Below are 144,179 nucleotides of genomic sequence, written 5' to 3'. Positions count from 1 at the left end.
CCAGTGACCTCGGCAGAACTAGATACGCAAGTAGATTATAAGATCCCTCAGTCCATTCGACGAGCGGACAGCATCAGCTGCAGAAGCGGTACGCGTAGAAATGTACTCATGCAACCAGCCTTAACATTGGGCTGCTTTGAGGCGAACAGCTTTAGTTTGCTGGTATTCACCCTTTTCCGTGGTCGGCGGCCGGACTTTCTCTACTGATGCCAATTCGCCGACGCAATGGGCACGTACTCCGCACAACCGAGTTGCCGACCGCGTTCTTCGCCGTACGCCATCAAACTCTTTGAGGTGCCCGTTCTGTTGCGCGAGAGCTTTGCGGCGTCTGAAGGTTTGGATATTGTACGTGGTCGACGATGGTGTTGTGTCGCGTTTCTCCGCAGCCTGCACTCTTATAATAATATGTCGTGGTAGTCACTAGCTTTAAAGTAGTAAATGTTTATTACAATATTTGCTATCTATCTAGTAAATGCAGGAAGTAAAAGTAGTTATAACTTTACTAACTAAAAAAGGCAGTGACTGTTACCAGTGGGACTCACAAAATGGTGGTGCTTATTTCTGACTAAAATGGGCCGATTTCGGAGGTGGTGGAACATAAACTGAGATGGTGTAGTCAAAAGTGAGCCGACCCTGGAGACTCTATATAATCCGCGGCCGCACGATTCGCGCGAGTCGCTAGGGAGGGGGAGGGAAATGGAGGGAAAGAGAGCGAGAAAGGAGTAACATAAGAACACCCACATTGCTATCGCCGTCCATACAATGATCTCTTTATATATATATATATAAATGTACGTGACACATGCATAAATGCCTGTGCATTTATTTACGGCACGAGTTAGTGAAGCTCGTGGTGCGAATGACACACTGAAAATTCGCCAGCACAGAGAACGTGAAGCGATGCAAGCTCAATGGGCCTCAACCAAGCCCGAAGCGAATGACCCGGAACGCGCAGTGACCTCTAGCGGGTGCAGAGTGAAACAGGTGGCCTCTGCTAAATGTGGAGCAAAAATATGGAGGATACTTAAGCTTCGCGTTTAACAGTGGAAGTCGACAGCATTCAAAGGTCCTTGACTGCTTCTCACGCTTCCTGGCTACTGAAGTTTATGCAACCGTAATGCTTACCGGGAAACGCTGGCGGCGAACGCTATGCACGAAGACGAGCTTTCTGGTAAAAAACATAGCATCTTGCGTGGACCGATCCCAGAGGTAGTGTACAGCAGCGCCAAAAAAACTACATTATTTTCAGGTTTCTGTTATTGTTTCGCGCTTTTTAATATATTAAATCTGCGAAGACTTAACATAAAAACCATGCACTGTCGTTGTTTTGTTCTGTGACAACTATTTGTGGGCTGTCATTCTCAAAATTCAGAGTAATAACTTTGTCAAGGATGTACCACATGATGTGAGCACCTTTAACTACAGAATGGTGGGCAATATTACCCGCATATGCCGCATCTCATGTAGCAAGGCATGGCACATACATATACTTAAATATACACGGAAATTTTCTCTCACGGGACGCCGATGTCAGACGCCGACAATGGATTCTCTGCGACACATGTTTTAATGCTATATGTGCAGAACTTTCAGCGCCTGTTTCTGTGGGCTTCATACGGATTTTTCACACCTGATACTTATTACATTTGCTTGGAAAACCATGGAAATATGTAAGGATTATATGTTGAGAAAGTTTCGACTATAGTCTGACAACAGTCAATGAAATGTGGGAAGACTATGGAAATGTCCACTGGACAAAACAGTTGACTCCTTTATTTCCGTACATCTGTATTTGTTGTGAGTCACAATGAGGAAAGACGTGGGTACAGCGTGCGTATAGCCTACAAATTCGATCGTATCTACGTATATGCGTGCATACGACTCGACATAACAAGGAAATAATGCGTGAAACGGTCACGCTCCGGAGCTGCGCGAGCAGGAGTGACGTCACAAGCTTAACAGTCATGGCGTTTCCACAGCACCAAAACAGCGTGACGGCAACAGATTCAATGAGTCGCTGAAGGGGCGTACAAAAATGTGGAATCGTGGAATCAGATGTTGCCTCCACCACTCAAGCGTATACTCCTGTGTTTCAACAACGAATAAAAATAATCTTATTCTTTATGAAGCGACCATATAAAGTGGAGATACAAGTCATTTCCTGAAAAAGAAGCGGAGTAATAAAGCGAATAGATTTGTTGCAAGAGAGTTACGGTCCACCGGAGTGAGGGACACTAGCCTCTGCTATGGACTCGGATGTGTTTTCATTGCTGTTTTATATCTACTGAAAGGGAAGCAATAAGAGTTCTTCGGTCTTGTCGGTATTTACACAAGCATGTCTGCCACTCAGAGCACAAAAGAGCCACATGGTGCCATAAGCCTTCTTTCTTTGCTTTATTACACGTGGTTTAATACTGATATACTCCGGATTCAAATGTGCATGCCGGAGTATATATATATATATATATATATATATATATATATATATATATATATATATATATATTCTACTGCAACAGCAGTTAAATGTTTAGAATTCGGCTCAACATTCGTTCTTCCCCATCAACGTCCATCCATCCATCAATCCGTCCGTCCGTCCATCCATCCATCCGTCCATCCATCCGTCCGTCCATCCATCCATCCATCCGTCCATCCATCCATCCGTCCATCCATCCATCCATCCATCCATCCATCCATCCATCCGGCCGTCCATCCGGCCGTCCATCCGGCCGTCCATCCGCCCGTCCATCCGTCCGTCCGTCCGTCCGTCCGTCCGTCCGTCCGTCCGTCCGTCCGTCCATGCGTCCGTCCGTCCGTCCATCCGTCCGTCCGTCCGTCCATCCGTCCGTCCGTCCGTCCGTCCGTCCGTCCATCCATCCATCCATCGATCCATCCATCCATCCATCCATCCATCCATCCATCCATCCATCCATCCATCCATCCATCCGTCCGTCCGTCCGTCCATCCGTCCATCCGTCCATCCATCCGTCCGTCCATCCATCCGTCCGTCCGTCCGTCCGTCCATCTATCCATCTATCCATCTGACTTGCTAGCTGGCTGGCTGCAGCCGTGGTTCGGAGCACAAAGAAGGAAGTAAGGAAAAAAATTCACACCAAGCGTAATCCCAGCCACTGGGAAGATGATAAAGGAAGTAAGTTTAAAGAGTTAGGCTCAATGAAACGTTGCCACTAAAGCTAAACCCGCACGCTCACCACACACTGGTGCGACCGGCAACTTCGCATATGAAAGATCAGTGGTTTGAATGAACTCTAACATTGGGATCATGCAAGGGCGGAAATATAGATGCTGAGACTGTCATGCTTTGTAAAAAGGAAAGCTTGAAGCCAATGCGCTCAAGGAATGGTCTAAGTGGTGGACATATGCAGTACATGTTTCCGAGAGAAGGCGGAGATCGTTTGGCCGCGTAATAAGAAGGGAGGATAATGGCTCCTGCAAACAGGTAATGTCGACCGACCAGTGCCAGGAGGAAACGAGGTCAGTTCTTGTACTATATGTAGGAAGACATTGTAAATGAAGACCACCACATATAGGAGCTCAAGTGTACAAGGCTGAATGAGTGCCCTCACTAATTACAGGACGCTCAAAAAGGAAAAGCATGAAGGCGAGGTAAAGCTGTCAGAGTGATGTTTTTCATTATCATCAGCTTACTGACGTCCTCTGCTGGTCGAAAGCCTTTTCCCAGCGATCTCGACACAGTAAAAGATTTTGCACCCTTAAATGTGTTAAACGAGTAAATGTGCTAACCACAAACAAAAGAATTCTTAAGGGTGGGAAAATTTTTCTTCTGTCTACACTAAGGATATAGACACATTTAAGGGTGCTTTTGTTTGTTCAATGGCTTGCACCCTTGCCTTTAACGGTGAAAAATGCTTAGAGTATAGTTACACCTGTATGGGGCCAACGAAATGCGTCGAATGTCAGTAAATTCATCTCATAACTTATATAGTCCATGTCATTTTCGTCTGTTTCTTTTTCTTTCCTCGGCACCTATTCTGCTATTCTAACAAACCCTGACTGCTTTAGTTTCCTTTCCAGCTAGCAATGGCGCATAATAAATATGAGGGACTGGGCACGAATAGAATACAATTTGAAAAGAGACATTTAACCTTGCCTAAAAAGTAAAGAAAACATTTGTGAAAAAGAAATCATAGGGAATGGAAATAACAGTGTGCTAAGTATAGGGCAATCAGTAACCGCCTTGATACAATTTGCTTCATTTGCTTTGTGCGATCGAGTCGACAAAGTTCTCGTGATTATCATTATTTACACATCACACGACCTACTCAACTGTGCTTCTTTGAATAAGGCTAAGAATAAGCTATCTCTTGCTTTATAAGTGCCTTTTGTACCTTCAGTGAGGGTGAAACCGGCCGTCCCCATGTCGCGACTGCTACTCACCGAAGGACATTTTTTGTTAGTTTAATTGTTCTTCAAAGACTTTAATAGGAGAATTCCAAGAAGGTTTCCTGTCTAGTATAACCTCCAGAAATTTGTGCTGTTTCGCTGTGTCTAAAGGTTGTCTCTCAAGGCACAGCTGAAAATCCTTCAGATATCTTCTGGTGAAAGGCAACATAGCCGTCTTACCGTAAGACGCAATTCCATACCTTATTCCTTTAAGAACTTGTCCACAATGTTTAGGCCTTTCTGCAATGTTGATTGAACAAGTCTAGTACTTGAAGCAGAGGCTCCAATGCAAACATCATTCGCATATATATAGTATAGCGCAGTGCAGGTGGAAATCTCCGCGGTAAATACGCCATCGCACAATTAAAGAGAAACAGACTTAAGACACTGGATTGTGGAACTCCTTGAATAATATTATGAGGGTAACTTTTTCCTTCGTTTGTCTTAAAAAATATTGATTTGACATTCATGAAGTCGGATATCCACCGTATCGCCCTGTACCAGAGACTCCCAATTCTAGCAGGCCCCCAATATATGAGCATGGCTTGCTGTGTCGAAGGCTCATTTAATGTCGAAAAAAAGCGATATTGTGACATTTCTCCTAGCTCGTCCGTGTTCAACATAGGTAACGATATGCAAAATTGCATCCAGGGTGCATCGACGCCTTCCGATTCCTCTCATGTGATCGGGAAGTGCTTCTGTTTTCTGACACCACCACTGCAGCCTAGTGCCAGTCATTTCCTCTATAACCTTGAATAAACAGCTCTTCAGATACACAGGGCGAAAAGGTTCAAGATACATTTTTTCTAGACATTATTTATTTCATCATAAAATTGTACATGAACATAAGCAAGCAACTGTTGGCCCATAGCCGAGGCTAGTGTAGGCCCATATGGTATACGTGCGTTTGTGCAACAACAATCAAGACAGTGTTGAACAATCGTGTATCGCTTGTACATAATTAATCAGGATGAGAAACAAAAGAGGAAAAGCATGCCTCAGTGCAGCAATAAGATAGTATGATTACAGAAACAATATCACCATAAAGACAGTGCAACATTCCTAACAGATCTTTGATAAGTATAATCTTTTTATGGAGAACACAAAAATACTGGCGCTATTTACTTCTATTGATAAGTCGTTCCATACCTTTGTGCCGTGAGCGTGAATTAGTTTTTTGACCGTATGTGTTTCCGGTAACTGGTAAATTAAAATTTATGTCGGTGGCATAGCTAGTATTTCGTGTAGGAATCACAAGTATACTAAACGACAATGAGTGATTGCGGCATATGTTAATCACTAAAATAGCGACTTTTATTTCGGAGGATTAGGTATAAGGAAGTATTTTAAACCTGCAAAATAACCGCACCGCTCTCCTTTGTAAGCGCAGAATCCGATCCAAATATGTTTTAAATGTGGAAGACCATGATTCGCAACAGTTTGTGGTATGGCAATGAAAGATAGAAAACCAAATTATTTTCAAAGTCGAAATATCGAAACATGCCCTCGTCTTTAAGAGCCCATAGCACGCTGATGCTAGTTTTGAACATGCGTTATCAATGTGCGGCTTCCAGTTCAAACTGCTGTCTAGTGTAACGCCCAAACATTTAATTGTGTTCACCTGCTTCAGAGTGCTATTATCAAGACATTTGCAGCGATGCACTGTTAACATGACTAGGCCTAGAAATAAAAGTCATGTATGGAGTTTTTGCTTTGTTTAGTGTAAGCTTATTTGTTCGAAACCATGATGAAATGCGGATTAGTTCTGCATTAGCAATGTGCATCACTTCATGAAGTGATTGGCCTGTAAATACCAGTGCGGCATCGTCCGCGTACATGACAGATTTGGCATATGTGAGAACTGACGGAACGTCGTTAACATGTAATTAAAACAAAATGGGTCCTAGGACAGATCCCTGAGGCACACCAGTTTTAACAGAAGAATACGAAGATGTAAAAGTTATTAATTTTAGCAAACTGCTGTCGGTTGGTTAAGTCACTAGAAACGAAGTAACTAGACAAAGAGGTGTTTTGCCAGGCTATAGGTATCACACGTGCCATTTTCCAAGAGTCAGGGAGAGATTCCTTTTCCCACAAGTCATTGAGTTATTTCAAAAGTTGCAATCAACCATTAGGTCCAACGTTTTGCAACGTGCCGTATGTAATGAAATCTGGACCTGCAGCAACGTTTGTCTTACAAGACGCAAGCGGGCATTTTAGCTCCAGCATAGAGAATTCGTAGCCTAATTGTGCATACTGCAACAGAAAATGCGCAAGAACGTTTTGTTTTGCCACTTCAACTGGACATTGAAACTCGGCACTAGTAATAGATACGCCTGTTTTAGTTATAACTTTGTAGAATTCCTCAGTAATAACTAATTCTGAAGTATCCATGGATATTGCGAAAGCACGAAACGGTTGTGTTTGAACAAAAGCTTCATGTACGAATAGCCATCCATAATCGTGGAACCGGTGTCACGGGGAAACAACGTATCGCAAAATTCACGCCATCTTCTTTCCCCTAAATTTTGTAGTCGTCTCCGCATGACTGAGTAGATTTGCTGCGAATTTCTATATCCTTCTATATCTCCACTTCGGCGATAAGCTCTTCTTGCTCTTCTCCTTACAGCGCTCAAATGTTCATATTCTCCATCAACTGATGTGTACTCGTCAGAAATGGGCACTTGCTTCTCACAAATTTTCAGTTTTTTCTTGTATCACTGATGTGAGCGTCTCTGTGTCAGCTTCGCAATCCACTCAACAGAACAAGTGTTGACGAAACAGTTGCCAGTTTGTTACAGCCACATATTTTTGTTTTGCAGAACTTTTTAATTGCGGATGTGATATCAGAATTGGGAAGTGATTCCTTCCACGTGTTTCTGTGTCTGTTGTCCGCCCAGAGCCTGTAACAAGATCATTAGAGCACAGTGTTAAGTCTATGCAACTGCTGTAGCGATATAAACGCATAGATCTCACAGATCCATTATTCAATGCCGACATATTGTATCTTTCCGCGGCGCATTGAACAATATTCCCACGGGCATCAAACTGATTACTCCCCCATGTTACGTTGAGCGCGTTAAAACCGCCCATATGATAATGTTTGATATTGTGATGCTAAAAATATTTACCAAATTATCAATCGTAATACGTCTAGATGCTTGCAGGTATATACTTCCGACCGTTACACATATTTCAGCGGGACATACCTTGCAGGCTACATATTCGGGAAAATCTGAACTGCTTGATTGAATGAGGTGAGAAGGCAAATCTTTTTGAACGCAGAGCATTGTTCTACTGTTTCCAGCTGGACGAGATGATCTATATATTATGTAATTAGCAAGACAAAAGTCATCATGTACTCCAGCCTTCTATATGGACAGCACAGGAAAGCTGCATTGTGAAACTAACTTACGAAAATCAGCAGATTTGGATTGAAGGTTATTAGCGTTCCACTGAAATATTACGTTTTCGTAACGGCTATTCAGGATTGCCATCCGGTAGCATTGATATGGGGAGCTGGCTCATTAATGGCTCCATAGACAGCAGTGCCTTTACCTCTGGAAGCTTGTTCGCCTGAGGTAAAGCTGTGAGAATTGCTCGAACTGCTGCAAACAGCATGGGTGGAATCATCTGTCCAACACTGAATGACGTGGTGTTATCCTTTAATGCCGATGTTCCGGTCGCCGTCTGCGACGATCGCTGAGGAGTGTTCCGAGAAGATCACTGTGGTTGTCCTAGGTTAGATGGCTGATATTGTTGTGATGCGCTGCCTTCAGTGGCCGTAGCAGAATGATGACTCCGCTATCTCTAGGACACTTGCACAGCTTGCTGCTTTAAAGCGCAACTCCGGCGATTTCTCGATGTCCGTTGATGTTAACAACATTTTGACTATAAGTTCTCTTTAGCATTCCGGTTATTTGTGCGAAGCTATATGGCGGCAAGTCATTTAATTCTTTTGCAAATAAATTTTGAGAATTGGTTGCGTTCTGGACTCACGACTTCCTACTGGCCACCCTGTTTTTGCGACGTCAGAGTCTACGCCCCACTGTCGCTGAAATCGTCGCTTAAATCGCCGCTGTCTAGTTCGGAAACTCTGTAAAAGTTCCTTGTGTCTTCAAGACACATCATCAGCTTCGCTTCTTTCGTGTTAGCGCCACGTGTACTGCGTGTTTAGCACGAGTTCTGCGTGTTTACGTTACGGTAGCGTAGGCCCTGACCTCATTCACTCATCAAGACGTCACACGAAGCTCTTACTCGTTTCGGTATACCGTTTATTGGTTATTTAAAATTATTGATGAAGTTCTAAGCAGATTGAACCACCCTATAGGTGACAGGACCGTCAATAATGTTTGAAAATGACAATATCCTAATATGGTTAAAAAAACGCCCGGAGTTGCCCTTTAATGCCGTATAATTGCCACAGGGCCACTGCCTCTGTGGTCTTCGTAGCGTCTCTAAGGAAACGCACCACCAGTATATATGAAAGACGTCCTTAGGTTGCCGTAGATTTTCTTTTTTCTTGCGCAAATAATTTCACAGACAACCACAACTACGTATTCCTTGCCAGGAGATGTCCTACTAAATAAATGGGGGCGTGACGCTACAAAAAGTTTTGAAGTGTGCGCAGTTCATCGCATGTATTCGGTGTGCATTTATATACGACAGAAGTTTTCATTAGCAGCAGTCTAAATGTCTACACGGAGAAGCAGGCAGGATTTTTTTATTAGATGTGCTTTGTTGCTCACTCGTCATAAGGAACGCTGCACGGGAACTTTGTCTACTTGATCGCACAAAGCTTTCTCGAGTGTGTCCGATCGCCAAATGCGAAACGTGGATATTTTGCTACGGCTACAAATGACAACTAGCCTCGCCGCCGTGAAGCAACACTGTTGTATTGCTGGTGACTGCGAGAGGCGTTTACCAACGCTTATTCTTTCCGCACGACCGACAGTCCGACTTGCGACTCCTACGGATGCGAGGAAACTACAAAACACATGGCGCGTACACTTCTCGCGACGACGTCCAGCGCCTCTTTTCAGCTGTAATCCCATTAAACTGCTAGGCCATTTTCGGAATCTGAAATACTAGGAGCGTGGCCACATCCGTCGCTGGCCCAAGCAGCTATTCGCGCACTAGTGTAGTTCTTGAACTAGACGCCTGCTTCAGGCACCGTTTATCCTCGGGCTTGCACGCCCTGTGCTCCTTCTCCCTCGCTTTCATTCTTCTTGTTCCCTCTTTCCTTAATCCCTTTTGTAGGGTATGTGGCAAACCGGACGCTCACCTAGTTGTTTTCTCTGTCTCCTATCGGAGTAGGAACAAGACGAATTTTTCTTCAATTGCGAGGCTTTTCTTTCGAGGAACCCGTGTGGGTTTCCTTTGCAGCATTCCTATGGGACTCGGACCAGGACGAATTTTTCTTCAACTGCGAGGCTTTTCTTACGAGGAAACCGGTATGGGTTTCCTTTGCAGCATTCCTATGGGACCCGGACCAGGACAAATTTTTCTTCAACTGCGAGGCTTTTCTTTCGAGGAACCCGGTATGGGTTTCCTTCGCAGCATTCCTATGGGACCCGGACCAGGACAAATTTTTCTTCAACTGCGAGGCTTTTCTTTCGAGGAACCCCTACGGGTTTCCTTTGCAGCATTCCTATGGGATCCGGACCAGGACACATTTTTCTTCAACTGCGAGGCTTTTCTTTCGAGGAACCCGTATGGGTTTCCTTTGCAGCATTTGCTACGAACGGGTGGATGTCCGAATTTCCCTTTATTAAGAGCATCACTTCCCGGTCTTCTCGAAAGCCTGATTACAGGCTCAATTTCCACATGGTCCTGTTTCAGAGGACAGACAGCCTAAAGCACTATTAGCGGAGTGGTGTAACTGAGTAGTTTCTGCTGAGTATATTGGCACGTTCATCGTAGATCTCCGAATAAATTCGTTCAGTTGTGCGGTGCGTGATAGAAAAATAAAAATAACGCGGACTAAATGTAATTGAAATGAACCCTATCTCCCTTTCGCGGCACGATCGAAGCAGACTGGGTGAATACAGGCCCGCCTGCGGCACACCTGTAGAAGCAATCCAGAAACCCAAAGAAAGTCAAAGAAAGTAACCCACACATGCAGGAAGAAAGACATCACACGCTGCGGCTTCGAGCGCGCAACCTTGAGAGCGCGATCGAGCCTTCGCTGAAAGCCGTGATGGATCATTGTTCTTGCGCGCCGCGCAGCGATGTCTGTCGCTGCAAGATTCGGGTGCTGTGAACGTTGGCTGCAGAAAAATCCGTTCTCATATCGTCCTTCCCGCAGCTGTTTCGGAGGAACAGGCACGTGGAGTTTCCCATCGTAAAACTCACAAACACGAGAGAGGCACCAAGTGCTCGTAAGCCTATGAAAGAAGGGAGAGGTGGGGGAGAGAGAGAAAAAAATATGACAGAACAAAGCGAGCGGCTTTTCTTGGCACCTGCGGAGACGATTTGCAGCCCGGCGAAATCGCAATAAGGAAAACCAATCGCCAAAGCAGGTATCACGAACAGATCCCATTACGTCGCGAATTGCGCGCCCGCATCATAGAGTTTTGCGGCTCGTTTCAGTTGCAGGCAAACAGTGTCCACCGACGCGCCGGAGGATCCCCTTCCTCCCCTTAACGCACGCGCCGGGAGCTTTACAAGCGATTCCGGTACAGCTCGTGAGTGACTGAATCAAAGGAGTGAGCGGGGATTCGTCGCGATAGTCGCGGATAAACACCGGACGGCTCGAGTGAGTCCCCACTACTGCGCGTAAGCAGTACTTTCCAACGCACCCATGGGCGGTTCACACAGATTCAGGATGTATACATTTTGCGCACGAATCATGAACAAGTTTCATGTCGTAGACGCAACTTTCCTTCCTCTGTCAAGGAGAAAAAGGAAAATGATATAGTAAGCTTTTATGATAACCGAAATTTGTCGAGACGTTTGCAATGTAGTGTGCAAGGTAATGTTTTTGATGTTCTAGAGCTAAAACACACCCTTTATTTCTCAAGAGATTTTCATATAAATTCAACAGAGGTATTCATCTAAATTTTTTAGCTTTTGGTGAATCGGCCTGTCCATGCACAAGGAGTATGAAGAATTAGAATGCGTCGCTGCGTTTCAGGGTTAGCCTGCACCAGTTTCCGGGTTAGCCTGTTGTAATCGCGACATACCTGAGGATCCAAAATATACATTTGGGATTGCGGTATGCCTATCAGCCGGCTACGGATAGACTAAATCTTGAGCTCATGTTCTTACGCACAACGCGAGTTCTCTTAAGTTTCTGTTCGCGTTCAATGGATGCGGATGGTAGAGCAAGGAAGCACATCTTCGAGGATATGTGTGCGGATGTTCTGCGCCCCACAGGAAGCTCAATTAATTCAGCAGCTAGGGTATCCACTGAAACGCTATCTCAATCCATATTTTGGGGATTTCATGAACGGAAGCCAGTGACTGATGACAACTTGTTCGGAGGCATCCCGCGAGACGATTGCTGAATTGCTGATTTCGTATCCCAAAATATCACAGCTTCCAGCGCAGGTCCGTTTGGTGGCTGTCGCCGACAACGAAAGATCAGTGATCGCCAGCGATCAATGATCGCCAATGAAGCGCTTTCAGGATATATCCAACTGCGAGAACTCCGGTGATTCATCAACTTACCAAAGAGACTATTCTTTGCCAGTTTCGTTCGCTATCGAAGTCACCGCATCAGCCCGGTGTCGTAAATAGACTTAGCCACACGGAAGCGACCCTCCTCTAACTAGTAAGAACAAGATCGGCCTGCACTCCTGCGCGGGTGTCCAAAGTCAGCGGCACTGCTCCTCCATCTTGCACTGAGTGCCATGAAGTAGGCGATATATATATATATATATATATATATATATATATATATATATATATATATATATATATATATATATATATATATATATATATATATAGAACACTTCATCTCATCATGCCAACTCTTCTACCTTGGAAGGAGAAAGAGAGAGAGACAAAAGGCAAGGAAGGACAGGAAGGCTAGCCAGGGAAAAGTACCGGCAGACTACCCTGTGCTGGGGAAAGAGGTAAAGGGAATAAAAGGAGAAAGAAGAGGGAAAACGAGAAAAAAATCGCACAGTAACGCGACGCTACGCGTTACAACATTTAAAGGCGGTCGCACAATTCACAGGCCCTTACAAACTTCAGCAAAGCCATTAAGGCCTTGAGTGCCGAAACCTGTCTGGACCAGTGTCCTAGAACTTTTTCTTGGAGGCTTCTCGACAGCACCCAAAGAAGAGCGTTCTCTCAGGAACGTGTAGAACAGTCACCCCGTATTCTGAAACGATCCTCCACTCGAACGTCTTCCTCCACTCAACCGAGTTAAGCGCAGCGCCGCCTATTGAAAAAGACTACGCTCATAAAGTATTGCCGTGGCGTGTCAATGAAGAACCGCGACCACTTCTGTCGAGGGCCAGCGCTTCCATCCACTTGTTCGATTCTAGGTGTAGGCTATAGAGTGAGTTAAGCACCGTTGTATAGAATACCGGGGTCAGTGTTCCCGGAAGGGCCGCGGAAAGAGCGGAAGGAAGTGTCTTGCATTCTTCTTATATTTCAGCGAGATCGAGGCAAGTCCGATTGACACATAGTGACATACTTGGCGCGCAAAGAAAAGCTGAGGCGGCCGCTGTGGCTGTAACCGCGCCTGTAGCAGCATCCCTACCACTATCGTTCAGCAGCACGCATGCGTCCTCTGACGTAGAGTGTATTCCCCACAGCCTTCATTCTGTGTCGCTCCGGCTATATACTGCATGAAGAAGACGCTTTCGGTGTTGCGAATTGCTCATCGAAGAAGGACCAATCGGCAAGAGCGTTTCTCGCGCCCATGCGCTGGCTCATCGTCCCTCGCGGTCAAAGAGCATTGGCGATGACGGAACAAAAAGAATAAGAACGGGCAACCGCAACCGCCCACCTCTGGATGTCGAGCCCAAGGGCAGTAAACCGGAACACGCGAGAAGACAAGACGACGGCGGAAAGCAACGCTGGGGAGGGAGGGGAAAGGGAAGAATCTAGCGCACGACCATTTTTGCGTCGCGCCGTGGAAGTCCACAATCGACAATTTACCTCGAGAGTGACACACACACACACAGGCGCGTGCGCACACAGTTCCGAGCCGCATGCATTCGCGCCGCCGTCCCGGCAAGACAGACCGGGTGCGAGCATGCAGGCATAGTATATAGATGCTCATTCGACGATTCCTTTCCCAAGGCGGAAGAGAGGGAGCGCGCAGCACATCCACAGCGTACGTACAAACTCCGAAAGCGCCGCGAAAAAAACGGCGACGAGGCCGTTCCTGCATGCAGCGACGGCGGAGAAAGCCTTGACACACAAGTCGGGCCCGGACCGCAAACACGGAGCATTACGTCGCGCTGCCGCGCCACAGAGAGCCGTGGCGAGCGTGACATTGCCCGTGCTCCAATGCGCAATGAACCTTGAGTCACTTCGACGGCGCAGGCGTCGTCTCCTTTGTTGTAATGCCTCCCGATGGCCTCGAGCGGTCGGTCGGCCGGCCTGGTCGCGCTTTTCCGAGACTATATACGCCGCGAGACTGTATCTCCTCTCGGCTGCACGGGAACGGTTTCACGTATTCACGCGCCTCGGTGTGGTGGCAAAACACAAGACGCCGACCCTGACCCAAACACGTTTATAGAAAGACGATTGGCCAATCCCGAGTCCGCGCCGCCGCCGTCGGCGCTGGGTGAGTCTGCGCTGGGTGGCTGTCGATTCCGCTGCGCCGTGTCCCAAAGGACCCCGCGAGCGCCGTAGCGCGTGGCGCAGTGGAGAAGTCATCGATGACGCCATACATGTAGTTGTGGCGCGAAGTGGCTTGCGCGCGCCCTTGTGGTCTGCGGTATGCCACGTATACTGTACTCCGCAGGGAGGCGAGGGGGTGTACAGCCTATTCGCGGCTGTCTTTGGGAAAATTGCTGCCGTGCTGGAGAAAAGCTGCGAACTATGACACCAAAAGCTCTCGGCCATCCTTCCTTCTTCTGCACTTGCTGTTCTCGCACTCACGTTTTCTTCTTTCGCGAGCGCCAGATATGCGACGCCTGTCTACGAAAGCGTATACGCCAGAATGACGAGTTATGGACCCAAGGTTAATGTCGCTCTATGTGAAATTTAACGCTAGGCAAATGCGGGCTGACAGACCATGTGAAGCTGCTGTAGGGCGGACAAGGCGTACTGCTGTTTGGAATGACGGGAAGGAGTCTGTTGTGTTCATATAGGAGGTTGTGGCCAATCCTGCTCTGGTGCGGGAGTGCGTTACCGGTTCTGGTCACCGGGATCAGGCCACACTCCAGGCCTGTTAATGCAATTTTATCAACACGCGCATTTTTTTTAATCCGGTGGAAAATTGCGCGACACCGGGATTCGAACCACGGACCTCTTGCACGCGAGGCGGGTGTTCTACCTCTAAGCCACCGCTGCACCTGGGAGAGGTATGGGAGAGGCCTTTGCCCTGCAGTGGGCGTAACCAGGCTGATGATGATGATGATGATGATGATGATGATGATGATGATGAAGTCTACGGAAATATTGGCGCAGTACGGACTAGTAACTGAAGAGAGAGAGAGAGAGAGACAGATGGGGATATAAGAAAGGCAGGGATGTTAACCAGTCAAGAGTCTGGTTGGCTACCCTACGCTGAGAGAAGGGAGAAGGGGAAGAGAGAGAAGGGAGAGACAGAGGGTATAGAGACGTGCACGGACAGTACTTGAGTCAAAGCCGCTCGTACAACCCAGGCGTTGTAAGAAAGCACAAAGCCTCCGAGCCTGCCTTCCGAGCCGATTATCGGTGGGGACGGTGCTCTAGTACTGTCCGTTCACTCAGAGGACGATCATCTGATTTCCTCAATGTGTCCGATTGATATATTGTATTCGGTGAATCGAAAAATATGTACAGGAAAAATTGCGATAACAACGACTTTGCTACAGTGCGCCGATACCTGTGGTTTTACGTTGCAATGTTGAGTATATATATATATAGGACACCACTTAACTTATCCAGGAGTTTGAGGGCTTTACAGAGCCCTATCAAACCTATGGAACTCTAATCACGAGCCCGAAGCGCCTCCGTCGGCAGTGAGTGCAATCTTGATATCCGACCTCTTACTTTACGACCTCAACCCTCCAGTTTGACGCAAGCAGTACACAGGCCGCCAGAATACGAAGAGCTGCTGACACGATACCTAAAGAACGATCACAATTCATAATTGCTGATATGCAGCTTCAGCTGCGGTCGTTTTCGTCGTGTACAGGCCAAGTTGGGCTGCTCACAGTATGATGAAGGCGTGACAACGGCACGTCGCAGCTGAAGCACCTTCCCCGATCTGTAGGGCCGCCGGGCACTTACGCTGCTAACAGGTGTGACGAATGGAGGCGTGATGACTGCATGTCGCAGGTGGGGCATCTCCTCCGATCTGGAGGGCCGCCGGGCACAACAGCCTCCTACGAGTAGAATAACACGTTGCTGAATTTTTATAGACCATTTTGTCCACGCCATGTAAGCGTTACTCCCGAAATCCCGGAATAACCACAGTCCCATTCCTTTGGCGAGAGAGCGCATGCTCTTTCCTTTGCTCAATAATGGTCAGCTTGCAGGCGACGTCACCGCCGTCATATCGTAACGGCCTGCACACCTTTGACTGCGTCATTGGTGATAATGCGGGAAAAAGCGCATTACATCGAGGAGCAGACTTTCAACATAGCGGCCATGATGATGTCGAGGCCAGTCCCTAGAGCACAAACCAGGGGGGGGGGGGAGGGGGTATTTTGTAAGAGTCCACCTAGTGGACTGTCCATTTCGGCCGCTGCTGATTGGATGCAGCTGTACGAGTGAGGAGGGGACGAGTGGCCCGAGCTATTCAGGAACGGCCGAAATGGACAGTGCACTAGATGGACTCTTGCAGAATACCGCCCCAGAAGAACACCGCGCTGAAAATTTCGGAACATTGCCATTTAGTCTTCTATAGTTAGTACGGTAGCAAAATAATAGTATAATAGCGCGTTACTCTAACGCAAATAATATGCAATGTGGGATTCATTAAGCATTCCGCGTAGTTTAGTCTTTTTCTTTAGTTCTAGAGCTATTTTTCATGTCACCCTGAAAGCAATTGCCCACTGGTTGAAGCTCAACTTTCACCTGCTTTTCGATGAGATGAAGCATTGCTTGTCACTACTTTACTCAACGGACAGCTAACGCACGTTTCCCTGCGCACACCCAGATCCCGAGCAGCACGAAGCCCGCGTCGTCGTGAGCAGCGTATATCTTGCAGAGTGCCTACTATCATCATCATCCTCACTCCCTCTCTTTGATTTTCCTTCCCCCTTCTCCCTTTTCACTACGCAGGTTAACGCGCCAGAGGCAAAGCTCCTTTGGCCGATGTTGCATTCTCCAGGGTAGCGTACCCCACCGCTACAGAGTTGTTGCGACGCCTGTTTATCGAAGCTCAACCGACGTTACTATTGGGTAGCGTGGCGTTGTCGGCGGGCTGCAGGCATCCGGTAGGCCATGGCGACCAGGCAAGGACGAGACGACTTCTAGTGCGAAGCTTGCGCGGTTTATTCAATGGTTGGGGAAAGATAATGAGAGAATGAATTGACAAAGTACACTGCGGGGCCCTTTGAATAGGCCCACTAAAGTCGTAGGCGAGGTCTTGCTCACGTCAACGTCACGTGATATGCACTGAGTTCCACGGTGCTTGGCAGCGGACCCACTCACCCGGCGACCATTCACGAGCCCGCCTCCGCAGGTGGTGTTACGTTTCGCCTACGACGCGCGGTTTAGCCGGCGCGGATGCAACGGACGCCGGGGCTTCGTTCAAAGCGGCAGACATTTTGGCCCGTTCGGCGCCGCCGCTACGCCTCCCTGCCAAGCGCGTCCAGGCATGTTCCAATGCCACGTGTCTTCATGTGCGTGTGTGAGTGTATGTGCATATTGATGCCCACGCTTGTCGAAGCGCGGCAGCCGGGGAGAGGAGCTCCCAACAACTGTGAAGCAAGGGGGGGTCCGAGTGGCGCCGACACGTCGCTGCGCCACCTTATCCCATTGTGCCCGAGCGGCACAGTCACGTGCTCGTCTATAGAGGGGTTCCTTCTTGCCCTCAACTGCGAGAGTATAAAAGCAGCTGCCCCCGGACGCCAAGAGGGCTCCGATTTCTTCTGTTGAGTAAAGTGCACTCCCGTCTCTCTACTTCGGTCAACCTGACCGCCTACTCTTTGCGATGTTAGAATAAACAAGTTGTTTTGTTGTTACCAGTCGACTCATGCTTTGCCGGGACCTTCGGATGCTTCCAGTTGTACCCCAGGCCGCCAGGCCAACGCTACCCTTGGGGCTTGCGACCCAGGTGCAACAACGGGCGTCAGCGCCGAGTTCCCAACAACTCGCGCCAGCGGTGCGATTACAACAGTGGCAACCAGCAGGTCCGGGATCGTAGGCGCTTATCCTTTCCTCTAGGCGACGTTGGTTCGCGGAAGTTCTGTAGAAGTTGCCAATCCGTGGAAAGGGCGTCTGGTTTTGGATAGGCGGCTGATCCATTGTCCCAGTTGACGTCTTCACGAGCGTGCCTCCACTGGCGACAGCCCGGGTTGCTGTCTGGTTCGCGGAAAGGGTTTTCACGCATACACACAAAGGGGTCTGTGAATACTGTGGGGCGTCCGCCAGACCGGCATCCACTCGAGACAACCACCGCAAATTAGGCACCCATCCTTCGTTCCGCTTAGGCATGCATACACACGAAGCGGCCTGTAGGCACTGCGGGGCCCTGCCAGACCAGTCATCCACTCGAGACAACCATGGAAAATTAAGAATGCATCCTTCGTTTCGATGAGGCATCGTGGTGGAGCGTCCTTCTTGCCCGGGTTGTTACACACCAACCGTAACACCGACCTCTGCATTATTCACATTAAAATGTTTTATCTATTGATCCTGAGGTCCTCAAAACATTCGACGATATCTTCTTCTATTACAAGCCTGCGATTTTTCGGGATTTAGAATACGAATCTATAATTTCTTGTTCAAATCGATTTTCATGGAATCCACGGTGCAATATCGAATACCTTGATATTATTGATATCTCTATATGTTGCGATTAGGCCTTCCTTGCCGGCGAAAAAAAGATATGCGTACGTTGGTTATACCTGCGAGTCGCTTCAAATGCATACTGTTACAGTAATTAATCAGAGGCACACTGCTAGCTATTCGTGAAATATTCGCTCCGAATGAATTTTTTTTTTCAGAACGTGTTGATGTTGAATGGGTAGTACCGTCATGCAGTGACCTCGGGTTTGCCTAGTTTTCTTCCGTAATAACTTGCAATGACTTTGAGCGGTCAACCCCGTCTGTGGTCGCCAGCTGGATTACCGTTTTTAATTTACGTGAAGAACTTTCTTTCCTCCATTCCAAGGGCTTCGCTCGGGACGCTGGCGTGGCGTGAATAACATTGCGTCGATAACTATGACATAACTCGGGTAATGCCGACTCATTTGGCGATATCACCACAAACGTCTAATTTGCATGCAACTTCCCTGACATAATATGCTTGAGTATAAAAATTTCTAGCAACATTTTTTAGACGGTCTTTAGACTATTGTTACTAGAACCTACCGACAGTCAGTTGAAATCCTACCAGTTTTCTTTATACATCCTATAACAATGCTCTAGTAACACCTTAGAAACAAATGGCCACCGAATCCCAATAGAAACGTGTTCATAGGATGTCTTTAAGCTTCCTACCAATTTCATATGAACATTTGTCTTTATACACCCTAGTAACATTCTTTCAAAAGAAGGATGTTCATATATTTTTGCGAACATCCTACCGACCACCTATTAACATTCTTCCAATTGAAGAATGTTTGTAAACGCTCTGCCAATTTCCTGCCAACCCCCTATTAACGGGCCTTCTTTATACACCACATTAACATTCTTCCAATTGAAGAATGTTTGTAAACGTTCTACCAACTTCCTATCTATCCCCTATTAATGGGCCTTCTTTACACACCATGTTAACACTGAACACCATATGAACAATGTTTGTAAACATTCTGCCAACGTCCTACCAATCAGCTATTAACATTTGTCTTTATACACCCTAGTAACATCCTATCAAGAATTGGCCACCGTACTTCAATTGAAGCATGTTCACAGATGGTCTGTAAACATTCTAGTAAAAGTCAACCAACACACAACATCTTTAGGCTCTGTAGTAACTCTCTGGCAATATTTTACTTACATGTGCTTATGTACTTGCTACTGACGTCTTACTATACCCCTAGTAATATTTGTCCCACATACGACCTACTAGCAGTGTAAAAATTCGTCAGTATGCGTCAACATGTTGGTGAAAGGCAGTATACAACCTAGAAGGTGCATGTACATGGAAAACCGATGCAAGTTCGCACTAAAAGAAGTTTATTCACACAAAAGTACTTACATAGAATTGTGAGAGAAGTAATAGTTAAATTAATAGAAATAATTAAATTAATAATGACTTAGTTGGTTACGGCATGGCGGCTATCGCATAATCTCTAGCAGGTACCGATTATAATGTATTTTTTGCATTCAGAGCTGATGTCTCTCAGAATGTTTGCAGAGTGAAGCCTGCACAGAAGCTAGATGGTCAGTGTTAACATCATGTTCAGGTTAGCACATCGCATAGATAGAACAGCTTTTTAACAAGGTTCACGTGCAAGTTCATATGAATGCTAAAATTGTAACTGTCATCCCTGTTTACTTGCCGAGAAAATGCTGGGGTACATTTTGCAATGCATATCCTTTGCTGCGTTGTATTTACTACGTGCTATTAAAGTTACGAAAGTGAGCAAGGTCGTTCGCGCAAAAAAAAAGAAAGAAAAGAAACAACCTAAAGCTATTGTTATAGTCCCCAATGTTGTGGCCTGCATAAATTCAGTTTCCCAAAACGTTTTCTTGGCCAATTATCTGCATAAATAATTTACCCACTCAAAAAGTCAATTGCATGGTTTATTCATGGTGAAATTTGTAGCGCGCACAATAGACACGCGAGCGCTTACTCAACTGTTTATTTTTGGGAAGACACAGAACGGAAAAGCGCCAGCTATCTGCCCCGAGCATGTGCAAAACGTGTCACCCATTTTTATTAGATTACAGAGCTTGACGCAGCATTCAAAAATACAAATTCTTTGTCAGTGATGACAACCAATGGCTGAGTGGTGCATTTTTAAGCACGCCTTTCGATATGGAACACTTCTGTAATTTGATGTGTTCGTTAATTTTTACTCAAAAACAAAATATCAGTGTCAAAAAATACCAGTTCACAATGACATAGGTTGCAGTGGTTAGACAAGCGCGAATGATCTTATTTCACATTCGCACTTGTCTAACCAGTGCAACACATGTCATTGTGAACCGTGAAACTACCACGCTCAGTATTTTACTATCTCTCATCCTGTACAGCTAGAGTAGGAGAGAGCAAAGAATGAGTTCATAATCAGACAATATTTACCAGACATTAAGTCATTGCGAACGCTGTGAAAACAAAGTATTTGTACGCTTCGTGTTTATAAACTCTTTAAGCGAACCACATGACGCGGCATAGTTCAAGTATGTAAGAAAATCGTTCTTAAAACATTTCACGTCGTTACAGTTCACGCTATAATAACCTGCTAAAATGCGGCACAAGAAACTGAAATAAAATCACGTCATAACAATATGTTTATGAAGAATGATGGAAAAGAACATACCTTTTATTATAATTTGGAGACAGACAAAACTTCCGCGATGGCGATTGCGATGGTCTCCCTCTTGGCCTCGACTCGGACCACTGTCGAATTTGTGCGCATGAGCGAAATAGGCATCTTGGTGTTAACGGCGCAAAACGTAGGCGAGACACGAGACGACACCACAAGCGCTGACTTTCAACAACGTTTATTTGAAAGAAAAACGGCTTCTTATACCATTGCCCACACGTGTCACAGACACATGTTTGTGACACGACATGCACATCATGCACGTCATCGCACATCACGTGAAACACGCGCTTTTTTCTTTTTTTGCACTCAAGATTAGTGATTGTACGTGCAAAAGCTCAAGTTCTTTTTTTGTCAGTAACAAGAACGGCGTACTAACGCATTGATCACGAAGTCTGGCAATCTCGGCTGCCTCAATTATCTCCCGGACCAGCTGGTCATTGTGTTTCTTGAGCACTTCACTGCGTCTGAATTCTGCGGTGCAAGCTTTCGAGGGGGCAATCCCTGGTAATAATAATAATAATATTTGGGGTTTTACGTGACAAAACCACTTTATGATTATGAGGCACGCCGTAGTGGAGGACTCCGGAAATTTTGACCACCTGGGGTTCTTTAACGTACACCTAAATCTAAGCACACGGGTGTTTTCGCATTTCGCCCCCATCGAAATGCGGCCGCCGTGGCCGGGCAATCCCTGACATGAATACCTAGATTCCTGTTAGCCTCATCATCATCATCAGCCTGGTTACGCCCACTGCAGGGCAAAGGCCTCTCCCATACTTCAACAACCCCGGTCACTTGTGTTCATAGGAGGTTGTGGCCAAGTACTGCACCAGGGTGGCCAATCCTGCTCTGGTGAGGGAGTGCGTTACCGGTTCTGGTCACCGGGATCAGGCCACACTCCAGGCCTGTTTGTGCAATTTTATCAACACGCGGATTTTTTTTTAAAATCCGGTGGAAAATTGCCGGCACCGGGATTCGAACCACGGACCTCTTGCACGCGAGTCGGGTGTTCTATCTCTACGCCACCGCTGCACCTCCTGTTAGCCTGCTCGACGCTAAGTTTATGTTCCTTTAGTCTTTCGCTTGTGCATCTTGAAGTTTTCCCTATATACTTTTTTTCCACATTCCAAAGGTATTGAATGCACCACGGCTTCTGTACACTCCACAAAACGATTCTGGTAATTTATTGTGCACCCTTGTTGCTTTATCGGCTCTTCAGCATTGACTCGTCGGCAGAGGCTTTTCAGTTTTTCCGGGGCAGTAAGCACTACATTAACTCTCTAACTATATTAACGAATAAAAAGTGCGTGGTTCACATGATGTGCGATCACGTTTCTGTGACACGTGTGGGCAATGGTATAAGAAGCCGTGCTTCTTTCAAATAAACGTTGTTGAAAGTCAGCGCTTGCGTTGTGGTCCTCTCGTCTCGTCTACGTTTTGCGCTGTTAACATCCGGCTGTAAAACGCACAAGCCGAAGCTTCTATTCTAGAGATAGGCATGTGACATTCTTTCCATCCACCCGTTTCGCCTCGACCGCCACGGAACTAAAGCCCGCCTTTACGCCGAACCATGCCCCCCCCCCCTCTCCCCCGACCATGGAATGGTTGACTGATACCTAGATATTCATCGCCTCTTGGTGAAAGCTATGGCCGGCCTTTGTGGGCGCACCCCTTTCTGGGAACTGCACTTAGAGGAGGAATGCACCTCGTGGTCCTAGTTGAAAAAAAAAAACTGACAAGACAGCCGGCTCAATTTTGTTGCACATTTAGAGGCTGTATAGTTTTATATTTCGAGGCAATTATTGTTCTGGAAACTCGCTTTTTTTTCTCCAAATGTAATAAGCACAGCAAAACAAAATAATATTGGGTAAATTATGTGGTTATTCTATCTTGCGTAAGAACACCCATTTAGCACTTGCCGCTTTCAAAGACAAAACTTTGCTCCATGGCGCCCAGTGCAATATAATGCTGAAGCCTATTGTAGTGGTATTTTTATAGTCAAATACACGTCCAAAGCGTGGCGGCTATGGCGTTAGCGGTTTTCAGACGCTAGAAGAACGGCAAAAGCATGGCCTTTGATACCTTGGCTCTTGGTATCCGGAATACCATAATTACAGATGTCATGATGACCCCTTGTCGGACCTGAAAATTTTGTCGCCGTGTTATGAAGCGAAATCGCTGAATGTTAAGAGTGCATAATTATTTCTTTTCAATCTGTTTTCACACACAGCAAACTACCATCGCCGTAAAGCAGATCAGTTGACATAGTTACTTTGCCTTCACTTTGATGCAATGTCCTATTAGTTTCATTTAATGTGCAGAAGCCGTCGGTATGAAGCAGGGACGAAAGGGTGCGAATAGGGATGCGTACAAAGCTACATTTTTTATACAGTAAGGGCAATTTCATTCTTTTTTCACAGAAAGGTGTTACTTTCAAAGAGTTCAGCATTCCTTTCTATTCGACCTGTGCGCTTATCAGGTCAATACTCGCTCTCACTCAGCAGCAGCTGTATTTTGCAGCCTTTTCGACATTTGAGCGGCAACGTTAAAGCACCGCGTTACCCTGAGTTTCGGCTCTTTTCGTTCTTTTTAACAAATATCTTGACGCTACTATGCTGACACGTTCCAGCTTAAGGCGTACTATTTATATCTCGCACTGCACTGACCTGATTATCTCGTTGCAAAGCTAATTGGTGGCATTGCAATAGCAGTGCTTGGTAAGGGAAAATTACGCTCGAGCCCCACGCCACACCACCCGCCTGCCCGCACTCATCTGGTCGGGTGAAAATTTGCACATTCCGCAGACTGGTACACACATTTCGGTTTACAGTGCATGTGCGAGCCCAGTGCATACAAAAATTTGTGAACCAGTGCGCGAAATGTGCAGTTTTCTGCCCGACCGCACGCGTCACGGCTCAAGCGTGAATCGGCATTTAGTTAACCAGCCCCAAGGCCTGGATACAGCTGTGCATCTGGGGCGAGGCCTGCACAGTACTCCGCTATCACACCGGTCGTGTGGTGTAGCGCAAGCAAATTTTCTCGAAGTGTGCTGACGTCACCGCACGTTCACGTAGTCCAGTAGAAGGTTTAAAAAGATTAGTTGTAACAGTTTACGAACACACTTCTTTAGACATTTTAGTAGCACTCCGTCAACAATTCGCAACCGACTTGGATCGGGATTATGATTTAAAACAAAGAGCTTGATTCCTGAGTATGTCATATATATGGGCATTAATGTGTGTTGGAAAAATTTAACGAAAACTCTCAAGTTACTTCCCATTCTAAATATTTTTCGGCAAACAGTACGAGCTGTGGACGTACTGAGGATACAGGTCCTTCAGAAAGAAAAAGTAGTTTGATGATGTATAGTGAAACATTACACAAAAGTAATGAGCCTTTTGACGGAGTAATAAAGTTGTTATATAGAGAAAAGCTAGAAGACATGTTGACGGGGCATTTAAAATATTATATGTGCAAAAGTAAGGACGAAGTTTATTAACGGTGCATTTAAGATATTCTTTATGCAAAAGTAAGAAGGAAGTCTTTTAACGGCGTATTTAAAATATTCTTTATACAAATGTGAGGAGGAAGTCTTTTAACGGTGTATTAAAAACGTTCTTTATACAGAAGTATGAAGGAAGTCTATTAACGGTGCATTTAAAATATTCTTTATACAAAAGTAAGAAGAAAGTCTTTTAACGGTGTATTTAACATATTCTTGATACAAAAGTAAGAAAGAAGTCTTTTGATAGTGTATTGAAAATATTCTTTATACAAAAGGAAGAAGGAAGTCTTTTAACGGTATACCTAAAACATTCTTTATACAAAAGTAGGAAAAGTATTTTGACAGTGTATGAACAAATGTTACTAGAATGTCAATGCAAATAGACTGTCAAGAAAGTAAATAGAAAGTTGGTAGAAGTTCTAAATAATGTTAATGGGCATTTTTGTAAGGGATATATTATGTTGCTCTCATGCTCAATTATTTTCATGCAAGTGCACCCGCCTTTGAGGCTTAGTGCATGGTTATGGCCGCTTAGGATTAACTCCCGGGTTCGACTCCCGGTGGTGGTGGGCGCATATTGAAGGCGGTGGAATGCAAGATAAAAAAGAAAGAAGAACACTCGTGCGCTTAGATTTAGGTGGGCGGTAAAGAATCCTGGGCTGTCAAAATTAACGCGTAACCCTACACTGTACGGCTACTTTCCTAAGCACACTGGTACTTTGGTAACGTTAAAGCCCACGAATACATAATTTTGATTAGCGGCATATTTTTTTAGCGTTTCTGTGTGTTTAAAAAGGCCCTCCGCATGACCGCACTTCCAGGCAGCCTTTCCTGCGGGGAAATGCGCAAAATTGCTTTACTTCTTGTGTCCTTTTTTGCTTGCCTTCGTTGTTATAATCTCTTAATATACAGAAAAGAAATATTCTTTGTTACATTAGCATGAAATGACTGCAATATTGCAACAGTGTTTCTTGGGGGGGGGGGGGGGGCTGGAAATATTTGCAAAATTATTTCTTCGGCATTCGTTATCCGTCAAAGCACGAGTCATCAAATGTAAAGAAAATTGCCTTCGTCGAGCTCGTATAACACGTTGGGCAGTAGATATATAACTATCAGCAGTCGCCATTGCTTTCGCGCAGTAAAGATGAATGTGACGTTAGAATTTTCCGGATTGGCGAGCAACGCAAAGTTCCTTAGTTGCCATACGATGCTCTGACCTGGAAGAGACGTTGTTTAGAGGCCAACCATGGAGTGGCTACGCGATGGTGACGAGTACGGCAGACCGTACATGTGGTTAATGAAGAGCGACAATAAATGGAGATGACATGCCACGTAAACAGAAGCATGCAAAGAACACTTGGAATGCGGAGCGCCACCGAGGCTTCGCGACAAAAAACAATATGCACGACACGCACTTGATGGGCGGGTGCTAATGACCTTACAGCCGATAAAACATAACAAAACGATTCCCCTCGAAATCCCTCCTGGCATCCACGCAGCGTGGGTCCCCAATTCATATGTGAAACGGTAATCCTCGATTATTCAGACAAATGCTGACATACTGCCGAAGTCATTTTATTAAGTCCGCCAGGCTTCGCTCAGCAAACTGTAATCATGGCTGTGGTACATCTGCCGAAATTTATTTATTTATTTTCGATCACTTCGCGTCGCTGCTTTTTCTGAGCCCCTGTGCTGAATGTTTATCTGCTGTCGCGAGTCTCACCAGACCAGTGGTAGCAAGAACATATACTACCAATGTTTTTTTTTTTTTTTAGGGAAATGAAAATTTAAACGTGAACACCAACTGTGTAAGTGCTATGGTGCTTCGTTGCTTAGTTTTAAGCCGTACATAAAACAAAGAAAAGTATCATATAATTGCACGCTAAAAGAGACAATATGAAGATAAGCGACAACGTGCTTAAAAATAATTAAATTATGGGGTTTTACATGCCAAAACCACTTTCTGATTATGAGGCACGACGTAGTAGGGGGCTCTGGAAATTTCCACCACCTGGGGTTCTTTAACGCGCACCTAAATCTAAGTACGCGGGCGTTTTCGCATTTCACTCCCATCGAACTGCGGCCGCCGTGACCTGGATTCGATCCCGCGACCTCGTGCAGTTACGGCTGGCGTGTAGCACCCCGTGCAAAAAGGATGCTCGACCACCATGCCTCATTGAGACGAAGGGGGAATTCCTAATTTGCTATGGTTATCTCGAGTTGATGCCGTTCCGGCGGACGCCCCGCAGAGTTCACAAGCCCTTTATGTGTGTGCACCCTTTCCGCGAACTCGACAGGACCCCGGGCTGCCTCCAGCGGAGACATGCTGGTGAAGATGTCAACTGGGACAATGGATCGGCCGCCTATCCACAACCAGACGCCCTTTCCACGAACTGTCAAGCTCTACGGGAGAACTTCCGCGAACCAACGCGTGCTAGAAGAAAGGATAAGCTAGCGCCTCCGATCCCTGACCTGGGGGCTTGGTACCTACGGAGGCGGGCCCGTACCGGCTCACTGAAAGTGGGAGACGCCCATCCACAAACCAGACTCAGTGCCTGTCACGTGACTGACGTGAGCAAGATCCCGCTCACGATTTTATGGAGCCTATTTAAAGGGGCTCTGCAAGTGTACTTTTACACTTCATTATCTTCTTATCTTTCACCAACCTTTCAACAAACCCCGCAAGTTTCGCACTAGAAATCGTCTCGTCCTTGACTGGTCGCCATGGTCTACCGGCTGCCTGCAGCCCGCCGACAATACCACGCTACCCAATAGTAACGCCGGTCGAGCTTAGAAAAACAGGCGTCATAACAACTCGGCAGCAGTGGGCTACCCTGGAGAACGCAACAGTGCTGAGTAGCCCAACACCATAGCCACTGAGCAACCGCGGCGGGTCACAACGTGCTTCTTTAATGAGTATTGAAACGCACATAAAACGAAAGAAGTGGCATATATGTGCTCGCAATCAGAGGCAGTACAAAGACTGTCAAATGACATGCACACAGCGTCGCTGATTGATGAATTGCTCTTTCCTCAAGTCGCTGCTTCGAAAGAGTCAGCACACGTGAGTGAACCTAATATGCGAATAAAATGTATAAGTGAGAGAGTGAAGTTCCGATGCAATCCTCGCACAAGAAGAACGGAAATGCAGGCTTTCCTTAATGTTGTAGTAACGAACAAAAACATAAAACAATGTGGGCTTGAACAACCCACGCTCGCGGCTGGTGACAACGGGCAAAGATAGGTTAAGAACAACGCCATATCTCTTCAAACCACAAAACATTATCATTCACGTGTTTATATAATAAATTCGGACAACCTTGATTCGCATTATCCTTTCAGAGCTGAAACATTGAATTGTCATAATGCATTCTTTATTGGTGTGCTCAACGAAAGAGATGGGTTCGCCCCTGCGGGACGCGTCACCAGCGCGGTTGAGACAGAATAAAATGGGTCTTTTCGTCGCCAGTGGTGGCAGCGAGCTTACAGCATTGTCGACGGCTTGCCAGACCAGACAGGCCTGCGACGGCGAAACGAAGCCCGTCAAGCCCCGAGACGCCTTCAGCGACGCGCGACCGCGTGAACGTGACAGGCCATGATTGAAGAGAGCACGTCAGGCGCGCAGCATGACGCCTTGCGGAAGGAGATCTTACTGACCCAGCGGGGGGGGGGGGGGGGGGGGGGGGCGCTCCCGAATCTGCGACGCCTCACCTGTGGTGCGTGCGTGCGGGGGGAGCCCAGGGAGCCCGGCGCGTAGCGAAAGAGAAGGCCACGTGATGGATACCGCACTTCGGGCCGGGCGCACCGATTTGTCAGCCGTCATTAAGCGCGCTCGCGTACAAACCCATCGGCGACGTCGCGCGAAGAGCGCGCACAAGCGCACGTCGCCAGCGGCTAGCGCGTCGGCAAACGCACGCAAACACGCGCGCGCGCGCACCCGTGCAGCCAGACGGAGCGCGCGCGCCCCGGTGGGCGGGGCCGCGGCGCGGAAGGCGGGGCGCCATTGGTCGCCTGCCCCCCACGTGACGCAACCAGCGCGGAGGGGGGAACCGCGTTCCGTTATCAATCGCGCGAAATGCGTGCTCGGCGTGGCCTCGGGAAACGCGCGCGGGGCGTCGTCGATGGGAGCAGCAGCGCGGCGCTGCCGGCAGTCGTCGCGGCCGTCGTCGCCGAGTGAGAGCAGTCGTGGTAGAAGCGGAGCGGGCAGCGCGGGCTTTTGGAGCGGCGGCCGCGTCATGCCGTGAGCGGGACGCCTCGAGTTGTTTCTTTTTTTTTGTTTTTCCATCGTCTCTTCGGAGGGGTGTTCCGCCATGGAAGAGGAGACGGGCTTCATCAACAGCCAGCCGTCCATGGCGGAGTTCATGACAGCGCTGCCACACGTCAACGAGAGCTTCCACAACGGAGGTGGACGGGCGCCGGGCGGTGTGCCGCCGCCTGCCATGTGCCAGAGCCCGCTGGGCGGATCGCCCGGCGGGGCCAAGTTGCCGCTCGGCGTCCCGGAGTACCCCTGGATGAAGGAGAAGAAGACCACGCGCAAACAGCACCAAGGTGAGCCCTGCTTCGCCGGCGACCGGACCACGTGCGCCGCGGACGCCGCGTAAACAAAGCGCCCGCCGCCATCCATCAGGCCCCTCGCGGCGCCATCAATCATCGAGCCGCGATCGGCGCCCGGAGCGCGCCAGCGGGCCTCCGTGGCCGCTCATCGCCCACCCGGGGCCCTGATTCCCGGTCGCGCCGCCAGCGCAGTGGCATCGGCGGTAGTAGCACGGTGTGCGTCGTTACGTTGATGGTGGCGGCTTAGCGGCTCCCTCGGAGGGAACAGCCGTGATCGGTGTCGTTCCAAAGGTAATGCTGGCGTTAATGGCTTTCGGCCAGACCACTACGTGTTGTGCTCTTCCGTCCGTGCTTCCTTGTCCACGTGATCGGCACTGAATTTAGTGCCCGTGGTAACTTTCTGTGGCGTGATACTGAACATAGGCACCGTGGTTGTTCTTGCGCAGCTATGCCTTCAGACCTGTACTGCTAGATACACATCTTTAAGGGTGGCAAAACACGGGTGCTACGCGAAAGGAGTGCCATGCAGGATGAACCACGTTCCCCGAATTTTTCGGAATTCTCTAATATTCCCTCCATCGATCCCTGAATAGTTAATACCGGTCACTTACTTCTCGCCTTTCTGTGTAGAGATCGTAAGTTTGGCGCTGCACCATTACAAAAAAGGAAGAAGAAAGCTTTCTATACACGATGTGCCTTCTAACGTTTCTTAGCCAGCTGCTCATGAAAGCGCACACTGCAATAACTCTGTATGCCATGATTGTAGCATACTACTCGTAAAGTGTTACAATTTGTATAAATAGGAAATTATGGCAGGACACTCAACGAAGACGCGGTCTCTTATTTATTAGCACGCATAAGTATGCAGTACGGGTGCAGAATAAGTTATGAACGCACTGCTGCCTGGAAACGAATATCATGCAGCGACCGCTATATTTCTTCATGTATCTTTACGCATGCGGTTATAATTGCATAATTGTTTGGTACAAAAATTACTGTAGAAGGATTAGGTTACTTCTATTGTAGCGCTACAGTCTACGGAAGCTGCACGTATATATACGATCGCTCCGCCAGCGTGGTAATCATGGTTAGTTCATTGATTTGCTTGAACTCCGTCCTTCTGCCTTCGCAATAGATTCGTGACTTCGCCAATCGATCGTTTTTGAACTATTGCGTTATAAATCCAACTTTTCGCAATGGTACTTACTACATGTGTACACACACTTGTTGCGTCCATGTGTGTAGAACAATAGGGCTTCCTGAAAAACTAGAAATTCGAAGCGCAATAAGTACACACATTACAAATGAGAACGCATGAAGCCACACCGCACGGATATTAGACAAATCCATGCACTCACCATGGATTAGTCCATGCATGATAGCTGAATGGTCGGAGCTCGATCCCTCTACAGTAGTTTTTGTAAGAAACGCTATATGGGATAGTAAACCTGCCGGGTTTGTTTTCCTCGATGGGATCCCGTTAATCGCCGTGCTGGTCACTCCCCGTTATCATTCTGTTTTTTTGCTCTGCCGGGCATTACACATTCATCGGTATTAGAAGATCGTGTTGTGCACCTTCAATGCTCAGAATTGCTTTCGCGTCGCTCGTCGCATTAACTCACCATTCCCTCGTTCAAAGCCAAAGCATTTTCGCGTGTACTACTTAACGCGACTTTGACGCAGCAAAACGCTTCGACGAGAATTGGATAGTGGTGTTGTACGCTACAACCGTCATTTTTTTTTATACAGGCGACATAGACACCCATTAATGTTGTTCCTGCAGCCTTGACCCCAATTTTAGTGTCTTTCCACGGGCTCCGACGCCAGATTTATCAAGTCTTTCCTAGGCGCCTCTTTACGTTCGTTATTCTGTATTTAACCGGTGATACAAGCAAACCGCACACTTAATAACCCTTCGAACACTCCTTTGTACAATTGAACACGCCGAAGCAAAGCTTCATAATGAGAATTTGTAATGAAGATATTGACGTTTAAAACGTGTTGGGAACACACGAAGACATCTTTCTCATTGGTCGTATGCTGTAAAGTCTATGAATAAGCGGGAAGGGTGTTGGAACGTACAAGTTAGGGTGTGTTTCTTCGCAGGATAACCCATGTGTGGTCACAAAGCGGATATTATCTTTTCGTTATTTACTAGAGTAACGATTATGCGCCAGATAACTTCATCGAGTCGCTGTGCTAGTTATTACAAAGTGTATATATAGAAATAATAGCGGATTGTCTTTCCGCAGGTTAATTATTTTTCATACTTAAGGAGTGTTCACATTCGTGGGCGCACGCCAACAAGCCTCCTTATAAAAAATTTCACATTCCTAATTGGTCGAATATGCCAGAAATGTGACAAGTTTTCCATCCGAAAGATATATTAAGCGCCACAAGGTGCTAATGTGATAGCAAAAGGTCAGAGCAAGAAGAAAACAAGCCGGTTGGAATCCAGGGCGGGAATCGGCTGCGCGACATTTTGGCAGTGCTCCGACAGCTTTTGCAGTCAAATGATTTTTTCGCAAACTGACTGAATGCCCGTTCTGTAGCGCAAAGCATCGCAGTTTGTGCAAGGCCGTTTTCGAACTGGATATTCTTTTTCTCGTGAAATTAAAACATCCAATGCACCATGTAGAAAGTCCACGCGACAAATGTAACTCCGGCAAGGAGGAATTTAACGAAGCATGTATACTGCTCAGTTCTGAACAAGTTAAAGCCTTATTCCTTCACGAATTCGTGCAGTATGGGTTTTATTCGCTGTGCATAAACAGTACTAAAACCTAAAGCGTTGCTCTTGTTTTTGCATTTTTCCATCGCAAGGCAATAACGTATTCAAGCTTTCATCAGCAACACATCCCTATCTCAATGATTTTTTGAAATCTTTGTTCCGGCTCAAGTTCTGAACATAAGTAACGATGATTCGTGACTGGTGTTGTGCATACGCTTATCTGTGCAGATGAAGGCTTTTCTGTGCTGCATTCGTCATCCTCAATTTGGTGCAATGCTAAAAGCAGATCATAAATATCACTTGCCGTCTTCTTGCGTCACGCATTCACGTACATTATGTACCCGCACTTCACGAGTCATGCATTCCGAGGCGAATGTGTCCGCATGCGAAAATGACCATTACAGCGATTCCCTATCTTCAGATTGATAAGAGAAGAGAAAGTTTTCAACCTATTGGTAAAATATTTAAGCTCCTTATTAGGTAGTTGGAGGCTATATACTATGTACCGCACACCACTTGCACGCGAACGGCGATCTTAAGACCCTTGCGCATGCGCATTGTCGGCCACACACGTGAAGAGTGCTTCTGGATAACGTGATTCACCAGTTTCCTATGTATAACTGCAGTCGGTAGAGACATGGGTAACGACCTGTAAACCATACAAATCACTAATGATATATACCAGAAGCTCCGCTGTCACGACTATACCATTAGGACGACCGACGCTATAATTACCACCACTGAGAAAAACACCAGTGTCAACATGCTATGCATACTGACCGCCACTACACAAGTATCGTATACTGCCTGCTACCGAAACTACTGTGTTCACAGACAAACGCGCTTTCAGTCTCCGTCAGTCGGTGCGGTCGAAAATCTTCGCGCGAGTCCCCGCACTTCGTCGGTTTTAGATTTGCATATTCAACATTTCCGGTCAAATGTTCATGATGATAATAAGCGTGTATTCGTGTGTGTCACTACGGAGTTTTTCGTGGAATAAAATTAAACATGATGACTAAATGTTTGAACGTGCTCTGCTTTTATCAACGTTATGAATGCGAAGGCGAACATCTTGTTACAGAATTCCAGTTTTGCTCTCAAGTCAGTTCATAAGTGGGAAGGCGAACAAGCAGTGGCGTAGCAAGGGGGGGGGGGGGGGGCGGGGTCGCCGAGGGGCCGTGGGCCTCAATTGCAAAGGGCCAGTGGGGAGAGGGGGGTGGTCATATACGTCTGAAGACACCCCTCTTTCCGCCGGCTACACCCGGGGGGGGGGGGGGGGGGGACAGAATGCCAATTGGCCCCGGGTGCTAGACGACCTAGCTACGCCACTGCGAACAAGACACCAATTTCTTTTCCCGCCATGAATTGTTATCGTATAAGTCTGGGCAAGAAAGACAACGAACAGATTTCTTACCAAGCTTTCACTCTCGAAAGAGTGATCACGCTTCGCTCTAGAAAAACTAAGCAAAATTTCACCTTACGTGCCTGGCTTCCACTTAGTTTATGTTGTTCCCTGTTAAGCTAATAAATATGGGTTAACAGCAACTCGACTGACAGAGAGCAAGCACTTTGCAGCGGAACACACGAGCATATGACGTTGCGCGACACGCCACTTTTTTCTCGGTGATCGGATCACGCACGCATTTTAACTGTAGTGCACCGACTTGTCGTAATTTCCCTGCTGTTGAAGCGCTGCGAGCCAGTTTGCATTATGGACTCGTCCTACGATGTCGATGCCCGTGCAAATTGCTTCTGCGTATTTTGTATAGTTTAGGAAAGAAATATAAACGAAGATGAATACGTAAGGGCCCTTGTATATGATGACAATCCTCATTGACGTCCACTATTCTTCGTCGTCGTAAAATAAATCACGAATGCATCACTAAATTACGAAGGTAAATAGCTTTGGTGCAGTATTAGGAATTACCGCACGTTTGCACGTTGCCTATCGCAGGATGGCGCAGTTCCTGCCAAATATTGTGATTTATGTTATCTCCGTAAATATATGACGGCGTCCTGAGCTTGCAAAAATGAAATACCTAGGAGAAAATGAAACTATATATAAAAATCATGCCCAGCTGGTTATGGTTCGTCCTAATTACTCGCCTCTGTCTTCTCCTTTCCTGTGTCCCTGTCGTTACTTTTCTTGTGTTGAGCTGGACTACAGTGTATATACTTTCGCAAACTTTGACTCTCTTGTGTCGCACAGACAAGTCAGTGCACATACATGCTCGGGTATCGTGACTTTTGCGCTACGCTCTTCAACTTGCACCACTGTCACACGCGTGTAAGCCCTTGCCAAAAGTTTCGAAACCACTCGAGCGACAGGATTTGCTTCGCCGGACCCCTGTTTAGGGCTCCCACAGCGCTGCCTGCGCTTCGAAGCTGAAGGCACCACGATATCTGACACTTGCTAGTTATCAGAGCTATACAGGGTCCCCGCTGGGCTAGCCTGACGTCACGACATTCTACATTGCGCACGACATTCCGAACTTTTGACCCCCTCCGTACTTAGATTTAGGTGCACGTTAAAGAACCCCAGGTGGTCCCAATTTCCGGAGTCCCCCACAACGGCGTGCCTCGTAATCAAATCGTGGTTTTGGCACGTAAAGCCCCATAATTTAATTAAATTTAATTTCACTTTTGACCCAAATTGTGGCGTCTTCCTGAGAGCCAATGTAGCTGGACGACTCCACAACCCACAAGCCCTTAAGCTAAAACTGGCGTGTTCATTACTGCGTCTGAGCGACCAAAGTCGCAGTTTCATGCATGCTGTAGCTCGAACTGGCTGGTACAGTGTATTCCGTTAATAAAGGGAAATTCAGACATCCACCCGTTGGTAGCAATTATTACAAAGGAAACCCATACTGGTTCCTCGAAAGAAAGGCGTTGCAGTTGAAGAAAAATTCGTCCTGGTCCGGGACTCGAATGCGGGACCACCGCCTTTCCGGGGCAGCCGCTCTGCCATCTGAGCTAACCAGGCGGCTTGCAGTTGGCAGGGCGAAGTCGAATTTGTCAACAACTCGAAGCAAAGGCAAGCAAAGGCAAACCCGCAGTGGGGAGAACTAATCATAATCAATAAAGGGAAAATCACGCATCCACCCTTTCATTCAGTATATCAGTATATTAGCAGTATTCAGTATAGCAGTATATTCTGTTACGGTAACGCTGAAACTGAAATTGCGTCAGCTTAAATAGGTGCACCATTGAACGCGCACCTCCCTAAAGAACGCCATGGTGTTTTCATTGTACATACGTTGCCGCCGCACGTGGCGATTGCGCTAAACCGGCATGCATCTGTTTCTCGCGGATGTGCATAGCACAGCGCTTAACATATAACAGACGACCTTGGTTCGAATCGTTTTCCTTCTCAGACTTCAGCAGGAGCTCGTGTCGGTTGCAACAGGTGCATCCTTGGCCGGAGAGTTTCTTGCCGGAAAAAAGTAGGCGCAACGACAGAGCGGATATCCTTGTTGCCAGCGGCAATGTCGGGCAGCGAAAACGATACGTTTTTTGCCAATGCGATTTAAGGAACCGGACGCGTTTCATTGTCATTCACGCTGTTTGTTCCAAACCATGCAGGAGGAAAGCATAGTTATTTTAAATTGAAGAGAAAGAAATACGAACTGGTTTCTCCGTTAACATGGATTGGCATTTGGGATAAATGAAAACATGTGTACACTGAATCGTCAACGTTTACATTATCCTTATGTATAAAGCTATATGTATAATTAGGCGCGTCATCTCCACACGTCCAGGGATTCTTTCGTTTTCTAGAGTAGCAAGCGGAAAAAAAGAAAGAAGAGAGAACGCCGGTGACACTCGACCCTTTTGCATATTGTAATTAGTCGCATATGAGCTATAGCTCGTCTGCCTGTGTGCGCGCGGTAAGTGTTAGTTGCGAAAAAACCAATAAGCAGCTATTTGACAACTCACATCTGAAGGAAACCCAGCTTCCAACCTCGACATCCACCCAAGCGATCGCACACACACACGCTCAGTCACGCACCCATAAATGCACACGCACGCACGCATCCACGCATGCGCAGGGCTCAGCGATTGAAACGCGATACTCGGACTGGATGGCGGCCGGAGCTTGCTGAGCCACCGGTAAGCGCTGGCTTATCGATGAGGGGCCGAATGCGCAGTCACGGTCGCTCACGAATACTATCGCTTTCATGATACAACAATGCATCAGCTCGGTGTCCCCCGGTGCCCACCGGTGGCGTTTCGAGTGTCACGCGCTCCGTGTGTCGCGTTTCAATCACCGAGCACGGTGCGGTGCGCAAGCAAACATGCACGCCACCGCAAATCTGTGACGAGACAAATCGGCGCATGTTTTGCGGTACAGTATTGTAAGCGTGAGCGGCAGCAGAGAGTTATAGCTTAGCGAGCCAGTGGGCCCAGCGGGCCAGCGTAGACTCCAGTGCGCAAGCGTGGTACAACATGGGGAGTCCATGTCGTCCACGCTGAGCCCGCTGGCTCGCCGAGCTATAACTCTCTAGTCACCCTGTATACCTGCCTCCAACTCTTATCGTAGCTTACGTGGCAAGTGACGTTTTGAGCAAATTGTACCTCATGGTGTTAATATATACGCAAACGCAGCCGCCGAACGACGTGAAATATTGTGGTGACTTAGCAGATGGTCGCCACGGTAGCGTATACTACAAGTGTCAGGATAGGTAGCGTACGGTGTAAACGAGGCACGCGGGTGATCAGAGCGTTACGGCTGGTTCCTGTAACGGCAGAATAGTGCGGATGGCTAGTGAAGTTGCGATATACGGTAATTTGGCCATGCCTAATTATCACATGCAGTGCAACGGGCGAAAATACATTGCGCGTTCCCCGTTAAACCTCACTGCTTGCCGTGACATTTGGAAAATAAAGATGTGGTCGATCAACTCGTGCTATAGCTTAGGGCCAATGGCCTTGAGCTATGAAGATTTTAACCGCTGCCGATCTCAATTTCATGCTCCACGAAAACGTTCTTGGAACTGTATGCACCGAAGTGGAAAGCTTATATAACATTGTATGACACACAAGGAAAATGACATCTGTATATATTGTGTCTGTATAACATCCGTATACATCCACTGAACGAAGTTTAGGTGCTGTCGGTAATATTTGAAGTCAATGCCATTAATAAATTTGGGTGAATAATTAAGCTCGATTTAAACGAAAAGAAAAAGAAGATCAATCGACTTAATTGTTTAAAAATAGAACCTGAAATCTCAACTTGTCTGTAACCGTCCAATCGTTAAAGGCCACGAGGCGAAGTTATGAAGTTAATTAGAATATAACTAACTATATCAACCGCATTCACAAGAATAGGAAGCCTGTGAAGCAGAGAGCATGAAAACGTTTCCTGTCTATAGTAAGAAATAACTTTACATCCGCGACGTCTTCAGCAAATCGATGAATCTTAGTTACTTCGTCTTATGGGAATGGGACGACTGAATAAATTGCCGTTTCTTGAAAATCACAACGCCTGGGCAAACTCGTCGGAACTAGCGCTTCCATAAATTTCCGCATTTGAAGGCATCCGTTTAGCATGAAATACCGCACCCTCAAACTACACTATACTTAAATCCATCCAGGGACAATTAGAAGATGTGAGACTTGTGTGACGTAGCTACCGAACTAACATTATGTATTCGCCGACTGAGCCAACACGTAGGCAAGTTGTCAGGCCTTCGCGCCACGTGACGTGACGTCAGCACGTCGCGGTGCACAGACCGACCAGCTACCGCACTTTTCCCTTATTGCCTGCGCAAGATTCATTAGAACGTTACACACATAGCGCAGAGAGTCTAATGATGCGTGGTTATATTTATATCTAAATATTTCGGCTAACGTAATTAAGGTATTTCTAACATGTGAAGATGTGCAAGGTAACGTGAATGTACTCTCCGGTTTCCTTTGTCCTGTTCCCGTTTTTTTTCTGATAAGTGAAGCACATGCAAATTGCTGCCTATTCGTTAGCATTAAAAAAATCTACAATTCCAATCAAGACGCACCCCATGCCTGCAAATGCTTAACGTGCATGATCCCCTATAAGAATAAAGAAAAAAAACGTAACGACTGTACGCAAAGTAAATGTTCATAAGATCGCACACCGTACATGCACACAAACTTGAAAATGGGAATATAAAGAACACTTTTCAGCAAGAGTGCTCGCCTTGTTATTTTGTTCGACTTTTCACTCTGTCCAATACGCGCAAGGTGGTGAATTTGCACGTGGAAGTTCTTTTGTGGAAAATGCTTAAGGCGCAGTCTGCCACAAACGTAATTAGCTAATCACACATGTGACCTCTTTGACACGTGCACAGCTCTTAAAGTCTGATAATACTGATGTGTTTGTAAGCTTTCTACCAAATTCTTATATGATTAAACTTTTTAATATAAATGCGCGCAGGTCTTGTCTGCATCAAGCTGTATAATTACAGGCAGAAATTTCAGAATGCCGCAGGCCAACTGCGTAGTTAATCAGTGAGCATTTCCGTTTAGCGTGTCATGAGCTCTGTCAGCAACCAACTTTTCTTGTTGCTCTCGCATTGCCGCGCTGTCGAAGCGGCATCGTCAAAGTAGCCGGCCACATTTGCAATGACCGCATATGTGACTTCAGGTGCATGGCTTCAGTGCACCAAGATCTGCAGAACTCTGTCCTCGGATCAGCGAGCGATATATTGTTCGAAACACGAACATCTCAAATGAGTGGCGCACACTTGCACAAACGCAGAACCACTGCACGTGCAAGTATAAGCAGCCGGTTAACACTGTAGCCATTGACGTTACGTTTGTAAGGCGACGCGCCTTATAGTTAGTTATTCAGAGCCACGCTATCAAAAGTTATCAAGAGTCACGAGAGACGACTGTCAGAAGTGTTCGAATGCAGAAAGGAACTTACATTCGTGTACAACGTCGGTACAAAGTTCTTCCGAAGGCGGATCCACTTGTTCCGATTGCACCTGTCCTTCAGAAAATGGAAACACCCACATCTTCCCCGTGAGAAAGTATTCAGAGCAGTCTGCCACGAAATACTCGTTCGGCATCGGACGCTTGACGGTTCACAGCAAGCGTCAGTTACACGCTCGAAAAGCGGCGATGAGAAACGATTTTGAAAACGAACGCATACGAAGCGAAATGAGACTGAATTGCTCTGCGTCAGCGGCCGTCGGGTGGCTGCCGCGAACTGTCGAATGCCAGGAAGTGACGTCAGAATATTAAGCGCAGGCCCTCAGACAGCTTTGAAGCGCTGACTGAATCTGTTTGCGAGAGCGGGCCGCATGCGTGCGTTATGAACGACTATGTCAGCATTCCCGTTATGGATTTGTTACAAGGAGAAAACCCACATAGAACCATGTTACGGTGAACCAGAATATACAGCAGGAAGCTTATATTGCACTCTAATCTTGTCGTTCAGCAAGCTAATAGCTTCTAGCCAAACGGTTTTTTTACAGTTCGCTCTGTTCTTCACTACTCAGTGAACCAAACGTGCCACCTTTCAGGCGAGCGGAAGCTTCCGTTGTATAGCGTCTCCCAGAGTTTGCTTTGTTAGCTGTCCAAGACCTTTGTCGCAAGTACCCACCACCTTGCAACCGCCGCGAAAGTTCGCGTCCACTTGATACTTATGCGAAAAAACGCTGTTTTACAGAGAAAGCTTTTTAGAGGCATTTGAGCTCATTTTTGTGGCGTTTGCTGTGGGTATCGTAATCATAGCTTTTATCATGTTTTCTTGGCAAATGCAATCGCCTGAAGACAAAACACAATACCTCTCTCCAGCCAGAGCACAATAAGATGCAAGGCCGGGTTCGCGACGTGTACTCTGTCTTGTCTTCGTCGCACCGTCGTAGTCACCGTGTTGCGGCTGTCGTCGGGCTGTTATCGTTGCCGTCGCAGTTACCGTTTTTGTCATTGCTGTGTCAGATATCGCCTTTTTTTTTTTCTGTGGCACTTAAGCGTTTCCTTCGATTCATTGTTGTGTTGTAGAGCACACAAAAGATGACGGATACACGCAGAAGAAACAAACAAGCGCTGACTCGCCAGTCAGTGTCCTTCGCCTATTGTGCGCGCCACAGTTCAACAATGAATCAGTATAAACTCGCCCAGCTTTCAGCTCTATTGTTTCGTTTGAGTTGTCCCATGCCACTTTTGTTGAGGCTTCCAGCGGCGGGACCAAATCAAAGAGTTTATTCCAATTCTCGTGCAAAGGCTTGTCTCACTTAATCTTAGTGTTGCGTAACCTGATTCATCACCAAGACCGGGCAACAGGTCCACTGGTTCTTGAGAAGAAAAAAAACAAACAAAGTAGTTGCGTTGTACACTGGTCGCATGCCTGTATCACCTAAACCAGTGCCTGGTCAATCATTCAGGTGGTAAAAAGTACGAACAGACGCTGCATTTCCCGGTTGGTCCGTAAACCTTGGCAACACATTACCAGTGCATATTCAGTCTAGCTTTTCTGAAACGAAGATATAAATAACCGCTGCGGACATTCACACCGAACTAATAGACAAAAATGTGAGCGTGAACGCTGATGTAAATATACATATGCAGAACACATGTTTGCCTCAATCCACAAAAACACCCAATAAAAGTATACTATACTGGTACTAATAAAATATACTAATAAAGCCAGAGGCAGCTTCAAAGGCAATAAACAATTTCGAAGATGCTATGACTATTATCAGCTGGCGCTCAGTTACGACTACGAATTCACTGTAAATTGTCACGCGCGCATTAACAAGGTAAGTATATGGACTGCAAACCCTTATATGTAACGTTACCAATTATAATATCTCGGACCGATTTACAAGTGCGTTGCAGGCGCTTGTCCGTAGGCCGCTTATACTGCGCTAGAATACTGCGCTGAAGAAACGGACACTTTAATAGGAGCCATGCTGGGGCGGTCTCGGCCTCGTGTCTACTTCCCATCCATTCACTCGCCCTTTGTCATCCGTCATCGGGAGGCAACCGAGAGGCGGTCACGATGTCGAGCTCCGGTTGCTTGCCGAGGCTCCAGGGAGGCCTTTTGTTGGTGCTGCGAGAGCACTTCGATTCAAGTAACTGCAGTCGCAGCGAGGCGCGCGATGAGCCTCTGGGGGACGAAGGCTTCTTATCTGGCATTGTGCGCTCGTATACTCGGACACTGAATATCAGTCGTCGTCGTGGCGCAGAAAGAAATGCAGCAGCAAGCAAACGCGTTTGACGAATGGAGTCTCTTCTTACGCGCGCCAAACACTGGCAGCTCCGACGAGGGGTCGCTCAAAAGCCGAGTGGTTTTTGTCACATCGCCGCAGATGCTGCGAACGTTACCCGGCGCGCGCTTCTCGGTTGCACGGAATCATCACGTGTTGTCGGGTGTGTAAAGGAGGAGCTAGCACGCTGCGCGCTGTGCACGTAAAGGTCGCAGCTATGGAGAACTCGACTCAGTGGGCGGAGAAGCCCGCCTCACTTGCATCGCGGGGCCTCGGCCGCATTATTTTCATCCTTGGAATTTCTTCTGCTATCGCACGTCATCGCTGAAGTTGCAATCGCGCTAAAGTCGCCATCACGCTGTCGATGAATTGGAGAGCGGTTGAATCGGACAGTGTTGCGGCTGGCGAGTAGCACCCCGTGCAAAAGGGATACTCGACCACTATGCCTCATCGAAATGAAGGTTGAATTCCTAATTCGCTTTGGTTATCTCGAGTGGATGCCGGTCTGGCGGACGCCCTGCAGTGTTCACAGGCCCCTTTGTGTGCGTGCGCGCTCTCCCCGAACTAGACAGGACCCCGGGCTGCCTCCAGCGGAGACATGCTGGTCAAGACGTCAACTGGGACAATGGATCACCCGCCTGTTCACAACCAGACGCCCTTTCCACGTACTGTCAAGCTCTGCAGGATAACTTGCGCTAACCAACCTTCCCTGGAAAAAAGGGTCAAGCCGCCCCTTCCGGGCCTACAGGCTCACTGAAAGTGAGAGCAGCTGCAAAGCCACGACGAGGGCTTACCACGTCAACTGGGAGAATGGACCAGGCGCCCTTTCTGCGAACCATTCAACGTCGCCTCGAAGAAAGGATAAGCGCCTCCGATCCTGACCTGGGGGCTTGGTACCTGCGGAGGCGGGCCCGTACCGGCTCACTGAAAGTGGGAGACGCCCATCCACAAACCAGACTCAGTGCCTGTCACGTGACGTTAACGTGAGCAAGATCCCGCCCACGATTTCAGAGAGCCTATTTTAAGGGGCTCTCGCAATGTACTTTTCCACGTCCTTCTCTTCTCATCTTTCACCTGAATACTTTCAGCTGAATCTTTCACCTGAAACACTGAATAAACCGTGCAAGTTTCGCACTAGAAATCGCCGTGGTCTACCGGATGCCTGCAGCCCGCCGACAACGCCACGCTACCCAATAGCAACGTCGGTCGAGCTTCGATAAACAGGCGTCGCAACAACTGATCGGCAGCGGTGAGGTACGCTACCCTGGTACAAAGGTACAAAGGAAGCGAGTTACTGAACATGCGAAGTGCTTCAAGAAAACGCTGTTGATGTCGATACAGAATAGAGCGCGTTGAAGTGGTGTTTTATGCTTGCGTCTGCTCGGGGGAGTTTACGGATATCCTTAACAAAACTGTTAAGGCGTGGAAAAAAGGACTTCGCGAAGGTTCCCTGCGAATATTTCGCAAAGTGCAATTCGAACATATGGTCGTATTTAAGACGAAGTGTTTACGCCTGGCCATGGTTCCGTGGCTCGGTGAGCAACGCGAGCGAACAAACCCCGTTATTGGCGTGCGTGGTACATGACTTTTCAGGACGTGTGCGCGGCCAGGTGAAATGCGCTGCATAAACGTAGCATATACAAAATTTAAGCGAGCATGCATGGTGATACGTCTTTTTCAGTTACCTACTTCACGCGTCAGGAAGTCAGTACAATTTTTTTTGGAGTTTACGCGTTTTGAAAAGAAACTGAAATAAGCCTTTCCGAACGGCAACCCGTTTTCGGGTATTGTATCTGCTGTTTAAGGGATAGGTGACGATATATTCATGGCAATATATGAAAAATTAAATTATGGGGTTTTACGTGCCAAAACCACTTTCTGATTATGAGGCGCGTCGTAGTGGAGGACTCCGGAAATATCGAATACTTGGGGTTCTTTAACGTGCGCCTAAATCTAAGCACACCGGTGTTTTCGCCCCCATCGGAATGCGGCCGCCGTGGCCGGGATTCGATCCCGCGACCTCGTGCTCAGCAGCCCAACACCATAGCCACTGAGCAACCACGGCGGGTATGGCAATAGATGACTGGCTGTGGTGATCTTCTATCCAGTATGAGGTAGCAAGTGCGGCCGCTTTTTAAATGAGGCGAAATGCAATGAAAACGCTCGCTTATACTTGTATTAGGATGAACATGGACGAAACCTGATTCAGTAATAATAAACCGGAGCTTTGCTATATGCTGCATACCGCATAGCTGAAGTGACGATGCCTTCGTGCGTAAAACCTCGTCACTAATGCAAGGAGACGACTACGCGTAAACAACCGCTGAGAAAATGCGCGTGCAGCTAAAGCTCTCGCCGCGCGAAGGGTGTAAACGAGAACGCTGAGCTTAGCGCACTTTTATCGCGTCGCAGATCCGGACGAGTGCGCCGCTGTCAAAGTAGCATTGGCAGCATCAGGCCATGCAGTTTAGTGAACAATAGAGAACAGCACAAGAAAGTCCAACTGCGGCTGACTTTGTGCATATATATATATATATATGTATATATATATATATATATATATATATATATATATATATATATATATATATATATATATATATATATATATATATATATATATATATAAACATTTCACAAGCCACCACCAGCATGCATGCCCCAGGTTAGAGGGGCAGCTTAAAGAATATATTGGGATTATGCGTTTTTTTTTATCTTACTGCATTCCTTTAATTTTGGCCGTGACCTTGACCGATATACATTGGCGGTCTCGAAAAACGTTTGGCGCACCTTTTATATAGCAAGATATGGGGAATGGTAAATTAGTTTGGTGGCTGTGCGCAGCAATGTAGAGGCAAATGATATCCGTAAAACCTCAAAACCACGAGTTGGGTAGCCCTCTTCACAAAAGTTTTGTTGCTGTAACGCCACAAATAGGTCGATATGCGGGGTTGCTGCAGGGTTTATAATAAAACCCTCGTTATCACGTGGTCACGTGTATGTGGGATTTATAGCCCTCATTATCACGCGATCTTCAACGAGGTGCGTGATCAGGTGCAATCGCAGTTCTTAGCCAGAAAAAAATAAGAAGGGGGGGGAATGAAAAAACCTCGTTAAAAATGAACATTTTCTCGACAAGCAGTCTCACTCTAGCGACGGCTAAATGCTACAGTATATGTGTGCTTGTACAGTCACAATTGCAAGAGCTTAAGGGGCTAGGAATCCTCCCAAAAAGGCGAAGTTTCGTCGAAGCCAACGCATCTGCATGCTCTTGAAAGGAAGCGTGCGGTGGATGTTCCACTTAAATTTCGGATTCAACGGGAAAGTCGCGAGGGAGTGTAACTGGAGAAGGACTTAATGTTTTGTCCCAGTTGCTGCAGGCTCATCTTGGTAGAAATGGCACCAAACGATACTACGGATAAGTGTATATGAGTCGTTCGTAGCACGTGTCCTGTCTACTGTTAATACTTGTCGTCTTGGTTTGTGCAATTCCTACACATATTAAGTACAACTTATTCGCGAATTCAGCGCTCCCATCAAAACATTTATTTTAACTCAGGCATGCATACCTTTCCGCACCTGAATGTACACTTTCCTCTAATGTGCGAAACATGCATTGTTTACGTAATCTCCTGTTGCGGAGGCCTCTTAAGCGAAATTATAACATTAGCACACTGAAACTATAAACCTTAGCTAATCCTTGCTTACTGTCATGTGCCTAATTGTCTTCGTGTACTAAAATTATATGCATTCGGAAACGACCAGGTTCTTCTGCATATCCGCTGAACGACGTCCTCGACAACTTGAATTATATAGCTGATAAGACGTGATCCTCTCTGCATTCGGAACTGCGAGCATTCAAGCTTGATATTTCTCTCACTCAGAACTATCTGAACCTCTTTTCCTGACTGATGAGACAATAAGCCCGGACACAGGTTATTCTTATCAGTAAACTTTCTTCCCTCTATACCTATATATTCCCAAGCAGCTTCAGTATTCCTTCACTCTAAAAGAAGTTTGCACCCTTTGGGGGTGTATATCTGCCACACAACGATAATCGTCATCAGCCTTGACGCGTTTCCTTTCTTTAACGCTGCGAGCCCGGTACTTTTCAGTAACGAACGGCATGCGCGTTATCAGCATGACATAGCATTCCCGACAGGAAAGAAAGGGGCGCGGCATTTTCAAGAAAGGAAACGCATCAAGGCAGATGACGATTATCGTTGTGTGGCAGATATACACCCCAAAGGGTGCAAACTTTTTTTAGAGTGTTAGATAACACGATTCACCGTTTCGCATAATTGCCGGAAGATCGCGCAATACAACCACACAACACAAAAATAAGAGGTACAGAGCGCTATGCGTAAGTGCGCTCTTCTTTCGTGTCCGGTTATTGCGTGATCTGTATCGGCAAGTCTGCTGCACCAGCTCGCCCCCACCCCCAGCGTAGGGTAGCAAACCGGATGCTCTTCTGATTGACCTCCCTGCCTTTCCTATCCTTGTTTTCTCTCTCTCTCTCTCTCGCCCAATCTGCAACATTATAGCGCCGTTTCGCAGTCTACCGCGTACGCCGGTCCTCTGGGACCTGGGCAAACACGAAGAGCCTCGTCTGTTGGGTCGTGTGTATACGGTCATTCGCTTCTATTCAAAAGGGCACTGTGACCGTATTGTAACTCGTACGACCTCACGATGGGCAGCTAGCTGCCCGAAGAAGGAAAACAGGGCATTTCTTATTCTTCCGGTATAGGTCAAGCCGGAGGAACACAGGCGTGTGCATCATCGAGTCGCAGTCTCTATGATTCATCCCCACCGGCGCCGCCGCTGCGCTTGCGAGCTCGCCCGGGGAGCGTGCTGCTGCGTTTGCGTGTGACTCGTGCGCGCCGCTGCCCGCGACAATTGCTGTTATTACGCACGCGTGCACCGTTCATTACGAGCGCGCGCTCGCGTTCCGTGTGGGGTGGCAACCTTTTTGTCTTCCCGAACGCGAAACAAAGAAAGAAAATGCAGGCGCAAACAGAAGGTCGTGTTTGCCCGACGACGCGGAGTTGACCACACGGCGTGCGACCGAGTTCCCGGATGCGTCCGTTAGGCTTGTGCAGCTATAGCTGCTGCATGGGTCGCGAACTCGGCGCGATGATCGGGGCGTTCCCGGGCGTCGGAGTGTAAACTAATGCACCCGCAGCGGGCGCCGCGCAAACATGCGAACTATCGATTTCAAGGTAAAAAAAGAAGAGGGCTGCATGCGACGTCTGGTCTGGCCGGGGAACGCGAAAAAAAACTTGCTCGAGAGTTCGTGGCCGTCGTGTAGACGTTATAGGTTTCCTTGTTTGCGTCGTCGGGCTGTACATGCCTGAGTGACGTTCTGCCTACGCGCTCTTCATATGCTGTGTCTTTATTTTTTTTTTCCTAGGTAAACATTTTATTTAAAGTATTTACTTCGCATACTTGCTTCTCGCTTCGTGTGTCGGGTGTCCTTCTGGGGGCGTAGTTTCCCGTCATTACGGCCCGGTGCGGTTGCGGTTGCGTAAGCAAGCGCCGTCGTCGCCTTTGTTTGAGTTGCCGCGGCGACGCCGACGTTGTCGCAATCTTAAAAAAAAAAAAGAAAAGAAAAATACGCCAGTCGTGCTGCCGCCAACTCGGATTTGAGGACCGTCTCGACGTCGTGGAAGCCCGCGTACGGCTTCGCAGAGAGGAGCTGGCGTCCGCTCGTTTTCACCATACGGAGGTGCGAACGCGACGTAAACATGTTTGCCCCCGTGAAAGAACTCGCAGTGGAATCAGAAGCCCGAGCTGAAAAGCGCCGAGAGAAGCGGCCCTCCCGACTGCGGGTGCAGGTGGCTGTTGGAACACAGAGGCGCCACGTTAAAGACACGCGCGCGATGAAAATAAACCCTGCACCCGAGGTCGTATACGTGAAGAGGAGCTGAAACGAAACACAATTTGGTCACATTACAGAGCTTTAGCTTGTCTGTAAACGTATTACCGTTTACGGAATACGGTTTTACCTGCCTGTTAGAGATGGTACGACGGCAGTAACGCCGGTAGCGAGGTCTTGTGACGCAGCATTCAACAATAGAGCACAGAAAGCTAGTACTCTTCGACGGACCATATTTTACTTAAGATGCTGGCGCAAAGCATTGTTAAGGACGTAAGCGTTAGCGTGCTCTCCATTTATGATATTCCTTCGACGTGAACACTAATGCGACAGAGATTTTCTTTTTTCTTGTTTTTGCAAACACGTTCGTAATTGCAAAGTGTGACGAGGTGTCGCTATCCCGCTTTGATTACAGCGATCCACGGAACATCTCCGGGTAAATCGCAAACGGTACGGATATTACGGGCAAGCTGGGACACTCTCTAGTCTGATCTTTTTTCGTTGCAAGAGAAACACAAGGCATATACATTCCCCTTTTCTATTTATTTGATTCCCAGAAAAGAAGAGAATGTGTCTCGATACAACTGCCCATCGTTAACCTACATAATTCGACGGCATTTGTTGCAGCCCGTCCTCGATTGCCAATCAGCAATCGATCATCTTCTCCAATGAAAATGTTCGTTTTTTTTCTTCGTTTTCGTTTATTTTTTCGAAAATGTTCGTTTTTCGTCGCACTATGAAAAGCTGTTTTCGCTTTTCGTAGTGCGGCCTTATGCTTGAGATGCTTTCTTGAGACACTGGCTGATGGAAGCGCTTATCCTTATGAAGCGTATGTCGCTGTCTAGAAAGTTCACGTGTGCAAGTGCCGAACTCAAGCGCTCGTAAGAATCGTTTATTGTGATGAGATGACAGAGAGAGAGAGCAAGGAGACGACGAAAGGCAGGGAGGTCAACTATACGAGCGCCCGGTTTGCTTCTCTACACTGTGGCTAAGGGAAAGAGGGAATAGAAAGAGGAAAAGATGGAGGGAGTGAGCACCGAGAGCACTGAGGATACACAGGGACACAAGTGGTGTCTTAAACCGGTGCACTTCAAGTAGTCTACTATAGTGCACGAATCGCTTTTTGCGCCAGTGACGGGTACACGGTCCGAGTAATGAACTGCCCTATGCCGAGATGAACCGCCCAAGATGAACTGTCCTTCGGCAGCGCCATATGAACTTCTTGTCGCTCCTGTTTAGAAAAAAAAAAAAAAAACAAGGCTTACACCATTGAGCGGCCACCCACTTCTCGTATCGTAGTGTTTCTACACAGCGCGCGCGTGTGTGTATTAACGTTAACACACTTTTCAAAAAATCGTCTGTGGCATATTGCACAAACCTGCTCGTTGAGCTTAATTACTCGAAGAGTGAAACACATTATTTGTGCTAGAAATCAACATGCTTAACTGAAAAAGAACGATATTTCACTAAGAACCTTTTAACTAATCACCTTATTATACATATTGCTAACACTAATTCAAGCCAATGATTTTGCAAGGCCCATCCACTTTAAATGCATTTTGAAGCTAGCACCAATTTTGAGAGAAGCGCCGTCAATCTTGCGGTAAAAATGCACTTTGTGTCGCTTACGTCTTTTGATAAAACACGCTTTTAGGCCATAAAGCACAATAATTACTGGAACAGCAATGTATTTAGTCGCAAACGTGAGCGACGCGTATCTCTAACCTGGTGTAATCTGCAAAATTCGTTCCAAGCGGATATGACTTTTGAAGTCACCGGCTACAATATGTGCCACAAAGCAATTAGCTTAAAGGCAATTACCGAATTTTCGGTAATTGGTCAGATATTCATTCAGATTTCTCTTGCAAATACTGTCCGCGTCTGAGAGGAATATCACTGAAAAAGTAGAATATTGTAAAATGACACGGGTGCACGTTTAAAAATTCTGCTAAAGAAAAAGAACACCTCGCATAAGTCTATAAAGACCGGGGGCTGGGGGGGGGGGGGGGAAGGGGCGGTATTCTGTAAGAGTCCACTGTCCACTGTCCACTGGAGGACTGTCCATTTCGGCTGCTGCTGATGGAGTTCGAGGAGGAGACGAGCGGCACCAGCCAATCAGGGGCGCCTGAAATGGACAGTCCACTAGGTGGACTCTTACAGAATGCTCCCCCCCCCCCTCCCAGTATAAAAGAATGAAAGGTGAAGAGAAAACACACTAACGCAAGCATTCTTGCTCGTTTGGCACTTTTTCAGCAGCAGTCTTGCAGAAAACGCAGACACACGCTGTGCAATAGGACAACAACACTCGTTAATGTCGCTCGAATCGCATTCAGAAAGTCGTTAGGAGCTCAAGCACATTTCGAACATAAATATGTTTCGTCAGAAGGAATGGTTCGACTGGAAAGTCGCTTATAACGCACTTCGAATTCGTCAGCTCGAATGAAGACGTCACGATTAATCGTTCTTCAGGAAATAATAAACATGATGTAACATGACCACAGCAATGTCTCACGTGTCATGCGTGTTCCCTATTTCACTTCTTAGCTAAGTTAACTCATTTACGCACACAGCCCCCAAGGATCGTGATCAGATCAGTTTGTGTCTATTTTATTGCCTTAATGTTATTTACGCATTGCATTATATGAAGAATGGGATAACTATAGCAAATCCGAGAAGGTCCGCGCAAATTTTAGCAGCTGTGTATCATAGAGAGTGAAGAAATGACGTTATCAGTTACCTCTTAGCTGGTTGCTGATCCCGAGTGCATCGTACGCCACAAGAGAAAGCGATGGTTGTACTACACTTCAAAATTTACGCGCGTCAAAAATTTATTCCATTTTCTTCCTGGCATAAACTAGACCGCAAATGCTAAATGCTTCTGCTGCGTGCTTCACTGTGTGTCCCTCTGTGTGTTTCATTTCTGCACTGTTATGATAGTTAAGACGCTAAACATTAAAACTAGCCCAATGAAAACGTGTTTGCTAGTTGAATGATTGAAGAATTTTACTTCAAGTAAACAGCACAGTTTACATCTTCTGAATTCTTACAGAAGGAATCCCAGGGCAAAGACCGTCAAAGGGGCCTCCTAAGAAAAAATGCACAAGTCCAGTGTATATGTTTAGCAGACAAGTGGAATATATTGCAAGCTTCACACAATAGTGAGAATTCAGTATTATAACCGCGATTATGTACACAAAAAGTACGACTGAGGAATCAGTGAATAAACAATGGGGTAAAAGCAAAACTAACGAATAAAATATTAGAATCATTACTCAACGGTGAATATTTTCCAAGAGGACAGTAACAGAAGTAAAGCCAATAATGTAATATTTTAACACAGCCTCCCGCACTGTGAAGTGAACCGTATATAAACGTGTTCCCCGCTGACCATTTGTGCTTTTAGCACTTGGCACTGCATGGTCCGTGTTGCCATGGAGAAGTCGGGTGTTGAGTAAACTTTCCGAGGGATAGGTACGACGTTTAGTACTCACGTGACTGTTCCTTTTCTTGGATCGGTTATGCGCACATTTCATTTTAATGTCATCATGCTAGCATGGTGACAGTAACTTCCTGTCATGTACGTGACGGAGCTGAGTATCTTCCGCGCGGAAGACGGCAGTTGCTTGTGTTCGTGTAAAAAAAAAAAATAATAAATAAAAAAAAAGCTATAGTGCTAAGTTTGCGCGCATGTCTGTGCGAAAATCGTTTGAGTACCAATCGTGAAAGTGTAAGTGAAAAGGTTATCCCATGGGTTCGGGGAAAGGTCGTTCAATTCCAGAGTTGCACCGTGACATAAGGACGTAGAGGGTTTGTTGACGTTCTAGACAATGCGTATAGGTCCTTTCTGTTCAAATACGTGTGTAACGTTGAAATGCTTCCATTGGTCTATCATAAAACCGTAATAAAACCTAATAACAATTTTGTACGTCTGTTCGCATGCTTAAAATGGGAAAAATATTTACATTACATTTCGCTCTGAAGTCAAGCAATAACGTGTGAATATAAAAGTCTGAGAGGGAACGAGTTGTGCAGCACTTGTATGGGAACAAAGCAATAATTTCTTTTTGAAAAACATCGCGCAGAAGCAATCGACAATGATTCTCAATGTCACCGAATAGTCGAACGTATGCAATAAGTTATTCGCTTTATTAAAGAAGTGGGGCGCTTCACGACTCGTGCTTGTTGCAGTGGGGACATTTCGGTAGCGTTTGCTGTTTGATTGCTTGATATCGTAGAGAACAGACCCATTAACCAGCGCATCTCTAATGGCGGTATATGTGGACGTGTAGCACGTGCACTCTTAAAAAGCTATATGACAGTTCGCGTTCGGGAACAAACGGGTTCCGCAAAGCAAACGCGGGTGTTATTTGCGCCGGCGCCTTTGTTCCTACCACAGACATTCACCGACTACAAAAACTGGCGTAAGAGCCAAAGATAGCTCGCTTGAAGATATAAGAGCTGTATCCGCTTTTCACGCTGTGTAGTTTACGAAGCTGCATCCCGTCTCTCACTCAAGAAAAAATATATAGGCATACTGCTACAATTCTTGCCCGAAATCTACGCATTTGCAGCAATTTTTGCGAGAAACTAGAGGGTCTAAATAAAATTGGTTATCGAAAATCCTGTCCAATCTCGCGGGGTGTTTTTTTTTTCTTTTTTTTAAATAGATGATATTCAGCAGATGTAGGCGCCTTTAATCGTTGCCGACGTGTAATGGATACCTACTTAAACAAGATGACAAGGCATGGTTTAAAAACAGAACAAACTGAAAAAGTCAAACTTGAAATCAGGTGACGTAACTGCACTGAATACAGCTGACGGCAGATGTCACATAAGAAATAGTGGGACGTGTATACAGCCAGCTCACATAAGTACGCTTAAAGAGCTCACTGCATAGGTCACGTAAATCACCGCTGGAACGTGAAGTCAACTGGCATAGATATATACTTAAGACAGAAAGCACGACGTCAGGTCACATTCAAGGCGCACGAATCCCGACACAGAAATGAACGTAACATGAGGTCAAATAAAACACGGACAGCTTACATAAGATGAAACAAACTGTAATAAATCATTTCCACCAGTACTGCTCTCTTCCAGATATCTCTGCAGGGCCACTTGTTTTGAATGCGTGAAATTTAGTGAAGATTGGTCGATCTGTTGCGTATTGAAAGGGAGAATGATAAATGAAAGACCGGGAGGTAAACCAGTACCGAGCATGGTTAGACATTAGAGGGTTAGGCATTAGAGGGGGGGGGGGGGGGGGGGGTGGACAGAGGAAACTGGAGGAACACATCGAGAATGAAAAAAAAACAAACAAACTAGGAAATGACTTTGCACCACTAACTCTAAGTATACAATAGCATACTCTGATTAGGATGATTGTGACGACGAGACAGCTGCGTGCATGTGCGGTACAGGTGACTTTACACTTTCATTTATGAAAGGGACGTTTCTAATCCTCGCATCTCTTACAAACTTGCCATTGCATGCACAAAAAAGATGCTCACGCATTTGCTCGACAGGCCTTCAAGCTTTTTGTTAGATACTTCCAAAGTGGGAGAAGTCCGCCTGTAATGCTGTCGAATTAAAGTCAAGAGTTAATTTGTACTGGAGTACAGCCGACATAATTAAAATTCCCAGCGCTGTATCATGAAAAATCACTCAGTCCAGCTGCTTTCGTGCATGTGTGCTTCAATTGGGAAATCAAGATGGCCTAGAGCTAATTCCACCTAAGGTTTTCTTCTTCTTGAAACAACATGGTACCATTTATATTAAGTCTCAGTTCTCAATTACAGGCTTTGAGTTCAACCGAGCAGTTCTCAACTCTCGTTCGTGAGTTTCCTGGCGCTAACGCCTTAACTTTTTAAAAATAATTTTCGACAGGCTGAAAAGTCGCCATCACCTTCTTGCCTGAATTTTTCTTGTCTCTCCACCTCTGTGTTTATTAAATATACTTAACGAGATCTCGGTGCCCGTAGGTAGCGTCAGATACTCCTCTTTTGTGACATTAGAACTGCGCAGCGATGAAAATGTAGACGCAACAACTACAAGAAATACAGTGACACCAGTTTTAATGTTCATGTGCAAAACAAAAGTTCCTTGAAGTTCACATGTTATCGTAGCTAAATTCACAAATTTTCCTGGACAGGATCGAATGAAGTCTAACTAAGGTCCGACATTCCTAAAGCAACAGTCGCCATGACTGACGCAATGGCTACGCAAAGACGGAGACACAGGGTGCTGAAACAACAACAACAACAACCACAACAACAACAACAACAACATGTGTGATTCCAGAACTCCAATAGTCATATCACCTAATATTGTATGCGAGCCGCCGTTAACAGATGTAGTAAGTTAGTTGCAAGGAAAGCGATTAATGTTACCTTGAATTTATCGTAAACGATGGCAGTTGATTTTGGCACTATGAAGAATATCGTAGAGAACTCTGGTTCCTACAGATTGGATAAAGTCAAAATTTCTAAACAAATTAGTGCTTCCTGCATGCTGCCATCTGCAATTTGGGACTTCGCAACAGTTATGATTGCTATCTTCCAGCGGATGGGATTGTTAGTGATTTATTCTGCTGCCACTGAAAATGTTGAGCGCATTTGATACGATAGAAGGCAGTGAAGTTGACCTCGTTATTATGGGACCCTGTCAAGTGGCTCCTTCACATTCAATTGACATTTGTTTTATGTGAGGAAAGTAACCTTGGCTTCAAACTGCGACAAGAAATGTGCCCTGACGCCTTTTAGCACAAGCGTCAATCGCCTTAATGAAACTGTAAACTGGGACGGTTAGCGTGCGCGTCCGTCTTGAAATTCCATCGCAACACAATACGAAGGACGGCAATGAAAGATGCACAAAGGAGACGCTAAACTTTGTACCGAACTCTTGCGTGGCGCGCTAACTGCAAAAGGAAAGTCAGCCTTCATTGCATTTACGAGTACAGCTCTCTTTTATCCCAACCGGGTCAAATCATTTTAGTTTTGTTCACGAGCTATTGATATCAATTCGCACACTTAGCAGTTCGGAAGGAGACGACTTTGCAAAGACAAAAATGCGTAGAAGGCTAGAAGGAAAAGAAGCTTTGTTATTCTTCTGATTAAGCTTTCAATAATCATAATAGGCGAATGGAGCTGCATTGACTGTAAAAAGACAAAGCCGCGACGATGTACCAACTACCTCCATTTCGGCACCTATTCTCCATTCTTTAAAGATGAGCTTCATCTTGCAATCACCACTATTGGACTCCCGGACTGCAACAGTTTAATAATGTGCCACATCGATGCCGTATACTGCCAGTCCGTTCAGCGCATGGCACCACGGCTTCTCACTGTCGCGGGGACGGGCGAGCACATGCGCTGGCGGCGTGGCTCGCGCGAGACTTTGGGGCGTCACCGCGCGAGGCAACGTGCGTCTGCGCCCGCCTGCGCACGGCCGCCAGAACCCGTTCGTGGAAAAAAAAGGAGACACGGAGACGCCGCCAGCACCTTCTTCTTCTTCGTGCAACACTTTCGTTTCTTGTTCTTTTTTTCCCCTTACGCCTTCGCCCTTGCGGAATGGGCGAAACAGTGCAACTGCGCGAACGGCAAGAAGCGAAACGCGAACGCGCGGCGCATCACAGACGCGGGTTACCGTGTTTACTCGAATCCAAGCCGATGATGTTTGTCGCTATACGGATTCAATCGTAGGTATATATAGGCCTAACTCCGAGGACGGAGCGCAGGCCGCGAACGACGCGTCACTTACGCCAGCGCCAGGCTAAGAAAGCGATTAATTATTATGCCGTATGTGGCGCAACCAGTTGATGTATATATAAGGCATCGCAAGCCGTCCGCAGGAGTGGATCAATGTACAGGGCGTACGCTGCCTGGTGAGTGCAATGTAGTGGGTCCGATTCCCGGTCGGGGCGGGCAAATTTCGTTTGGGGCCGCTTGCCTATGCGTTCGCGTTCCAGGCTTTGGGTGAACGTCAAGGACGCCTAACTGATCAAAATTAACCCAAGGCTTGCTATGGCACGGCGTCTCTCTCGGCTCCTTTGCGGATTTGGGACATCAAACCTCATCGTCTAGTCCGGCTGACTCCAGAAACCGCAGCAGCACTCTTGTAGGCACTCTTATGCGGCAAGGAGAAAGAGAGAGAGAGGGATGGAAGAGAAGAAAGGCTGGGAGCCATGTGAGATGCCATGCATCCAAGTCCTCGCTCATAGAGAAAGGTCGTCCATCTAGCTGGCTAAGCGTGGTACGGGCTGCAAGCAATCTATAAATATCTTCAAAGGGAGGGTAGTCACACAATATAGCTGTCGCATTGTAACCTTCCGTGAGACGCCGCATGCTGAACAGTGAAGCTCGTATGCGCGTTTACAGCGCGCCCTTTGTGTTCTGGGTAAGTAACTTTTGTTTGGACCTTACTTATACCTTACGGTGCATGTTTTATCAACTAAGCTTGATTCCGGCGTTTTTATGCCTGTTTTCTGCACTACATAAACGAAAGGTGCAGCGCATAAGTGAGAAAAAAATTGCTGGCTCCTCCGTGATCGAAAGTAGGTATAAGCATGAGATGACAACCGGCAAAGCAGACTGGTTGGAGATGGTAGTAGCCACACTCTTAAAATGGGTGTAGTCCATGTTCTAAATGGCACACTCCACCACACCACACCGCACTACGCCATACTGTGCACTGATCCTAATGGACGGTGCACGGCTAGAAGAAGAAAACCGACTCAAGGCCTCACAACAGGCAGCGAAAGACGTCACGGAAACGGAGCGCACTGCTAGAAGAAGAATAAATTGAATTATGGGGTTCTACGTGCCAAAGCCACGATTTGGTTATAAGGCACGCCGTAGTGGGGGACTCAAGATTAATCTTTACCGCCAGGGTATTTTTACCGTGCCCCCAGTGCACGAGACATGGTCGTTATTGCATTTCGCCTCCATCGAAATGCGACCACCATGGCCGGGATTTGATCCCGCGACCTCGTGCTTAGCAGCGCAACATCATAAACGCTAAGCCACCGCAGCGGGTAGAAGCGCATGAAGGAGGCGCCACGCAGCGTGGCGCCATCTGTCGAGATGATGCACAACCCGCGCCGATGAACTCGCGGACCACTGGCGTTCAGCGCTCAGCGCCAAAAGATGACAAGGAAGTGTATAGTGCCCTGTATCTCCCTTTTGAACGTCGCTATTGGAAATGTCATATAAAACTTCCGCGTACTAGAAGTTACAGCTTGAGTGATATTGTGAAAAAACATAAGGAAGAACTCGGAAGCGATATATTTTGTGACTTCTTTGGGCAGTACCTAGCGTATGTAATTCGGTCCTGTACAAAAGGGGCCAGAGAGTCCATTTCTTCAGTTTTCATTGGTTGCCCGAATGATGTTGTGATGTTCTCGCAACTTGCTCGGATGTTCTCGTTTGAGTGCCCGGAAAACGGCTCTGACTTTTGGTTCAAGGTCACTCGAAGGTCGCTGACAACGGGAGCTAAAAATAACATGGTCAAACCAAGTTTCTCGAGCGATATAGCACGGTTTCGCTCGCTTTGTGAAAGGACACAGACGCTGCTCGGCGCCGTCAGCGTATACCGCATCTACAATTGCACCATGAGAAAACACAGACGCTGCTCGGCGCGGCAGCAGCAGCGAGCGAATTGACCTTCATGCTGCGTCTCGCTTCAACACGGACAAAGCGTCGAAGCACAGCGCATACGAAGCTACCAGCACTCGCCGCACTTTGTCCACATCGCAGATCGCTTGCAATATATGGGCGCCCACGCGGCGTACACAGCAGCCGCCGGTAGTGGCAGGCTGAGTCCCAATTTTAACCTTGGCTGAGCTTGAAGGTCATATTTACGGAACCGGACGTTTTCTAGGTTTGTACCTGGAGTATAGTAGAGCTATCGCTCTAAAATCATTTCATGTTTTAAAAGTTCGGCACCATGTTACACTTCTGTAACACGTAAAGGCGAAAACCTGCTGCACCTTGGTAATGCGCCGTCTCGATGGTACGATGCTTACTTACTGTGCTGATGATGGCAGTTCTTGTACCATTGGACTGGACGACATGTCTTTTTTCAATGCCATCGGAGGTATGAGCCACGTAATCCTGAACAATTGCAGCTTGATTCGCTCAGTTCGCTCATTCCCAGGAATATTGGACATTGCCCCTGCGGCCATCTGTCAAACTTCACCGCTGTGCATCGCCTTAACTGAATGGGTAACATTCCTAAAAATGGTATTTCAAATGGCAGCCCGAATTTCAGTAACCTTAAGTTACCAACATTAAGAGGGTGCGACCGTCTAATAACATGCCTTTTTAGGGCACTTGTTGGTAACTTTGTTGCTGCGTTATAGCATTGTTTTAATCCTGACGCTACTCTTTGCATAATATAAGGACCTTCATGGGCACCTGTGCTGCTCATGCAGGAGAAGCTCACACACATGCTACTTCCTTGCAAGTTTTTGTTAAGTTTCAATTATATTCGTGACTCAAGCCACGCTCTGGAAGGTGGATTACAATTCTGAATGACTTTCTTGGACTTTTTTTGACGATGAGAATACTGAACTTGCCTTCATCGCTGTCCATCCTTCTTCTATGTCATCATCACCCCTTATCCAGCCTTTACGTCTCCGTTCACCTTCCCCCTCCCCCCCTCCTCCGTGATTAGTAGCAGGCTCGAGCACGCTATCTTTGGCCGACCACTCGGCCTTCCTTCAAATAAATTTTCTCTCTCTCTCTCTCATAATCCGCCCCAGCCGCAGAAAAACATTACTAGAGCTCAATAAAGTGTTCACTCACTCACTCACTCACTCACTCACTCACTCACTCACTCACTCACTCACTCACTCACTCACTCACTCACTCACTCACTCACTCACTCACTCACTCACTCACTCACTCACTCACTCACTCACTCACTCACTCACTCTCATATCCCTGACCAAAACACTGCGATAACACAGAAAGGACGTTACAACTAAGTGCCGTAAATACGTATGTGAATTCGAGCGGCCTTTTGAAATGTCATTTATTTCAAATGCTGCCCATCGAGTTAGGTGATGCGCTGCGGTGAAGCTCAACAGGTAGCCGAAGGGGCACGGTTAAATATTGCTGGACATGTTTGGTGTCCATTTAAAACGTCCTTGTTACTACGCGCTCTGTTTATTATTATTATTATTATTATTATTATTATTATTATTATTCGCCTGAGTTTGTCACGTAGCATAGTGTAGGAACTAAACTATATGCAAGCATGGTGGTCCATTTCATGCAGATATTGCAACAGCGACTTGTGAAACGCAATGTCCGTGAGCTATCACTCGTAGTCGTCCGGTCTGTCGGTTTTTAACTCGCCATCCGTGAGTGTATTTTCGCGGACCATCTTAATTCCAGCGCACGTCCAAAAATGTAGACTTGACGCACATTGACCGCAGACGCAGGAACACTAACTCTTTTATTTGTGCGGGAGTACATGGGTGCGTTTAACCTATCACGTTTCGTTAGACAGCTATGGGACTGCTAGCTTCAAGCTAATATCGTCGACTGCTGCCTGCGAACTACACTTTTGCACATAAACTGCTCGGAAAAGGTATCCACAATGAGATACGGTGTTTAGTCTTGGTAGGCTCGATCGCCTCCCTTGTGCGAATGCGTTGTGTTCTACGAGTGCCATTTCCTACGTTATCGTATTCTTACGCGATTGCTTAAGTAAGATATCTGAATACAATACTTCGTATAATGCTAATTCAATAAACGTACCTTCTTATCTGTGCATGTTTAAATGCTGTTTCATTTATCACATTGCGTTGCGCATATTTAGAAATAGTAAACTTTGAGTCTTAAGTTAATATCGTCGATTGCTTCTGATAAGACGAACGTATCTTTTCACGGTCCATTTGAGTTCGTACTAGCGAGAATCTACTGTGTCGCTTTAATGCGCTATTACTGTAAGCTCTCTCGCTCATTCGCACCTCTTATTCCTTCGAATTTTTTGGCCTTCACGTTACCAGGAGAACATGTGCGCGCAATGTGGTCTACAAGGAGTCTACATCTAGACGGCCTATACGTACCCTAAGTTCAGTTTTGCATATGTACACGCGATGCGCTGAACACCATAGACGCATGCACGTGCAGGTATACGGACGAGCGTAACCGGCACCGCGAGTAGCCGCGCCACGCCACGCACTTCCGCGGGCCGCACGGAAGCGCGTGTATGTATACACTCACATGCGAGGGGGACTCCTCGCCGCCAAGATTGAAGTGGCAGCGCGGCGAAGATTAATGGACGCGCTGAGGGGACAGCCGTCCCCAAACACGCGCGTGTGTCTCTTCTATCTCTCGTCATAGTGCATTAATCAGCTCGGCGCTGCGGGGGCACCTGATGCCCCCTCTCCCCCTCCACCCCCGCTTCTCGCGCCTCCGGGTGAGCGTCTATGTGTGTACGCGGTCGTCGTCACTGAACTGGCCATGTCAAGCGGCCGACACTTGAGGGCACGATTGCGGTGATAATTATATACGGCCTCTGCAGTTCCCTTTTAAACGATTCCGTAGGAAGCGCTTTAAGTGATATACATGCCTTGGCTGTAACATATCAAACGCTATGCACAAAAAAAGGGGGGGAGAGGCACGCTGTTGAGGTGTGGGTTATAACGTATAGCTATACTTGAACGTTGAAAGTAGCAAAATCTAATTTGGGCTCAGTTCGTCAAAAGAAAAAAAAAAGAACGCGTAGTAGAGGTCACCAAATTGATTTCGGCAAAGTTGTAAGGGTAGCCAGCACACATATATTTAATCGACGCCACTCAGACTGCCCCGCATCAAGCGGCAGGCACTCGATCGCTATGCGCCGCGTAGCCACATATACTCGATAAGGCGGATGTGACGTCAATCTCGGAATCGCAGGGGGCGCGGTGGGAGCTCCCACAGGGGTATTCTTTGGCTCCGCGCAGTATGCAAAAACGCCTTTGAAATGCAGCCGCACGCATCATAGACTATGTGTGTGAAGCAGCGAGCACTCACGTTTGTTATAGTGTTACGAAGAGTTGGGCGCTGCGTCACTTCTAGCCGGCTGTGTAATGGCGGTGCTGTCTATGTATCAGTATCAAAAACACGAAACTTCGCTTGTTGGTTGAAATGCACCCGTCGCAATATCTCCCGCCAGAATTTACACTGAGCCTATTCTCCAATTACAAGCTGCATTACTACTAGAAGTATATTTCAGGTGACGCAAGATTTCGCTGCATTTTTTTTAATGCCACCCTGAACTGTGCGGTGTATCTGACCCGCCGACCATAACGACTCCATCTTTAAAGACGATGTATTTCTTAACGATTTACCCGCGCTTTTCCGTATCTGGTGCGTCTGTTTACATAGGCTTTTTCGAGAGCCGAACACGTAGAGACAGTCCAGTCTAAAAATATGGTCCGATCCGGAGGATAGTGCGGTAATGTATGCGTGCTGCAGTGGTATCCTAAATCAGTCTTCAAACCGTCCAGAAGCGTAGCGGATTTGGCGAGTTGGCAAAGCGTGATTCAGTGTTTGTAGAACCAATGGAAAACAAGGACAAACAGAGAAACATTTAAGTTTACTTGTCTCCGTGTCTTATGTCCGTTGTGCTTGTTTTTGATGTGCCTACATGCAACCGAATCTTGAAGTTATCGCACGGCACTCCACAGCGATCTTCTCGGGAACGTGTCCCAGTTGCGCGACTGTTGGGGTCACAAGAATTCGAGCGTTGCCTATATTCTCAAATGGAAGGAATACTACAACCGTTAATTTGTGCAACGAAAACCAGACCAGGATTATTAACAGCACACCGTCAAGTTATCATTCGTTACTAGCGCCTGCATGCCGTCAACAACGTCCCAGCTGCGTCATCAGTAGTATGTAGTTTACGAAAATCAGCATGGACTCTCGAGCCTAAATTACGGGTCAGTGATCATGAGCTACGTAGCCGGGGTATAGCGTATTCCTGTAAATCTGGTTTCGGTGACGCATCGCCAACTTCAACTATGCAGCAATTTGGCCGAAACAATGGACCTCAGAGGGCCATGCACCGATATCGCGATGCCATGGTCGCCGTCGCTCGATTCTATAAGGACAAAAGGCGCAGATGCGTTTTCCCCTGCCATCCAGCTTAAAGTAATAACAAGATTCACAAAAAGGGCGGGTCTGTTTCTTGGCGCGCGTACAACCAACCTCAAGTCGGTGTTGCCTACGGCGGGATGCCTAGCCGCCTCCTTGAACGCGACTGGTTTGACTTGAAATGGAAGAGAGAATGTATGTGCGAGAGAGAAAGAGAAATGTAACCCGGTACGCAACATTTCTCTCTGTTTTATTCGCATTTACCAGTTACTTCACTCGCTCACGCGCTGTATCTGCTTCTCCTTTATTTTACTTTCTCGCTTTTCCCCCCACGTTTGCAGTTCACGTCAAAGTGCGACTCGCTTCCACCGCAGCATGTCCTCTTCCCTCTACCATACGCTCAAGTTAGAGGGGAGGAGATATGTGAGAGAGGGAGGGAGGGAGGGGGGCATCGCGCACGCTCGGAAACCTTTCTCGCCCGCGCATGGGGCATCGTGTGCTCCGTCTGGCCCCCGCTGCCTCGGCGGTGCCTTTCGGCCGCTGTTACATCCGCCGCACTCTCGCCGCCGACTAACCGACCGACCGACGTGGCTTTCGCGAGGCTTTCGGCAAGCGAGCGGCAGCAAGGCTTTTTTTCTGCGAGGGTCTCTTCTCCCGTGTCCTCGGATCGTGCGCCAGCTTTCCTCGAGACGTACGGGCGGGCGGCTGCGCTTTTCAGGGTGGAGGAACTGAGCTCCTCTTTCATTGGAGCAGCAGACGTGTCCGTCTCCGAACAGGAGGAAAGAGAGAGAGAGGGAGAGGCCACGCGGGGCGCTGGTGACACGCGGAGAAGGAAATAGTGAACGAACGATACAAACCGAGAAAAGGAAAGAGGGTACCACGAGTCGTTCGACGCAGACAGAACTGAAAGAGAGGCCCGTTGGCGAGACTCAGACATCAGGAAAGAAAAAGAAAAAGTAGAAGAACACAAGCGTGGACCGCGACCACAAACAAAACCGTCGTGGTTGTGTGTGTGCTTATGTGCAGTCTACCCAAAGTTAACCGCAGCATAAAAGCAACACATTTGCTGCTTTTATGTATTTATTTCGGTGTTTTGCTGCTTTCTGTGGCCGTCAGCAGCCGAAACGGTTGAGAAATGCTAGAGGGAGAAAGTGCGCGAGTGCAGACGGACTGAGTTCAAGACAGTGTGGCGAGAATCTGCTAGCTGTATTTTTCGTAATTCTCTGCTACTTTATGGTTTCTACGTGGTTCAAGCATGACGTCCCATAGCACCCGAGAATGACTCTTTTGTCACTAGGCTTAGTTCACTGCAACTGGATGACTTTATGAGAGAATGCATCCATTTGAAACACTTTCTTGCCGACTGACAAAGAAAAAAGAAAGGAACGAAAAGTGCGGTTGATGTAACAGTCTGGCTGATGTAACGAATGAGCGAACGTAAAAGGAAGAAAGCAAATACTGACACGGCCTTTTTACGCAAACAATTATCTGTGTTTGAAAAGGGGCGTCCTATTTACCTTTCCCTTCGTGTGCCCTAGGTTTCGGATTATTTGTACGCGCTCCATAGGATATTAATGCGCCGTTTCGGTAGCCACAGTTCACGGGACTAATTTCACAGGCTGTTCGGAGTTCACAAAAATTTTTAATGAAATTATGGCGTTTTACGTGCCAAAACCACTTTCTGATTATGAGGCACGCCGTAGTGGGGGACTCCGGAAGTTTGGGCCACCTGGGGTTCTTTAACGTGCACTTAAATCTAAGCACAAGGGGTGCTTTCGCATTTCGCCCCCATCGAAATGCAGCCGCCATAGCCGGGATTGTTCGGAGTTCACTAATCTTGGTACTGGCGATTTATGAGCAGCGAAAAAAAAACGCAGACGAGGGCACAACACTAAATAAAGGCAAGCGCGCACAGTGCCACACACAGGCCCTCCGAACTTGCTTTTCGACGAGAAGGCCCCATTTCCAACTGAAACTGAGAAAATTTGTGCTACAAACCATAATTAGTTTAAATAAAAACTTCACAATTCAATAAAATAATTTCATTTCTGAGAACACCTCCTAACGGCCCTAGCCGCGCGCCTCGTGCCATGCCCACCGAGAATCTATCCGCCAATCCCCGAAAAACAACACGTCCGCGCTGTATAAGAATAATAACGCAATAAAATAAAACGAAAAGTTAAGGAAGAACAAGAAAAATCTGACAGGAATTTTCTCCGCGGCCCAAAAGGCAAGTCGATCCGCGGTTATCGCAGCCAGCAGAGCGGCCAGCCTTCCCATCGCGATACACAAAAGGCCGTAGTTTCGCCTCGGCGCTTGAGCCGCCGAGATTCCCCCTGAAACAGCTGCCACGGACACCGCGACGGGGTGTATACGCGTCTAGGACGACGTGCCTGTTATGAAGACCTATCGTAGACAGGCATCTATCTTTTCTCGCTTGCCCCCTCTCGCCCCTCCCTCGCGCTCGGAAGACGCGGGGGAGGGACAGACGATCTGGCATGGGCCGCGCGGGAAGAGGCACGACGCTTTTCCACGAAGGCCTCTCCGACGACGACGACACCCGATAGCGCTCGCGCAAGCCGACTCTTCTGTAGACAAGTTCGTGGGGACTCGCAGCGATGTGTGTGCGGTGGATTCGGTTGCGCCCAACTCATATCGTGTGGTACGGCGCGGCCCCGCGAAAGCCCCGTCCTTAGCCTCCTCCTCATCCTCGACCCGTTCCCAGAACCCGCGGCGCGCAAGTTGGTCCCGGTTCGCACCACCAGTGTCGAGTCGAGCTCGCGTAGGCAGATTCGCTCCTATGCAAGTATGCACCGAGCCAGCGCCGTATACGCTTACTCGTCGCTGAACGTGCTTCTTCGGGTGCGCGCAAATCGGCTCGAGAAGTCAGTCGCTGCTTCACCGCGGCCGGTATATACATGGCAATCGCAGGTCAGTTCGCGATACCCAGGAGAGCTTTAGAGGCATACACTGAAGATAAGCACTAAAACAGCCTATACTGATAAAAGTATTCTTTAGAAACGTTATTGATCGTTAATTTTTTGCGGCGATAGCTTAAATATCAAAAGGTAAAATAAAGGTCGAAATTTCGTTTTTCCATTTCGCCCCAAGAGACCGGCGCCGTTAGCGTCGCTTGACGAATTTCAAAGCGTGTTTTATTTTTATTTTGTGTTTTTTGTTTTTGTACATACCACATACGAGTGGGACGCAGTGAGAGTTGGTGACACTTGCCAAGTTCAGTCATTGCATTCTTTAGAAAATGAAATGTAGTCGATCTTTATAGATATGAAATTACCTAGGCCAGAGCAGGCGCTGCTAAACTTTGTGACGTCACGTCGAGCTGGTGCTGGAAATTTAACGCGGCGTCGCCACCCATCTCTCGTTTTTGTTTTGCTTGGCTTGGCTTTCCAGGCCTTTTGGCACAGAAAAAGTGGCTTTTATTTCTCGGACTAGGCAAGACCAACTGAAAACGTTTATAAAAAAACCAACCGGCTCCTCTAAAAGCCCTAATAATTTCGGCCACTTGGGGTTCTTCACCTTGCACATAAAGCACGACGTGCTCCCGGGAACGAACGCCGTGATTTCTTGTTCAGAGGCACAACGCCATAGCCACTGAATCACCGCCGCAAGGTTTTATTCACTTACGTATATTTAATAAAAAAGGGAGAGAGGCAGAGCGAAAGGTTAGTGCACGTGGACACAAGCGATACCTTAACTTGTTCTTTGATTTTTTTAGTACGCGGCCATTCGATGTTAAGGGGTATAGCAGGCGCCCCCTGAAGGCACCAATCTTTAAATATAGTGTGTACATATATTTAAAAAGGGAGATAGAATAAACGAGGAAATGCAGGCATACCGCCTGGTTGACTACTCTACGAAGGAGGGGGGGCGGAGTAATAGAAGATTCCAGGAGACGGGAAAGGAAAATGCAATAAAAAGCAATAAATAAGATTTGTAATTGATCATGAACGCGTCAGCTGTCATTTTAACTGTCATCTGTCCTCTTGTTTGTGTAAAAGCTGCCATTCCGAATGGACGTTGAGTAACACACTAAGTTATTTATTATAATGATGAAATTGGGCCTCGGCTACCTCTGACTGCGCGTTATTAGCTGAAACCGGTAAATGAGATGGAACATAAATGACGAAACGGCACAAATGACAGGCATGCAATTTTCCGATTGCCACTACACATAGAATTAAACGACAAGGAAAATGGCACTATGGCAGTCACGTGAGGCGTACGACGCTCAGTTTTCACCGAACACTCAAAATATTTAACTCTTTAAAACTATACATTCACGGACATGCATATATAGCACAGTTGGGTGGAATTCTCGTGTCTGTGCTGGATCAAGCGGGGTGCTTTATTTTTGTTGGCAGCGCGGACGTTCGGACGACATCAAAGCGCGATCTCGCAACTCGCCGGAATGAAAGTGGGAGAGTGAGTGAGTGGAAAACTTTAATATGATCATAAAGGGCTGCTCTTGAACTTCGCGGGTGGCTTCCTCACAGAGATATCCGGAACCGCGCCAATAAGAGTATAGAGCTATAGTGTCCAAAAGTATAGGTTTGTATTTTCTTGTTGCCGCTCGGCTGTTTACTTCTAAAAGCACAACGACACATACATGGAAATTTACATCAGCACTGGGAATCGCTATTGGTGTTAGACCTAACAAATACGCAGTCAATGAAGCAAAATGCACGAGAAACGTGTACTGCTATTTCAAAGCGAGAAACTACGTAATTCAGAGGCGCGTAGTTGGGAGTCTTTCTTTCTAATTAAAATTTAAAAAAAAAATGTGGAGGACAGATGGAGTAGCACACATGGTATTGAGGTTATAAACAGGGATAAAACAGGATAAGGCGGCTTATTCCTGTTTATAACGTTTATACCCGTTATAACAAAAAGAAAGTCAGATTTTTTTTTTTTTTTACACACGCTGTTTTCTATTGGCCCCCTGCCTTTTGCTAATGCTATGTCCGACATCTTTGTTGACTTATTTATTCTCTTACGAATAGTTTTATCGTAACACCTTCTTCATGAATACGAGCTCCTGGGCCCGTATTCGCAAAAACGATGTTACGCGTATTATTACTTGGAGTTGAAAGACAATCGACGGTAACGAGAGAGAGAACTGAGTGAGGTTGGGAGGCATACGATGTGCTTACAACGTGTGGAAACCGCGCACTCATAAATGGACCCGTGTTTCATTGAAATGAATTGAATTCTGGGGTTTTACGTGCCAAAACCACGATTGGATCATGAGGCACGCCGTAGCGTGGGGCTGCTGATTAATTTCAACCACCAGCGGATCTTTATCGTGCCCGCTATACACGGGACACAGGCGTTTTTTTTTGCATTTCGCTCCCATCAAAATGCACCATCGAAATGCCGCCGCGGCTGGGATTTGATCCCGCGACCTCGTGCTTAGCAGCGCAACACCATAGCCGCTAAGCCACCGCGGCGCGTACTATTGTTTCACGCTTCAAATTAGGTTAAAACGCGTCAACCTTTCAAAAACTTCTTCCTTCGCTTTTTAGTATGACAACATTCATATGAACTGTTACATATAGAAGAAGCCTGGCGGACGCAAAAGTGATGAGAGGCCTTAACCTCCACTAACTTTGGAAGCTCGTTCACAGTTTGAATTTTTGTTGGAGAAGATTTCATACGAGACCGTTCATTAGGCACTGTGCACAAAAAGTCCGCAGATAATAAAGAAGAGTAATAAAGACGGAATCATATATACTTGTAATACCGCAATTCACCACATTTATTGCACCTATTTCTGCATAATCATTTATTATAACTTTGTTGGCGCTTCATAAACAAAGGTGCTCGTCCGCGTTGTCATCGGTGGATAGAAGATCGTGACATTAGACTTCACAAGCTACTTTAGTTTGTTTAAGGTCAGTATGTTTTGCCCAGATGGATGAAAAATGCGCCAGTTGATTTGGCTCTGCGATTTATCTCAAATAATATATTCAACGATCTGAAATTATTCGTAGCGATAGTGTTTTCGCAAAATATCTCGTAAGTGAGCTTTCTCTATTTTTTTTCTTCTTTTTTGTCTACCATGATTTGCTTTGGATGCAAAAGATAAGTGAAAACCAACATACCACATCATCTTGGGATCGCGCTCACAGGAAGCAGCGGGAAGTTTTGGAGCCCCGTATAAATGTGCAAACAAAAGCCCATACGCTAGCCGAGGGTGCTTAGGCCGAATTTCAACCCAGGAGTACTTTCCCCGACAAGGGAATTCGTGCCACAGCTTTTACATACTGCCTTTCCTTATTCTATGACGATATTGGTGCGGTGCAAATATCTGGACAGCTCGAACGTATAAAGAGGGCGTCCGAAACGATATATGTCAATTTAACTAAATAAACAAGAAAATAATCCCTAGACATCGTCACAAAGATACCAAATATCCAAGTTAATAAATCCCTAGGTTTGGCTTCACCGTTCAAAGGCGAAGGGCAGGTGCACTGCGTTTTTGTGGATGGAGCTTGTATTGAATTTGTTAGGTTGTCACCGACTTTAGTTGCTATCGCAATAATATCACCGTTAATTCATGCACTACGGGAACGACCAAGAAGCCACAGTCACAGAGTCTCATCGATTAAATTCTTAAAATCAATAATGTCACCGTTAATTCATTACGGGAAGGGCAAGAAAGGGCCCAGAATGCAGAGCACACAACCACCATCGCTGTAAATGGAGCCAACCATGACAGCACTACAATTACATGGCATAATGTAAATGTCACCGTTCATTCACCACGGGAATGGCAAGAAAGGGCCAACACAACAACGGTCTTACTGTCCATGGAGCCAACCATGACAGCCCTGCTAATATATGGTATCTTTAAAAGCCTCCATACATGCTGCTCCGGTTATGCTGCAGATTTAGACAGTATAAATAAATAGAATTTTTGCCAACCATGATCCAAATATCCAGAAATAAGAATCTTCGTATTTCCTTCATAACTATTAACCTAAATCTCCAAATACAAGGCCAAGAACTTCGCTGCAGACATGTTTGTCACTAATGACATGTACTGCCAATGAAGTGAACTATAGCAGCACTGCTAGCATACACCGACTTCAGTTGCTATCGCAACAATTTCAGCGTTAATTCACAACGGGAAGGGCCAAGAAGCCACAGTCGCAGGTGTGACTCCGCTATTAATGGAGCGAACTCTAGCAGCACTGCTAACATGCGCTATTTATCAGCAGCGGCATTTCGATAGGAGCGAAATGCAAAAAAAAGAAAAAAAAAGCGCTCCTGTCCCGTGTATTGTGGGCACGATAAAGATCTGCTGGTGGTCTAAATTAATCCAGAGTCCCACACTATACGGCGTGCCTCATGCCTCAACTTCCGTACGTGCTCTTGTTATATTGCAAACTTCACGTCTGCTTATCGAATTCTTAAGAGAGACTGGTTTGATGGACATATGGTGAACCCCTTCAGCGGTATTGTAAGAGACGCTCGGACAAAGCAATTGCCAGCCTTGATCGCCAGGCTAAGCCCGCCTGTGGCTACAATTAATATAATATTTGGGGTTTTACGTGCCAAAACCACTTTCTGATAATGAGGCACGCCGTAGTGGAGGACTCCGGAAATTTTGACCACCTGGGGTTCTTTAACGTGCACCTAAATCTAAGTACACGGGTGTTTTCGCATTTCGCCCCCATCGATGTTGCTACAATTCACCACCACCACCACCACCAAACATATTAAACTTATTTTTACAAGTTGGCGGCAGTGCTTAAAACTTGCGTCACCTCGGTCGCGGGTAGGCCCGGTATTGCACTGTCTTCGGGATCGGCCCACGTATGGGGAGAACGCAATTTTTTCCAGAACCTAGCCACATAGAGCTTCGCTGTAAAAGCGTATCGCCGCGTATGCCCCAGCTGCGTTTAACCGCAAGAAGTGTCAAAACGTATTGCGATAAGAAAATATCGTAACAAAAAAGTAAAACCAGAATAGACACTGTTTAGTATGGATTGCGGTTCGACCTCACAGGCTCTATAGGCAAAACACGTAACCTTATCTCAGTTCCCTTCCACCCGCACAATGTGTAGGCAGCGCGCGGTGAGGACTGCGGAAGAACAGCGCGCCTGCGAAAAACACCGTCGTGAATAGAAGCGCGAATGTGTGCGGTGACGGTGGGCGGCACTAATACGGACGAAGATCGAGCCGCGAACGCCAAGCGTTTGCGCATTTGGTTGGATCGCCCCTACCGACTCCACTACCGTCGTAATTGCGGGGGATTTCGATACAGACGTGACTCGGCCAGACGGAAAGGGGTTCTTGGCGTTTCTCATGGAAGGCTATACGGCATTCAATGTTACACAAACATCAGTGCGCCCGCGACTCGTCATCGGTTGTGTATAGACCTCCATATTGGCCTAGAACATTTCCAGTGTCGCCCCAGAGGCACTGGTGGTATATCATGGCGATCATAAAGGGACAGTCACCTTGGTGACAAAATAATAAATTTAATTATTTATTTATTTATTTATTTATTTATTTAATTAATTATTTATTTATAGATACTGCGATCTGAAATCAGATCATAGCAGGGTGGGTATACGTAGAAATATGCAAGCATGTAAACACATACAAAATTCATCACATATGCAGGCATTTTCAAACATTGGTGAAGAATACATAACATGCAAGAAAAAAAAAACAAAAGAAGGTTAAGAATAAAAACACTGAATGTGCAATAAAAAAATAATAATCGTGAAAAAGCTAAATTCATTGTGGTATGCGTCTTTTATTTTCAATCCACATATTTATTATCAACATATTTATCACCATATCTACAGCAAGGCTGGTCATCCACATTCAAACTGTGGAAAGGCTCTGAATGTTTCTTTTCTTGATTTCCCCCGATGCGGCCAACGCCGCGGATGCGTGGCGACGGGCGCCATCTGGTGGTGGTGCTAAGGAACCCAGCGGCGCGCGCACTCCGCTCTGATTGGTTGAGATCTTGCCCACGGACACGACAGGTGCATTGTGGGGTAGAGGTATGCAGCTTCACTGTAAAGGACAGTCTTTTGAACGCATCACACCATCCGCGTACCTTTTGGGAGACGTTTGAAAAATCCGCCTGCATTGGCTCTTTTCTTCCCAGTAAGCGCATTAATTGGAATCACTCAAATGACCTTTACCTGCGTAGATGATGAGGAGAATTGCCACTAGCCTTGCAAAAACTGCCGAAAATCGTTCCACCCGAGCGCGATTTCTGGATTGCCGTAAAATCACATACATACACACATACAGGGAAGCCTAACGGCGAGGACAGAGTGTGACCGCATGACGCCTCCATCCCACTTGCTCCTTCTAGTTCGCCAACTGATCATTAGACTCCAACTGATCATTAGACGGTGTTTATTGACAGCGTACCGAAGGTGATGTCGCTTACTGACCGGCACTCCTTCATATTATATAATATGCTGCATATACCCATACGCCTGGCTGACCAGCGGTCTCTCTCTCTCTCTCTCTCTAAATATATATATATATATATATATATATATATATATATATATATATATATATATATATATATATATTTAGGGAGAGAGAGAGAGAGAGAGAGAGAGAGAGAGAGAGAGAGAGAGAGAGAGAGACCGCTGGTCAGCCAGGCGTATGGGTATATGCAGCATATTATATAATATGAAGGAGTGCCGGTCAGTAAGCGACATCACCTTCGGTACGCTGTCAATAAACACCGTGACGATTGGTGGAGATTTCGGGGTACGACTCCACCAACGCCGAAACTTCGAAGCCGAACCCTTCAATCATCTCGGCTCTTGCCGGACAAACTATAGCCCAGCCTTCTCGAACCACGCCTGAGGATGCAGCCGAACAAGCTGCAGCCGCGGCGCCACCTGTCATCTGTACTGACGTATACAGCGTTAACGGGATCCCGCGATTTTCGCGGGTACCAGAGGTCACAATGTCGAGGACTGGCTGGCCTCGTACGGAAGAGTCAGGGCGCACAACCACTGGGACGATGTGGCAACGTTCAACAGCGTAATTTGCTACTTGAGCAACGTTCCACATTTGTGGCGTCGTAACCATGAATCTGACATTCGAACATGGCCGGTGCTCAAGACCAACTTTACTGAAGTCTTTGCGGCCGTAAACTTCAGGCCGAACAACGCCTACACGGACGCGCCCAGCAACCAGGTGAGAATTTCACCAGCTACATCGAAGACGTCGTTAATATGTGCAAAAGAGTCGACGCAGCGATCCCAGAATCCGACGAGATTAGGCATATCCTCAAGGGAATCGAGTACGATGCCTTTCAGACGTTGGTCGCCCGAAACCCGACCACAGTGTCCTGTGGTCACTGCGCTGTGCCAGAGCTACGATGAACTTCGAAAGCAGCGAGTAGTCACACGACATCCACCCCCAGAATTCGCCTCTGTCCCAGGTCTGACGCTAGCTGTTGGCGGGTCGCCTGTAATGCACCAGATAAAGCAGTTCACGCGAGAAATTGCTCGGCACCTTTCCCTGGTGCCCTTTACGAACGCGAACCATACTCCCCATCGACCCCGGTGTTGCCGACTGTCATCAAGGAGCAAATCGCTGAGTGCCTGCCATCTGCTATTCAACAGTCTACCGTCGCGGTAAACTTGACCTGCTCTGACGTCACTGCAAGGCCGCACTTCGCTCCACATTCACCACTCCAAGTTGCTGTGCGACCGCCCCCGATGCGCTTCTCGCCGCCTGCGCCACAGCTGCCACGCCAGGCAAATCCTTGGCGCACAGCAGATAACCGCCCTATTTCTTACAATTGTGGTATTCCTGGACACGCCCGCTTTTGTCGACGCCGTACGCCGCTTATCTTTGATTACCGCCGACCCATAAGCACTTACGCCCCTCGACCGCTCTAATCTCCAGTGCCCACAGATCCAACTTTCGTTCTTAACGCTACTCGTACGTCGTTCCCCATTCCCAAGCTGCCGCTCCATCTCACTGATGAGACGCCGGCCAAGCCCACTACCTCAGGGAAACTAAGTGTCGCAGTTCCCGCGGCGAGAAGTGCGGCCACTTCGATTTACCAAAGGCCTCGAAATAACCCCCGCAATGTCATTGAGATATACGTCGGACTATTTCCAACATTCGCACTGGCCGATACGGGCACAGCAATCTCGGTGTTACGCACATGACTTTACCAACGGATAGGAAAAATAACGACGTCACTCTCTGGTCTGTATTTGAGTACTGCAAGCGCACGACCTGTCAAACCTTTGGGAGCCTGCGCTGCGCGTGTTGTTATCGAGGAGTCTCTCCATGTCATTGAATTCGTTGTTATGCCGCACTGCTCCCACGTCGTCATCCTAGGCTGGGATTTCCTTTCGTCCAACAATGCTATCGTTGACTGTGCCTGCGCCGCGGGGTGTTGTTGTCTTTTCTTTCCGATGCATCCATGGACCAAGATCCTGTGATTTCTACAAAAATGCTTCTTGTCGAAGTTACTGACGTGCTTCCTCAGTCAGCAGCCGTCGTCTCCGTATCTTGCGCCTCAGCATGGGACGCAACCGTACTATTCACGCCGTGTTACTTCGCCTGTCGCCGTCCCCTTCCGCTGCCCTTTGCCGTCATTGCCCTCAGTGCTGGCCGTGGTGTCATGTATGTGTGCAATGTGTCCGTTCTGCCGATTGCTTTGTATCGCGGAGAATGCTTCCGTTACGCTCAAACAGTGGATTCCTCAATGTTATTTGACGCTCCCGCCGACGCACATTCGACGTCCCTCGCCGCGCTCGACAGTGCGACTCGACCGCCGCTGAGGTGCTTCCATCCGTCAATCTCTGGGGATCTTACAACCACGGAACGCGCGGAACTTCTCAGCGTGCCAAACAAATTCACCGCCTCTTTCGAATGCCATCAATATTCTCTCGGCCGCACCACCACGACACCAGTTCTCACGGCCCACTCCGGCAGCTTGTTTACCGTGTCTCAGCTTCTGAATACCACGTCGTCGACTAACAAGTGAGCGATATGCTTCAGCGTGGCTTGGTCCAGTCGTACCATAGCCCGTGGGCATCGCCAATCGTCCTCTTAACAGATCTTAACAGACATCTTAACAAAATTACGCGCAAAGACGTATGTCCCTTACCGCGCATAGACGATGCTCTTCACTGTTTACAAGGCGCCGAGTTCTTTTCCTCTTTGAATTTGTGGTCCGGATATTGGCAAATCCCCATGGCAGAGGCTAACCGCTCAAAGACCGCCTTCGTCGCACCAGACGGATTATATGAATTTAATGTCTTGCCATTCGGCCCGTGTAATGCGCCCGCTACTTTCGAGCGCATGATGGACAGTATCTTGGACGGTCTCAAGTGGCAGACGTACGTTTTCGTGCTACATAGATGATGTCGTTGTCTTTTCATCTGATTTCCCGACTCACTTCCAACGACCAAGAGAGGTATTAAACTGCATTACTAAGTTTAACAGCAGCTTAACATCAAAAAAGCTTATTTGCTTCTGGTAACCTTGCCATGTTAGGCCAAGAAGGCCTGCTTCCTCATCCGGCAAAACTCCGTGCAGTTGCGGAGTTACCCAAACCCACCACGGTGAAGAAACTACGCGATTTCGTCGGGCTCTGCTCCTATTTTCTCCGCTTTGTTAAAAGCTTCGCTATGATAACAGCTCCTTTGACTCAACTGCTGGCTGGAGACAATACCCGATCCGTCTGATCGAAAGCATGCAAAGACTCGTTCACGACCCTGCGCTGTCTGCTCACCTCTCCTCTTATTCTGCCACATTTTGACCCCGCTGCCCCAACTAAAGTCCATATAGATGCTAGTGGAGTGGGCCTTGGGGCAGTTTTCGCCCAACGCAAACGCGGTCTTAAGGAATACGTCGTTGCATATGCTAGCCGCATGCTCGCAAAGTCGGAGCTAACCTATTTTGTTACAGAGAACGAGTATTTAGCCATACTCTGGACCCTTACGAAATCTAGAACTTACTTATACGGCCGCCCATTTGATGTGGTGATGGACCACCACACGCTGTGCTGGCTCTCCGCGTTAAAAGACCCCTCTGGCTGCCTCCCGCACTGGGCGCTCCGTTTGCAAGAATACGATATCCGGCTGGTGTACCGCTCTGGACGCAAGAACACCGATGCCGACGCTCTCTCCTGCTCGCCAAATTCACCTGATGTACACAGTCTTTTCCCACTCTGCTTTGCCCTGTTAGAACTTTCCATTGATGGCATCTGCTGTGAGCAGGGCAAAGACCCGTGGGTTTCTTCGCTTTTGGAGTTTTTCGCTGATCTTGCAACTGTTCTGCCATCTAGCACTCTACGGCGGTAGGCGCATCACTTTGTTATTCGTGACAAACTTCTCTACCACCACAGTCGTAACTATCTCCCTCAGGGTCGGCAATGATAGAATTACCACGTCATCTTCGGGCTGATTTATGCGCATCGTTTCACACAGATCCGCACTGTGCTCACGGTGGCGTGTTAAAGACCTACACTCGCCTTTGGCTCCCGTATTACTGGCCTGTAATGTAGAAGTTTACTCGCAGGTATGTCCGCTGCTGCCTCGACTGCCAGCGCCGAAAGTGGGTCCCTAATTCTACTGCCGCACCTCTACAGCGGCTTCCTTGTCCATCCCGTCCTTTTGCTCGGGTCGGAATCGACCTTTAAGGTCCGCTTCCTTGTGCCGGTGCTGGCAACCGCTGGATTGTCGTTGCAGTGGATCACGTCACACGCCATATATGCATAAACCTCTGCTCTCCCATCTGCAACTGCCCAAGACGTTGCAGCATTCATACTGCGGCATTTTGTTCTCCGTCACGGAGCCCTTCGGGAACTTCTTAGTGATAGAGGTCGCCCTTTTCTATCTGAAGTCTTGACGTCGCTTCTGAAGGAGTGCCACATCATCCACTAGACCGCTAGCGCATACCATCCGCAAACGAACGGGTTGACGGAGCTTTTGAATCGTACTCTTGGCGACATGCTCGCCACATACGTCGCGTCCGACCATTCCAACTGAGACGCTGTGCTTCCGTTCGTCACGTTCGCCTGTAATACTGCTACTCAAGCCACGACTGGTTTTTCTCCATTTTCCTTACTGTGCGGCCGCGATCCTTCCTGCACCATTGATACAATTCAACCCTACCAGCCTGATTCATCGGAATCTGTTCCTGTATGTCAAGCTAAGCAGCATGCTGAACAATGCAGACTGCTCGCCCGTTCTCTTACCACCGCAGATAAGACACACCAGAAGCATCGTCGTGGTGACTCTGACCCCCCAAACTTCCCTTCTGATTTTTTGGTGTGGCTGTGGGTCCCAACCTTTAGCTCCCGGCCTTCGCTCTAAGTTGCTCCCAAAATATCATGGCCTTTACCGTGTGGCTTCAGAAACTTCTCGCGTGAACTATAGAGCCTGTGTCGCTGTCTTCTGATTAGCGCCTCCGTGGTCGCGGAACTGTTCACGTAGATCGGCCCGAGCCCTTCTACGATCCCTCCATGTTACTATATGCCTAGATTGCCAGGATTGCGCCTTTTTCCTCCGGGGGACAGATGTAACGAAGCAAAAGTGCTGGTCAGTCAGGCGCATCACCAGCGCTTCACGCACGGGGACAGTCCCGACTGCTTGCAGGGTTCTGACTGCCGCACCCCGTTCGAGCTCTCGCTCCTCCTTGCGTACCCTGTCAATAAACACATTGACAACATACGTATATATCGGAGCAAATTGGCGACACTAAGAAATAATCGTTAGTGTCACGCCAGAGCTTGACAGTGCACATACACGCAAAGTCCTGTCTTGCACCGCCATACTTGAGTATGCTCTGTGTGGATTCGATAGAGGAGGGCGGCTTCGATTCTGTTTAGCCCCGTGGTCACACAATGCATCTGTTAACTCTACGACCACGGCGTGCAACTATGTATACATACAGGATTTCAATTTATTAGTTTTCATTGTGCGAGGCATGGTATATTTTACATACTTGTTTCTTTTGCTTTGTGCAAAATGAGGTTAACCCTTTACTGCACAATTCCTTTTCCTCAAAGTATTATTCATGGAGTTCTAGGGAAGCATAACAGTAGGTGTACTCCCATGGAAACTAACTTTCGTGAACTTCTGCGGTTTGAATTTGCAGAAAAATGGTATGTTGCGCATTTGCAACAACGTGCAAATAAAGAAGTTGAAGGGGAAAGATAGACTTAGTGCGATTCATACTCAGATGTTTATTTGCGCGTGACCGTCATTGGTGCACCAATGATTTAGTGTGTAACAAAACGAAGCAGTTGTGCTTGCTTGTGCAGCACAGGTGGCCTCCCACACTTCGGTGCAGTACGTCATGCAGATTCCCGGGCAGCCAGGAAACGATGCAGTGTTTTCGCGTTATTGTCAAAATTTCGCATATAGAAGCACAGACGTAAGGCTGTGTGCCCTTGACGACGCGACACGGCAGCGTGCGGATGCACCGCATCTTTTTGAATAAAAGAAAGGAAATTCGACCAGAAAACATCTTGCGCACATATTGAATCGAAACGGACTTACACTCGTGGCTGTCCTCACTCCTGCAAAGGTCGCTGCCTTCACTATCAGGAGGAATCGCGCGGCCATAAAAGCGTTTGGGAGCCATTTTACTTTCCCGAAGAAAATAAACCACGTACACGTTGTTGCATTTGCGCAACGTAGCAACGTTCCGTCGCCAGAAGCAAACTATTCCGAGAAGACAATGATCTTTTTTTTTATCTACAGAATCAGGAGCATGTGGAGCTGAGCGTAATAATTTTTGTTGCGCTTTGTCTTACAGAGAAATACATTTACAATTCTCAAAACTTACCTGCATATCACTGCTCGCGGGTGCGCGCAGCCTCCGCCACGTTTGTTTCGGTAGAAGATGCGAAGGATGGACCACAGATGGCAGCACAAGGCGGCGCGTTTTTTAGGCAAATGTTGCGGAAATGCAACAACGTGTGCAGGCAGCTCCAAACGGCCTTTGCTTCTGTTTTTAACGCCGTTCATCGCAATGTTGCGTAAATGCAACAAGGTGCAGTAAATGGGTTACGACCAAAGAGTAAATAAATAAATACATAAATAAATATCCAACCTCTGCTAGCCTAGCCTTAGAAAGTGCAAATGATTCTCTTCGCGCGTTCTTTGCTCTTTTCCTCCTCCCTACGCGCCGCGCAAATCGCCACCTGCGCAGGTCGGCCTCCCACTCACCTTTTCTTTTAGCGAGGGAAAAGCATTCTCACCCAGCGGGTAGCAATACCGTCTGCTTCCTTCTTACCTTACTCTGCTTCCTCCTTTTCCTCCAGAATATTTTCGACCGCAGTTGAGTGCGGCTTTATCTCAAAGAAAAAAAAAATTACCGACGATTACGTTACTTCCTAATGCGAAATTTGAGCGCAGCAAATAAGCTGTTTCACCTTTTGGATAGATTGAGGCAAAGACATCGAGCAACACATGTATGCGCTATCACATAACTTTTTTTGTATTTTTCACACGTATTCCTTTAACAAAGACTCCACTAACAGTTCTTGACAGTCATGAAGGAAGCTTTGTGGTCGGAGAAATAGACTGATATATGTTCGACTTGGTACACCAATGCTTGATTCTCAAAGACGAGATCTATACAAGTGCCTCGCGAGGTTGTCACAGCCGTGGGGGAAGCAGAGGCTAAGCGCCGCCGCCGAGAAGACCCTGCCGTTCGCGCCGCCGAAGCGGAGGCTCATCGCCGCCGTCGAGAGCAACCAGCAGTAAGCGAGGCTGAAGCAGAAGCTCATCGCCGCCGCCGAGAAGACCCTGCAGTTCGCGCCGCCGAAGCGGAGGCTCATCGCCGCCGTCGAGAGCAACCAGCAGTAAGCGGAAGCGGAGGGGGGCGGCGTGTACACCCAGCGGCAAACGATGGGGGCAGAAGCGCGCGCAGCAAGCGGACAACACGATAAAGGGAGGAGGGAAGAGATAGCAGCGACTGACTGATGCCGCTGACGGCGATAGTGAGTCAACCCCAGCTATCCGCCACACAAGAACAGGGGGGGGGGACCCTTTCCTCCTCTTTCTGCATGGCGGCGACGGTGTTCTATGCAGTCACGTTATCTTGACTCTCTAGCGGCGTCAGCGGCATCCAGCGGTATCAGTCGGTCGCTGCTAGCGCTGGGGGGATGAAAGGGGGGCGGAGCTGGTTACGAGGCCGACGACGACGCCGACGACGACGACGACGCCGACGACGACGCGAAACCCAGGAACGGACGCCAAAGAGCTGCGCTCTAAAAAAAGAAAGACTTCTGACACGTCACTTAACACGCCACCGTGGTGCGCCCGCGTTCGCTCTCGCAAACGTCAGGCAACGATAACGTGCTCTGCAAGCTTTGATGCCTAATGTTTGTTTGTTTGTTTTCGCTTTGTACGTCGACCCGGAAGCTTGGGAAGCCGAAGCGCTGCATGTTGCAACGAAGGTTACTGCAACGATGCATACAGGTGAAGAAAAGCGTCGCGCATGACTGTGACGCATACATGCGGCCGAATCACCGTAAATCTCCCGAGCTGACAGCGTGGCCCGGTCCTAGGCGCCTGCGAGCGTCCTCAGCGTCGCATTCTTGCCTCGGAGCCCCCACGGCTGAAGAATGAAGCGTCGAGTTATTTATATGTGAGAGCGCTGGAGATGGGCTCGGGGAACGCCATCTCCGCCCTTGCGATGCCGCGTCGCGGATGCAATCCATGTTTTGCTGCGTGCTTGCCGTGGACGGCTGCAAAAACAATGCGGGTAGTTGTTACGGAACGCGTACCTTCGGAAGTGAGTCCAGCGCCAACAAGCAGCCTATAAAATCAGAGAAGACGAATAATTGCAGCACTTAAATCGTGTGCGCTTGTTCATGATCTCTGTTGTTTATTATGCATGTCCTTTCATTTATGTGGTCATTGACGTGACTTGAATTGTTGACCCAAGCATATAAACTTGAGCATTTGTGTGCATTCTGAAGGGAAAGTTCGGGGACCACTGGTCCGCGAATGGTTTTAGCATAGCTTCGCCGCCTTAACTGGCAGCCTTGAATTGGCAAGTTTTGGGCGACCATGCATGGCTCATAGGATTTCGTCACTAACTTTGACCGTATTAACCAGCGACTCTGCTAGTCATGGTGGCGTTTGCTGGATATCTTGTCTCAAGCTCAGTCGACAGGATAACGTGTTCTTGGGACCGCAATTGCGCTGTTCTGCTACCCAAGACATTGATACTGTCAGATTAAAAGAAATTAAATTATGCAGTTGTACGTTTCAAGCACACGACCTGCTTATGAGGCACGCCGTAGTGGGGGACTAGGAAATTCAGACCACCTTGGGTTCTTTAACGTGCACCTAAATCTAAGTACACGGGTGTTTTCGCATTTAACCGCCATCGATATGCGGCCGCCGTGGCCCGGATTCGGTACCGCGGCCTTGTGCTCAGCAGCCCAACACCACAGCCACTAAGCAACCACGGCGGGTTACAGTCAGATTCGACACATCTTGTCCGCAAAATGTAGTAGATTGCCCACTGAGAGATGCGGAGAGAACAATAAGAGAAAGAGCCAAGACACACCAGAATTGAAAGACGAAAAAATTACCGACGATTACGTTACTTCCTAATGCGAAATTTGAGCGCAGCAAATAAGCTGTTTCACCTTTTCGATAGATTGAGGCAAAGAAATCGAGCAACACATGTATGCGCTATCACAGAATTTTTTTTATATATTTCCCGTACTCCTGGATCATCTCGACGGCGGCGACGGTAAGCTTCTGCTTCGGCGGCACGCACCTCTGGATTCTGACGGCGACGGCGCTGGGCCTCTGCTCTGGCAGCTCGTTTAGCAGCAGCAGCAGCAGCAGCAGCAGACGGAGGACTTCCATCGGTCGTCTCGCTCATGGCTCAGAAAGAACTGGCAGATAATTTCGCAGTGGCGAACGGCAGCGGCAATTTCGGCTCGGGCGGTGCACATATACAGATCCGCCGCCACCGATCTGGCTCTCTGATTGCCACCGCACAGGGCGAACGGCAGCGGCAATTTCGGCTCGGGCGGTGCACATATACAGATCCGCCGCCACCGATCTGGCTCTCTGATTGCCACCGCACAGGGGTTGCATTGGAGGAGGAGCGAAGAAAGGAATTAAGTTCGAGCCGGCGCTTTGACAACCGGAGACTCGCAGGAAGAGGGGGGAGGGGGGCGGCGTGTACACCCAGCGGCAAACGATGGGGGCAGAAGCGCGCGCAGCAAGCGGACAACACGATAAAGGGAGGAGGGAAGAGATAGCAGCGACTGACTGATGCCGCTGACGCCGATAGTGAGTCAACCCCAGCTGCGGAGTTGGTTTCAGGGACAACGCCGCCGATGCCGACACAAACAATATGATACCCTCGCTTCCGCAGCGCTAAGAACCAGGTCTAGCCGTGGGAAGGTGGTCACGTATTCGTCGACGTGCCGGGGCCTACGTGAAATAACCGGCGCGTCGGCAACTGAAGAGCACCCTATCCGCCACACAAGAACAGGGGGGGGGGGGACCCTTTCCTCCTCTTTCTGCATGGCGGCGACGGTGTTCTATGCAGTCACGTTATCTTGACTCTCTAGCGGCGTCAGCGGCATCCAGCGGTATCAGTCGGTCGCTGCTAGCGCTGGGGGGATGAAAGGGGGGCGGAGCTGGTTACGAGGCCGACGACAACGCCGACGACGACGCGAAACCCAGGAACGGACGCCAAAGAGCTGCGCTCTAAAAAGTAAGAGAAACGGTCAGCTCGATTCGGAACCCTTCACTGTGTGAAAGGCTACTTCCTCTATAGCTGCATGAATAGGGACGTAAACACTTTCGACTAAGAATACGGGTTTTCTACGTATGGCCGCCCCGCAGCTACTGCTCTGTTACCAAGGAAGGAGGACTCTGTTTTCACATTCCTTATCACATCACTGTCGTCAATTGCTGATCTCTCTTAGTTTCATATGCCCTGCCAAGAGCCTGTTAAACTCTTTTTTGGCCGACCCAACAGCCAGGCAGCCCCGCCAAATCGGAGAAAGTAGGCAAATAGAGCCTCACTTTAAAAAAACGAAACTGGCGTTTGCATCCCTGTAACAGCTGTGCTACTATACTATACACGTTTCTTGCGCGAGCTACAGTAAGAACGAATTAGCAGTTTAATTCGAAGACTCCGCGGATAGCTGAGATGGATTTATATAGTTCCCGAGGCTTAGCTTTCGGGTGACCGCGCATACAATTCGTCCGCGCGCCGCGAAGCCGTGCAAGGAGGTGCAGCGGCGCCGGCAGAGTCGGACCTCGACTTCCCCCTGCACCTCTTCCCTCTCCGGGCGCCGGGGAAAGCGCCAAAGGGTCCCCCCGCGCACAAGGAGCGGGCATTGTAAACGCGCACCGCTCCTACCTGTGCTCCGTCGTGCGCTTGACAGGCTAAGGGAGCGGTGCAGCAAGAATTAAAAAGAAAACAGGAAGAAGAGGAAGGACACGCGGCAAACATGAAACGACGCTGCAGGTGGATCACACGCAGCACCGGCACATCTCTCAAAACAAACTTGGCACACTGCGGGCAGGCGCTGGCGAGCCACGTTTATTCTGGGAGGGTGCTCGCCGACGCTATACGGCGTCCCTTCTTCCGTGCTCGTCGCCATACGGGCGAAAATAATAAAACGCCGGAAAAGTGACTTTGACGCAACAGATACTCGCGGCTTGCGACACTGTCGTTTCGCGACCCCTTCCGTCATGATGTACTCTGCACGCATTCAGGCACAACTTGTTTCTCGTTTATCCCTGGCGGTAACGAAAAAGATTGTCAGAAAAAAAAAATATATATAGCGTTGTATGTGCAGTACTGGCCAAACTATACGGCGAACCCGAGAGTAACCTCCCACCATGGTAACTTGCGCGTATTTTCACGTTTTATATTGGTAAATGGTCCTATTTACCCACAGTTTTGGTGATATCCGTTGTGTTTGGATGGTACGAATATTCATCGACAGATGTGTATGTGGTCTCGACGTCAATCGGAGTAAACATTTTCCCAGTGCAAATCATAACTAAGTATGACGCCGGGTGTCACGTTACAGCGTGTATACAGCGTGGTTCATACTGATATTGTAAATTTATATGACGCCGATTGTACCGTCAGGCTTAACAAAACATTCACGCTTCCGTAGGCGTTATCATTACTTAAGGTACAGAACATCGGTTGCACAGAAGACGTAGGAATTTGTATCCACGTTTAGAAAAGTTATCCTGTCTATAGAGTGCAGTATTCAAAGTAAATTTACATTCACCTTCTGATTTATTGAACAAAAGTGTGGCCTCTTTTCTCATATGCATGTCACATGTCAAATGAAGTCCAAAATGAACACCATAATTTATCTAAGCTGGAGGCAGCGCTCGAATAGTAATCAAGTGATACTTCTCAGTTTGATCTGTACTGTACGGGGCACATTCTTTACTGACAAAAAAAAAAAAAATGTGCCATGCGCCAAGATCGTGCGGGGAAGGATACAAAACACAACTGCTTTACGGAACTTCTGACTTGCTCGTGTCAATGAATGCTGCTTGCTAATACATAACTCGCAACAAAGATTTTTTTTCCCTGCTAACAGCTAAGCAAGTCTGGCAGCACGATACTAGGATTGATTACTGTGTTCGATTAAGATGAAGAACCGGAACGACATAATATTTTATGCTGATTGCTGGAATTCTATACCAAGTAGTCAATACTGCAGTGCTTCCGTGGAAGCATGCATTGGTTCGGATTATAAGAAAAAGGACGCAGCGATGGCGCCTATGTGAGTGCAGCATGCTCAGTAATAGAGCTAAACAAACTCTGGAAAACCTAGCAAATGCAGAAGTGTGCTTTGAAATCATATATCATCTCCCGTGGCCAAATGTTTGGCAGGAGTCCTACATATGCAGCATGTTCTACACGTATGAACGAAAGCAAGTGGGGATTTTATTCGCCTTACGTCAGCCTTTGCGGTTGAACAGTTTGCTTGGTCGGTTCACATCGCAATCGACTCACTAGGCATTGAGAGCGAGCTTGCGATAAGCCCTAAAATTTGTAAGAGATTTATAAATTTTGAGATTATGTTGCTGTAATGGACCTATGGATCTGTCGGCCACCAAGCTGACTTCAACGAGAAAGAGGTCGCACGTCCAAAGAGCCGCACACCGCTTTTCTTTTTTTTTTTTAATCGAACAGCTAACGGGTGCTGCGCCTGAGCCTGCTGGAGGAACTCGTGAGTAGCAAATGAGGTGATTTACCAACTGTCGTTTACTAGGCGGATTAAAGAAGATGTTCTAATAATCTCATCGCAGCGCAATCGCATATCTGTTCCCGGATCTTGTTTAGAAGCTTAGAGACGTTAACGTGTAGTCCGTCATTTGTTAACCTAGCAATTATTTCTCATTCATAAGTGAACCTTATGCTCTCTTGACATCAGGTTCCATACAACGGCTGTTGACTCCGGTACAGATTTTATTAACATTGTTCAGCCTTTCCTGAGACGATTCAGTCAGATTTCTGTGTAGGGCAAGATGCATACCCAGTTTTGGAGATCGCTCAAGAAGAGCGCTCAGCTTGGTCTTGAAACAAGAGGAAAGATCAAGCGAAAGACATTAGAGGAAATAAAAAACTGCAAAACGAACTGATAATTAGCAAAAGGAACCGCCTTGAACGAAACAAACTGCTCAGTAGCAGAGGAGTGGTCCCTTTGACTATGCCAAAAAGAAGGAACGTCCAAAGAACACCACAGACGGTGAGATGGAGGCGAATTCATCGAAACAGCGTGAAGTGGCATTACATATGAACCCGCCCCTACGCAATAATTAATTACCAATATTGAAGATTGGGCGAGCTGGCGCTCTGTGCATGTGCGTATGCGCCTGTCTGTCTGGCGCGATTATTACGCCATCCGTCAACAATATTTCAGCGCAAAATGTACCGTTTAGCAACCCTCGTCATTGGCAGGTTGTAATGCTCATGCATCTTCTTGTTCTTGTGTGTTCCTTTAATGTTACAAAGGTGCCACATGTGCAAGGACGTGGCAGCACCGGGTTTTCTTTTACCTTCTGTTCTACGCTGTCTGTGTACTTATTGAAAACGTTTGCAGTCGGCAGTGTTTTCATTTGCATTTCAACTTTTAGGTTTCTCCCAGCAACCGGTAAAAGTGGCTTCATATATTCTGTTCGTTCTGGCCACGGTATATGGGCAAGAGAAACACCCTCACTCCTAATTCCTAAAGAAGTCTCCATACTGTAGACAACATATTCGGGCTTCGTGCTCACTATGAAAGGTCGATATCATCACGTCATGAGGTTTCATATAAATTTTGGTTTATGCTGTTAGCCGTGCACTCATATTTTCAAGTAAGTGTCACTTAAAACTACAGAGAACTTTCACCTAGATGTGCTTCACAGTTTCACCACATGCCGTTTGTATTTGCAGCCGCGCACTGTAATGTTGCCTGGCAAAGTAAAGTTAGCTGTAGTTGATCACGCACGCTACCATGCAGCGATGTGACGGTGCACGTTCTTTTGACGGGGGCTTGATGCACGCATTATCGTACTATATATTCATGTCGCACGCAGCTGGGGAGAACGACTGAGAAAACAAACCGGTGCATGTCGCTCCTCTTTGCAGGGTTTGCGTCTGCGAAGTCGAGGAATAACGATCTCATGCAGAAGACAGGGGTTCCTAGAAATGGTCAGTACCCGCCTCTTTATATTAAACACACGCACACGCACGCACATTTTACCCGCACTGCACCCACAAATTACGTCACCGACACGCGCGTCACGTCATCATCTAACGCGCACTCGCAAGCCGCCCGACAGAAACATTCGCAGCACGCCATGCTTCTAACGGGCGAAGCAGCAACAGCACCTAGCGGTTCTGGCGCGCGTCGTTTGTCAGTTTAACGCGTCGTCCTCGCAAGCTGTCCTCGCGCCGCTCACCTTAAAACGGCCCGTCACGCTATTAAATGCACCCAGGACCCGCGTTAATCGTGCGGGCCGGCGTAGCATACGTCGCCGCATCTTAGCGCCGCCTCGATTTCTGACACCCATCGCGGGCAGGGTTCTTTTGCTAGAAGCAAACCGTCGCGCGAGTGAAGGAAGGCCTTTCTTTCTTTCCTGGCGGGAGAAGGCGGCCGAAGAAACACAGGCACGCGAATATAAATAACGGCGTCGCGAAGAGTCATTTCTCCGTGATTTGTTTGGGAGACGTGCCCGAACGGGCACGCGCAGAACCCGGGAGTGAGGGTGCCGCCGGCTCGGAGAGCGCACGCCTTGTCTTTCTACTGGCACGACATGATTAGTCCCCCCACCCCCTCTCAAACACGAGCGGCAACAAATGATTCCCTTTAAGCACAGCGGGCTTTCCCGCGGGACCTGCGAGCGATGCAGGCAAGCAAGCAGGCATGCGGCTGCCAGTAACAAATCGGACTTCTCTCTCGACAGGCAACGACAGGGACCGAAAGAACAAAGAGTAGACGTAGGCGAGGTGGAGGCCCTCTTCACTGGGAGACGAAAAAAAAAAAAAAAGGCAACGGCGCTCGGCAGAAGGCGGCGGCGGGCGACGTAACGGCGGCGTCTAAACGGGAGTAACAAACACATGTCGAAACGGAGAGGAAGCGCGCAGGACGCCTGGGGAGAGGGAAGAAAAAGAAAGTGCGCATGCGCATGTCACCGGTGTCTGGCGAAAGAAGACGAAGGCCTCCCCTTCCTTTCCTCGGCCCCTTCAAAGTCGGCTGCTCGCGAAGCGGATGTAGAGCGTCCCTTCCACCCGCGCCTCAAAATGTGCGACAGGCGAAGCCGATGGCAGAGAAGAGAAGAAGACAACGCGCGCGGCGTGTGACGCCAGTGCAGAAAGCCGGTCTTCCTAATTTTAGAGCTGGCCCGCTGTTTCTCCCGTGCGGCCACGTGTATAAGGTCTGCCTCGTCCCGACAGCCGTGGGTCGACCGCAAGAAACTGCGAGGTTGCGGAGCGGGGGGAGGAGGAAGGGTGTCAGGGCACCCAGGGGCGGTTAGCCGCGATGCGAAGGGATGTGCGCGGCGGCTGCCTGTGCCCCGCGTCTTTACGCTGTGCAAGCCGGCGGAAGATACAAACACCGTCGACGACGGCGGCAGCGGTCGCGCGTCAAGCGCCGAGCTCGCGCGCGCGCGCCAGCAAGAACGATAGACGTCAAGCGCGCGCGCGGCGCACGACAACGCGGACGACGCCGCAACGCCACCCGCCGCGCTGCCAGCGCCAGCGCGGCCGCGCGATAGTCGCGCGTTATTTAAGGTGTCAGCCGCAAGCCGCGACTTTAGCGCCCTTCCGACGCCCGCAGCGGCGGCGGCTGCTAGCGCGCCGGGCGCTTCGCTCATCAATTGGCGACGGGACGACGTTCTCTTTACGGCCGAACCGCTCCGCTCGGCGCGCGTAATAGGCGAGGAGCAAAGCGTGGCGCGCTATGGGAGCCTGCGGCCGCCGCTGACACCTGAGGCAGCGTTCGATGCGTGCGGTTCCATCCGCGCTTCTCCCCCCACCCGCCCACCTCCTCGCCCCTTGTTCCCCCCACACCGTCCCAACGCTCCTCTACCACCTCCATCCTTCCCGCTGGTTAGCACCTCGCGGATCCCTGCAACGCCTGCGTTCAAGTACTGCAAGCGTTACAGCAAAGCGGCGGTGTGCGCAAGGGTGCAGCTCTGGGCCGGCTACAGCGCTTCCGCGGGAAGTCTTCTCCCCTATACACGAGACGAACGACGGGCGAGCGGGTAGGCAAAACGGGCGATTCCTTGGCATTACCAGGCGCGCCCAACAAACAGCAGCGGGCGCGGGTTAAGTGGCTGTTTTCTAATACGGTCGATGAGTTGATTGCCTGCGGCTGCTTTCCGGAGAAACTCGGCCTCATAATGCTTCTCGGGCCCGGAAAGTCTGCGCAACCTCCTCTGCCCACGCTGCACTTGAGCCGTTGGTTCTGCTGCCCAAATTTGGAAAGCTGTTTCTACGTGTTGCTTGTGTGGGGTGTATGCTTTGAGCACCTTAACGGAGTCTGCAGTGGTGAAATCTAAATATGCTTACAATTAGAGCGCGCACCCTGACAGAGTGCGCTAGATGCCACTTTGCACATGCGTGGTCTAATATTTACACGGCGACCGTGTACAGCTTTAGAAGGTTAAATGCAGGTTAGGGTGCTAACTGTAAGACATTTCTGTAAGCAGATATGCCTTGTACTACATCTAGGCATGTCTAAGCGTGCTGTACCTTTGCTGCTGTATCGATATATTCAGCTTTAATTCGAGTTAATTTCACCACTTTGTCCCACACGAGACCATGACACTCCTGTAATTCAGCATTACACGCCCCCCTCTCTCCGTATACATGCTAGTAACTGCAGCAAAGCATGCCTTGGCGCAAATAATGCAGGATGTGGAGTAAACATCCTACGTCGTTCACTTCGAGAATTCACTTAGCGCGCGCGCCTCTCAAGCGGTTATTTACGATTGCAGCGTTAATTACTGAAATCTTTCACGATTAGCGGCATCACTTGAGGCTGCCGGTAGCGAAGTTTCTTCCGCCGACGTAGTTTTTCTGCAGCTACTCTTTATTTCTCCAAGCCACTACCAACATATGAACGTTGCTAGTATATATATATATATATATATATATATATATATATATATATATATATATATATATATATATATATATATATATATATATATATATATATATATATATATCTGGAGATTGGCTATAAACAGTCTCATCAAGATATGGCGACCGGCGCTGCAGTTTGCAATTCTGTTCCGGTATTCGGTAAAACGACACGACCGCTGATATGTGTGCATACGTTCGGACTAAACCTATCCATACTGCGAGGAGCTCCTCCCGTTCACCGGAAGCACAGCGCGGCTGGCACACGCGTATATAGAGACCACGGGAACCGCGGGTTCCGTCGTCGCTGGGTCTCTTCTGCACCGACCAAAATACCCGAGCGCTCCGAGCGTCGGTAAAGCAGTCAAACCCCCCCTCTCCACCACACTCTCCCTCTTCTCTTCCGAAAAGCGCGGCGTCGAACGCGCGAGGCGCGTTTACACAAGGCGTCGGGCAAGCGACGTAGCGGCGGTTGGCATGCGGAAGGTTCTTTTTCCTTCAGCGGTGTGTGCTTGGGGCGACCCATCTCGGCCTTTACCCGAAACCCCATTAAGTTAATGACCGGGGTCATTGAAGGAGGGGTTGTCACCCACTGTTCCACCGGAGAGAGAGAGAGAGAACCCACGCCTGGCAGCGGCATCGACCTTACTACTTACTACAGGCGCGGTTCGAGCGAGAGTGCGCGCTGTATCGACACGGTAGCTGGCCGCGCCGCGTGCGAGGGTTCTTGGGCGATGAAGCTGCAACTCCGTGCCGGGACTGCCGCGAGATGCTAACACCGAGTGAAACCATCCTGCGGCTTTGTTCCTGCGGCTTCGGCGCACAAACATACCTCCCCCCTCAGCATCCCTTTCTTTTCTTCGAAACCCATCGCTCTCACTTGGCGGGGTTTCGTGGTGACATTCGGGACGACTCATTTGGCCTTGTCCCCCGATCTTCGGTGGATGATGAATTCGAGAGTTGCAAACGAGTGGCCCCGCGGCGGCGGCGCGCACCAACCAGCGGCCACGTGCAAACCATTTATGTTTGCACTGCGCGCATCGCCGTGCTTTTGAAGCGTACGAGTCGGTGCTCAGGACGGCCTCGCCATTACTGAAGCTAGCGGCGTTGTGGTTTCTGGCCCTTAGCGCGCCGCTGTGCGACCGCTGAACCCTTTGCCTGGAATCGAAAGCGGACCGTCGGGCGTGTGTTCTACGGAACCGCGGGGAGCTGATGAGTCGGGTGCTCAGTGTTTGCCGGCGGCGGCGGCGTCAGAGATGTTGTGCATGGGGATTGCTGTGAGCGTGCGCGTATATGGCGTCGTGGAAACCGCATTGCTCGCTCTGCACGCGCGGTCGTTAGAGGCAGGAAGCGAAGGCGCTACTTAAGGCAGAGATAAAATTCAGTTCGGTATAAAATACCTAAAAAAAGCATGGCGACGAAGGAATGTTAGAAACGACACTGTTTCACATAAATCACGTTTCTGTTTCTTATCTATTAATTTCCTTTGTTTGTGCATGACTGAAATTATTTTTTTTTTCGGCGTAGAGCTTCCTTTAAACACTTGTTGACTATGACACGATGGCAAGAGCCTAGTAGCTCAAAGAAAGAAAGCCGGGAGTGTGTGTGTGTAAACGGCTGTCAAGTTCATCAGTTCACACACGGAATGACGGACAAGTTTGTTTAGGTAATGTACAGAGGGCCCAACGTCCTATAACGAATGTTTAAAATACGTTACAAATTATCTAACCGTTAGCACTTTACACATAATACGATGCTGTAGACTGCTCGTTCTTCTCATGAACGTTTCCATGCCTAGTGCGCAGTTAGCGTCACTATAAGGAACACTTTTACGACACCAACGTTGTAACAGAGAAAGCTGGAATTGTTTAGGATGGTTTCGCCGCATTATGTCGTACACATAGAGGGCGCAGTAGTAAGGGAGCGTATTACCTATTAGCCCGTGATAATAAACAGACAAGCCACCGCCAAGTGTGGTCGCTTTTCACGTCGTCTGTATATATATATATATATATATATATATATATATATATATATATATATATATATATATATATATATATGTGTGTGTGTGTGTGTGTGTGTGTGTGTGTGTGTGTGTGTGTGTGTGTGTGTGTGTGTGTGTGTGTGTGTGTGTGTGTGTTTTAGTAAATACTGCAATTGTTTATGGTTGGGTTGGTCGCACATACACAGATGCGCATTACCGGTGTGTTCGGCCATTACAGTACACTCGCTTTGGTTATATATGTCACTCCAAGGTGGCTGAGTAGACGGGAATAAGCGGGAGATGTGAAAAGAGAGTTCTCTTAGGTAAATGCGATCAGCTTTTCACAGAAGCAGCTGACTCAGCTAGCGTACGCAGTTCAGGAGGATTTGCCTTTACTTCCTCTTAAGGCCGTTCTTATACGTGCCAATATCTTTCACTATTCGTGAATACATATACGTGAACGGTGGACATGGAACATTCATGGATAAAGCATGTGCGGCACATGTCATAAAGGATGTTGTACGTGACGCCTCACGCATATACAGTACCCGCAATGTACAGGGCCATCCACATTTAGGCGCGTTCCTCATTAGTATTCACTTCAACATAACTTCAACACAATCTCATACTTTATGCAAAAAAGTGGTTGAGATGATGCGCAATGCACTTATATATGTATAAAAGACTCATTTCCAAGCTTCGATGGAAAATTTAATCTCTTACGAACGCTTAAATGCTAATAATCATTCTTTATTTCGAGGTGCGGACGAGGCTGGGGAGGGGGGGCGGAGGTACATTCCGCAAGGTAACGTAAGCAAGCTTACATGGGCGGAATAAAACAGATAGCTATGCGTATATTGCTGTGACATTCAAACCATTACAAATCATGTTTTATCAGAACTGTTAATATCCTTCAACTTCAGCTTAGGCAAGCCTTCACCTAGACTCCACCTGAAGATTCATGATTAGCGCACCAGCAGTGTCATTAACAGCAGTCGCGCCATTAACAAAAAATAATTCTTATAAAAGAAACACTTATGCAGTAGGACAGCCCGTGAGCTTAAATTAGTACAAAGTTCAAGAGAGATGTCAGCACGACTTGGTGAAAGGGAAATACCCGTCCGCGTTACAGCAAAGTTTCGTATGCATGATGAAAGACTTGCTATTGTAGGTTTTGCAAGCCTCATACGGCGCCTGTATGCTTCAAGAAAATGCAAGGCTACGGACACTTCTTTTTTCTTTCTTAGCAGCCATTGAACCAAACGACAACTAAAGGCTAATGAAATGTTTAGATACAGCAAGGTGAGGTTGTTGCGTCTGGACGTCGGTCGATGCCGCTGCCAGGCGTGGGCTCTCTCTCTCTCTCTCTCTCTCTCTCTCTCTCTCTCTCTCTCTCTCTCTCTCTCCGGTAGACACTTAGTTGGAATCACAGTGACAGAGGCACTGTTGACTGAGTAAGTTCGTGTAAGTTCGTGTAATTTCGTGTAAGTTTGAAGTGGTGCGTCTAAGAAGTCCCCAAGTTAGCTGCAAATGTGCCCTATATACGGAGCTCAGAATTATAGTTGAATTAAATTGCGTGATTGCATACGAGTATTCTGTTGTCTCGACCTTTATCTTTACCATTCCTTACTTGCTTAGGCTCACACCAGACAGTTCAGCTTCCTGTACAGCTTTCTCGAAATAGGAAAATTGGGAAGGCAAGCGATATTGTGTTCGCTCGCGTCATTAAGAAAAATTCTAACATTGACAGCAGCTGCTTCATTACATGCAGCAACGGAACGACAAATGCCTACACGAGCAACGGCGCGTACAAAGCTCCTCAAATCACGCTAGGACCGTGGGCGGCCTTACGTACAAGTGCACCGAACTAACGTGCCCACTCCAAAGATTTCAGCTATTAAAATTAGCCGAAATATCCGCACGTTAATGCCACCGTATTTGTATAACAATAATTTTATTCATAATAGTAATATTATTAGGTTTGCACACATAAAAGAATCACAGAAAGGAGAGCGTGAGCTAGCTGGAAACTGCCACCAGGAAGGAAGGAAGGAAGGGAAAAGTGGAAATGGAAAGGCAGGGTGGCTAACCAGTTTAGCTTAACCGGTTTGCTACCCTACACATGGGAGAGGGATGGGGGAGATTAAAGATTGGGAAGGGGGAGAGGGAGATAGAGCACATAGCACAGCACACACACATCGTCCGTTGGAGCCCATCAATATGGCATGGTACGTGATATCAGTGTCACAGCCGCTTGTCCAATCCCGTCTCTTTCAAAAACCGAAGTAGTCCCTTCGTCGCCTTCACCTGCGATGTCTTCTGTCGGCGGCATGTGAAAATCGTGTCGAGGGACAATGGTCTAGTGTGTTGCGTTTCGCCTGCGACACGTGGTTTTGCCGGCGCGACTGCGGCGGGGCGACAGACATTTTGGCCCGATCGTCGTCGCCGCAACACTCATCGCCAGGTGTTTCCAGGCGCGACTGCGGCGATGCGACCGCCAGGGATCATCCTCGCATTCCAGTCATTGTGCCCGAAACAGGCGATGCCAAAGCAGGGATCTCATTCCAGTTATTGGGCCCGAAACAGGCGATGCCAAAGCAGGGATCTCGTTCCAGTCATTGTGCCCGAAACAGGCGATGCCAAAGCAGGGATCTCATTCCAGTTATTGGGCCCGAAACAGGCGATGCCAAAGCAGGGATCTCGTTCCAGTCATTGTGCCCGAAACAGGCGATGCCAAAGCAGGGACCATCCTCTCATTACAGTCATTGTGTCCGACCGGCAGCACCACGACAGAGTGCTACGAGATCGTGCTCGACATGGTGCTACGGCATCGCTACGACAGTGTGCGTCACCATTAGCCCATTGTACATTCACGTGCTCGTCTTTTGAGGGGTTCCTTCTTGCCCTCAACTGCGAGAGTATAAAAACAGCTGCCCCCGGACGCCAAAGGGAGGGCTCCGATTTCTTCTGTTGAGTGAAGTGCTCTCCCGTCTCTCTACTTCGGTCAAACCTGACCGCCAACTCTTTGCGATGTTAAAATAAACAAGTTGTTTCGTTGTTACCAGTCGACTCATGCTTTGCCGGGACCTTCGGATGCTTCCAGTTGTACCCCAGGCCGCCAGGCCAACGCTACCCTTGGGGCTTGCGACCCAGGTACAACCACGGGCGTCAGCGCCGAGTTCCCAACAGATCGTACCAGCAGTCAGATCCAAACATCTGGTTGGCAGCGGTGAGATCGCCTCCGACTTCAAACAACTGTCTGCCAGCGGTGAGATCGCGACAACGGAGGCCAGCAGCGAAGAGATGCAGTTGACTGTATGCTGAGCAGCTCAACGACGATCCGGGAGCAGTGCAACGAGCCCTGTGTGACGACTGGTTGCCTGCAGCGGAACGACTGCGCGGAATTCCTGCCTGCGAGGTTTGGTGAGTGCGGGACTTTCTTCTTCTGAGCTTTGCCAGGCTTTTGTTAGTGTCAGAAACAGAGCTGGTAATTGTGGTTGTCGTTGCTGCCGGGTTAGTTTGCGGCAAGACAATAATAAGCAGTAGAGAAAGCAGCATTCAGAGCAGCCATGGATTTGAAGTCGTTGCGCAAACCGAAATTGTTGGAGCTTGCAAGAGAGTTGGGTCTGGATGTCTCAGACAAACTAAGAAAACCTGAACTGCTAAAGGCTATTCTTGAGTTAGAGGCTGAGGATGACGAGCTGTCGGAATGCCTTGAGACTATTGAGGAGAGGTCAAAAAGACAGGAGCGCGAACTTAAAGAGCAAAAAGAAAAAGAAGAGCGTGAACGTAAAGAACAGAAAGAAAAAGAAGAGCGTGAACGTAAAGAACAGAAAGAAAAAGAAGAGCGTGAACGTAAAGAACAGAAAGAGCGAGAGCAACAAGAGAAAAAAGAAGAGCGCGAACACGCTTTGGAAATGAAGCGTCTTGAGGTAGAGATGGAACGCGCTCGTAATGGAAGTCAGGCACACGGTGCAGGAGAACGCGTATTGTTCAAAATGACTGACCTGATGCGGCCGTTTAAGCTTGGAGAGGACATTGGTTTGTTCCTGGTTAACTTTGAGCGAACGTGCGAGAAGCAGGGGTTCTCTCGGGAAACGTGGCCACAGCGCTTGCTCACTTTGTTACCCGGCGAGGCGGCCGACGTAGTCGCTCGCTTGGATAGAGAGGAAGCAGAGGATTTCGACAAAGTAAAATCGAGTCTGCTAAAAAAGTACCGGCTGTCTGCGGAGGCGTTCCGTCGGAAGTTTCGGGAAAATGAGAAAGGCAGAAGTGAGTCATATACAGAGTTTGCGTATAGGCTTATGTCGAACATGCAGGAGTGGCTCAAAGAAGAGAAAGCGTTTGGTGACCACGATAAAGTTCTGCAGTGTTTCGGGCTAGAACAGTTTTATAGTCGGTTACCGGAGAACGTGCGATACTGGGTCTTGGATAGGCCAGACGTGAGTACGGTGGCTAGAGCCGCTGAGCTAGCCGAGGAGTTTGTGACGCGTCGAGCTCGCGGAGCTAAGGACGGTCAAAAGGGTGAATTTGGCTCGAAGTTCGAGAGGCCGAAGTTCACACCCATGAGATTAAAGGGGGACACGCGTAGTGAGGATGCGAGCGAAAGCAGTCCGACCAAACGTAAAGAGACGGCGGCAGCCAAACGCAGAAAGCGGTTCGAGATGAGGCGAGCGCGCTTGTGTTATACGTGCCAGAAGCCGGGTCACTTTTCGGCGCAGTGTCCGGAAACAACACCAAAAGTTGCGTTTTTTTCAATAGGCAGCACTGACGAGAACATGAAGCTTCTCGAGCCTTACATGCGAGACCTCCTCGTGAACGGGAAAGAGTGCCGAGTGCTTCGCGATTCCGCAGCTACGATGGATGTAGTTCACCCGTCTTACGTAGAACCCCATATGTTCACGGGCGAGTGCGCATGGATCAAGCAAGCCGTGGAAGCTCATAGCGTGTGTCTGCCGGTAGCAAAAGTGCTTATTGAAGGACCTTTCGGAGCGCTTGAGACAGAGGCGGCAGTGTCATCTATGCTGCCACCCCAGTACCCGTACCTATTTTCAAACAGGTCCGATCACCTCCTGCGCGAGAAGGGGCTTTTGTTTGGTGAAGCTAGTGTTCAGGCCTTAACCAGATCGAAGGTTCGGGAGCTCGCTGCAAAGGCGGTAGTTGCGGGGCCGACGTTATCAAACAACGAAAAAGGGTCAGAGGCGCAGCAAGCTGATATTCCGAGCACGCCCGAACTGAATAAACTTGAGTCTGTAACGTTAAAGGCGCCAGATACTGGAGAGGAAACGCCCGACGCGGGAAAGTTAGAAGAGCTATCTACTGATTTGCTCATCGCGCCTACGTCAGACGGACTTGATAGGTTGCTAAAAGTCAGCCGGTCGGCTTTGATAGCCGAGCAAAAAAAGGATGGCAGCCTGGAAAACGTGCGCTGCAATGTCAAAGAAGGTATCGCCAGGAAAACTGCGCGTTTTGTGGAAAGAGGTGGAGTCCTGTACCGGAAGTATCTAGACCGCAGAGGAGTGGAGTTCGATCAGCTGGTCGTGCCTCAATGCTATCGTCAGGATCTGTTGCGCTTGTCACACGGGGGTTCGTGGTCCGGACACCTAGGAGTTAAGAAAACTAAGGACCGTCTCTTGCAAGAGTACTATTGGCCAGGGTGTTTTCGGGACGCAGACCATTTCGTGAGGACATGTGACACTTGTCAGCGGGTGGGCAAACCAGGGGACAAATCAAGGGCGCCGTTGAAATTGGTACCTATCATTACGGAGCCTTTTAGACGGCTCGTTATTGATACTGTGGGACCTCTGCCGGTAACAGCCACGGGGTACAGACACATTTTGACTGTGATCTGCCCAGCGACAAAGTTCCCTGAAGCAGTGCCGCTTAAAGAACTCAGCTCAGTTGAGATAGTCAATGCACTACTGTCCATATTTGCGCGAGTTGGTTTTCCTGCGGAAATCCAATCAGATCAGGGCACAGTGTTTACTAGCGCTTTGACGACAACTTTTCTCGAAAGGTGTGGGGTAAAGCTGTTACACAGCTCAGTGTACCACCCACAGTCGAATTCCGTTGAGAAGCTCCACTCCGTCATGAAGCGCGTGTTGAGAGCGTTGTGTTTTGAACATCGAACTGACTGGGAGCTGTGTCTGCCTGGGGTGATGTTTGCTTTACGGACCGCGCCGCATGCAGCTACGGGGTTTTCGCCAGCTGAACTGGTGTACGGTCGCTCGCTTCGATCTCCGCTTCGCATGCTTCGAGAATCGTGGGAAGGTAGGGGCGACGACCCAGTCGTGGTGGAGTACGTGCTTAAGCTCCTCGAACGCTTAAGAAGGGCACAGGAGTTGTCAGGTGAAGCAATGGCAAAGGCCCAGCAGAGGGCCAAGGTTTATTATGATCGGACAGCCAGGGCCCGTCGTTTTGAGGTTGGCGATGAGGTCATGATATTGCGCACATCGCTAAACAACAAACTAGACGTGCAGTGGGAGGGCCCAGCGCGAATTGTTCAGAAACTGTCGGACGTTAACTACGTGGTAAGTCTGCCAGGAAAGCGGAAAGCACAGCAAGTTTACCACTGTAATCTGCTCAAACCTTATAGACAAAGGGAAGCAGTGGTGTGCATGATGGTGAACGTTCCTGAAGAGTTTCCGGTCGAGCTTCCGGGACTAGGCTCAGTGACGAACAGGGAAGACACCGGTCAAGTCATTAGTGACCTTATCAGTAAAGCACCGCTGTCGCCCGAGCAGAAAACCGAACTACACCAGCTATTACAAGAGTTTCAAGGTCTGTTCTCTGAGAGGCCTGGTAGGACTTCTGTACTTACTCATGATATTGAACTTACCTCCCCAGAGCCAGTACGATCCAAGGCGTATCGGGTGTCACCCCGCCAGAGCGATATTATGGAGGCTGAGGTAAAGAAAATGCTACAGCTCGGTGTTATTGAGGCAGGTGAGAGTGATTATACCTCCCCTTTGATTTTAGTTGAGGTACCGGGCAAGGAACCTCGTCCTTGCGTCGACTACCGCAGGCTTAATTCCATCACTAAGGATCAAATTTATCCGATCCCTAACATCGAGGAGCGCCTTGAGAAAGTTAGTAGCGCTCAGTTTATTTCCACCCTAGATCTTGTCAGGGGTTATTGGCAGGTTCCACTTACAGAAGAGGCTAGTAGGTATGCGGCGTTCATTTCACCAATGGGAACATTCCGTCCTAAAGTGTTGAGTTTTGGTTTGAAGAACGCGCCATACTGTTTTTCAAGTCTCATGGATAAAGTGTTGCGGGGACAGCAAGAATTCGCTTTACCGTATCTAGACGACGTAGCGATATTCTCCGCATCCTGGTCTGAGCATATGACACACTTGCGGGCAGTGCTAACCCGCCTGCGCGAAGCGGGCTTGACAGTCAAGGCTCCTAAGTGCCAGATAGCACAGGCCGAGGTTGTCTACCTCGGTCACGTGATTGGTCAGGGTCGTCGCCGCCCCTCTGAAATAAAAGTGGCCGCTGTGCGAGACTTTCCGCAACCGCGCACCAAGACCGATATTCGGTCGTTCTTGGGTGTCGCCGGCTACTATCAGAGGTACATCCCTAGGTACTCTGATATCGCGGCTCCCCTGACGGATGCTCTAAGAAAAACAGAGCCTCAAACAGTCGTCTGGGACGAGACAAAGGAAAGAGCTTTTAGCGCCCTAAAGAGTGCCCTAACAAGCCAGCCTGTGCTACGATCACCAGACTATACAAAAGGGTTCATTGTTCAGTGCGATGCTAGTGAGCGAGGCATGGGCGTTGTACTGTGCCAACGGGAAAATGGAGAAGTAGAACACCCCGTCCTGTATGCTAGTCGTAAGCTGACCAGTCGTGAGCAGGCGTATAGCGCCACCGAGAAAGAGTGTGCGTGTCTCGTGTGGGCCGTTCAGAAATTGTCATGCTATCTAGCCGGCTCGAGGTTTATCATTGAGACGGATCACTGCCCTCTCCAATGGCTGCAGACCATCTCTCCCAAAAATGGCCGCCTCCTGCGCTGGAGCCTCGCTTTACAACAATATTCCTTTGAGGTGCGTTACAAAAAGGGGAGTCTCAACGGTAACGCCGATGGCTTAAGTCGAAGCCCCTAACGTAGGAATCAGCCTCAAAATTGTTTGTTACTGATGTTTTTCTTCCTGAGGCAGGATTTTTTTTTAACATATTGCTTTTGTTTAGTGTTTCAAAGTGATGATATGCTTTCTAGTGCAATTTTTCAATTTGTGGACGCGTTCTGAGTGATGCTAGACTACTGTAAGGAACTAGGCAGTGGTATAAAAAGGGGAAAGAGCCTGGCAGGGCTTAGTGAGGGTTGTGCCGTGCTTGCTGACTGAGCGGTTGAGTTTCAGCGTAGTTCTAACGCTTGCCGGGAACGAGAACAAAAATGTGAACTCTCCCGAAGTCACTTTGCAGTGTCCCGTGCGAACCTGAACGAGAGAACGAGGCCTTCTCTGTGCGCTGCGCTCAAGAAACGTCAAGGGACGCCCGACTTCGGTTATGAGCATCATCGAGCGACATCCCTCCGGACAGCGGATGCAGTCCCCTGTCCATCGGGATCTCCTTCCCCCGGCGGGGCGGTCTGTTGCGTTTCGCCTGCGACACGTGGTTTTGCCGGCGCGACTGCGGCGGGGCGACAGACATTTTGGCCCGATCGTCGTCGCCGCAACACTCATCGCCAGGTGTTTCCAGGCGCGACTGCGGCGATGCGACCGCCAGGGATCATCCTCGCATTCCAGTCATTGTGCCCGAAACAGGCGATGCCAAAGCAGGGATCTCATTCCAGTTATTGGGCCCGAAACAGGCGATGCCAAAGCAGGGATCTCGTTCCAGTCATTGTGCCCGAAACAGGCGATGCCAAAGCAGGGATCTCATTCCAGTTATTGGGCCCGAAACAGGCGATGCCAAAGCAGGGATCTCGTTCCAGTCATTGTGCCCGAAACAGGCGATGCCAAAGCAGGGACCATCCTCTCATTACAGTCATTGTGTCCGACCGGCAGCGCCACGACAGGGTGCTACGAGATCGTGCTCGACATGGTGCTACGGCATCGCTACGACAGTGTGCGTCACCATTAGCCCATTGTACATTCACGTGCTCGTCTTTTGAGGGGTTCCTTCTTGCCCTCAACTGCGAGAGTATAAAAACAGCTGCCCCCGGACGCCAAAGGGAGGGCTCCGATTTCTTCTGTTGAGTGAAGTGCTCTCCCGTCTCTCTACTTCGGTCAAACCTGACCGCCAACTCTTTGCGATGTTAAAATAAACAAGTTGTTTCGTTGTTACCAGTCGACTCATGCTTTGCCGGGACCTTCGGATGCTTCCAGTTGTACCCCAGGCCGCCAGGCCAACGCTACCCTTGGGGCTTGCGACCCAGGTACAACCACGGGCGTCAGCGCCGAGTTCCCAACAGATCGTACCAGCAGTCAGATCCAAACATCTGGTTGGCAGCGGTGAGATCGCCTACGACTTCAAACAAGTGTCAAGGTGCGCGCTACAACAGATGCCGGGGACTGTAACTGCCACCAGGTACGGCACAATGCCTGCATGATGTTGAAGAGAAAGACGCTCATAGAAAAAAAAAAAGTACTGAGTGAACTAACAGGAGAAAGCCTTACGGAAGATGGACATTCGAGCACCTCCGCTCGTCCTTCGCGATAAAGGTGTGCAGCGCCACGCACTGAGCCTCTCTCGCTTCACGCTGCGACGCACTGCTCTTTCGCTGAGAGAAACGTGAGAGCGTAAACCACGCCGCAACTGAGTGCAGAGATCAGTGGCAGCTTTTCTTTGCTTGCAGAGGAAATAATGCGCAGCGAACGCAGCATGCGGGTTTCACTGCACGACCCCGCACGATCTCCCCCCTCCTTTTCTTCTCAGCCATCGCGTTTGGACGTCGGCGCCGCACCTATTAAGCTCGCGAGCGGGGATTTAGCGGGGGAGCTTAAATCGCGGAAACGCAATTTGCAAGTTAAGCAGATGCGCTCCCACACCCGCTTGCACGGCCCCTGCGAAGCACTAGACTCGCGCGAGTTGCGAGCTTGGAGTTGAAACCGCGTGTTTAGCGCCTGTTCTGCTATAGCTCGCCCGTGCAGCGTCTTTCTGCTGGGTCTTAAGGTTCTGGGAAGGGAAAGCGAATTGGGGAGCCTATGCCTGAAGTTACAGTGTAAGTAGCGACCAGAGTGCTGGGCGAAAAAAAAAAAATGAAAGGGAACAGAGAAGAAAAAAAGGGGTAGGATGCTCCTTGCGGAGATTTGTTAAACGGTGTTGAAAGAGAAAGAACTTTGTGCGATGAGATTTATGTACGTGTCCTGTCATAGAGACGTCTAAGGAGCGGCGTGTGTGGCAAAAGAAAAATAACTATAATTTAATAATGAAAGAATCATCAAAACCACCTTAGCAAAAATCGCTCCTCTGCCGTTTTGATTCTGATGTCGCTACGCCCAACTTCCTGTGGTGTCGTTATGCATGTCATAGCTGTACGCGCTTAGATCTTAGTAATTCCCAGCCTGCTCTGGCTAAGACGCCACCGCGTCTAAATCTATAAAGAACGCGGCGCGAACTCGAAGCAAAGTTTATCGCCTGCTTTACCTCACCGCGTCGGAGCCACGCGGCGAAACTTTCACGACACCTGTTTCCTGTTAGTTCGGCTTCCCAACGTGCACAGGCCTCCTCCGCTCTGGCGGCGCGGCCACGGACGGTGTTAAGCGCGCTGTCGCCAAACTTACTTGACGTCCATGCCTCGAGGCGATGTTTTTCGAACGACACCATACATATACGTACAGCAGGAAGTGCGGCTGAGCGCCCGGCAATATTCTCGCGAAAGTGCGCCGCACTTGCACCGCGTGGCCAAAGCGAGCCGCCGACGCAGGGATCGACGTAGGGAGAGGGGGGGGGGCGCAAAAAACAAAGTGCCGCTGCCAGAAACAGCCGCTCCGCTCGTAGAACGCAGGTTGTTCGCGTGGTGCACTGGCGCTGTCCGCGCCCGAGAGATGCAACCGCGCGGATCGAGTTTGTGGGTCCATTCGCAATGCACACCGTATGCCGCCGCCGCTGCCGTAGAACAGTGCTTCGGGTCAGCACGCTCCATTTGTACCGGGTCACTCCGAGTCGCTTTACCTCCGCCACCGGTTGCAACGGGCACGTAGCACAGCGCTGAAGTTGGTCGACGAAGGATAACGCATGGCGTGGCTTCGAGCGGGCGTTCGCGGCTGCGAGCTCGGTCGCTGCCGTGCCTGTTTCGCGAAGTGAACTTGTGCGAAAAGAAGTGTTCGGTGTGAACTTGCAGAGATATCTCCTACGCTGCAGCGCTGATAGAGAAGCTTTGTGGTGAGACGGAAGTGGGAGAAAGGACGTAGAAAAAAAAGAGCGAAAGAATAAAGAGAAGTAAGCGAGATTGCGGGCTGTCTCTGACACTCCTACCTCTATTCGCGGTGCGTGTGAAGGAAGTAATGTCATTTGCAACTGCCAAAGAGCGTTTCAATTTTGGGAATAATCACACTGTGTTAAAATTTATATTGTGCCAACATTTAGATTGTGTCAACATTCATAATTCGTGAACGCGATTTTGTGGTGCGCGAATGCCCCTCCGTTCTTTTTTTCGTTATTTATTTCTTCTTTTTTTCTAGAAGCGTCGCTTCCATTGTGACCATTATGACCATACGTACCATTTCAAAGAATATGAGTAGCCAGCGCCACGTATAGGCACCAAGCTTTTCTTAAGTACAGTTAATGTCAAACCTTTTCGAACAGTCATTACAGATGTCTACGCAGCTCTCTGATTGGAAGGTAGGGAAGGTGGTCCCTGTACATAGATATGGTGCTGCACATTCCACCAATAATTACCGTGCAATATCATTAACATCCACTCCAGTAAAAACCTCAGAACATATAATATATTCACACCTCATTGAATTCATTGAGTCCAATTCTTTCTTCAGCATTTATCAGCATGGATTTCGCAGAGCAGCCTCTTGTGAAAAGCAGTTGCTATGTTTTACTAACAACTTATTCACTGACGTGGATAACGACTTTGATACTGATTGCATATAATTGGATTTTGCCAAAGTATTCGGCTCCGTCCCACGCGATCTACTTATCTTCAAGCTTAATCAACTTACCGTAGACCTCAGTGTGCTTGCATAGATTAAGTAATTTCTCTTTAGCCATAGTCAGTATGTGACAGCTAATAACTTTCGTTCACCTAATTCTGTCGTAACATCTGGCGTCCGGCAGGAGTTCCTCTTGGGCCCTCTGCTTTTCTTGATTTATATTAATGAGCTTCCTACTTGCCTTTCTGCCTCAACTATCTGACTGTTTGCAGATGACTGTGTAGTTTACCAGAAAATTGCCCTACTTGAAGTCTACCGGCTTAAGAGGCCTTTTACAGTGTCGTTGCGCATCCTCCCACACGCACTAAGTGCTGTCTCTCTCTCTTTATATTCCCCTTTCCCTTGCCCTCAGTGTAAGGTAGCAAACGGGGTATTCGTCTGGTTGACCTCCCAGCCTTTCCTGTCCTTGCTCTCTCTCTCTCTCTCTCTCACTACTAACCATGCCGGTTATCTCCATGTGCAATGCGATCTAGATAGGGTATTTGAATGGTGCAGTAAACGACTCACGACACTTAATGCAACTAAATGTAAAAGCATACAAGTTTCACGACGCACTACTTCTCATTGTCCGCGTGCTTACTCCGTTGTTAGCTGCACGTACTGCCATTTTTCCCCACTCCTTTTTGTAGTGCCTTTGGGCTCTGAAAGTATTTTTAATAAATAAATAAATAAATTTCATTTATGGCGCTTTACAATTGATAAGAGAGAGAGAGGAGAGAAGGAGAGAGAAAACGCAGCGTGGTTAACACAATGAGAGTTGCCTCTTTGCTACCCTGCACTGGGGTGGAAGAAAATGAATTGGAAAGAGCGTGCAAAGAAACATAGAGGTAAAATAAATTGTTAATTTAGTGATCAAAGAATCATGTAATTACTGTAGAATAAAACCATGCCAAGAGGCATCATCACAGCAGAAGGCCATGCTAGCATCACTGCGAGTTTTTTTTTTTTTTTTTTTTTTTTTTTTTTTTTGCTATCCACCGGCTTGGTGGGAGGGAACGGAAATGCCCTTAGCGCCCGAAAGCCAGGCATGGGCAATGCGCAAGTTAATCACCATCCGCGGTTTGCTAAAGTGCACGTAGATATCAGTGCACGAGTTGCTTCGCATTCTGTCAACACTGTAATGCGCCTCAAGTAGTCAAGGATTGAAAATGCGACCTCATGAGCAACAGCTTAGCGACTGATTGAACGCGACAGTTGGGCGTAGAAACTTCCGTAACACAAGATGGGTTTGCAGTGTCGGTGAAAAGTTGAGCGTGACGGCTGCGGTGCTCGGTTACTTTTAGAGCGTATACTGTTACGCAACACTGTGATGACGTAGCGCTCAGCAAAGTCACGTGTACATTTTGACGAGTTGTGTGTCTGTGTGTGTGTGGGGGGGGGGGGTTGCGATTACGTTCGTGTACTTGGATTTAGGCGCACGTTAAAAAAAATATGTGATTAGAATGAGTTGCCCACTACGGCATGCCTCATATTCGCATCGTGGTTTTATAATGCAATACTAGAATAAAATTGTAAAGGTCCCATGCAGTAACGAATGTGATGGGTAACAGAACTGGAACATCGCTAATATATAATTTATTAGCCATAAACGCTGAAATTCAAGAGCCTTCCAATGAATAAATGGGTTTGGGGAGCAGTACCCAGTAGTGCAGCTGATATCAGCGCCATCAAAGCAAGATTCATAAGTACTAAAATAGAAATTAACGAATTTGAGAAAGAATAGCCAAGACAATCGGTGGCCTGAAAAAAAAAAAGCGCGCAGGCTGTGCGAATGGGCGTTTTGGCAGTTTTGATTCGCTTCACTCTTGAGCGAGAGATGGCGATTGGGGAGAAACATTACCTTATTTGAATTTCACGACTGCAAAGAATAAATTATGCAACCACTCCCCTTGCGACATTACTGAGGCCGTCTCTTGCGCTTGTAGTAAGTATTCTTCTCGAGGTCGAAGGCTTTACAGTTAGAAAAAGGTACGATATCATATCGATGTTCCATTCCTAGGTTGTGACAAAAATACTTCTGATAACGAGTTGGCTGAATTCCTGCACAGGAGGAATGCGCAGCAGGTTCGTAGGATAAGTTCAAACACTCCAAGCGTCGCACACGGCGCTCACTCGCGCGCTGTGCTGAAAGACACCCTAACTGAAAGTACTGGGCTTTCTCTGAGGGTTTTTCTTTTCTTCTTTAGTTTCTTTTATAAGCTTATCATCAGCGTTTCCCGATAGCCCCGTCAATGAAAGTTGTTACTCAAATCAAATATTTAGTAGCAGGCATTACAAGGATCACATTAATTAATTTATGTATCTATCAGCTAAACACCATACTTTCAAAAAACTATTTGCTTGCTGCCTTGATCCGCCACCTCTCTAGCTTTAATCCTCTTCGAGCCATAAGGGACATATGCAAAAAAAAAAAAATAATAATAATAATAATAAATAGAAGAAGAAGAAAACGTATTGTTCCGTTGTTCTCGTTTACAAGTACCCAGTTGAACCTCTCAGGCGCAAACAGAAACCTCTACCGGCTTGCGTCTGTTTTCTTAATTTTCACTAAAATTATTTCCTCCTCCAAATAATGCCGCGTTATAAAGGACGCGTATCAATTTTGCTTTGCATTTTCTTCCCTTTTTTGTACTTTTGAGAAGCACTACAACGTTATTGATTCGATAATATATTTGATCCGATATTACATACCCGCATTTTTCTAACCTTCCAACTCGAGTTAACTCGGAAGTGTCATCCTTCGACCACCCCGATTACTCTCTATCTCGGCAACACATCCTGTGGTATCTGTGGGAACAGAAGTTAACAATGAAGACCTATTTCACATATTACACTGGCAGTCGGTCCAGGTCACGTATTGTTTATTTCCCTGTACGTATACGTTTCCTCTGCATCCATATGTGTAACAGATAAAGATTGCTGTCTCTTAATGATCAAGGGAACCCGTTGTACACCGTGCTGCATCCGCTAGTATCTGTTCGCCAAGGGAGGTGGCGCCATCTGCTGGTGGTGATACTAAGTGCCTGAATACATCCTGTCTCCGCATGTATGCGCGTGCGAGCATACGTGCGGGCCTTCGTTCTGTGTGCATGTGTATGTGTGTTTGTGTATGTGCGCGTGTGCGTGCGTGTGTGTAATTGCAGCTTTAATTACTTGCTTTTTGACTCTGCGTAATCGCTACCATTCTTTTTCTTTTCATTCCCTTTTATGGCGATTCTGGTGCGAGAAAGAAAGTAGCTCTCTCATTTCTGTCGATTTCTCAGATTGCTAAGGCGGGACCACCAATTAGAATGGCGGTAATTCTATAGTTACACTAGAACTTCGTGTGAATGCTTGTTTGATTAAAAAAATAGGCACGTTCATAAAACAGGACCTGCAAAAGGCAGTAAATTAATGGATACTAAATGAGCAAGAAGTGTTACCATGTTTACACGTGCGTTGGTTGACTTCCAAGGCCATCAGTGACAGATTCAAAGATTGGGACGGTCCGAATATGCGGCAGTCTGTTTAGAAATTGGAAAGTGCACTTTCGTTCTTTGTGCATTCGGTTGACGTTGTACGCTCGTGCGGTAGAACTTGACGGTTGCACTGCTGGCAGTTGGATCTTATATTTATTTTCTTGCATCAGAGGTACATATTTAGAAGCAGAATTAATATCAAGGGAACAGTCTTAGTGTATTATTCGTTAAATTTATGCAGAGTAAAACATAGCGCACACCCGTGAGCAAAAGTATATGGACCAGGGATTTCCGGATACAGCCGATTTTTTTCCTCTGCCTGTGAATGCAACTTGAAATTGAGCGCTGCAGTTCAAACTTGGCATTGTGAACTTTCCGGTGTACTCGACAATTTCAGTTTATGCATGTTAGTTGCAAAGAAATTCTGTTTTTTCGACGGCCCTATGGTGTGCTTTTTCTCGTGGTGTACATGTCTAACGCGCCAATTAAGGTGACTGTACTGGCTTTTGTCACTGACATGGTCCTATTCTCGCGAAACGCTGAGCTATATTACTTTAAAGAAATGCAAATAATTTTGATACAATGAACGCTCTTGTTTTGACTCGTGTACTCGCCGTCTTTTATATAGAACCGACTTAATGGTTTTAAAACCAACTTCCCTTTGCCTACCCTCCAGAGTTTGCCGCCGCCGCTGGTGGGTCGGTCGATGTCTCGGCGGATATATTTGCGCATATGTATTGCGAAGGTCGAATGTTCGCCAAATGGCAAGTACCAGCAAATAAACCCTGTTTGCTGATCGACGATGTGCGTGTCAGAGCGCGTATCTGTCCTGCGTAGTTAAAAAAAAAAAATATCCGCCTAACACTTGAACAAATAATCCTGGCTCAAGGACATTGCTAAAGCACACCGCCTTCTTCATGAAATAGCGGGTATTGCAACGGAATATTCAACGGAAAATTCAACGGAATATTGCATTCATTTCATTTTTATTATTTAACCATTCGAGTGCATGCCCAGCCTTGGTCGATCTTCCAGAATGGTTATGGGCTATACCGCGACACGAGATGTACAAAATCCATGAATGTATAAGCATATCTCGTATTTCTTTGTGCTTACATCTGTCATCGCCACTATTCCTTCGGGAAGTATTACGTATCATCTTCGTCTGCTTGACGCAGATGCGTATGCATGTCACGCTCTGCATCCACCTTATTTGGTGTTTGCATTTCGGCATGACTTGCGAGCGATGTAGCGCATAGACACAAAAATTTCAAGAGAATAAAGTTGCGTTCCTTTCGGAAGAAAAACATAAACACGGGACGGAGGTTGCGCGTTCGCCAGGATAAAAGTAAACGCAATTGTACGCATCGCTATTAGCTGTATAGCATTTAATACACCCCGCTTGACTTAAGCTATGTATCGCACAGATTCCGGTGTGTGCGTTGGATCTGATCTTTATTTTATCTTTTTGCCGACTACTGAGACATGTGCCGAAGCTCGAACAGTTGCGCTCGTATTAAAGACAACAATGTATCTTGGATTCTTTCAGTTATACGAATGGCTTTACATTAGAAAACCTCACTAGCAGCCAACGTTTACACATTGCAAGTTGCAGTAAATGCCCAGATGTCTTCTCCGATATACTTTTCCTCTCATACAGATCGATCACCATTGTTGGCAACGCCGCAGCGGCTCTGTGGTTATGGCGGCGTTACTAAGCACAAGGTCGCGGGTTCATTACCGGTTGTGGTGGCCGCGTTCCGGTGGGAGTTGCATACAAAAAACATTATTGTGTTTATATTTCACCGCACGTTAATGAAATCCAGGTGGCCATGTTCCGCGGACCACCTGTGATTTTCGGTACAAACGGTACGCACTGAAATTGACTGCTCGAGTTAGGGAATTTCGCGGCGTGTGCTGACGCCTTCACAGCATTGTTATTTCTCCTTCTTCAAGAAGTCCTTGCTTTGACGTAATTCCTGTGTCTGAAATATTGCGCCCGTGGCAGGGCGTTCACGAACGCCTCTTGCATACTAGCAGCCAATATAGCGTCGTAGGCAAGCAGCGGAGACGACGTGCCCATCAAGCTTCTCGTGCTTTCTTTGCTCGAGATTGTGGAATGATATACGTTTACGTACCTTGATAAAGTTACCATACATGTCGTTCTCCGTATTGTCGCTTTGCTACCTTACGGTATAAATTCTGGTTCCGCCTGAAAGCTAATAAATAAATAAACGAACGCCTAATCGAGGGCTATAAAATTGTATCCTCACTCAAGGCTGCGCTAGTGAACTTACGTTGCGTTAAACATCAAGACAGAACATTCTGAATCGCAGTGCAAGGTTCAGCAACAAAAGAAAACGTCAGTAAATGAGCAGGAAGAAGAGAAAGAAAAATTTGCATATCCTTGACGCAATACACGTATAAACCATCAAAGAACTCGAAGCAGTAAAATTAAGAATTTTCACCAAACACAGAGAGGCCAGAGTGAATCCACAAGGAAAAAAAAATCACGTCAGTGAGGAGGGAGCGGAGACAGAATGGAAGAAAAAAGGAAAACAAGGAAAATAGAAAAATCGGTTGAGTGGTGTACAAACTGTCGCTTCTTACTATTCACGCTCTTTACCCTCGAAAGCTGACCGACAGGCATGCACAAACGCACACGCATTGCGAGAGAAAGGGAGAGAGGGAGAGAGAGAGAGAGGGCAAGCTTAAAGACAATTGCTGCATTTCCATGGAGCCAGTGCGGACGCTCTCACCCGCCGCTGGCATCAAGCGCATGAAGCCGGGAGCCTTCCGTCTTAGAAGAAGAGAGCTCTCGGAAGAAGGGCATCCCTCGAAGGGATGCCCAGACGCCAAACGGGACAAAAGCGCGGCGCAACGCTCGCAAACGCTGCCATGGGGCTCCCGATCCCGGCGTCTCCACGAAGAGGAAGGAAGTACGGAAGGAAGGAAGCAAGGGCGAGCCTCCTGCGGAACAGGAAGTGCTACAAGGAAGCTCCTCTCGATCTCGCTCAAGGAGGCTCCTGCCTCTATTTCTTCTTCCCGCTGCTTGTGTAGCGACGTTCTTCCCTTTTCCCTAGGAAAGCAGCTCCAAGAATCCTTTATTTTTCTCCCACAGCCGTGCGTATACTGTGTGTGTTCCTCCACGTCATCCCGTTCTGGAGTCTCCTTCCGCGAGACCCCCTTTCGCCTTCCTTTCCCGGTCTCCCTGGACAGCGTGCGATCCCACCAGGCGTAGCCTTTTCCCATGCACACTCTCTCCTCTTCCTCGTCTTCCTCCTCCTCCCGATCTTTCTTTCCTTCAAGAAGCGCGGCGAGGATCAATCAATCACTGCGCGCCGGACACTCGGCAAAAACAAGAGACGCAAGAAATATCGCCCTCGAGTGGCTCTCTGCTTGGCGGCTGGCCTTATTGTAACAGTGGATAGAAGGATAAAGGGGGCTGACTGAAAAATCCAGAGGGAACGACGCGCCGTATTGTCAATAAAGGGCGGTGGGCGCGTCGATTTGTAAACAGCGGGACTAGCACCGCGTGGCAGCCTCACGAATTATATGCGTTGTGCGCGCCTCTTGAAACTCTCATTCTTTGTTGTTGTTGTTGTCTCGTGTTGAAGTTAATGCGCGCGAGTCTTTGGAAATAGCGGCAACGATTTACTTGTAGCAATAACTGTTGCAGTTTTACCGGGCCTTATAGAGTCATAGAAACTATATAAGAGGCAATAAGTAGGTATATGGCGCACCAGGTAACGTGAAATAAGGAGCGCGCTAACAGACTTCTCTCCAGCTAGCGCAAAGAAATTGAATGACGACTATAAGTAAAGCGCTGCACCAGTGCTGCACTAATCGCCTGCTTGTCGCAGCACATGAGCGCGCAGCGGTCGTACTTTGGGTGCTATAACGTAAAACTATTGCAAACTTTTCTATTCCAATTCTGCAATCAGCCCTCCGCGATTGGTCGAAACATTCTCTGCCCCCCCCCCCTCCCCTCGATTTTGCTTGTCTGTCACGCGACGTCAGGAAAACCGCAAGAACTCTTCATGTGATATGACGTGCACACACTCATTATGCATAATTAGACCAAATAAAAGAAAAATAACTGTTTCCGATTGTACGCCTATTCATCAGTGAGCCCTCCGATATTAGTCAAAAGCTTCCGGGCTGCGCCCACTTTGTTCGTCCGTCACGCAACGTCACCAAAAAGCGATAACGCACCACGTCATAGTGTCATGTATGCATTTAAGATGCATTAATATGCCCAACAAAATTGATTTTTGTTGTTGTTGAACTTCGGAATAGCCAGGGAATGTCCCGTTCGGAAATGAACAAAAAATGGCTGCCCGCCGATCGCTGTGGTACTGACTACTCGGAGGAGCCGGGAAGGATAGATTTATTTGCGTTCTTTTTTTTTTTTTTTTTTTTGCTTGACAGCATAACGTTGTCAAGCCCTCTCCCACGTGCACGAAATCATTTTGCCAGCTTTCTTTCCCCCGGAGGATCCGTTTTAGCGGCATTTTTTCCCTTCTGTTGCACGCCACCGCCGGCGCTGCCCTCCTCGTCCGGTTATCTACTTTTACTATGCTAGCCGAGCACCACCTTAACCCTCTCCACTTCTGCGTACTCCTCGCCTCTTGTCAGCCAATTAGATAAGAAAAAACTGTCGAGGTAGGCAATGCTATTCACTTTGAAAGCAAACAAAAGTGACTTCCCATAAACGAGGAGAGCGTTTCCTTGGCCTATTTGAAACAACGCTGCGGGTCATCGCCCGGTGTTTGACTCAGCGGTTATGTGAATTTGAAGCCATGTGATTGGAATAAAAGTGTGTCGGAATAGTTTTACGTTATAAGGCCCCTGGCTGCGTAGGACACAGTAAGGCTAAACAAGCACTTCATTGCAGCCTGACGTTTTGCTAACCGACATTAGTGACGTTTTTCTGCAGCTTTTTTTTTTTTACCAATCGCATCGAGGCGTATATTGTTGGTTACTTGTATATGCGATCTAATATATTCAATGTCACTAGATATGTCCCTTTAATGAAAGTGTTGTTGAGCGTCGCAGGATCGTGATTAAAGGGCTATATTAACAGTGGCAACTGCTTTATGTTCACACATCGAAAGGTTGAGACAGCCTGTAAAGTATGTTGACAAACGGCATGGACGCTGAAAGGTAATTTCGCCTCAGAATTGTGGGAGGTCGCCATTTTCGTTCGCCGAGAGTAAAACCAGCCGGGCGCTTCGGTAATGGGTTGGAAGGCGCTCTTTGGCGGCAGATAGCCCGCGCCGACACCTCGGGACATCTTAACCTGTCGCGCGTGCGGTTTTGAAACGTAGGAAAGGGTGCGACGTTGGGGGCCCTTTGGCCCGGAAGCGCGGACGGAGGCGCCCTGCCTGGGACGGACCACGGGCAGAGCGTCGTTAGGGCGTCAATGGGCACGCTTGGGGTACAAAGGGGCAACTTAAAGCCAGAGGGATCGGTAACCCGACGCGCGGTCTCTTGAAAGGCAGGCTGGCACCCGAGACAAATCCATCTGTGCACTTAGCTTTACGGGCCCGCCGGAGGAGACGAACCATACACAAGACGGCATGGTGAATCGGTGGGTGCACTTCGGCAGGGGTGCCCTTTGCGGCACGCAGTGCGCGATGGTTTTAATTAAGGTGCGAGGATGGGGCGACGCAGATAGTCGTTTCCCGTAAGTGTTCGTCAAAGTGTCGGGAGGCTTTTCCATATATGTCGCGGAGACGAAACGGTTGGGATGTTATTTGTTTATTTGTTGTTTGGTGGTTCCTTTCTCTCCCTCTATCTCTCTGAATGTTCCGAGGAACGCAGAGAGAGGGTGAGAGAAAGAGAGTGTCCAATGAGTGACAGCCCAGTTAACCCAATCAGGTAATTGGGGTGTCGTGATTTGCCATGAGGGGATTCGGGAGGAGCAACTGAAGGGTTAAAACCTGGCTCCCGACCTCTCACGGTGGTTCCGGGCGCAGGAAAGGTGCTCTGCACTTTCGGCTCTGCCGAGTTAAGGCGCCGGTCCCAGTGTAAACCAAGGGTCTTGACGTACGAACGGTGCTACGCACTATCGGCTATGTCGAGTTGATACGTCAGACCCACTGTAAATAGCTGTCAATGTAAATATTCTGTACATAAAGTCTATTCTCCAAGTGCAACGTCTATGGCGTCCCATCTCTGATGGAAGGGGAGAAACGACGACAGCTGAAGAAAAATTTTCTACCAAGTCAGCTGGTTACGCCAGCGTGGAGGCACTCTGTGCCACGAAAGTAAGAAGAACGTAAAAGAAAATTTACTGGCGCAGTCGGACAGGATCGAAACAGTCGACGACAAGGAACGCTCTGCATTCCGACTGAAGCGTCGCAGACAGCGAGGAAGTTCACCGGAGACTGCAAGAAGCAACTCGTCAACGACATCGAACTTCGGCGTGGGCAAGAATATCCGCAGCTGAGGCGAAGCAAGCCGTCAATCCAAGGGCATCGACGGTTCCTGGCCATCTCCACTTCAGGCAAGGTCCCGTGAGCACATTGGAACTTTGGTGCGACCGACGGTGCCGACCCTGCAACAGGCAAGGCGTGGCAGCGGCGACCAGCAGCATCTCAGCAAGTGGTGAGTCCTCTCGTTCTTACACCTCGGGGGTACCGCTGCCTAGTCGTACTGTAACGTATGAATACGAGGTTTGCTCACTTGAACCCCGACAGGAGAAATCGGCCCGTGATGAGTGAATTGGGAGCCGAGAGTGTCGAGGACCACTCAGAGGGGTCTGTCGCATCAGAGAGCCGCAGGGAAATGGACCTCAGAAGCCTCGCGGATCAGCGCCGAGTGCTTGAGTTGGAGGTGGAGCTTGCGCGACTTAGGCAGAACGGAAGCGGGAGCTCACGGGGGAGCGGGCACGCGTTGGGTGTGCAGGATCGCTGCAGTGAGCTGAGACGCTATGCTAAATGTCTCGCTGGGGTGCTTCCAAAATTTCCGTCAGAGGCCGAGGCTCCGGTGTGGTTTGAGTCTGTTGAGAGCGCCCTGAAAGCATATGAAGTGCCGAGGGAGTTTTGGGGACAGATTGTTTTCCCGTTGGTGGCGGAGAAGGTTCCGTTTTTGTCCACGAGACTTAGCCCGGCGGAACACAAGGATTATCCGAAAGTCAAGGAAACAGTACTTGACGAGCTTAAACTTTCCGCAGGGGAATACCTCAAAAGGTTCTTGGGGTCAGGAAAGCGCATGAACGAGGGATGGAGACCATATGCAACTCGCCTTCAAAGCTACCTGCACTTTTACCTTGACTCGAGAGGTGTGTCGACGTTCGAGGAGTTGGTTAAACTATTGGTCGCGGACCAATTGAAGAAAAATCTGTCAGATGACGCACTCCGGTACGTCACGCTGCAGGAAGGGAAAACGTGGTTAAAGGCACCGGACCTAGCCGCGCTACTGCGGACATTCGAGGAGGCGCAAGGCAAAAACAGCGCAGGGAAGCAGCTGAAACAAAAGCCAGCAGAGTCGCAAGGCCCGTGTGTTAAGCCACGCGTACCGCAAAGTAGTCGCGGCGGTGGGAAAGGTCAAGGCGCGGAGACAAAACCAAAGTTTAGAGGGTGCTTCGCGTGCGGCTCTAGTGGGCATATGAAGTGGAATTGCCCCCTAGGCCCGGGGCAACAAACATCGAACGTTCCGAGTACTAAGAGCGATAGCTTGTCGGCGCACGTTGCGATAGGAGAGCCAGCAGCCGGGCACAGCGACCTCGTTCCCGTGGTTCTGGAATGTAAGGATAGGCATATCGACGCAATTTTGGACACGGGAGCGGAAATTACAGTGTTGCGCGAGGGCGTAGTGCCGCCGGAGATCGTACAGTCGCACGGAACGATCAGCCTAACCTCCGCCTTCGGAGAAAAGGTGAGGGCGAAACTCGCGGTGGTCCCGCTGACAATGTCCCGCGAATGTGGCGTTTTCGCAAACGTAAAAGAGGCGGTGCCGGTGTTGTGTGCGTTAACGGACAAGCTGACAGAACGTACCGATTGCCTGCTGTCAGAGGAAGCATGGCAGTTGCTTAAGGACGAGTGCGTTTTCAAGGGGGTAGTGAAAATCGGAGACCAAAAGGCAGACAGCGCCCAGCCAGAACTCGACGGCGTTCCATCGGACACAGGAGCTGTGAGGGCAAACGAGAAGCCTGCGTCCGACGTAGTCCGCGAGGAGTCAGTGGCGTGCCTTTCTGGGGAGTGCGGCGCAGCCGCGCAGACTACCGTTTCAGATTCGCTTGCGGAGGCGCAGCGCCGACAGTCGGTTGCGGCTGAGTTGGCTAGAGAGGGTGACGGGGTTAATACCAAAGTGTCGCTAAGCGGCCCACCCGACGATGATAAATCCAGGGAGGAGATCGTGGAGGAAGAGCCAGGTGGATCAAGGGTCTCCGAATTCGGGGCTGATGGCTGGGTTGACAGAGAGTGCGGCAGCGCTGCGGTTGCGATGCAAGCATGCACTGAGGTGGCAGAAAAGCAGCAGCCGGCAGCTACAGCGTCCGTGGGCTCATCGGTGGTGGATCAGGTTTTGGCAATGGCCGACATCATTCTGGTGAAAGTGCCAGATGTCCCAAAAGAAGGGAAGACTCCGCGCGACGTGGCTTTCGCTGATGGCTGCGTTGAGGAGCGTCGTCGTGAGGCGTGTGGTGGCCAGAAACGCGGTGGGATCTCGCCGAGCTCTCGGGAAGTAGAGCTAAATCTAGTCCCGCTCGAAGATCGTCAATTTATAACTGAACCAAGCGAGGGTTGTGCTCCCAGTCATGAGAAACAAGGGACGGTGGTGCTGAATTTACGCGCCGACGTCAATGTTCCCATGACGACAACTGCGGTGTTGAGAAAAGCAGACGAGGACTCCATGTGTCTGCCAACCGAGGTCTCGGCTCGATTCTTGACGCCTCCGAAAGGGCGAGCGTGCAGGGCTGGTCTCGCAGTTCCTATCGTAGCGGTGACACAATGTGCGCTCGACCCGAAGGGGAGCATGAGTTTTTCGAAGCGGTCGCCGCGCGAAGAAAACATCGTTTCCGAACAGACGGTTTGTCGCGGCGCGCGCCGCGAGATCACCCGTACGCGCTGCAGGGAGCACCCATTCGACCCCGGCGGCTAAGTATGAGCTGTGAGGGGCTCCACTTCGCCTATGTTTCACCTTAGTTTAAGGTGTAGGATGCCTACGGCATAGTTGAAGGCATGCTTGGGTAAAGGCAGCGGTGTTTCCGAGGGAGATAAGATACGGGAGGACTTTGCGGTGAACACTCGCACGGAAAATAGTGACGTGCGGAACTATTGAACTATAGAACAGAACCGTGCGATGAAGTGTGTGTACTTCAAGTGAAATAAGCGTTTCTGTCCTATTATTACATGCGTTCAGGGAATTCTTATTGTTCTGTTGTGTGTCTCTTTTTTTTGTTTTTGTGTGTGCGGTCATTAATGTGACACTGTGACTCGCAAATCTGTTCATGAGCCATGTTCGGTGTTTGTTTGGCTTTGTTCTTTTTCAGTCGTTAGTGCTTGTGCACTGTGTGTGCCTGTATGACATATTGTTCAGGTAGTGTTACTGTATGACCATTGTGTGCTTGCATTCAGTGTTAGCGCAGAGGGACTCGGTTGTTAAGGAGCGATGCTAGTTCAGGCCGCCCCGGGCGGGGCACAGAAATCATAGTGCCGAAAGCGTAACATTTGCTTTACTTTCTTTGCAACATCCTTTTTGTTTTGTTAGTATTCAGGTACCCGCATTTGAGCGCGTACATGAATCTTAGGGAGGGCGTGTAAAGTATGTTGACAAACGGCATGGACGCTGAAAGGTAATTTCGCCTCAGAATTGTGGGAGGTCGCCATTTTCGTTCGCCGAGAGTAAAACCAGCCGGGCGCTTCGGTAATGGGTTGGAAGGCGCTCTTTGGCGGCAGATAGCCCGCGCCGACACCTCGGGACATCTTAACCTGTCGCGCGTGCGGTTTTGAAACGTAGGAAAGGGTGCGACGTTGGGGGCCCTTTGGCCCGGAAGCGCGGACGGAGGCGCCCTGCCTGGGACGGACCACGGGCAGAGCGTCGTTAGGGCGTCAATGGGCACGCTTGGGGTACAAAGGGGCAACTTAAAGCCAGAGGGATCGGTAACCCGACGCGCGGTCTCTTGAAAGGCAGGCTGGCACCCGAGACAAATCCATCTGTGCACTTAGCTTTACGGGCCCGCCGGAGGAGACGAACCATACACAAGACGGCATGGTGAATCGGTGGGTGCACTTCGGCAGGGGTGCCCTTTGCGGCACGCAGTGCGCGATGGTTTTAATTAAGGTGCGAGGATGGGGCGACGCAGATAGTCGTTTCCCGTAAGTGTTCGTCAAAGTGTCGGGAGGCTTTTCCATATATGTCGCGGAGACGAAACGGTTGGGATGTTATTTGTTTATTTGTTGTTTGGTGGTTCCTTTCTCTCCCTCTATCTCTCTGAATGTTCCGAGGAACGCAGAGAGAGGGTGAGAGAAAGAGAGTGTCCAATGAGTGACAGCCCAGTTAACCCAATCAGGTAATTGGGGTGTCGTGATTTGCCATGAGGGGATTCGGGAGGAGCAACTGAAGGGTTAAAACCTGGCTCCCGACCTCTCACGGTGGTTCCGGGCGCAGGAAAGGTGCTCTGCACTTTCGGCTCTGCCGAGTTAAGGCGCCGGTCCCAGTGTAAACCAAGGGTCTTGACGTACGAACGGTGCTACGCACTATCGGCTATGTCGAGTTGATACGTCAGACCCACTGTAAATAGCTGTCAATGTAAATATTCTGTACATAAAGTCTATTCTCCAAGTGCAACGTCTATGGCGTCCCATCTCTGATGGAAGGGGAGAAACGACGACAGCTGAAGAAAAATTTTCTACCAAGTCAGCTGGTTACGCCAGCGTGGAGGCACTCTGTGCCACGAAAGTAAGAAGAACGTAAAAGAAAATTTACTCAGCCTTTGTCTCGAAGCGTCTAGTCATCCGTTTTCTTCTCCTGCCGGGCATTGCTCCATGCCACAGCTGTAGCTCCGGCAAGGGCCAAAACAGATTGCCCGCAGCGGGACAACATACAAGTTTTTTTATCTTACGCTTATGTGAAATTGAGTTTACGCTCTAAAGTAACCACTGACAAAGGGAGACGGGCGATGGCTTTCTCGCAGTTCACAGCACATAAAAATTGGTATGCCTCGATCGACGAGGCCTTGGTGATTCTCTCCCCAAGAGAGGGTCAGTCGGCCTTTCTGCCGGCAAGCACGCGAAGACCCCGAAGGGGAGAAAAAAAAGAACGAAGAAGCTTACTCCAACTTTTGATGGAACACCGGATGGGTGGGTGACAGTCGAGTAGTTTGTCACGAACACGCACCGCGCGACCGAGCGAGCACGGCGAGCGATAAAAGGGAAAATAGAGCTCCCGCTATGGGCAAAAAGGGATGACGCCAAGGAAGCGTGCGGAGCCCAGGGAAAAACTTCAACAGCACAAGACCGGAGGAAAGGGACCGCCGCGGCTGGTGTTCCCGCGAAAGGGGACGGAAGGGAAGCTGCCGGAGAGATAGGGGAGCTGGTGAGCGCAAGCGCTGCAGAAAAGGGCGTAGCACAGGGGCAGCCCCGGTTTTCGGCTCGGCTGTAGACTGCGGGCTATGGCTGGCTGCCTGGCTGGCTGGCTGCCGGAGAAGACTTCCCGAAAATGACGGCCGCAATGGCACGCGGTATACCCTGCATCTACGAGGAAGAAAAAGGAGGCCGGGGGAGGGCGGAGGAGTCGCGGAGAAGGCGAACTTATAAAACGCTACGAATAATAATAAGATGTGTGGTTACGCGACCCGCGCACCGAGCGAACCAGAGAGGTGACGACACACGAATCTCGGAAATACGCAAGGAAGAAGAAAGAAAGAGAGGAGCTGCTAACCCCGCCTGCCTATAGCGCCTCCCATACACATTTCGCTGGAAATATATAAAGCGAGAAAAAGTTAGCAAGTCTCCTATCTGCTAGCCCCAAGCTTTTCCACTCCCTCCTCCTCCTCTCATTTTTCCCCCTTCGAAGAATATTCGAGCGCCTCGCACTGCGCTACGCCTGCTTGCCACCCCCTTTCCTCCTTCCACTTTTCTTTCTGTCTCGGTTGATTTTGCCTATCGCTCCTGACTTTCTCTCTCACCTTTTCAGTCGCCTCGGCTTGCATAGCGCCACACGGGGGCTTTACGCTGACACGCTCCCGCCGACAATATATATAGGCTTGCTGATCTATTAAACTGTAACGATGGGTTGTCGCCGTTGCTCTCCGGCCGGCTGCAGCGTGACAGCAGCGGCAACAACGAAAGTTTGTGCGCCACCGATAAGACCAGTTGCTTGCTTGCTGCCGCTTCTGCTGCTCAGTCGCTTGCTCGCTTGCTCAGTTTGCTTTTACTCGCGTTGTTGCACGGTTTGTCCGCACAGTTATCGGGTGCGCCTCTGCTCCGTCGCCAGAGCGCCGCCGGTTTGGGCCCGAGGAAAACGGGTTCCGGTGTTGCGGTGTCTATCGAAAGAGCGGGAGTAGGCGGGGCTTTACATCGCGTTTCGTTAGCCGGGCTGTGCCGACCATGCTGCTGCCCGGAACCCGCCGCGGAGCACGGTGCCACGCAGCAGTTCGGAGTTGTCAATTGCGGCAGCTTCTCCAGAGAACAGTCCATTAACACGAGCAGATAACGAGGGTTCTGATAGGCTGACGTGCTTCCGCCTAAGCAGAAAGAACTTGCCCTTTTGTGTGCCGCTATCTTTTTATCTTCTTTGCGTTGCACGGAAGCTTCTAAAAAAACATGTTCGCTGTCATAGAAATTTCCGCTAACTTGCAGACTGTAACACTTGCCGTTAATTATTAGCTTTTGTCAGCCGGACTTATCACCTAGTAGCATTTTTAACGAGAACTTAACTCAAAGGCAGACTACAACACAATAAAGAAGTTACACAGTACTTATTTCTTTTTTTTTCCACTTCACTGCCGCAGTGGCTCATCACCGCGGCAGAAATGGCCGGCCATCTAGACGCAACCTTTTTGTTATCGCCTGTGCACCTCGTCACAAATCTGGAATGCCACACTCACTTCTGCAACACAGCACGCTTTGAAAAAAAAAAAACTACCTGAACCTTAGGCATCAACCTTATTGCGTTAGGCGTAGGAGACATCACACTGCACGGTGGCGTTCCTGATTGCGAAGGTGAACTAGCGTTCACGCGAAAGTAAACACAAGGGTATTTGTGCAGGCTATGTGCCTGAAGCGAACAATCAATTAATTTGCATGACGCCTACGAGTTGATTGTTTCGACTATGTTTTAAAGAGTCCTTCGTGGAGGGCAAAAACCATAAGCAGAGCCAAACACGCCATAGATGCATACTTAGCAAATTGATGCTTCACCTTATAGCTACGTGGTGCGCAGTGAAAACTGCTTGGGAGGAGTTAAAAAGAATGTTGGTTCGCACGTCAAAGGCAACAATATCTGAGGGACGAAATTCTTAGATATTGCTATGGTTTACACAATATATGTCTAACTATAGCTTAGAGCATACTTCTTAATATATGTAGCATTTTCGTGAATACCGCGGCATCATTGTAATTTGATATAGCGATAAAATGAAAAGCGTATAGGAATCAACGCCTGTGAATCTCGCCATCAGAGGCAAATGTAAGCTGCGAGGGCTTGTCTGAGGGCTAGCTTAGTTGGATGCAGTGCGGTCGCTACCCTTGCAGCATGCGTGAACGATGTGTCGTTGCGTGACAACATCCGTTGTACCAAAAAGCGAAATCTGAGGTAGCGCTGGCGGGCTGTTCGATAAATGTCAAATTTACCTACTGCGAACACAATTGCATTTTTTGTCTATATAAAGAGAGAGGAACAAGGAAATGGTTTCCTCCACTCTCTCTCTCTCTCTCTGCCTGTTCAATAATTGTTTATATATATATATATATATATATATATATATATATATATATATATATATATATATATATATAAACAAGAGAATCGCAGCTTCAAGCAAAGGGTTCGGTGGAAGAGCAGTTCTCTCGCTTCAACGCAGCAAGGTACCTTTCATCTTGCGTTTATTTCTTGCGTTAAGCTTCCTTAGCCTCTGAACCGCGCGCTTCCAAAAGAAGGGTGGCGCAACGTAGGCTGTCATTATAACAAACTGGGCTTTCGGAACAAATTATTTAGTTCACTCTACCAGCAGTGGTGGCTCAATATGTATGGCGTTCTGTGGCTGAGATGTTCTTCGCACAATCTATACCCAATGGATAAGGCGGAATGCAAAACGCTAGAGTACCGCGCTTTTGGGGCATCTTAAACAACCTCATGGGGTCAAAATTGTTACGGAGCCCAGAAATTCCCACATCTCACTGCTGACTGGGCAGCTTCGGTATGCTAAGCGATATAATTTAGTTCGAAATACATATTACCTTTACGGCACTGTTTGCAATGTTCCGAAATAATTAGCACTTAGGTTATCGAAGCCGAGTTGGAAAGCACCCATCGTGTGTAATCGCAGGACCATTCCTAAACCGAATAGCTTCATTGCGTATTATTTTCTCTCGCTCTTTTCATCCAATTCGACGAACCCGACCATTGGCTCAAAGTTCCTCACGTGACGCCGCCGGAAGTCCCGAGCGACCAATGTTCTCTGCGTATCCGGATATGACCAGTGTCACGTGCCTATAGTCAGCCTCTTCAACTGCGATTGATATACACGTTATTGGTTAGATTGTGCGGTTCGCTCGTAAGTGGCTAGAGACAAAAGCAGACGCTTGACAACGTGTTCGTTTTGAATCGAAAACTTTGCACAGCTTCGACCCATTTGTGTAATGGAGGTGCGGCTCACGTCTTTAAAGTATTGCGTGTAGAAAAGCAAGGCTTTGCACTAACCCGGCGGTGACCCTGAGGCGAACCTGTGGCGACCCTGCGGCTTAAACCTCAGGTAAAAAATTACGAAGTGAGAAAACAGAAGCTCAATCACAGTCTTCCGCTTTCCTGGTGTCATTGCTAATAATTACTTATTATTAATAAGAAATTAATATTTATGATCACGTTGCCATTATCATGTTTAATGTCCGCATACACGTGCTCAGCATAGTGAAAATGAATGGCAGCCGCTGAGACTTCGTGTGTGTGCGTACCTGCGCAGGTTCGTGCGGAGAGTGGATCCCAGCGGATACAAAATACTTACTTTACTGGACGCGTCTCGCAGATCTTGCGCAAAGTAAATAACTGCTAAGCAACACCGAAAGCATCTATGAAAGCATCTAACCCTACAGCTAGAATAGAACTTGCAGAACTTTCGAAGTTAATCAACAAGCGTAAGACAGCTGACATAAGGAAGTATAATATGGATAGAATTGAACATGCTCTCAGGAACGGAGGAAGCCTAAAAACAGTGAAGAAGAAACTAGGAATTGGCAAGAATCAGATGTATGCGTTAAGAGACAAAGCCGGCAATATCATTACTAATATGGATGAGATAGTTCAAGTGGCTGAGGAGTTCTATAGAGATTTATACAGTACCAGTGGCATCCACGACGATAATGGAAGAGAAAATAATCTAGAGGAATTCGAAATCCCAAAGGTAACGCCGGAAGAAGTAAAGAAAGCCTTAGGAGATATGCAAAGGGGGAAGGCAGCTGGGGAGGATCAGGTAACAGCAGATTTGTTGAAGGATGGTGGACAGATTGTTCTAGAGAAACTGGCCACCCTGTATACGCAATGCCTCATGACCTCGAGCGTACCGGAATCTTGGAAGAACGCTAACATAATCCTAATCCATAAGAAAGGGGACGCCAAAGACTTGAAAAATTATAGACCGCTCAGCTTACTGTCCGTAGCCTACAAAGTATTTACTAAGGTAATTGCAAATAGAATCAGGAACACCTTAGACTTCTGTCAACCAAAGGACCAGGCAGGATTCCGTAAAGGCTACTCAACAATAGACCATATTCACACTATCAATCAAGTGATAGAGAAATGTGCAGAATATAACCAACCCTTATATATAGCTTTCATTGATTACGAGAAAGCGTTTGATTCAGTCGAAACCTCAGCAGTCATGGAGGCATTACGGAACCAGGGTGTAGGTGAGCCATATGTAAAAATACTGGAAGATATCTATAGCGGCTCCACAGCCACCGTAGTCCTCCATAAAGCAAGCAACAAAATCCCAATACAGAAAGGCGTCAGGCAGGGAGATACGATATCTCCAATGCTATTCACAGCGTGTTTACAGGAGGTATTCAGAGACCTGGATTGGGAAGAATTGGGGATAAAAGTTAATGGAGAATACCTTAGTAACTTGCGATTCGCTGATGATATTGCCTTGCTTAGTAACTCAGGGGACCAATTGCAATGCATGCTCACTGACCTGGAGAGGCAAAGCAGAAGAGTGGGTCTAAAAATTAATCTGCAGAAAACTAAAGTAATGCTTAACAATCTCGGGAGAGAACAGCAATTTACAATAGGCAGCGAGGCACTGGAAGTCGTAAGGGAATACATCTACTTAGGGCAGGTAGTGACGGCGGACCCGGATCATGAGACGGAAATAATCAGAAGAATAAGAATGGGCTGGGGTGCGTTTGGCAGGCATTCCCAAATCATGAACAGCAGGTTGCCATTATCCCTCAAGAGAAAAGTATATAATAGCTGTGTCTTACCAGTACTCACCTACGGGGCAGAAACCTGGAGGCTTACTAAAAGGGTTCTACTCAAATTGAGGACGACGCAACGAGCTATGGAAAGAAGAATGATAGGTGTAACGTTAAGGGATAAGAAAAGAGCAGATTGGGTGAGGGAACAAACGCGAGTTAATGACATCTTAGTTGAAATCAAGAAAAAGAAATGGGCATGGGCAGGACATGTAATGAAGAGGGAAGATAACCGATGGTCATTAAGGGTTACGGACTGGATCCCAAGGGAAGGGAAGCGTAGCAGGGGGCGGCAGAAAGTTAGGTGGGCGGATGAGATTAAGAAGTTTGCAGGGACGGCATGGCCACAATTAGTACATGACCGGGGTTGTTGGAAAAGTATGGGAGAGGCCTTTGCCCTGCAGTGGGCGTAACCAGGCTGATGATGATGATGATGATGATGATGAAGCAACACCGCTTCCAGTGCACTGAATTCCCCCCCCCCTCCTCGAAATGAACGAGGAGGAGGAGGCAGGAAAAGGTAGGCAAGTCGCCCAGACACGTGTCCGGTTTGCTATCCTACGCAGGAGGGAGGGGGTTCAGAGATAAAAACTAAAAAGAAAGAAAGAAAAAAAGATAAAATGAGAAACGTCACAAAAGGAGTGTCGCGAATGTGCATAGCTCGTTTCTGGCTCCACACAATGGGATAAAAGGAGCTGTCTTCCGCAATATTGATAATACCAAAGAGCATGTCGAGGCGCCTGTGATACGACGAACCACCGGTGGCACCGACACGGCCGCAGCGCCTTGTACCGCTTGGAGATATATATGGAGCGAGGGTGGGCTCCAAAGACACAGCGAGGACTCATTTGGCGCCGATTCCATTTGTTTCCTCGCTCCGAGCAGCATCAGCAGAAACAGCCAGCAGGGAGGCAGCGAAGCCCGGGGCTTCACCCCCGTCTCTCAACACGACGGGTATGTAGCCTGCTGCCACAGCAGCTATAGTCCTATTCCACTTCCCCACCCCCCGCCGCCCGCTGCACTCTCTCCCTCCGCGCCCTTGCTTCCCGAACATTTCACGTCAGGCTTCACGTCATGTTCGCTAAAAAGTCCCATTTTTAATCCTCTTAGCGAGCGCGCCAACGTATGCTCGGCCGGGGCGCATATATACGTGTGTGTGTGTGTGTATGCGTGCCTATCGGGCACGACTGCCTCGTTATCTTTCGCGAACATTTTCGTTTTCATTCCCCTGCCCATCCCGCAGTGCAGATGTGTTTTTCTGCTTCCAGCAGCGCCAGCAGGGAGCGCCGCAGAATATGCGTGCCACCCTGGTTTCCCGTTTATTTTTCCTCTCCAACGCGCTTCTCAATATTTTCAGCGCTTCTGTTTTTCACTATTTTCAGCCGGCTTCCCTTCTCTCTATCTCTCTCTTTCGAACGATACCAGCGGCGCCGCTTCTTTTACCCTTCGTCGACGCCGCCTCGGTTCCTTCGACGTCCCGTCGTCGCCGCGCGTAAGATCTTTTAATGCGCCGTCTCGAGGCTTCTTCTCGGCGAACATCTGTTTGCCTTCGGCTCGGCAGCGCACCGGAGCGATGTTCGGGAAGGGAGTTTCGCTCAGGAGATTTCTGTCGCGCGAATGCAAATATTCACCTTATCTCCTTTCCCGAGGCGTGTCAAAAAGACGGTAATGAAGTGTCCCTCTCTCCTCTGCCTCCCCCTCCTCCCCCCCTCCATCTCCTCACCGTCTGGCCTCCCTGCGTCTTCGCTTCTGAGACAGCTATAGCTCGCTCCCTCGTTCGCATGCCTGCCTTTCTTTTCTTTCGAAGCGTATCGAAAAAAAAAAAGAGGATTTGTTTGCACCGGCGGTGCTTCGCCTCTTTGTCTTATGAGCTTACCCGTGCTTTCCTCTTTTTTCTATCTCTACCTTTCTTCCTTTTTAATATTGCTTTTGCCGGCGCAGCTGCTACACGCTTGCCGTAGTCGTCGACACCTTCGCGGGCGCCTTCATAACAAATTTTCTGCCCGACAGTGTCTTGCGCCACGGGCACTCGCCCCGGAATGCATATACATACGAGCTTATAAGGCGTAAAGCGAAATGTGATGTTGCGTCTTCTCGCTGTTGCTGCTCGCTGCGCGTTCTCTCTCTCTCTCTCTCAGTTGGTTTTACATACGTCGCGCACGCGGGCACTGATTCCCGGGTAGCTATAGCAACGGTAAGTGTCAGACAGGTCTTTAACACTGTAATGATTCCTTCAACCTATAGTTGGCGTCTTCTCTGTTTCCTTCGTGCTTCTTCCTTACTAGATGAGATTTCGCGAGGCTCGCGACTTGAAGTGTCGGTTCATTGCGTTGGGAAAATATTACGTGATGGCCTACGGCAGGCCCGCATTCGGGTAACATGAAATCCACTAATAAAGCATCATTTCTTTTTTTTGTTCTTCTTACGGAGACACCGATATGCTGAGTTAATATAACTTTGCGCAGTGAGATGAAATGGATAGTTAAGCGAATACCACGCTATGGCTTTCCTCAGGCTCGAAGAGTGACGCGCCAAACGTCGCATAATGTCTCCCGTGCGAGGAGACACGAAGCTGATGTATTTCAGAAAACGAAAGCGGTTGAAAGCGACGCGGAGACTGCAGCGTGACAGCGGACAAGGACCGCGTTGCCGAGACAGCATTCCTTGCCAAAGAAGAAACAGTGGTTTGACACGAACGTGCAAAAAGAAGCAAGAATAAAAGAAGTGAAACTGAAGTAAGAAAGCGAGAGAAAGGGAAGGAGGAGGCGGCTAAAGAGAGAAAGAAAGACGACGCCGCGATAGCACGATCTCGAAATAGACGGCACCGAGGCATGTCAAAATTTCGCCGCTCCGATCACTTGGCAAGTTCGAGTTTGCTTTTTTTTGCAAGACAGGATACGGGCTTCTCGGAAGACGAACCCCGCGAACACGAACTGTTGCTTCGTAGAAAGTCGTCCTCTGTTTCCCAGCTCTCGAGGAGGTTAACGCGACAGCTCGCTTTGATGCGAAGTGCGGGGATGGGGTCTGCTGGCCAGACTTTGTTTGTGGTGCGCGGTTTTGCTAACGTGAAACCGTACGGTCCTGTTCATTAGAATACACTCATTAGCGTCGTGTATATCAGAGGCATGCATTTAAAAACCGAATTCTGAAGGACGTTTTCAGTCCTTTTCTGAGAAGGAAACAAGTTAAAGAAAATCTCGACATTTACTCGCGCAGACGTACGCTTAATGTTGTTTCACTGAGTTTTATCGCATCGAAGAATATACATCAAAACAGTGTTCTCTTAATGGTGCATAATAGGCTTGTATATTACAGCTTATGTTGGGTACCTTTCACGCTGTAGTATAGATTCAAAGTTTGAAAGGTTCGTGGATATTATATTCAGCGCGTTACGTATGGAAAATCAGTGGATATATTCAATTCTAATAATTTTAAAGTTGTATGCATTTTAAAAGGTATTTTCTTTTGAACCGTGTTGGAAAATTTTGAGATCGTCCTAAATTTCTACATGCCGGTGCCTCTCTCATAATTTCTCTGGAGCTTTGAGCACTGCATCCGTGGATCTATGCAGAAACTCCGGTAAAGCTTTTGTGAGAACATATACTAATCGCATTTTCGATTCATCCAGGGCTTTCTGCTTGCTTCTATAAACTTGTTCTCTCGCCTACTCCCCCCGAAAAGAAAAGAAAAGAAAAAAAGAAGCACGGTCACCTTTTGTTCACTTAAGGTTGCGATAATTCGTATTCCGAAGTGAGCTATTCACACAATGTCGCATAAGGAATTAATGCATAATAAGACTCCACGAGCTGGCAAAATAGAAAGCGGCGAGACATTGCGTTTTTGTTTTCACTCTGCCTGCTTCCAAAACAGAGGGCCAGGTTACGAATTGATGCAATGACCATTTATTATGGATACCTTTTGTAAGCGTTTGCCCTATGCATGGTAGGAGAGATGGAGGTAAATATGGCCATAAATGTGACATATATAGGATGATCGGCTTTATAGATATGATATATAGTAAGAATCTGTAGGGGATATCTTTTGTATACAGCAGCGCTTACAAAAAGATATCCTTGACAAATCGGGACATCATTTACCTTGTATATCATGTCCCGATTTAAGAAGAGTACTGTTAATCCTTGACGCACATTGCTACTTCAGAAGCAGCCGTTTCAGATAACGTTATTACATAGTGCCACAGAATGAGCATGGTGTTCTCGAGACAGGCTCTTGCAGGGGCACTCTGTCTCTTGATTATACAGACGACTTAAGCAGATCCTTCATTGTAGAGCCTGTTCAATAACTTCGCTAGGACAGACAACTTGCCCATCTTGCGCCAAATATGCATACCAGAGCCCGTAATTGCATGTCATATCGCAGGGTTTTCTCGCTGGCGAAATTTCACAACTGCGATTACCCTGTTACCACATTGGCGCCAGAATGAGAGAGAGAGAGAGAGAGAGAGAGAGAGAGAGAGAGAGAGAGAGAGAGAGAGAGAGAGAGAGAGAGAGAGAGAGAGGCAAGGAGGTCAACCAGCTGGGTGGAACCAATCCGGTTCCCTACACTGGGGGTAACGAAAATAGGGAATAGAAGGAGCAAGAGAGTCAGCACTGAGTGCACGTGGAAGGATGCACGGGGACACTATAATGGGTCTGTCGGGATTAGAGTTTACCGTTATTCCCGTATAGCTCTAACATAGGTGAAGGTATCTTGTGTTCTTGTCTTACACGATGCCTATCATCCAATTTTTGAGCAGGAAACAAGACGCGCAAACAGTTCTTGCGCGGCGTTCCACACAAAGCGCTGACGCAGCAAACGAGCACCAAAATTTTCACGGAAAAGCGGCTGTCAATAGAAAATTATATGGACTAGAACTGTATCGAGTCGTCTCCGCCATTAGCCTAACGCTTTACCATGGATGCGGGTACGACTCAGCCGCAGCAAATACCGACATGGTTGTGAAAACGCATGAACTTCCTGGTCACGTCAACAGCATCCAGCGTCACAAAAGCCATCATTATGACGCGAGCCTTACGTGAAAGGCTGCTTCATCTTGCCTGGCCAAGTATAGTGACTTTTCCTTATGGCTCGCAGCTATAAGGCGCACTCGTAGAGGTGCATATTTTGAAATGAAACATTCGGCGTAAATAAGAGCGACACAACCTCGCTCCTGCTCCTGCCTGTAAGGCCGCTTTCCTGTGACCTTGCCTGCGACTGCTCGAACGCATCACCGGCGTCTATCGGAGGGTATACACCCACGCAAGGTTAGCTTTCTTTTCTTCTTTTGTCCTTAAAGAAAGAACGATAACAAACGGTTCATATTAAATTAAAATAGGCTCTCAGTGAACATAAACTACGTGCCGACCGCCTTATTGCACATTTCGATCTTCCCAGCACGAAGTCACCTCCGATAAGTGAGTGACGAAAGAGAGACACAACGTCCTCTGCAGACGGCTTATACCAGCCGCAGTCACACAGCTGTTTTTGTTCTTTCCGCTGCCGACGCGCTGGAGATGAACCGAGCTTCGTAGAACAGCGCCGGGCGGACCAAGTAAGAGTTCGGACCATTACTTTTTCAAAGAGGAATGCTCCTAGAACACTACTATAGCGCTGACAAAGAGGAAAAGCTAATGGGAGACGGTGGACCGGGAAAAAAGAATGGAACGGAACAACGGCGCGCAAGAAGAAAATAAAAGATTATCTCCTTCTCCGAGCCCTCTTCATGCTGCTCCTGCTGCTGCGGTGAACTGACAGCGCGGCTGACGCGTCCTCGTCCGCAGAGGGAGGGCCACCACCACCACTGACGGCGAGTATAACGCTGGCCTCGCGGGCACCGAAGTCGCGCGGGCAGGGCTGCCCGAAAAGTGCCGGTGGCCGCGACGGCAGCGACGAAGCCGACGGCGCCTACGTCGTCGAGGAAGGAAGGCTGACGCGATCGGACGAGCCAGCGCACACAGACAGACAGACAGACACATACACGCGCACACGCACGACGGCCAATTCGTTGGCAGAGAAGGAGAGTGCGCGGCTGCTGCCAGATCACGCTCCGTCTGACCAAAAACCGTGCAGTGCAGCGGAGGGCAGCGGTTCTACGTTCAGCCGAAGTGCAGGGACGAGTTCACAATGGTCATCAGCGCATACGTATAAGGGGGATCTCGATCAGCCAGCGCGCACGCGCTGGTTAATCGTTGCAGGCAAGCGTGCCACGGTGTCTGCCATTCACGAACGGTTGTAGCGCCCCTCAAAGCAGGATCGAATTCACCATGCCCGTGAGCGCTTACTAATACAGATGAGAACAACCCCCGATCAACCAGCGCATCGCGGTGGCTGATTGTGGCAGCCAAATGTGGCACGGTATATCGAGAACGCTTGGAACGTGTGCCAATAGACACATGCCAATAGTTACGTGGTTTCGCTACGCGATTGGCTGTAGGGGCAGCTCCGCAGTTTGTACAACGGTGTACGGATTTTTGGTGAGACGGTGCGTACGGGAGAGAGTGGGCAAACCTAGCTCTCTTGTCTGTCCGTGCGGCCGGCCCCGGGTGCAGCGGCGCATCCGAGGAGCCGGAGGAGACCCGGGGCTTCGCTGACTTTGATGGAGATGGATGGAACCGGGCCCGCGGCTGTCAGGGCCGCGGCCCGCGCGCCGCGAGGCGCTGACAGTGCCAGCACCGCCCGCGTCGCGTGAGTCTGACACGGAAATCTGAGGCGCCGTCGCAGCCGCAGCGCCGATCCCCTCTGCGTGCCCCGCCACCCGGAAACAGGTAGAAGGAGTGGAGCCTTTCCGCGACGTAATGCGCCAAGAGCGCATGCGCGGTTACGCGTGGTTACGCGCCGGTGTAAACGCGCTTGCCCGGTTGACATCCACAGCGACCCCGCGGTGATCGCCCGAGCGCGACAGCGCTTGGCGGGCGAATGAACTGTGTCTGTTGCGGTAGACGTCAGAGAAGTGTGCGCCCTTTGGGGATGGTTTGTTCCCTATACGGGAGGGAAGGGATGGAAGATACCTCGACGAATGCACTTGACGGGATTCGGCTGCCAATGGGACGTGGTTGCCACGCTACATGAGTTGCTGTAATTGAGGAACGAAGTATTCACTGTGGTGCCACCGCGTCTATTTGACCTTGTTAGAGACAAAGATACGCGTCGAGACTTTCGCAAGTGCTGGGGGAGGCATTTCAGGCTTTAAAGCGACCTCTTTAACGCTTTCGTATATTCCCACGTTGAATCACTTACTTCGAAAAAAATGTTTTTTAACATTAACTCCCATGTCGCAATCGGGAGGCCAAGCATGGGAGCAGCCAGCGGCGAGCCGGGGGCCCCAACGGGTCTCCGCCGGCTAGTCCCTCAGGACTTCAATAAAGTTCATTGTCTGTCTGTCTGTTAACATTAACTCGCAGTAATAACTTGCTGCTGTCTTTTTGCATTTTCTGGACATGCCCTTTCTGCAAGGAGCTATGATCGCTATAGAGTGCCGAAAGTAGGAAATCTGGTGCACATATGTTTGCCCTCTTTTACGTACCCCTTTTAAGACAGCAAATACATCCTGCTCTTGGGGGACCTCAACATTAAGGAAAGTGTGACGCTGATTTGTTTTCATGAAACAGAGACAAACCACAAACAGCGGCCGTGGAAGCAGCTATGGCTCCTCAACGCTGTTGCTGTCACTGAGCTGATAGCCACCGCAGTTGCAATGTATCTCATTTTCAGCACGACCAGTGAAGAAAGACGTCTCTACTTCACATTTATGGAAAACGTAATAATAACGGCTTTGAACAGTAAAACGAAGGAGAAACCTTTATTACAGCTGTCGTGTGTTGACATGAGTTTTTCACTTTTTTGTCTCGTGGATATTTCGTGGCATCATTTAAGATGCAAACGCGCCTAATTCCGCCCGAGATGTAGAAAATCGTAAATACTAAATGTGGTGATGGTGCTTTTACTCTTAAGACATTTTAGCGCTTCCATAACTACGCTGACTCCTGAAATGAAAATGTTAGGGAGAGAGGGATAGATAAGGTTGAACACCAGAGCCGTAGACAAAAAGACACCGACGCATCGCGTTGTACTAATGACGTTGCACAGAAAAAAGTACAAAAAGGAAACAAAAAGGATGAACATGACGCGCGTGACAAGTCGCAAAAAAATTCGGCATTGCCAACGCTTTAGCTGAAAGCTTGTCACCCGCACGTATTTCCTGCGTGGCCATGACGTCCTTTTTCTGTTGTGTTCTCACGTCTTCCTTCCAGAAATGTTAAATAAAGCAGCACCACACGGGACGGCGGTGGTTCACATTTTCGGAAACTGCCACCAACTCAGCTCGACGCCTGCACCGCGGCACTCACACTCTTCTTCTTCTTCTTCTTTCTGCCTGTTTCCAGTTCGCTTGTCGTCAGGTTCAGTTTCGACATGACAACACAACAGCGGCTCGCAGCAATGACAAGTCCTGGACAGCTGCAACCCCTCGACCCGCTTGTCGCGACTACCGTTCTCGCTTTAATTAGCTTGTTGTTGTCGTCATAAGCAGGAGGGTACTAGTGTTCAAATGCAAGCCACGAGTTTCGTGTTCCTAGACCTGTCAGCCGAAGACGAGAAGTTGCAACGCTAATACTAGTCTTTCTTTCTTTTTTTTCGAGACGACGTCATCTCGGTCAGTAACTTCGTGCGCGTATTTAACAGCCTCCCCTCGCTCGCCTCTCATTCGAGCATTTGTGCGCGAATTACCACGTCATTTGACTGTAGTTAAATCTAGCAAACTTATGAAACGAAAAAATGCAAACTCAGTAACGGTATCACTGATTAATTAATTAATTAATTAATTTGTTCTTTCGTTCGTTCGTTGTCGTACTTGCCGTGCTTCGCACGTCTTTATTACATTTACTGTCAAGTTGTTTTTGCCACATTTAGTATCACTATGCGGAGGAGCACGCTCTACAGGACGAAAACGAGAGCCAGAGCAAAGGGCACAGCCATGAGCCGTCATTCGATAAGTGCACCTGCGTATTTGCGCGCCGAAGAAAATCCTTCACGCTTGTCACACAAAAGACAATATAACATAGGCGCTGTGAACGACAATGGTACTGTTATCTGCAGTGTTATCAGAAGGCCGATTTAAGTCTGCAAATGTTGCTGTGAAGTTTATCTCAGGAGAATCGATAACATGACAAGTACAGCTCCCTCTCATGCGGGATGATTCTCGCACCAACATAAGTTAAGTGTGACTTTTCAGACTCCTAGTTCATAGTGAGATACTATGCTACTGTCATCTTTGATAACAAGCGCACACACGCACGCACTCGTACACACAAACGGTGCACACATTACTGTGAGACCAATGCGGAGACGTAAGACCACTTCAAATTAATAATTAAATTTTAAAAAGTGAAGCAGGGGCCATTGAGAATTAGAACTCGGGCAGGAACGTCAAGGGTAAAAATGTCGGCACAATTCAAGAATAGACTTCAGTAAGCTGAATATATGTCACATTCTGCAAAAGCTTTCTAATTAAGTATGTTCGCTTCCAACTTACAAGGTGTATTTCGAGCCTGCGCGTAAAACATACCTTGCATGGTGTGACGAATCAGTCCCAACTCGGTTTATTGTCTTACACCGAAGCCATTGCAGTTATGGATGCACCCTAATATTTACAGAATGATTTTTTGTTTCGCTTTTCCGACTGAGTTCACTTAAGAAACAAAAAAGTAAATGCCAAATAAGGTGTACTGCTTCCGATTCATGAGGCTGTTCTGACATCCCACACCTTGTACTGCCGAAAATGTTCCTTTGTCGCAAATACACGCAAAAACGCTGAAGCCACAAAAGAGCTTAATTTTTCCGCGACTTGCTCGCGTGAACGTTGCGTGAAAGGCGCCCTGCGAAAGTTGCGGACACGCAAGGGCAGAGTCAGCTCCTACATTCCTGGCAGCAAGCCAGCGTGGCCAGAGGAAACCCGGGCCGACAAACGGATAGCCGTGTGAGGACACGCCAGAACATCAGGCGCGGCCCCTGTTTAACCTAGTCCTAAACTGGAAAATTACATCGAAACTGTATATTTCAATATATCGCTAGATGCGCATACGGATTCATTCCGTACCCATTACATCCGTTGAGCTTTGTGTAACTTCCCAAGTCCCTACAAAAAGTTGATTAACAACAGTCAACAACTCTGACTACTGATTTATTAATGCGATTCCTTTACTGAGCAGCGAAGGGGCTAAAATTCAGGCTGTTTCCGCGTTTTTCCGCAAGAGGTATCTTTTTAATCGTTACGTGCGTGGTGGCTAGTCTGAGAGCTCTTGTAATTGGAAAGGCCCGTTAACTGACCTAGCCAAGAACATACAAACTTGATCATCTTTAAAAAAAAAAGTGAGCAGAGGGACCCAACTGAACTGCTTCCATTCTCCATGTTAACATTGTGAAAACATATCCACTTCTAGTCGCGCTGTTTACGAAGTACGATCTCCTCACAACAAAAAGAAAACGACTAACGTTTTCCTCCCCAAGGACTCAGACTCATGTCCACATACAAGTCAAACGCTTGCTACTTGCCGCTCCTGCCGCTTTCAATCGCAGTCGGCCACTGCGACGAGCTCGCGACACGGAGCACCGCACCCTCTCGAGTTGCGTCAAAGTCGCGCCCGCCAAAGAGAGGGACCTCTCTGTCCGGACCAGCCCCGAAGAAAGTCAATTTCACGGCGCTGACTCAGACGTGTCATCCCTAGCGAAAGCCTTCTTCGCCTATTTCCCAACGCCAGCTGCCCCTCCCTCTGGCCTCCTTCTCCGCCTTCCATTTCTTGCGAGCGACCTCGCTCTTTTTCGATGGTTGCCGCGTGACCAGACAGCCCGCCGCCGACGCAGCCGCCCGAGGAAGGGCCGCCCCAGTCATACGCATTTCTGTTCCGTCACGCATTCTTTCTTTTCACCCTGCAGCCGCCACAGCCGCTGCCGTTAGAACAGAAGGCGCGGAACGCTGCAATAGCAGCGAACGGCGGCAGCGGCTGCAGAATAGCCGGCAGCCAACTGCCACGGCAGCAACTCCGGGCAAAAGGCGGCCGCGCGACCGGCTAACTCTCGGGCCGCGCGCGTATCTGACTGGGTACTAGAAATCGTTACTTTCATTATGGACCGAAGTCAGTCGGCCGTGAGCGCGGTCGGAGTCAGAACCCGGGGCCTCCTCCTTGCCTCGAGAGTGCGGGGCGCTGCCGCCGCTACTGCTACTGCTTCGGGGCACGAGCCGTCTCGCCTCCCCCCCCTCCCCCCCGTGCTTTCTTCTTCTTCTTCATCTTGTGCTTCTTTGATTCCGTGTACGCGCCGAGCTCTGACTGGCAGGCCTTCCCCGCTGACGCCGAAGGGGGGAAACAAGAAGAAGGACGGCCGCCTATCGCCACTGAAGTAAGGGGTCTGTGAGGCGCGCGCGCGCGCGCGCGCTCGAAACAAAAGGCGAGAGTCAAAAGACAGAGAAACCAGCCTTGGGGCAGCGCGCGCTCGCAGAAAAGAAGGGAAGAGGGCATTTAATTTGCTTTCGATCCAAGAAAAAAGAGGGGGGGCACCCGCCTCCTGCAACGACGGCAGCAGCAGCGGCGGCGGCGGCGGCAGCGAAGTGCAGCCCCACGGAGACGACGGCGGCGGCGGCTTCAAACTACCGAGACGCGTTAGCAGGTTCACGCTCCACGAAACTTCACCCCCCCCCCCTGCGCTGCCCCCCCCCCCTTCCTCCACCCTACGACCACCCCGCTGCTCGCTCCTTCTTTCTATTACTGTATTTTCTTTTTTTACGTCTCTGTACTAGCGCGAGTGTACGTGTCTCTCTCTTCTATCCTTTATTTCGCTCGCCCAAAACCTTTTATTCCGCACTCTGCTCTCTCGGAGCTGTCGCTCGCCGTTTCCTTTTTGAAGGCCCTCCCGGTACAAGGGTGCGGACACGGGTTCCCGATGCTTACGCCCACCGATCATTGGGTTGCGATCCCTGAAGAACACAGGCTTTCTTTCGCGCTTCGCGCGTCCGCGCGCCGTGAAGCGTCTCGTCTTTCGCATCGCTTACAAAACAAAAAAACAAAAAAATACACGGCGAAAAACTCGCGCACGGGCAAAGATAAGTTCGAAGCCCGTTGAAGAACTCTGTCACCGTTTCTCTTCTTTTTTTTTTGCTTTTCCTATCGAGATGCGTGGTAATCTTTGTTTCTTCTGTGCAATCGGCGTATAAGGTGGCACATCGCGCGTGAAGAGCGTCATACGAAGGAGCAGAGCGAGAAGCAACAGCTACGCATCCTTTCACCGGCGAAAGAACTTTAAAGCGTAAGCAAAAACAGTGTACATATGAAAAAAAAGCAAGGTATGAATGTCGAGGGGCTGATTACTTGACGCACTAACACGTGGTGGCAATCACTCGCGCAAGAACAGGCCCAGAAAGCGGCGAGCGTACGAGAAGCGAGAGAAATTACGCTTAGAAGGTTAGAAACTACGAGGAAAGTAAAGGGTTAGCGCGAGAAGAACAAAATTACGAATGTGTACAGTAAGAAAATGCTGTCGTCGAAGTCGCTCGACTTTCTCGATGAACTCTGAAGCTTTCTGATGCCAAGACCGGTGCCGAACTAACCCCCCCCCCCCCCCCATAAAAGAAAGCGAGGACAGAGAAGCGATATGAACAGTCAAAAGCTTAAGTGGTGGCAACGAAGCAAGATTTTAAGAAATCAGCCTGCCGTAAATGGAAGGACAAAAGAGCATGCATACGAAGTAGCCAGTATGAAATCAAAAAGAAAAAGGAGAGACGAAAAAAAAATTAAAAAACGAACGCTACGTACACTTAACTGGAATGAAGTGGATTGGGCGGAGGATTCTCGAGACAAATTGCGAGAATCTCGCGGACATAAACGAGAGCTTTCTCGCCTTTCTTATTATTTTTTTTCTAGACTCAGCATTCGCGCAACCGGACAGTAAAAGAAGTAGGTATGGGTAGCGGAGGAGAAGGCGGCTCGCCGGGCAGGGAGGGCGTGCCATAAGCGTAGAGCGACAGATTCGCCCACTTCTCGGAGCGTCGCCGGTGAAAGTTCTAATGAAAACGATAATTAGCTCGATTCAGTGATCTCGAAAATGAAAGTTCGGCGCGGCCGCCTTGAGCAATCGGCTTAGAAGGAAAGTCGAATAATCCTCGGAGGGCGAAGACGAAATGCGATGGAGAGGAGGTGGCGAAAAAAAGTAAAGAAACGATCAAGAGAAGAAGGAGCGGTAAGCCGGAAAAAAAGGAAGAGAAAACGCAGATGGGGAGAGCACGACGAAAGGAAAGTGAAGTAAGGCGTGGATAAATGAGAGAAGCAAAACGGTGTCATGGTTGTTTCGCTACTCACGCAGTAATTTTAGATAGAGAGAGAGATAAAAAAATGGTTAAAGAATGGAGGGGGTTAGTCGTCTGTGCGTTTGCATCGCGCGCGTGCGCGTGTGTGTGTCTCTCTCTCATGACTTGTTCGCTCAACACTGTCGGCGCCGAGTTCGCGACTTGTTTTATATCTCGTCTCATTCCTACGCTCTCTAGCACTCGCAGTTTGTCTTTCCGGCGCTTTAATTCCCTCCCTCTCTGACTCTCTCTCTCTTCTTCAAGGATAAGTAGGGGGTGGTGGGGGGTGGGGGAAAGGAATTGTGAGGGTGGACCCTGGCCCTCTTCACTGTGCCGAGAGAAACGAAACGAAGTTGTGCAGCGCTTTACGCTGTGTGAGTGCACATTCGAAATAAGTCAGATACGCCGATCCGCACTGGCGTGGACGCCCAGCACACAGACGCACGCACGCACGCACGAACAGAGATGGCTGGCACCCGCTGCATCGACATTCTACGGTTTGCCTCTTAATTTTGGGCGCTCGTTTTTTTTTCTTTCTTTTCTCCCCTCACTCTTCGCTCCTAGCTTTCTTTTCCTTTTCTCTCTCTCTCTCTCTGTCGTCTCGGGAGGATCGTTACGTCGTTAGGGAACTCAACGTCGTGTGAATGCAAATAGGGCTGGCGCAGCCTGAGACAAAAACAGCTAACAAGCCCGAACGTAGGCCGGTCTGGTTTTTGAGTTCACGCTGTGGTTGTATGGAGCGATTTTTTTTTTCTCGCCCTTTCCATGCTCTCTTTCGCTCGTTCACCCTTTCTCTCTATCACTCTCACCTCTCGTTTCTTCATTCCTGGTTGCACAAACAAGCGCCATAGAAGATGAAACACCAGAAAGCAGCTCTCAGCCGCTTCATTCTTTTTTGAACGCGCATTTGAGGAAGCCCGGTGAAAAGCTACAGCCCGAGAGTATTTCTGCGTGCATCAGGAATTCGCGCCAAAAGCGCTCTGCGCATAATTTGCCGTCCAGGTTAGATCTCTCTCTCTCTCTTTTTTTTTTTTTTTCGTTTGCTCCCCCATCTTCTCTATGCTACTCAAATTTTTTCCTTCTTTTCTCTTTCAACTGGTGCTCTCCCGACTAAAAAGAAAAAAAAAGAAAGTCGCTAAAGAACTGTACCAGCCTCTTTCGATATCTCTGTTAACTTTTTAAACACATCCAGCGCAGCGCCCTCCGCGTTGGCCTCTGGGGAATGAGCTCCACGTGGGACCAGGTGCACTTTCAGCCTTTCCCCAATGTTTCTTCCGCCCCACTCTTTATCCTGACTTTTTTTTTTCTATCACGCTGCGGCTACGCTCCTCACTGCTCGCCGTGAATAAGGACGCCAAGCGACACCAGCTGGGTCGAAAATCGCTTCCCAAGCGTAGCTGCACAGCGCTCGAGGAGTGCAGGAATCACTTTTTATTTTCTTTTTTCACCGTGAAAGTTGTGTGTTTCTTTTTTTCTTCTTTCAGTAGGTTCGAGCTTTCTGCATGTCCAATTCGACCACGCGTTAATTTTTCACCTCGCGATTTTTAAAAGGATACGAACTAATGCGGCAAAACAGAAACAGGAGGGTTTGGGTGCAGGAACGAAAACTGTGGAGCAAACTTTCCAGCTGTTGCTAAGTTTCCTCATGTCCGCTGTAGATGGTGGTATTAACCAAAAAACTACGCTGAAAGCAACACATCTGTATATGAAGGATACCACGAAGGCTAGAAAGAGATAAAGGGGGAATTGGAAAGAAAAAAGAAAAGGGGAAATCGTTTTATGGACGACTGCGTCATGCGCTGTGGCGTTGTGTGGGCACTTCGACTATAGAGCTAGTTGTTTAACACCTCCCTCTATTCTCGCTAGAAAGAATGAGAGCGTGGCTTCGTGTTTACAATAACAATAAACATCAAAACTGGTAATTTTGCGACACAACATGATTGATAACTTACGTGCCCTAAGAGAAAAATCTTAACTATACTGTGGTTTCATCAAATGGGCTTGTCGTTGTCGCAAACAAGTTAACTATGCAGGGTCTGTCCTGAAAGTAGTGTCAGTAAGGCCATTAACAATCATTTATTAAATTTATTTTTACAAGTGTTTAAAAATCTTCAAAATACTCTCCTTTTGCGTCGATATATCGGCTACAGCGAGACTTCCAGCTCTCGAATGCGTTGCGGTAGTCCTCCTGAATGGCCTTTAATGTTGCGGTGCAAGCTGCTTTGAGCCCGTCAACCGTCCCAAAATGCTTTTCTTTCAGGGGTGTTTTGAGGCGTGGAAACAGAAAAATGTCGGGGGGAGCCAAGTACCGGCTGTACGGGGGCTGGGGGATCGTTGGTACCCCTGCTTTAAGCAGGTATTCGGTGACGATGAAGGCACTGTGGGCCGGCGCATTATCGTGGTGCAACTTCCAGTTGTCTGCGGTGTCCGGCCGGATGCTTTGAACACTGCGTTTCAGTCTTTTGAGGACTTCCACATAAAATTTGGAGTTCACAGTGGTTCCAGGTTCTACAAACTCGTGATGAATTAGTCCGAGGATGTCAAAAAAAAAAAAAGAAACGATCAGGATGATCTTGATCTTTGATTTGCTCATCCTGGCTTTCTTCTGGCGAAGGGACCAGTGCGTGTGCCACTCCGAGAATTGCCTTTTGGTTTCGGTGTCGTATTCAAGTACCCAAGTCTCGTCACCTGTAATGACGCAGTCCAAAAATTTTCGATCACGTTTGCACATGTCGACGTTTTCTTGGCACGTTTCAACGCGGTGTGAGTTTTGGTCGTCAGTGAGCACTTTTGGAACAATTTTTACGCGCGCCTTCCGCATGCCGATATCGCTTGTAACGATTTTATGAACTTGAGTTTTCGGAATGTTTTACATGTCGGCCATTAAACGAACACTTAATCGTCGGTCTGAGTTCAACAGTTCCCTCACTCGCGTCACATTGTCAGCCGTGGTCGTGGATGACCATCCGGCGCGGTCCTCGTTGTCGACCTCTTCCCGGCCTTCCAAAAAGGCCTTGTGCCACCGAAACACTTGCCGATCGGACAGGGCATGTTCTTTGTGAGCAGTCTTGAGCATAGTAACAGTTTCTGCAGCGGGTCTTGCCAAGTTTCACGCAAAACTTGATTGCAAAAATTTGTTCTAACGAGCGCTGCATTTTTGCTTGCACAAGAATAAAAAATAAAAAACTCTCACGGACAGGCCCGTCCTACACTCTCCGTTGCTCGGAGCACAGTGAGCGACGGAGCGCTGCTTAGCTGGGTTCCCCCACTACCAGTTTCAACCGGTTAGACCTCACTCCGATGTACAGTCGCCCCACAATAAATTCACTGGCATTACTTGCAGGACAGACCCTGTACTTAATCGGCTAAGACCTATAAATATTCTTATATTACTCTATCTGATTACGTTGACACTTATACGCAGTGACTTACGTATATTTATTGCTCTCTCGTTGCGCAGAAAACGGAGAAAACGGAATGCCGCGACGTCTGCGGACCGCCTACACCAACACGCAACTTCTGGAGCTGGAAAAGGAGTTCCACTTCAACAAGTACCTGTGTCGGCCTCGGCGGATCGAGATCGCCGCGTCGCTCGACCTCACCGAGCGTCAAGTCAAGGTGTGGTTCCAGAACCGGAGGATGAAGCACAAGCGGCAGACGATGATGAGCAAGCAGGACGACAAGGGCAACGGCGGCGACGGTGCCTCCGAGGGCGAGGCGCCCGACGGCGACCAGCGGCTGCCGCAGGTCGCCCCCGTGGCCAGCCCGTCGCAGGTCGGCGGCGCCGAAGACGGCGTTCGGGACGGCTGCTGCCCGCCGGCGGCGAGGGCGGCCGCGTCTTCGCCGTCGGGCTCCGAGCCGGACTCGGACTCCAAGGGCCACCTGCACCCGGTGCTCGGGCTTGCCTCGCCGGCCCGCTCGGACAAGACCCCGACGCCCGGCAAGGAGGGCGGCTTCGTCGGCGAGCGGCCCAGCCCGCTGGGTCGTGCCGCCAGCCCCGCCGCCCGCGCCGCCGCCGCGGCCGCCGCCGCCAAGGCGGCTGCTGCCGCTGCCCTGTGCGCCCTGGACGCGGCCAGCCCTTCGGCCGCCACTTATCCTTGTCCCAGCGCGCGTGTGGCTTCTTCTCCGAAGTGCCAGTTGCCGGCGCAGCTGTACGGGAACCACTACGGCCAGCAGCAGGAACGCGCCGCGCCGGCTGCCATCGCCGCGCAGCAGCAGCCCTACAGCAGCGCCTCGGCGCCCCAGCACCGCGTCGGCAGCCAGCCCGGCGCGTACTGCGCGGCAGCCTACCGCTCGCCGCCGGCCGCCAGCCCCGCGGTCGGACCCCAGCCTGGAGCCGGCAATGGCTACGTGGCCGTGCTCCCGCACGGCTACAAGGCGACCGGGCCCATGTACTACCACCACCAGGGAAGCGCAGCGGCGCAGACGTGCGGCTACGTGCCCGCGGCCGCCGCCACCGCCGCTCCTACGCACGCCGGCATGATCGGCACCGCCATGGACGCCCACCAGCAGATGCACCACGCGCAGAGCCAGCAGCCGTCGCCGCAGCAGCACCAGCCGCACCATCCGCAGCAGCACCAGCAACAATCGCAACATCAGCCTCAGCACCAGCAGCACCACCAGCAATGCCAGGCGCAGCACCAGGCGGCCCAGGTCCAGCCCAGCACTCAGCAGCCGACCCACCAGCAGTCCCAGGAGCAAAGGCCGTACATGTACGGAATGGAAGGCATGAATCAAGCCACGGCGTCAGGCCAAGGTTACGTGGGCGAGTACAGGGGCGCGGGCCAAGAGTACGCGCGTGGAGGCTACGGCGCGGCCCCGTACAACAGCGAGGCTGAGAGCATCGAGGAAGGGCAATACAGCGGGCCCAGCGACGGCAGCGGCTACCCCTACACCTACCGCGCGTCGGAGTGCTACCCGACCGATGAATCGAGTAACATGGTGGCTTCTCCGAACGGTGACTCCGGCATGTACTACGAAATCGCCTGCAACGGCAGCTCTTCGAACCCCGCCACTAGCCGGACTCCCGAGTACGCGCCGCCCTCGGCGAAGCAGCAGCAGCAGCCATACCAGCAGGCGCCGGCCAACTATTACGAGATGCAGAACGGCAGCGCCACAAACGCGGCGACCAGCTACAACCCGTCGCCGGAACACTACAACGGCCAGAGCTCTTCGGACACCGACCTCAACTTCAACAGTTTCTACTACGGTGATTCCAACGGATACTCGGGACCGGGCTCGTGCGGCTCCAACGAGTTCAGTTTTCTGACGAACATTGCCAACGAGTACGCGGCGCCCGAGTACTATCAGCTGAGCTGACTGCAAGACAATGAGTGATGCGAAACATTTCGACAGTGTGCGTCAGCCTGAGCACTCCGTTTCTCTGAACGTAATAACCGGGGTTCGGGGCACGGGGATGAGACCAGAATGGCAGAGCGACCAGTGCATGCGAAAGGTGCGTGGCTCCGACATGGCGAACTCCTGTCTTTGATGATGCCGGAGCCAGACAAAAATTGCGCGTTGCGGGTCGCCGGCTACACATACGCTCGACTTTGCTCCGAGAAAAAGAAAAAAAAAAGCTTTTCATTCGTTTGAGGAGCGAGTCTTTGAGCTGTGACTTGGTGCGCTGACCGCGCGTGAGGTGATGATAAGCACATTTCTCTAGCGCACGTTGTATGTAGAACAGTATATACGTTCGTGCCGGAAGTGAGTATATCCGGCTTCACAAACGTGTTCCCAGCGATTGTGAAACGAGGCAGTTAAGAGCACTCACCGTCGAGCAAGAGAGAGCCATTCTGTAAACCCACCTTCCAGCAATTTCTTTTCGTCCTGCATCGAGTGCAATAATGCGGCTGGTCGTAAACATTGCCATGCGAACAGAAACCCACACACGAAGAGCCCTGTTCACAAGCAAAAAAGTCTGCTGTGATTTTTTTTTAAATGTCTTTGTTTATAAAGCTGTAAATATAACTTAAAAGGCGCTGTGCAATCTTCACAATAATGCGAAGCTGATCTTACGCACAGACTGGCTCTCGGCAGTGTTTTACTTATACAGTGACCTCTAACTCACACCTGCACTACCTTCTCCAAGCTTTCCGCGTATTGAAGCTTTTCCTTGTACTTCTGTACTGAGAAAAAAAAATACACATCCGAGAGTTCTTGGCAGCAGGAAAGAAGAAGACAAAAAAAACGACAATTTTGCCTCACCTACCCTTCTGTGTTACGTCGTGCTGACTTCCATTTTTATTTTTTTGCTTGCCACGCCCTCTTTCTGCGTCTCTGAAATATCGCAATTTGTTCTTCTGTATAGCGTGTATTGTATAAAATATTGTTGTATATCGTGTCCACACTATGTGTTAAAGAAAGTTAGGCTGTAAATATTGTTACGAAAAGTGGCACCACGTCGTAATCTGTGTTTTCCAGTCTTTCTGACAACAAATGTTTCACCGCAGAATGATTAAAAAAAGCAACTTAATAGAAATCATTCTAAACGTACACCACGTACGTGTATACCACTTGAGGCTAAAGAAGAGAACAAAAGCAAATAATAAGCAACTTCACCGAGCAACTGATTTCTTTTCGTCGTGTTCAAATCGCAAAAGCTGCTTAAACATATGCTGTACACTTCGAGTAAACGTTCTCTCCGATGTTCCCAAACAAGAGTAAATGTTGTCCTTCTGAATCTGGTGCATTTGAGAGCGTGTATGAGATACGGATGTTGGCTGGATCACAATTAAAACCTCCTCGTATGACGAACACTGGTGTCTGCCTTTACTGTTTGTACAATGCGCGGCACAGAATCCACATGACAAAAAACATCGACTGCATAATGGTGCGAGAGTGACAGATTTCTACTCCCCATATCTCCTCCCGAGTTCCAAAGACAGCTCAAGGTAATGATCGTTTTTCAAGTAGGTTTTTATTTGCTACTGTAATGTCACGAATGTTAAAAACCCGTTTTATGTTTTTTTTAACGTAAGTCAGGTGCTGAAGGCAACTTATCCATGTAACAGCGCCTCATGTCACGCCGTGAAAACAGCTTTCCTTTGCCTATAAATACAGGTGAAGAAGTAACAATATGTGATGGGCTGAAGCCCCAACGGTGTAAATCAAATTATTGTCAACCTTATCGAAAGCTGATGCCAAGTCCATAACTAAATCACTTCCATACAGTTCCGCGAACATCTAACTTTATATCCGCGAGGAATGTTTCGTCGTAATCGATTTTCAGTTATGATTCAACGGTGCGCGTAATGTAATGTACAAGGATTCTCAGGAGGATGTGCGTCCCTCAAAAAAGTATTGCGCACCGGCTTAATGCTACTCAAAAACTGCATTGTGGAAGTTGTGTATAATTCATAGTATGGTGTATGGAATGGGGGCATTGTGTCGTCTGTTCGGAGAAACAATGGGTGGACTGGGAACGCTTCCGCGATGAGGCCACCACCGAGGCGCTGCAATCGACCGGCGTGCCAAGCGCGCAAAATTTAAACACGTTGTGCAAAACTTTATGCATTTAAAAACTGAAACGCTCTCAAAATACAACTGAAATTCTTATAATTTGCAAAAAGTAAATAATACAAACTGTTAAGATACATCAATAACGCCGTCTATGCTTGCACGTTTCCGACCACAGATCATGCAGTCTGCATCATCTGCTCAGCCGATGGCTCAGCATTTCGGTTGCAGAAGACAAACACACACACTCGTTCCGTTCCGTTCGGTCAGCACGCATATGTTTTTAGTATTTCGAAACATACGACGATTAGAAACCCGGAAGGAACACCTGCACTTTGCCTGGTAGGTTGCATGGGATTCCTTTCATGTTGCATCAGCCAGAAAGGAGGTTGCCAGGTTTCACTGAAGAAAACAAACAAACAAATGCGCACGCACATACACATACATAGATACTTAGAAATGCAGCGCTTTCCGTGCACATAAAGAATGTGCAAACGCGGCAGGAAAAACCACAACAAGCAATCAGCGAGCTCCGTACATGTGTACGTACATGCATGACCTCCGGGACCACCATAATTGTCGATCCCGGGGGCCCTGTTCTGCACCATTATTTTCCCTCTTGCCAGCAATGACTCCAACGTGCAGCGACAGGTGGCGCTGCGATAGACTGGCGTGTTGCTAGCTAGCAAGCAAAGTGATTTGCAACTTCTGGCTAATATCTGTGGACAGGAAGGCAACAATTTAGGCTTTAAATTTGGTGTTAGAAAATCAGGTGTTATGGTATTCAATGAAAACAGTGAACAGACAGTGGAGATACAGGGCCAGGAAATACCTCCTGTAACAGAATATAAATACCTTGGTATATGGATAAACGAGGTCAATAGATATGTGGAAACACAGGAAAAAACAATAACAGTGAAGGGGAAGAGAAATGCAGCCATAATGAAGCACAGAGCGCTATGGGGATACAATAGGTACGAGGTCCTCCGAGCTATGTGGAAAGGTGTAATGGTTCTAAGACTTACTTTTGGAAATGCGGTTGTTTGCTTTAAATCAGGGGTACAATCAGGACTTGATGGGAACCAAAGGTCAGTGGGTCGCCTCGCATTGGGCGCTCACGGGAAGCCTACAAATGAAGCTGTGCAGGGTGATACGGGCTGGACTAGTTTTGAAGTGAGGGAAGCTGACAGTAAAATTGAGTATGAAGAACGCCTGAGGAATATGGAAGAAAGTAAATGGGCTGGGAGAGTGTTCAGGTATCTGTACAGGAAAAACATTGATTCACAGTGGAGGAAAAGAACCAGGAAGCTTACCAGCAAGTATGTGGCCTGTAGGGTGGGCAACACAGCAACAAAGATGGTCAAGTGGAAAGTCAGAGAGGCTGAAATAATC

General features: G+C 48.5%; 1 protein-coding gene across 2 annotated transcripts; it reads left to right on the top strand.

Annotated features, from left to right (window-relative positions):
* The first annotated feature begins 28,817 nt into the window (after positions 1-28,817).
* pb (homeobox proposcipedia) lies at positions 28,818-142,085 on the top strand. Of its 2 annotated transcripts, XM_075693519.1 has the most exons (3): positions 28,818-29,262; positions 84,805-84,867; positions 138,790-142,085. In XM_075693519.1, the coding sequence occupies exons 1-3, from the start codon at positions 29,025-29,027 to the stop codon at positions 140,646-140,648; spliced, it is 2,160 nt and encodes a 719-aa protein (XP_075549634.1). In that variant the 5' UTR covers positions 28,818-29,024; the 3' UTR covers positions 140,649-142,085. The 2 variants fall into 2 exon arrangements, with proteins under 2 accessions (XP_075549634.1, XP_075549636.1); XM_075693521.1 differs by lacking the exon at positions 84,805-84,867.
* Positions 142,086-144,179: the final 2,094 nt, after the last annotated feature.

Source organism: Dermacentor variabilis, chromosome 5, assembly GCF_050947875.1.
Source record: "Dermacentor variabilis isolate Ectoservices chromosome 5, ASM5094787v1, whole genome shotgun sequence".
NCBI classification, from domain to species: domain Eukaryota; kingdom Metazoa; phylum Arthropoda; class Arachnida; order Ixodida; family Ixodidae; genus Dermacentor; species Dermacentor variabilis.
This window is presented reverse-complemented; position numbering and strand designations above follow the sequence as displayed.

Coding starts and splice junctions, on each gene's coding strand:
- pb (XM_075693519.1), top strand. CDS start 29,025: ATGGAAGAGGAGACGGGCTTCATCAACAGCCAGCCGTCCATGGCGGAG. Junction 29,263..84,804: donor CACGCGCAAACAGCACCAAG/GTGAGCCCTGCT, acceptor TCCTCTTTGCAG/GGTTTGCGTCTGCGAAGTCG. Junction 84,868..138,789: donor GACAGGGGTTCCTAGAAATG/GTCAGTACCCGC, acceptor CTCGTTGCGCAG/AAAACGGAGAAAACGGAATG.